Source organism: Meriones unguiculatus, chromosome 20 (genome assembly GCF_030254825.1).
Source record: "Meriones unguiculatus strain TT.TT164.6M chromosome 20, Bangor_MerUng_6.1, whole genome shotgun sequence".
Taxonomy (NCBI): domain Eukaryota; kingdom Metazoa; phylum Chordata; class Mammalia; order Rodentia; family Muridae; genus Meriones; species Meriones unguiculatus.
The window spans coordinates 6,769,800-6,913,978 of record NC_083367.1 but is presented as its reverse complement, the minus strand read 5'-3'; the positions used below and the strand labels follow the sequence as shown (position 1 = coordinate 6,913,978).

General features: G+C 37.8%; 2 pseudogenes; both read right to left on the bottom strand.

Moving 5' to 3' along the window:
* Positions 1-33,700: 33,700 nt before the first annotated feature.
* Positions 33,701-33,850, bottom strand: LOC132649650 (U1 spliceosomal RNA; annotated as a pseudogene).
* A 19,023-nt stretch (positions 33,851-52,873) lies between these two features.
* LOC110564709 (uridine diphosphate glucose pyrophosphatase NUDT22-like) lies at positions 52,874-143,325 on the bottom strand (annotated as a pseudogene).
* Between the last annotated feature and the right edge of the window lie 854 nt (positions 143,326-144,179).

The window sequence follows — 144,179 nt, the reverse complement described above, 5'->3', positions numbered from 1 at the left end:
AAAATGCTATTATTTTTAGAACATGAAATATTCCTTATGTTGAATTTTTCAGAAGTATGTATGATATTCTATTTTATATTCTTTTGAATCTATGTTTTATCTTTTTAAACATTTCCCCTTTTCTGTCTAACATATAGTGTCACATTTAAATATATGGAACCATTTATCTTGTCCAAAGATATTTAAAAACTTTGAATTCAGGAGCTTAAATTAATTAGCATGGTAAACTACCTAGAAAATATTATATAGGTATTGTGCAAAGAGTAAGACATGAAAGGAAATGTGTGTTTTTTCAAGTGTTAATTTTTAGTTTTATTTTTATTTCCAGTGTTTTTTTTTCAAAAATCTTTTTTAATTCTATTTTTTTAATTTTATTTTATTTTATTAATTACAGTTTATTCACTTAGTAACCCCTCATAAGCCCCTCCCTCTTCTGCTCCTAGTCCCACCTTCCCTCCCCGGTCTTCAGGCATACCCCTCCCCAAGTTCAATGATAAGGGAGGTCCTCCTCTCCTTTCTTCTGATCTTAGTCTATCAGATCACATCAGGAGTGGCTGCATTGTCATCTTCTGTGGCCTGGTAAGGCTGCTCCTCCCTCAGGGGGAGGTGATCAAAGAGCAGGCCACTCAGATTATGTCAGAGGCAGTCCCTCTTCCCATTACTATCCAACCCACTTGGACACTAAACTGCCATGAGCTACATCTCTGCAGGGGTTCTAGGATATCTCCATGCCTGGTATTTAGTTGGAGTATGAGTCTCTGGGAAAACCCCTGTGTTCAAATTTTCTGGTTCTGTTGCCCTCCTTGTGGGGTTCCTGTCCTCTCCAGATCTTACTATTTCCCACTTCTTACATAAGATTCTGTGCACTCTGCCCAACAGTTGGCCATAATTCTCAGCATCTGCTTTGATAGTCTGCAGGGCAGAGCCTTTCAGAGGCTCTCTGTGGCAGGTTCCTAACTTGTTTTCTGTTTATTTCTTCTGATGTCCATCCTCTTTGCCTTTCAAGATGAGGATTGAGCATTTTATTCAGGGACTTCTCTCTTAATTAGTTTCTTTAGATGTACAGATTTTAGTAGTTTTATCTTATGTTATATGTCTATATGAGTGAGTATATACTGTGTGTGTCTTTCTGCTTCTGGACAGCTCATTCAGGATGACCTTTTCCAGGTCCCACCATTTACCTGCAAATTTCATCATTCCTTATCATTGCAGAGTAATACTCCATTTTGTAGATGTACCACAATTTCTGCATCCATTCTTCAGTTGAGGGACATCTGGGTTGTTTCCAGCTTCTGGCTATTACAAATAAAGCTGCTATAAACATGGTTGAGCAAACGTCCTTATTGTGCACTTGAGGCTGTTTTGGATATATGCTCTGGAGTCCTATGGCTGGATCTTGAGGAAGCACTATTCCTAGTTGTCTGAGAAAGCGCCAGATTGCTTTCCAGAGTGGTTGTACAAGTTTACATTCCCACCAGCAGTGGAGGAGGGTCCCCTTTCTCCACAACCTTTCCAGCATGTGTTGTCACTTGAGTTTTTCATCTTGGCCATTCTGATGGGTGTAAGGTGAAGAAATCTCAGGGTCGTTTTGATTTGCCTTTCCCTAATGGCTAATGAGGTTGAGCATTTCTTTAAGTGTTTCTCTGCCATTCTGCATTCCTCTACAGAGAGTTCTCTGTTTAGCTCTGTTCTCCATTTTTTAATTGGATTACTTGGTTTGCTGCTTTTTAGCTTCTTTAGTTCTTTATATATTCTGGATATTAGTCCTCTGTCAGATAAAGAGTTGGGGAAGATTCTTTCTCAATCTGTAGGCAGTCATTTTGTTTTCATGATTGTGTCCTTTGCTTTACAGAAGCTTTTCAGTTTCATGAGGTCCCATTTATTGATTGTTGCTCTTAGAGCCTGTGCTGTTGGTGTTCTGTTCAGGAAGCTGTCTCCTGTACCAGTGAGTTCAAGGCTCTTCTCCACTTTAACTCTAACTGACTTAATGTGTCTGGTTTTATGTTGAGGTCTTTGATCCACTTGGACTTTAGTTTTGTGCAGGGTGATAAGTATGGATCTATTTTCATTTTTCTACATGTAGATATCCAGTTAGACCAGCACCATTTGTTGAAGATGCTATCTTTTTTTTCCATTGAATGGTTTTGGCATCTTTATCAAAGATCAGGTGTCCATAAGTGTGTGGGTTTATTTCTGAGTCTTCTGTTTGGTTCCATTGATCCACCATTCTGTTTCTATGCCAGTACCATTCAGTTTTTATAACTTTTGCTGTATAGTACAGCTTAAGATCAGGGATGGCATATCTCCAGAAGATCTTTTATTGTAGAGGATTGTTTTAGCAATTCTGGGTTTCTTGTTATTCCAAATGAAGTTGAGAAGTTGTCTTTTTAATTCTTTATAAATTACATTTTATTCACTTTGTATCCCCTCTGTGGTTTGCTCCCTCCTCCTGTCCAATTCTCCCTTCCTCCACTGTCTGCATGCATGCCCCTTTCCAAGTCCACTGATAGGGGACGTCTTCTTTTCCTTCCTTCTGATCCTAGTCAATTAGTTCTCATCAGGAATGGCTGTATTGTCTTCTTCTGTGTCCTAATAATGCTGCTTCCTCCTCAGGGAGAGGTAATTAAAGAGCAGGCCAATCAGTTCATTTCAGAAACTGTCCCTGTTCCTATTACAATGGTACCCACTTGGATACTGAACTGCCATGGGCTATATCTGTGCAGGGGTATTAGGTTATCTCCATGAATAATCCTTGGTTGGAGTATCAGTCTCAGGAAAGACCCCTGTGCTAAGATTTTTTGGTTCTGTTGCTCTCCTTGTGGAGTTCCTGTCCTCTCCAGATCTTACTCTTTCCCACTTATTTTATAAGATTCCCTGCACTATGCCCAAAGGTTGCCCATAAGTCTCAGCATCTGCATTGATAGCCTGCAGGGCAGAGCCTTTCAGAGGTCTTCTGTGTCAGGCTCTTGACTTGTTCTCTCTTTTCTCCTTCTTCTGATGTCCATCCTTTTTGCCTTTCTTAATAGGAATTGAGCATTTTAGCAAGAGTCCTCCCTCTTGATTAGTTTCTTTAGGTGTAAATGGTGGGATCTGGAAAAGATCATCCTGAGTGAGCTATCACAGAAGCAGAAAGATGCACACGGTATATACTCACTCATATAGACATATAATATAGGACAAATCTCCAAAATTTTTGGTTTTAAACATATATTATTATGTTTATGGCATATGCCTGCCCATACGCTATAGTTTGTGCATGATTCCTGTGGTTGTTATAAGAAGTGGTAATGTACTCAGAAACCAGAATTACAGGCAGCTGTAAGCTACCATGTGGACACTTGAAATCAAACCTAAGTTCTTTGGAAGAGAAGCCAGTGCTCTTAACTGGAACAAACTCTCCATTCCCTTTTTTCCTTAAAATTCAGGAAAACAAATAAAAATATGTTAACTTAAAGTAAAGATATTTAAGAGGTGGAAGTTCACAGAGAAATTTACATTTCAGAACATTCCATTGAAAGTAAAATATATTAGTTACAGCACTGTTATATAAAATCAGGAACAATAAACATTATGACCACAGATATGCTTATTATTTTGCCCACAATTAAATCTAATGTTTACACAGAAAATAGCATGAATTAATTTTTGTTGTTGTTCTATTTACTGAAGTTTATGTTAGAAATGAGCATCTACTAAAATACAATTCAAGCAAATAACTGTTTTCCACAAAACTCAATAATAAGTAGTTATATATTTCATTATGGTTCTTATGTTCTAAGCTTAGCTGATCTAACACCGAGTTTTCACACATATCGGCTACATCTATGATTTCAGCTCTACACTAAATTCCATTTATTTTAATGGAGAAGTTTCAAGTAATGACATAGAGAAAAATGTCCAGAATAAGCATATAATTAACTTTGTTTAACTGGGTTGAGTTATCTCTGAAACACTCAGGAAAGATGTCAGTTTTAGACTTAGAGTTCAGGCATTAAGAAGCAAGTAAAGGAATTACATCTTAGACATGAAGAATGAAATATGATTTTAAAAAATCTATTTTGTTTTGTGTAACCTAATCTCTCTGTAAAAGCTAACATCTTAAGTGTATGTCATCTATGGAGTATTATTTTACCCAAATATTTAGTATGAGAAATGGGAAAATGAGGGAAATGTTTGCAGGTTTTTTGAGTGTGTATATGTGTCTGTGGTGTGTGTGTGTGTGTGTGTGTGTGTGTGTGTGTGTGAGAGAGAGAGAGAGAGAGAGAGAAACATTCACCTCTCTACCATTCTTTAATAATATGTCATTCAAATGCCTACAGATTAAAAAAGAAAAAAATCGCAATGTCAAAGAGATTAGACATACAATGGTAAGAAAAGAAAAGAAAAGAAAAAAAGAAAAGAAAAGAAAAGAAAAAGAAAAGAAAAGAAAAGAAGTATCCTCACAATAGATACTATTCCCTGTAACAGAGAATAAGTAGAAGCAATTTGTGGAACCTTAACTAAGCTGAACCTGTCATGGCTGCTCAGTTCCACTGGCCTGCCAGCTGGAAAGAGATGTAGTTTAAGGCATAGAACTCTCAGAAAAGCCAGGACTTGGCTAGTGATCTTGGGCTTAGCATATTGTGAGGCATATGAATACTTTCAGAACTGGCAAAGAAATAAGGAAGGAAAATTGAAAATCTAAATGTAGTAGCCACAAAAAATTCAAATAATTGAAAAGGTTGGTTTTCCCTGAGCACTTAGTCCTTATGGTTTCTATAGGAAAAAAAAAATCAAAGGATTCCTTATTATATAGAAAGGAATAACTGAGCTTTAGATGTCATGCTATGTTCATCACACTGAATAAAAAAGATTTGTGTTATTTTTCATTGTGTAAAGTTATTGTAATATTTTCCCTAATGTAATATAGCTCTTTTTCTGTTCCTAAAAGAGATTTATATTATTTATTAACAGCCTATATTATTAATTTTAACACAAAATAAGTGTAAACATTTCAATAGATTATTCAATATTATAATGAATATACTTCAAAGACATGATCTTAAAATGAATGTGTACAATTTCCCCAAAGTAACAATTTATAAATTCATTATTCTTCCATTATTAAAAGAAGGATGCAATTGAATTAAATATGGATCACTGTCTGTTTTACGTTGTTTTCTGCTTTATATTTGTTTGTGCTACAATGTCATAAAGAGATAAAAAAAAAAAACCCTCTACTCTCAGGAGTGTAAAACCATGTTGCCAACAACATCCCAGACTGACACAGTTCTGATTTATTGCATCAATAATAAAAACAAAAGCAAAGCCAGTCAAAGTTCAGCACTCTTGGGCACATCACCACAGTCCAAAAGCCTGCCGGGCAGACTCTGCCCACACATCTGCAATCAGCATTTCTGTTGACTGCATTTGGAATTGTTGAGTTAAAGGTGGAGAACTGAATTTCTATTAGTGCCATTACTGACAAGTCTTTGACAGACACATGAACAAAGTAGTCCATAAAGTTGAAACGAACAGTTTGCTTTCATTTCAGTTTCACATTTCTTTGGGAAAGCTCAACTCTGTATCCTAAAGAGTGAGGTCTTTTCCACAAAAATGGACTTAATATTAAGAAAGTTCCTGTGAATCTTAAATTATTTTACCTTATCCTCATTTATTTGTTTCTCTTCATCTTCATTGTAACTTTTTAGATCTTCTCTATTTTTATTTAGGATTAAATGTAATTGAGTTTTTTAAAAAAAAATATGAATTGTTATATAAATCACAGATTAAAATAATCTCTATATTATGGTACTATGTTGTAACATTGCTCTTGGTTAGCCAAAAAGCCATCATTAAAAAAGAAGCAACCCCAAACAAACAAACATACAAAGAAGGAAAGCATGGAACTGTTGCATTCAATACTGCTAACAAAAATTCAGTGAACAAACAGGACAGTTTTCTTGTTTGTTTATTTGTTCTGTCTCTGACCAGTAAGTCACATATTTTAAATGGCTTCTTGTTAGAGATATACAATGTTACTTTCTAGGAAATGCATTTTCTTTCCAATATTCTCTTTCAGAAAATATTTCCAGCTAAGTTGTTTTCACATATGAAATTGAAGTTTTCTAAAACTATATATGGATATCAGAGTTCCTTATCAGATCAGTTAGAGTGTGGATTCTCCAAGCAATAGCCAATAAGAAACAGCATTTCAGTCAGTGTTCAGGGATGATCCACCAAAGCTTAATTTTATGGCTAGAAGAAGGAAGGGGGTTGGGGAGAAGAAAGCTATACAGTAACCTGACAAAATTTGTCAGCAATGTGTGGTAAGGTGTCTGACATGATACAGTGTTTCTCCTTTATTTCTCAACCCATCTTCTGACATGTTTAAACTAACCTGGAGTCAATCTGCTACTCTGTTTTAAATTCTCAAAGAAGAAAGGAAAAGTGAGAAAATGATGAAGAATATTGAAGAAATTTTTTTCTATAGATTTTTAATGAAATTGTAAATAGGATTAATACAAACTGTCCTGTATAAATATATAGCAGTAAAACCTTCCATCTAGTTGTACAGACAAAAAAAAATGTTGGGTCCTCAAAATAAGTTAAAACATGTGAAATCTATTTCTTGTAATAAAGGACAAAGCACCGACAATAGGCACTGAAGAGATTTTTCTGGGAGTCTGAAATGGTTGTCTTACTGGCTATAAATCTCCCTTACACAATGCCTGGGGTCTTGCTTGCAGGGACATAATGAAGTTACACTGCCTGAATGAAAATTTGAAAAACAAATTAGGGCACAAGACCTTGCCAACTCTTTGTGATTTGTAACTCCGCTTATCAGTCATTGTTGTGTGGTGATTCATGGTGAGAGCACCAAATCTCTTTGTCCCAGGCCACCATGTTTCACTTGAGTGTCAATATATCAGGGGAAATGAATGCTAAGCTATAATAGCCATAGTTAATGTCAAACATGCTTGCCACACATACAAAGAGAAATTTACACCTGGGAAGAGCTGGGCTAAATCCCTCCTGGGATGTACTTGGTAGCATTGTGGCCTTTGGACTATGGCAGGACCCCTCAGCCCTCTTTACTCATGTAACCTCAGTGATCTTGAGTTTGTCTTTGATACAACTGCATGTGTAAATGTGTAAATCATGTTCTGATAGAGGGAATTCAAACCATGCCAATACTTATTTAAAATAAAATTTCTCAAAATTTAAATCTTACCTTTGAAAAGCATTATCTTTAAAAAATCACCAATTTAAACTCTTAATTTAGATTAGTTATTATTATTTACAATTTACTCACTTTGTAACCCAGCTGTAGCCCCCTCCCTCATCTCCATGTCCTACCATCTCTCCCTATTCCCTGCTATGTGCCTCCCCTAATCCACCTATAGGGGAAGTTCTTCTCCCCTGCTATATGACCTTAGACTACCAGGACTCAGGAATATCTGGGTCCTCTTTCTCTGTGGCCTAATTAAGGCCTCCGTGCCAGGAAGAGGTGATCAAAGAGCAGGCAACCAAGTTCATGACAGAGACTGGCCCTGCTTCCCTTACTAGGAAACCCAAATGGACACTCAACTGCTTCTGGGCTACATCTCAGCAGAAGGCTTAGGTTCTCTCCATGCATGGTCCTTGGTTGATTCATCAGTTTCTGCAGGCTTCCCTGCCCCCAGATTTTTTGGCTCTCTAGGTCTCCTTGTGAAGTTCCTGTCCCCTTCCGGTCTTTCCCACTCCCCCTATTTTCCATAAGATTCCCTGTAATCTGCACAAAGTTTGGCTGTGAGTCTCAGTATCTGCTTTGATATACTTCTGGATAGTGTCTTTCAGAGGCCCTATGCAGAAGGCTGCTGTCTTGTTCCCTGTCTTCTCCCACTCTGATGCCCTTCTGAATGAGGATTAATCCTCTTCTAAGGTCTTCCTTGTTGTTTAGCTTCTTTAGGACTATAGATTTTAGTGTGTTTATATTATATTATATGTCTAATATCCACTTATAAGTGAGTATATACCATGTGTGGCTTTCTGCTTCTTGGTTACTTCACTTAGGATGATCTTTTCTACTTCCATCAATTTGCCTGCAAATTTCATGATTTCCTTGCTTTTAATTGCTGAGTAGTATTCCATTTTTTAAATGTACCATGATTTCTGCATCCATTACACTGAAGGACATCTAGGTAGTATCAAAATTCTGGCTATTATGAATAGCTGCTATGAACATAGTTGAGAAAATTCATATGGAAATATAAAACAAAACAAAGCAAAATAGCTACAACATCCCTATACAATAAAAGATCTTCTGGAAGTTCTCCATCCCTGATATCAAGCTGTACTATAGAGTAACAGTAATAAAGTCGGCATGGTACAGGCATAGAAACAGACTGGTAGATCAATGGAATCCAATCAAAGGTCCAGAAAAACATCCACTCAACTACGAATACTTGACTTTTGACAAAGTAACCAAAACCACACAATGGAAAAAAGATAGCATCTTCAACAAATAGTGCTGGTCTAGCTGGATGTCTATATGTAGGAAAATGCAAATAGATGCATATTTTATCACCTTGTACAAAACTAAAGGCCAACTAGATCGAAAACATCAAATAAAACCAGACACACTAAATCTGTTAGAAAAAAAGTGGTGAAGAGTCTTTAACTCATTAGCACAGGAGACAAATTCCTTAATTTAGATTTGATGTTAACACAGCAGTATGAACACCTTTTCCTCCTCTGTCTCTAAATAAAATGAATATCTTTAATGCATTTTATATTAACTTTAGGCACACACTGTAGAGAATTTTTAAGCCAATGTCATGAACATTAAACTGTTACTAAAACAACTTAGAAGTGTTAATTTAAACAAATTAAAACAACTTAGGCTTCTAAAACAACTTAGAAGTGTTAATTTAAGACTAATCTTATTAATGTTTTTAAATTCTGTATTTTTAATTAATATTAATCAATACAAAACAAAATAACTAATCTCCTATAAAAGTGTCAGCATTCTTACTATTGTAAATTTCAATTCCTACCCCTTCTGTCTTAACTCACATCTTGAACACATAGAAAATATTTTTCGCTACTTCTCTCCTTCCAGTTTTTTTGGTCTTTTTTTATTTTTTTCATTATTACAATTTATTCACTTTGTATCTCAGCTGTAGCCCCCTCCTGCATCCCTTCCCAGTCCCACTTTACCTCCCTTTTCTCCTCTCATGACCCTCCCTTAGTCCACTGAAATGGGAGGACCTCCTCCTCTTCCATCTTTCCCTATCCTTTCAGGCCTTATCAGGACTGACCGCATTGTCTTCCTCTGTGGCCTGGCAAGGCTGTTCCTCCCTCAGGAGGAGGTAATCAAAAGCCAGCCACTGAGTTCATGTGGCTGGAACCCCTGCTCTCCTTACATGGGGACCCACTAGGAATGTGAGCTGCCATGGGCAACATGATCCTTGAGTGGAGTATTGGTCTTTGCAAAGGCCCCTGGGTGCAGACTTTTGGTTCTGTTGGTCTCCTTGTGGAGATCCTGTCCCCTCCAGGTCTTTCAAACTCCCCCATCTTTTATAAGATTCTCTGCACTCTGCCCAAAGTTTGGCTATGAGTCTCACCATCTGCTTTGATACCCTGCTGGGTAGAATCTTTCAGAGGCCCTCTGTAGTAGGCTTCTGTTCTGCTCCCTGTTTTCTACAGCTTTGATGTCTATCCCATATAAGATAAACACATTAAAATCTCTATTCCAAAAGAAGCTAAACCAGAAGGAGCACCCTAGGAAAGTTACTTAATCTTCACTTAGAAAGCAAATGGGATACACATAGAAAGTTTTAAGTACCCATGGTTAAGAAAAATGAAATTGCAGGATTCATAAGTCTTGACTTAGAGCAGCGTAAATATTGGCTTAAGACCAGAATGGACAGATAACATTTCATAAGAAATGATATAACAGCTGAAACTCCTTTGAATAGAGAGAGAAGATACTGAGAACTGAAAAAAAAAAGAAAAAAAAAAGCAAATTCTATCCATGGGACAATTGCCCTTATTTCCAGAAGTAGCAAAATTGTTTCTTGATCCTGTAGAGAAACAGCATGCACTCAACAGGTATTAAACTGTCCATTTTATATTCTCTCTATGTGAGAATGATGCAACTTTTTATGTGATAGCATCACCTAGAGATAGTCTCATATAGGGAGCCTCATTCAGTAGCCTCAATAGTTATGAAGGCTCATTGACGTTGGGCATATCCCATCTCACTTGTTCTCTGCCCTTTCTATCTGTACGGATTCCAGCAGAACTGCCACTCAACATTTTTCTGCTTTGTATTCCACCTAGCAAATTTTTTATGATGATTTGAAAGACATTTTGATCCAATTCCCACTAAAGTATTTTCATCCTTAATCGTTACATCTAAGTTCAGTTTTGATTAGACATATCTGAGATTGGTGTGCCCTGTGCATTTTACAGTGAGCTAATCTAAATCTGATTGATCAAGGTCTAGTGTAAATCTTTAAGCAGAAGGAATAATTTAAAATATTTGAAAAATTTTTAAATGTCTCAACATTACTGCCCCACATTTATAAAATAATAGTTTTTTTCTAACTTTTTTTTGGAATGACATTGCCACACAGAAGCAAGGTCACTCTTGGCCTCCCCTTCTTCTTCACTTTCCACTTGCCCTTCCACAGTACAGTCATCCATCCCTTACTTTGTATCCTTCCCTTTTTATTCCATGTTTCCAATCTTACTGTGTTCTTCTATACATAAAAGTCTCACTTCTTAATTATTGCAACAATTTTGTTTTTATGCTAACTGATTTCATTTTCTTTATTCTAAAGTTGCTTTTGGGGACTGGAGAGATAGCTCAGTGGTTTAGAGTCATTTACCTTACTTCATTTTATTTTTATTGAGATTAAAATATAAATGCATCATTTCCCATCCCATTTCTTTTCTCCAAACACTCCCATTTACTGCCCCACTCTCTTTCAAATTCATGGCCTCATTTTTTTTAATTATTGTTACCTATGTGTGTATACACTTCTAAGTACATAAAAAGCATCTATGTGTTTTATGATTTTATGTGTATTTACATGTTTTCAAGTCTGGCCACTTGGTATTGTATGTACTCTTCCAAGGGTAGACTATTTCTCCTACACTCAGCATTCATTAGTTGTCTATATTTCTATTTCTGAGGTTGAGGTCTTGTGAGCTTTCTACCTTCCATGTTAGCATGTCAATTGGTGTTTTTGTTTGGTTCATGTTTAGGCAGCATGTATGATGATGTTTAATGGATGTGGTTTTTCTCACTTCTGATAAAAAAAATCACACAGAAAACTCCCTGTTCCTCTGCCTGTATAGTCCTTCCACCCATGCTTTTGCAATCTTCCCTGAGAATTAGGTGTGGGAGTTATACTGTCCAGATAGCAATTGGAACTGAACTCCAAATATCTATATTTTAACTGGTTTTGATCTACTCTACTCTGGTCTCTGTTGAAAAGAGAAGTTTCTTTGATAGATGAAACGTATAGTTTTCTGTTGGTATGATAACACATCCTTAGAATATAGTTGGGAGTTATGTTGTTTTACTGAAATGGTATTTTAGGTTCTTCTCCAAGACCCTTGACTACCCTTCCAAGCCCTAGGAAGTTAGCTAGGTTCCTGGTATGTGGCATGATTTCTCTCATTGAGCAGATCTTAAGTCCAATTAGCTACTGGTCACTGTGGAGGTATACATGCCACTGTTGTATCTTGGGTTATCATTGCATGCTTCTTGTTGTGATTCCTGAGTGCCATACCTACATAGAACAGTTGGTTGGTTTCCTCTTTTAGACACTTTTACAGTTCCTGTGATACCATCAATGTTTGCTCTCATTGATGCAACTGTGTTGGAAGATAGTGTCTTTGGAACATTTCTAAGTCATAAAAGTAGAAATTTATAAATATATTAATATCAATATATCAAAAGGCTTGTTGGAAAGGTTTACTTTTTTCATTCTACTGAACATAAGAACACAGATGTCCTGTCTTGCCCTTATGTCTATGTTATATGTAAAAAGACATGCATGACACACCCACACTGTCACACATACACACACATACAAAAACGAATATATGATCACATAAGGACTTGTGAGATTTGAATTGCCCAAGAAAAAATCAGAATTTTAAAAGTTTTGACAATAAAGCAAACTAATATACCTATAAAGTAATAATTAATAAATATAACAACTTTACAGTGCAAAAAAGAGGTTTTTACATTATTATCAAAATAACAAATAAAAAGAAAATCCAGCATTATATGTCTAGGATTAATTTAAACATGAACAGTGCATTTCACTATTAAATACAAGCCAATATTAATACATGCCTCTTGACTTTAAAATTAAGAAGTATTTTCTGCTTAATATTTTTGTCATGTTCAGAGAGCAGACTTTGCCTCTTATCCTGGTCTAAGATTCTGTGGTGGATCACATTTGTTAATGTAGAGCATCTGGGTGTTCTCTAATAAGCGCACTGTGATGAGGCCTACAATTTCTCTGTTGATTCAGATAGCCAGTCGGAGTGTGATCCAAAGAATGCCTGTGTCTTCTAGGAGATATATAATTCCATAAGCAGTTGGAATTGTATAATATTTAGAACTACAATCAATTTGATCACTTTAAATAGCTTCCAAGTTTCTGTCAACATTTTTTTTTAGGTTTTCATTAAAATACTTGAAATGCTTTAAAATATGAATGTAATTTTTTCAGTGTCTACTTTTCTTTGGATGTGAACATCTAATCATTTTTTTCTCTTAATTTTTAGCTATTTATTGCTGCACTATTTTGGTTGTGCTCTCTAGATTCAGTTGAAGGACAAATAAGGAAATTTATTATGAAAATTTATAAATATAATTTGAAAAATAGGTACAACATTGCATTTCTTCAAATTTTGTTTTCAGGAAGCAAAAAGTACCTTACAACAGAATTTCTTTCAAATATCTCTCAGCAGTACTTCCTTGTTAAGGGCTTGGTCTTTTGAGACTTCCACCTTCCATGTTGGCATGTAATACTATTGTCATTTTCATGGTCATATTTAGCATCCATATTTTTGTGATATCAAAGATGAAACATCATGCTCATTACTAGGAGATACAATTTTACAGTAGACTTCCTGAAGCCTCTGGCTCCTACAAACTTTTGGGCTCTCTTCTTTTTTGTGTAACTTTTATTTTTTATTATTAATTAGAGTTTACTCACTTTGTATCCCAGCTGTAGCTCTCTCCCTCATTTCCTCTCAATCCTACCCTCCTTCCCTCATTTCCTCCCATGCCCCTCTCCAAGTCCACTGATAGGGAAGGTCCTCCTCCACCTCCATCTGACCCTAGCCTATCAGGTCTCATCAGGACTGTCTGCATTGTCTTCCTCTGTAGCATGGTAAAACTGCTCTCAGCTTAGAGGGAGGTGATCAAAAAGCCAGCCACTGAGTTCATGTCAGAGACAGTCCCTGTTCCTATTACTAGGGAGGCCACTTGGAGACTGAGCTGCCATTGGCTACATCTGTGCAGGAGTTCTAGGTAATCTCCATGCATGGACCTGGGTTGTAATATCGGTGGCAGAAAAGACCCCTGGGCCCAATTTCTTGGTTCTGTTGCTCTCCTTGTGGAGCTCCTATCCCCTCCAGGTTTTTCTATCTCTCCCTTCTTTCATAAAATTCATTGCTCTGCCCAAATAAATCAAGAAATTAAAAATCACAAAACAAGTAATCCAATTAAAAAATGGGTCATAGAGATTCTTCTGTATGCAGTCCCACAAAATTGGCCAAGGTTCAGAGAATAAGAGACTCAAGAGTGTTTAGTCCCAAAGTAAACACATGTACCACACTGTCTTCTCTGAAGGCTCATGGATCTTTGAATGACAATAAAAACAATGTGTAAGATCTAGAGTTGTTGTATGACTAAAGTGTGTCTTTATTAAACTTTTTTAAAAGTTTATTTTATTAATTACACTTTATTCACTTTGTATCTCCCCATAAGCCCCTCCCTACTTCCCTCCCAGTCCCACCCTCCCTCCCCCTTCTTCATGCATGCCCCTCCCCAAGTAAACTTATAGGGGAGGTTCTACTCTCCTTTCTTCTGATCTTAGTCTATCAGATCACATCAGGAGTGGCTGCATTGTCATCTTCTGTGGCCTGGTAAGGCTGCTCCTCCCTCAGGGGGAGGTGATCAAAGAGCAGGCCAATCAGATTATGTCAGAGGCAGTCCCTCTTCCCATTACTATCTAACCCACTTGGACACTAAACTGCCATGAGCTACATCTCTGCAGGGTTTCTAGGATATCTCCATGCCTGGTATTTAGTTGGAGTATAGTCTCTGGGAAAACCCCTGTGTTCAAATTTTCTGGTTCTGTTGCCCTCCTTGTGGGGTTCCTGTCCTCTCCAGATCTTACTATTTCCCACTTCTTACATAAGATTCTGTGCACTCTGACCAACAGTTGGCCATAATTCTCAGCATCTGCTTTGATAGTCTGCAGGGCAGAGCCTTTCAGAGGCTCTCTGTGGCAGGTTCCTAACTTGTTTTCTGTTTATTTCTTCTGATGTCCATCCTCTTTGCCTTTCAAGATGAGGATTGAGCATTTTATTCAGGGACTTCTCTCTTAATTAGTTTCTTTAGATGTACAGATTTTAATAGTTTTATCTTATGTTATATGTCTATATGAGTGAGTATATACTGTGTGTGTCTTTCTGCTTCTGGACAGCTCATTCAGGATGACCTTTTCCAGGTCCCACCATTTACCTGCAAATTTCATCATTCCTTATCATTGCAGAGTAATACTCCATTTTGTAGATGTACCACAATTTCTGCATCCATTCTTCAGTTGAGGGACATCTGGGTTGTTTCCAGCTTCTGGCTATTACAAATAAAGCTGCTATAAACATGGTTGAGCAAACGTCCTTATTGTGCACTTGAGGCTGTTTTGGATATATGCTCTGGAGTCCTATGGCTGGATCTTGAGGAAGCGCTATTCCTAGTTGTCTGAGAAAGCGCCAGATTGCTTTCCAGAGTGGTTGTACAAGTTTACATTCCCACCAGCAGTGGAGGAGGGTCCCCTTTCTCCACAACCTTTCCAGCATGTGTTGTCACTTGAGTTTTTCATCTTGGCCATTCTGATGGGTGTAAGGTGAAATCTCAGGGTCGTTTTGATTTGCCTTTCCCTAATGGCTAATGAGGTTGAGCATTTCTTTAAGTGTTTCTCTGCCATTCTGCATTCCTCTACAGAGAGTTCTCTGTTTAGCTCTGTTCTCCATTTTTTAATTGGATTACTTGGTTTGCTGCTTTTTAGCTTCTTTAGTTCTTTATATATTCTGGATATTAGCCCTCTGTCAGATAAAGGGTTGTAGAAGATTCTTTCCCAATATGTAGGCAGTCGTTTTGTTTTCATGATGGTGTCCTTTGCTTTACAGAAGCTTTTCAGTTTCATGCGGATTAACATAGTAAAAATGGCCATCTTACCAAAAGCAATCTACAGATGCAATGCAATTCCCATCAAATTACCAACAAAATTCTTACAGACCTGGAAAGAAAAATTCTCAACTTCATATGGAATAACAAGAAACCCAGAATTGCTAAAACAATCCTCTACAATAAAAGATCTTCTGGAGGTATCTCCATCCCTGATCTTAACCTGTACTATAGAGCAACAGTTATAAAAACTGCATGGTGCTGGCATAGAAACAGAATGCTGGATCAATGGAACCGAACAGAAGACCCAGAAATAAACCCACACACTTATGGACACCTGATCTTTGACAAAGACGCCAAACCATTCAATGGAAAAAAGACAGCATCTTCCACAAATGGTGCTGCTCTCACTAGATGTCTACATGCAAAAAATGCAAAGGGATACATACTTGTCACCCTACCCTGCACAAAAATAAAGTCCAAGTGGATCAAAGACCTCAACATAAAACCAGACACACTAAATAATTTGGAAGAAAAATTGGAGAAGAGCCTTGAACTCAGTGGCACAGGAGACAACTTCCTGAACAGAACACCAACAGCACAGGCTCTAAGAACAACAATCAATAAATGGGACCTCATGAAACTGAAATCTTCCATAAAGCAATGGACACTGTCGTCAGAACAAAATGACTGCCTACAGATTGGGAAAGGATCTTCACCAACCCTATATCTGATAAAGGACTAATATCCAATATATATAAAGTATTCAAGAAGTTAAACAGCAACAAATCAAGTAATACAATTAATAAATGAGGTACAGAGCTATACAGAGAATTCTCAATAAAGGAATATCAAATGGCAGAGAAACACTTAAAGGAATATTCAATGTCCTTAGTCATCAGGGAAATGCAAATCAAAACAACCTTGAGATTTCACCTTACACCCATCAGAATGGTTAAGATCCAAAACTCAAGTGACAACACATGCTGGAGAGGTTGGGGAGCAACAATCAAACTGTGTCTTTTTAAACACAGGAGGCTATTCATGTGCAACATTTTGACAGTATGAATAAGGTGTTAATAAGATTTTCCAGATCCATTCACTCCTAGAACTGATAGCAAACACAAGTACAACCTCCAGCTGTGAATTTACTGCAAATGTTCAGTTTCTAAAAAACAAGGAGTCAGTTTGTGCTAAATATAGTCCATATATATATATATTTATATATATAGTCCATATATATATATATATATATATTGAACCGTACTACAATGAATGGACACATGTCTGATAATATTTAGGTAGCACAAGGGGGCTTGATTTAAAAAATGATGCAAAATTAAGTAGGGAGGTAAAGCAGAGTAGACCTGTGAAGAGTTGGGAGAGAGAAGATGGATATGATCAATGCACATCAATGTACAGACTTCAAAAAGAACTAGTAAAACCAAAACAAACTGACTTAATATAAATCTCTATTCTATTTTCTCAAAGCCTCTAGGAAAATATCCTGTTTTGTCTTTTATATCCTCTCCCTCTCTCTTTTTGTCCCTTACTCTACATACATATAACACAAAAATTAGCACCTTATAAAGTGTCAATAAATATTTGATCAATAAATATTTGGAAACTTATTTAAAGTAGTTTAGAAAGAAAGGGGGGATAGAAAGACATGGAGTGTACACGAGCTCCACAAGGAGAGTAACAAAACCGAAAAATTTGGGCACAGGGGTCGTTTCTGAGACTGATACTCCAAACAAGGGCCATGAATGGAGATAAATTAAAACCCCTGCACAGAAGTACTCCATGGCAGCTCAGTGTCCAAGAGGGTTCCCCAATAATAGAAATAGGGACCATTTCTGACATGAACTCATGGGCTGGCTCTTTGATCACCTCAACCTGAAGGGGGATCAGCCTTACCAGTCCAGAGAGGAAGACAAAGAAGCCAGTTCTGATGACACCTGATAAACTAGGATCAGATGGAAGGGCAGAAGGACCTTCCCTATCATTGGACTGGGGAAGGGGCGTAGGAGAAGAGGAAAGAAGGGTAGGATTGGGAGGTGATGGGGAAGGGGGCTATAGCTGGGATACAAAGTGAATAAACTATAATTAATTTTAAAAAGGTAAAAAAAAGAAAATCAACTACAGTGTGACAAGTGTGATAGTATCAAACAAATGATGAGCAGCCATGAGAAGAGCTAGTGTGAATGAGTATCAACGTAAGTTATCATGAAATCTGCCTTACAAAAAAGTAACTGTAGGTTGAACATTTATGAAAAGAACACAACATTGAAACTCATAAAAAATTGTGAAAAAAAGATAGAAACATCAAAGTAGATAGAAAAGTACCCTGTTAAGGTAATAGCCAAAATACACAGTGCAGGAGTTCAATATAGACTAGATATATCTCAGTAAATCAAGGAAATGATCACTGATGAGTCCACTAGCTCTTAGCTATTAACATTAACCTTGGAAAAAGAGGAATGAGGAAGACTTACTATAAAAGAAAATATTTTAGGTTTTGAACACTTTGAATTTAGTTTGTCTAATGGACCATCTAAGTGGAACTCCATATAGTTCTAATGGAATTATTGTGCAGACATGAAGCAGTATAAGGGAATATGTTCCTCTCCTTGTGGAGGTCTTCTCCTCTCCAGGTCTTTCATCTACCCCTTCTTTCATAAGATTCCCGCACTCTGCTTAAAGTTTGGCTATGATTCTCAGCATCTGCTTTGATACCCTGCTGGGTAGAGTCTTTCAGAGGCCCTCTGTGGTAGGCTTCTGTAGTGAAGTCCTTCCTTTTTGAACAGTGATACTTTCAGTTTGTTTGACAATATAATTGACAAGCAAAGAAAATATACACCTGAGAATGAAAGAAAAAGCTATTATTTGGTCAATGACAATAGATACAATCATTGGGAGCAAAATTAAGGTATAACATAGGGATCTTATATGAATATTAGTCAATTCTATATTTTTGATGTCAATGGCATTTTTATTTTTACATATTTTTAATTGCTAACAATAAAATATTGTATAACTGTAAAGATGAAATATTGAAATCAATGACTAAACTCTCCATGTTTTTTATAGAAATCCAGGGATTGTCTTGACTCTTTGATTACATCATATAATGCTCTTATGAATAAATAAACTTGCATGTATGTTACAGCTAATAAGAAATGAAGATCTACCGTATACTTATTCCTCAACAAAACCTGTGACTTTGATATTCCTCAGACTTAGGAGGTAGTAAATTTAAGGCTTACTTCTTTCAAATTTGAAAATAAATAAGAAGTAAATGGTCTCTGTGCTATTGAATGTCTTGCTTGTCATTTAGCATAATGACCATTTAGCATAATACAGGTTAGTTGATATACCTTGGACATGCTATTTCTTTTATAAATTCAGAATGGGACAAAGGAAAGTCAACTTAAAGGAAAGGCAAGGTCAGACACACACACACAAATACACACTTTTACAAAAACTAATAAATCAAAACACAGGTAAGAGAATATATACTTAACAATCTTTTTTTTTTTTTTTTCAATGCAGTTTATTCAGGAACATTGAACAATCCTCGGACCCCGGGGAAAGCCAGCCCACAGCTTAAATAGCCTCTGGGTAGCCAACCCAGGCGTGCCACGGGGGCAATGCTTAACAATCTTAATCAGTTGATTTAATTTAGATTATCTTGAGTATACTTGATAATCATTTATTACAATTAAAAGATACATATATTGATATAGATATACACACAGACCTTGACCAAATGCAAATTTCCAAATTTACCATTATCCATTGCTGCAAAAAGAAGCTTCTATAACCATCATTGAGAGCAGCACATATCTATGGGTTTAAACATAAATATTTATTATGCACTTAAACAACATGGGCATTTAGCAACAAAACAATGATATGAAGCTCCAGACCCAGTCCTATAATTTCCTTATTCACAGAGTTTTTATTTGGTTACAGTAACAGGAATGAAATCTCTCCTGTTTCAACAGCTCATATCCTATCAGAAAGCTATTAGTGACTCCTGCAACACTTGAGTCTCTGTTGTTTCAGTGCTGTATCTTTGTTTTAGCATGCAGTGTTCAGTGCTTGGTAAGGTAATTATGATCTTTTCTCCCCCAAGCAGCATCCATAACAGTTTTTGGCACTGTATAAACTAACCAGCAAAAAGTTTCCTCATCAGTTTGAGGTAATATTGCCATGTCTCCTGAGAGTAGGATTTTTCATCCATGCATAATACTTTTACTTGGACTCTCTCTAGATCCCTGTTTTTCTGTCTTGACTCTCACACTCCCCTGTATTTCTCTCTCTATATATATCTCTGTACACATGTACAGATGATAGATAGGAAGACAGATAATAGAGAGTAAATAGGTAGATAGATAATAGTAGATAGATAGATAGATAGATAGATAGATAGATAGATAGATAGATTTATTAAAGTTATCTTGCTGGGTAGAGACTTTCAGAGGCCCTTTGTGGTAGGCTCCTGTTTTGTTTCCTGTTCTCCAACGTGCATCTTGTTTGTCTTTCTGAGTGAAGATTGATCATCTTACCCAGGGTTCTCCTTATTTCTTAGCTTCTTTAGGTGTGCAGATTTTAGTATGCTTATCCTGTATTGTATGTCTAGTATCCACTTATAAATGAGTATATACCGTGTGTGTCTTTCTGCTTCTGAGATACCTCACTCCAGATGATCTTTTCTAAATCCCACCATTTCCCTGCAAATTTCATGATTTCCTTGTTTTTAATTGATGAGTAGTATTCCATTGTGTAAATGTACCACAATTCCTGTATCCATTGATGGACATCGGGGTTGTTTCCAGTTTCTAGCTATTACAAATAAAGCTGTTAGGAACATGGTTGAGCAAATGTCCTTGTTGTGTACTTGAACATATTTTGGATATATGCCTAGGGGTGGTGCAGCTGGATCTTGAGGAAGCTATTTCTAATTGTCTGAGAAAGCACCAGATTGATTTCCAAAGTGGATGCACAAGTTTACATTCCCACCAGCAATGGAGGGGGGGTTCCCCTTTCTCTGCATCCTCTACAGCATGTACTGTCATTTGAGTTTTTTATCTTATCCATTCCGATGGGTGAAATCTCAGGCTCGTTTTGATTTGCATCTCCCTGATGACTCGGGACATTTAGCATTTCTTTAAGCATTTCTCTTCAATTCGGTATTCCTCTACAGGGAATTCTCTGTTTAGCTCTGTACCCATTTTTTAATCGGATTACTTGTTTTGTTGCTTTTTTAACTTATTGAGTTCTTTATATATTCTGGATATTAGCCCTCTGTCATATATAGGGTTGGTGAAGATCCTTTCCTAGTCTGTAGACTGTCATTTTGTTCTGACGACAGTGTCCTTTGCTTTTCAGAAGTTTTTCAGTTCCATGGGCTGAGACTGATAACCAAACTTGGGGAAGAGTGCAGGGAATCTTAACAAAGAAGGCGGAGATAGTAAGACCTGGAGAGGACAGGAGTTCCACAAGCAGAACAACAGAACCAAAATATCTGGGTTCAAGGGTCTTTTCTGAGACTTATATTCCAACAAAGGACCATTCATGGATATAACCTAGAACCCCTGCTCAGATGTAGCCCGTGGCAGCTCAGTATCCAAGTGGGTTCCCTAGTAAGGGATTGTTTCTGACATAAACTCAATGGCTGGCTCTTTAACCAGCCCTACCCCCTGAGGGGGTAGCAGCCTTGCCAGCCCACAGAGGAGGACATTGCAGCCAGTCTAGATGAGACCTGATAAGCTAGGGTCAGATGGAAGGGGAAGAGGACCTCCCCTATCATTGGACTTGAAGAGGGGCATGGGAGGAGATGAAGGAGGGAGGGTGGGTTTGGGAGGAAATGAGGGAGGGGGCTACAGCTGGGATATAAAGTAAACAACCTTCAATTAATATTAAAAAATGAAAATTTAATTAACAAATAATTTATCTTGAAAACTAGTTGATTTCCATAAAGCTTCATGTAAACCTTTTATCACCCTGGGTTCAGGGCAGTTTTTAGAATAAAGGATAGAAAGACTGCAAAGCCAGATATAGGGAGGACTGTGAAATAATGGGCTTCTGAATACTGCATGTGCTACATACATCAACTCACAGCAGCAGTGAACACTTCCAGAAGTTCTGCATGAGATCAAGATAAAATTGCAGCCTGCATGACAGATGGCCCGAAGGCACATCCATTGACTAAGGACACTTGATGGCCACTGAGAGGAATATTTCACTATTCTTTACTCGTGCTTCAGTTCATGGCCCCAACCACTTATGTCTACCTATGTACTGCACGAAATAAACTCAGAATTATGAAAATGAAAACAAGAGGACATGTAGCTGTGAGGAAGATGGGTTAGAAGACACTGTGGTGGGGCTTTGAGGGGGTAGAGATGACTATATATAATCAATAAACATTATGTAAATATATGAAATTTTCAGAGAATAGAAATATTGAAAAATAAATAAATGAAAGAAAGAATTGGTAAAACTTCAAGACAAAGAGAATGAATTCACAGGTCTTATTCACTGAAATCAACTGTTTTCTCAGGTGCTTATTACCTCCATCTGCTAACCTAGGCTTAGTCCTTTGAAGCTTCTAGTCTCTCTATAACCTAATATAGGCCTCGAATGTTTTCAGCCTCTGAGACTTTACTGATGAATTATTTCACCATTTCTAGTTCTTTCTGAACTCTAGCTGGTTCAGCTCAGTTCAATCTCCTCTCAAGCTAATGGATTCAATCTGGCTTCTCTCAGTTTTTCTCTGAATTGCTCTGCTTGGCTTATAATAACTTTGGCAATCTTAATTTCTGGCTTCTAATTCTCTTGCTAGTTCTGTCTTCACATGTGTAGCTTATTCTCTCTTCAACTTGTCTGTGTAAAACTGTCCTGGTAAAGTTGCCACTGAAGTCCATGAACCAACTCCACTGCACTGCCTCAACTCACTGACTCAGCTAGTCTGCCTGAACAGAAATGACTAAAATCCTGTCATATGCCAGCCTCTGCCTCCAGTGCTGGCATTAACGGCATGTAGAGCCACACCCATCTTACTTCCTGCATTTTTGAGGTTTCTTCATACTATGTTTTTCTCACCTATTTATTTATTTTATTTTTCCTTTAGAGACAGTGTCCTCCCTAGCTCAGGCTATTCTAAAACTCATCTGTGTTGCTAGGGTGGCCTTAAATTTCTGATCCTCCTCCTTTCATGTCCTGAATGCTGGGATTGCAGGTATGCACTGCTATGTTCCATGTTATTGACTGCTGAGGATGAAATCCTGGGCTTCTTTCATTCTAAGAAAGTGCTTTACCAACTGAGATATAGCTCCAAGCCTGGCCCATCTCTTATCCAGTGCCAGTTTCCTCACATTAATAATTTTGTTTGGAAAACTCAATTTTCCTGTAGTTATAGGAATTTAGAACTTGACACTTTTAAATGGTGATAATATTTTTCATACTACCTACCACATCTTTGTTCTCTGACCATTATGATACAAAATAGTTGTCCATTTTACATTTATTTTTATTCTTTGAGAAGATATAACTTAACAGAAAATTAATACATCAAGGCAAGAAATAGCTTTTTATATTTAAATGAGAGAGATGGGAAAAGTGGAATGTGTCCAATTATTAGGAAACAGATCTATGCCCAATGATGGAATTGTTCTTTTTGTCATATAAATTTTCGTATGATTGTTATATCACCCGACAATTTATTTTCAAATATGATAGCACTATAATCAGGAAAATGTTTATTATATAAATATTTTTAAGATCTTAAGTGTAACCTGTGAATATTTCTATACATGTGTCCCAATATATTTAAAAGGTAACTTCTACTGTGAACAGGATAATAAACAACTTGTCTTATGTTCAAAACTATTATCAAAAAAGCATTGCTTGCATATGTTAAAATATTGAGATATTATAAAAAATTGACTCAAATGCCTTTTTAGATGAGAGAGACAGAGAGAGATTCTGAATTTGGATGCTTATTTTTTTCAGTTCCTGGGTTTCATTATACAATAAAAAGCTAAAAATGTATCAGCAAACTCAGTGTGCTTACTGACAGCTTCTAGAACAACCAAGTAGAGATAATAATAATAATACAGTGTTGATGTTTCCATGAGAAATTTAGGGCAGTTTGAAAGTTCAGGAACTCTCTTGAACGTTTCAGCACACTAGTAAGAAACTGCTTTACATGGCAGTGCTTGAAATAGAAACAAGTACAGATAAAGAGGGTGGCATGGCACCACATTTGTGCCAACATGAGATATTACTACAGTAAGAAAGAGACAAGTTAGTTTAAAAGGTTTAAAATGATGGCACAGTTTTTTAAGACAAGAGGAGAATCATGTTAAAAGAAAGCAGTTCATTGTGAGAGGTGATGAGCAGGGAACAATGAATCCTATCAGTTTTGTATATAACACTCCCTCTCCTTTATACAGCTCTATCCATTATTAATGAACACTATTTTTGAGTGTGAAAGAACTGTTTAAAAAACATTAACATTGTCTATTGGATATGACTGACATTGTCATTCCTTTCATTTTGCTGTTGGCAAGTGACATCGCTGTAGACTTACATACATCTGGACATTACTAATACCCTCCTTGCTATGCACTCTGGGCAGCCTCTGATATGAAAATTTCAGCATTTTATTTTATGGATAATATTTTTTACAATGCATTCTGTCACAAGATGTGAAAATCAAAGCTTTTGCATGCAGTGATCAATCAGAAAAAAATATTTCTTTTCTAATTTGACTTAATTTTTCAAAGTTATTTGTTTGACTTGTCAGTGTGATAGCTATCTGCTATCACACTGGTTATAGCCACACAGGTGGTTATGGAGATCTATGTCTATTTTGTCTTTTTTTCACTCTGTTTTTCTTAGGATGCTTACATTTTTAATTGTCTTGACACCAAAAGAACAGTAGTTGCCATCTACCTGAGGTTCACTTATTCCATAGCACTGTCTAACTCACTCACATAATACCTTTAAGTGAACAAAATTCAAGGGAAATATTCAGGAATTAAATGAGTGATGAATCCAAGAAGAACAATTAAGCCTCACATCCTCTTGACTTTTAAGTATGTATGTAACTAAGCTGCTGCTTCCCTCTCAGCTGGCAGGAGTCTCCCTCCTTATAGCCCATGTGCACACCACACTCAACCTTTGTTCCCAAACACTGTTGACTGATTTCTTATGAGCTTGATGCAAGTAGACCTGTTTCGCCATACATTCATAGGCTGTCAGTGAAGCAGAGACTGGAGGATCTTGTGCAGTCCTTCAGAATGATTCTAGCACTGTGAGATCTACTAGCAGGGCTTCTCAAGCTCGGTGTTATCACTGGATGTCAATTCATGAGGCGTTGTTTCAGGTAGCTGGAAATATTTTTTCAGCTCTCCAGTGATAGAGAGGTGGTCATGAAGTGGGAACCCTATCAAAGGAACAAATATTGTGGCTTTCTTCAAGTGGTATTACTTTAGTAAATTCTCAGTTTGTACATTGCCCATTGTTATTGGTATAGTAAGAAACATTTTATAAAATTTAGATTTCATTGTATTTCCCTATTTAGCAACTATAGTTCTTGGAGGGTTACTCTAGTGATGGAGCTGTCAGTTCATATGTGTTTATAAGACTACACTGTGGGAGGATCCAAGATGGTGGTGCCAGGACAACATTCTTTCTAACCAGCAGAACAGCAAGATCAGCACAGTGACCAGAAGTCAGAGCTCTCCTAAAACACAAGCAATTGTGTTTCCCAGGTGAGAGGATACCCCACAGTAGTGGATTCAATCAGCTTCAACTCACCCAGCTAAACCGCAGAAGAGGTCCCGGTCCCACCAGGCAATTGGTCACCAGCGCAGAGCCACACTCCAGTGTGCTCTATTCACTGTGCCAGACTGAACTGTGGGCCCCACAACATCAGAGACTGAGATTTCCAGTCTAGAGATAACCCCACGGTGCAGGAAAAGATCAGGACTGATCTTAGGTCACCCAGACAATCCCTGGAAAACCCTGGGGTTCTTCAGGCACCCAGCACCCAGCACCCAGCACAGAGCTGGGGATGCAGGCTCCAGCACAGAGTCCTGCCTGCCAGACTCAATGCCCCAGATAGAATTTTGGGACTCAGGGCACCAGAGACTGAGTTTCTCTGTCAAGTGCAGACCCACAGGAAGGGGAACAGCAGGTCTCATCTCAGAGCACTCAGCAGATACCAGAAACCTGAAAAGGTCTTGGGAAAAATAACTCAGTTTCAGCACACAGCCAGGCACCCAATCGCCAGCAAGGTAGAGCTAAGCATGTCTGTGCTTGTGGGTCCTTATCACCATCTCAGCAGACCTGCAGTCCCCAAAGCACAGTCTGGGTGTCCCTGTCAGAAGGGAACCCCACAGTGGGGTGATCATCAGATACAATGCTCAGGACATACAGCTCCAGAAGACTTTCTGGATTCACACAGACTCTAGACTTTACTCTTCTACTGCAGGCATGAGCACCCTGTTCACCTGCCAATATTGAGTACCACTAGGGCACTGGGGTGCACAGCTGCATCCTCAGACCTACAAAAGCCAGAGAGCCATTACAGCAGCCCTCAGACACTGCTCCACGGTTCGACCAGTTATGCCCTAGCTACACTGACAAAACTGTGGGACTCCCTGGTTCTTCAAGAGGGCTGCACCCAACAATTACACCTTAAGAGCAACAGCTTCAGCTCACTAAATTCAGAGCAAGGAAACCCATCAGCAGGGCAGCCATCACCAGGACCTCTCCTGATGAGAGGAAAGCCTTCTGGAACAGGACAATTACCACACAGATCCATGTGCCTGAAGAGAACTGTGACAATTCCTGAGAGGCACCAACATTCAGTTGACCATACCCAAAAAGCTGAGGAGATCACCTTCAGAACCTCCCCAAGTGGATTCTCCAAACTCCACGATCCAGCAGGCAACAGAAATTAACAGACAACACCTGAGACAGCCAGATGGGTAGAGGCCAACAATAAAGTACAACCAACAGAAGGTAAAGCAATATGGCATCCCCAGAACCCAGTTATCCAGGAGCAAGTAGCCCTGGACACACTAACATGAGTGAAATTCAAGAAGATGACCTTACATCTATGCTTATAAAGATTTTAATGGAGGAAGTAAATAAAATGCATACAAAATTAGGAGAAGACATAGCAAAACAGATTATGGCTATCCGTAAAGAAATACAAGAAGATGCAGCCAAACAGTTTGTGGCTTTCAGAGAGGAAATGATTAAATCACTTAAAGAACTAAAAGAAACAGAGGAATGTTCAAACAAACGTGAGGGAATTCAAGGAAAATACAGTCAGAAAGGTGAAGGAAATCAACAAAACAGTTCAAGATCTGAAGACAGAATCAGAAAAATTAAAGAAAACACAAATGGAGGATATCATGGAAAGGGATAAACTAGGAAAGAAAACAGGAATTACAAAGGTAAACATAAACAACAGCCTACAAGAGATGGAAGAAAGACTCTCAGGCGTGGAAGATATAATGGAAGAAATTGATGTATCCATCAAAGAAAATAAAAAAATCTAAAAAATTCCTGATACAAACCATCCAAGAAATCCCAGACAGCATAAAAAACAAACAAACACAGAGGACTACTGAAAGCCAGAAGAAGAAATCAGGAAACAAACTAGGAACCTACCACAGAGGGCCTCTGACAGCCTCTGCCCTATAGACTATCAAAGCAGATGCTGAGCCTGATGGGCAACTGTTGAGCAGAGTGAATGGAATTTTATGTAAGAAGTAGGAAATAGTAAGAGCTGGAGAAGATAGGGTCTCCACAAAGAGAGCAGGAGAACAAGAAAATTTGAACACAGGGAACTTCCCAGAGACTCATACTCCAACCAAGGACTATTCATGGAGATAACGTAGAACCCCTGCACAGATGTAGCCCAGGGCAGTTCAGAGTCCAATTGGGTTACATAGTAATGGGAAGAGGGACTGCCTCTGACATAATCTGACTGGCCTCCTCTTTGATCACCTCCCCCTGGGGGGGAGCAGCCTTACCAGGCCACAGTAGAGGACAATGCAGCCACTTCTGATGTGAACTGATAGACTAAGATCAGAAAGGAGAGGAGAACCTCCCCTATCAGTGGACTTGGGGAGTGGCATGCATGCAGAGGGAGGAGGGAGGGTGGGATTGGGAGGGGAAGAGGGAGGGAACTATGGGAGGATACAAAATGAATAAAGTGTAATTAATAAAAAATTAAAAAATAATAATAAAAAATTAAAACAAACAAACAAATAAAACCCTAAGAATAATAGGAATAGAGGAAAAAGAAGATTCCCTCCTCCAAGGCCCAGAAAATATTTTCAACAAAATCATAGAGAAAATTTTCCCAACTTAAAGGAGAGGCCTATAAGCATACAAGAGGTCTCCAGACACCCAATAAATTAGACCAGAAAAGAAAATCCTCCCACCACATAATAATCAAAACAATAAGTATACAAAAAAAAAAAAAACAAAAACAAAAAACCAAAACCAAAACAAAACAAAACTAAAAGCTGCAAGGAAAAAAAAGCCAAGTAACATAATGGCAAACCCATCAGAATCTGCCAGAGCCAGCCAGGCAGAGTCAAAAGGTTCTTGAGTTGGGAGTGAGGATTAAAATTAATAAAATAAACACACAGCACACAGGAAACTTTTTAAAGGTCCAGACTCGACCACAACAAAAGGCAGGCTGCTGCTTTAGCAGCAAGTCCAAGTTTCTGCCTCCAGCCTTCTGAGCACTTTATTTTTTGAGGAGTTACTTATAGCCAGTAAAACATCTCAGAACAATAGGTTAATTTCCACAAGGAGCCTGAGGAAGAGGTGTAACCCTCACAAGCTATCCCACCTGTTGTCACAAACAAAAGGAGATGCACTTGCAAGTTCTCCTCTGCCATTAGTAAAGGCATCCTAAAAGCCATCTCTCCTTCGAGATTTAAATATCAAAGCAGGCCACTGAGTCATGGCTCCCAACAAGAATCACACCTGACTTCTCAACAGAAACTATGAAAGCCAGAAGGGCCTGAACGGATATCATTTAGGCTCTAAGAGAGCACAGATTTCAGCCCAGGCTACTATACCGCAAAATTCTCAGTCCTCACAGATGGAGAAAACAAGATTTTCAACTACAAAAACAAATTTTAACAATACCTATACACAAATCCAGCATTACAGAAGATACTAGAAGGAAAAATACAACTCAAGACTACTAACTACTTTCAAGAAAACACAGGATATAAATAGCCTCACTACAGCAAAACAAAGAGTAGCCAAAACACAAACACACTACCAAGCCAACATCAATATCAAAGGATCTAACAGCCACTGGTCATTAATCTCTCTTAAAATCAATGGACTCAATTCTCCAATAAAAATACACAGACTAATAGAATGGATGCATAAACAAGACCCAGCAATCTGTTGTATACAAGAAACACATAAGTCACAAAGATAAACTTTACCTGAGGTTAAAGGGCTGGAAGATGGTTTTCCAAGCAAATAGACACAAGAAGCAAGCAGGAGTAGCCATTCTAGTGTCTAATAAAATAGACTTTCAACCAAAATTAATCAAAAGAGATAGAGAAGGATACTTCATACTCATCAAGGAAAAAATCTACCAGCAAGATATCACAATCTTATTAAACATGAATTCAATTAAAAAAAAGATATCACAATCCTGAACATCTATGCCCCAAATGCAAGGGCACCCACACTGGTAAAAGATACATTAATAAAACTTAAACCACACATAGATCTCCACACATTAATAATGGGAGACTTCAACACCCCACTCTCAACAAAGGACAGGTCAACAAAGCAGACATTAAACAAAGAAACAATAACTCTGACAGAGGTCATGAAGCAAATGGTCCACATGGACATCTACAGAACCTTTCACTCAAACACAAAAGAATTTATCTTCTTCTCAGCACCTCATGGAACCTTCTCCAAAATAGACCATATAGTTGGTCACAAAGCAAGATTCAACAGATACAAGAAGATTGGAATAATCTCTTGTATCCTATCCGATCACCTTGAACTAAAGCTGAACCTCAATGACAGAAATAGCAAAAGGCCTACAAGCACATGGAAACTGAACAACTTGCTACCTAATGACAGCTAGCTCAGAGAAGAAAAAGAAGAAAGAAATTAAAGTCTTCCTAGAAGGACTTGGAAAGGGGCAGGGAGAAGCTGAGGGAGGGAGGGTGGGATTGGGAGGGAATAAGGGAGCAGGATACAGCTGGGATATAGAGTTAATAAAATGTTACTACTAATAATAAACAATAAAAAATAAACAAAGGAAAAAAATGAGAAATACATAGTACCTTCCACTTAAAAATGTAGTAAGAATAAGTTGTACATTTCTTTGTCAACCTCCCCAAACATGTACATATGAATCATATCATATTTAATATAACAAGATACTCTGGGAATGTTATACTATGTATATGACTTTATCCAAGATATCATGGATATTGGAAAATGAGTCCTGAATACCGAAATGACTGTAAAACATCATAATTGTTTTTATAATAGGAGGGGCTGATTTTTCAATTTTGAATCCTACCCTAAATATAACAGCATAGTCAGGGTGCATTTTGTTTTTGTTTTTGTTTTTTTTTCCATTTTTTATTTTTAATTTTCATTTTTCTCTATTTCTTTTTCAAATTTTTATTAATTACAGTTTATTTAGTTTTTATCCCTCCTGTAGCTTCTTCTTTCTTCCCTTCCCAGTCCCACCCTTCTTCCTCCTTCTCCACTCATGTCCCTCCCCAATTCCACTGATGGGGGAGGTCCTCCTCTCTTTCCTTCTCATCGTAGTCTATCAGGTCTCATCAGGAGTGGCTGCATTGTCTTCCTCTGTGGTCTGGTAAGGCTGCTCCCCCCTTAGGGGGAGGTGATCAAAGAGCAGGCCACTCAGTTCATGTCAGAGACAGTCCCTGTTCCCCTTACTAGGGAATGCACTTGGGTACTGAGCTGCCATTGGTTACATCTAAGCAGGGGTTCTAGGTTATTTCCAGATTGGTCCTTGTTTGGAGTATCAGTCTTATAATAGACCCCTGTGCCCAGATTTTTGGGTTCTGTTGCTCTGCTTGTGGACGGACCTCCTGTTCTCTACAGGTCTTACTATCTTTCCCTTCTTTCATTAGATTCCCTGCACTCTGCCCAAAGTTTGGGTATAAGTCTCAGCATCTGCTCTGATACCCTGCAGGATAGAGCCTTTCAGAGGCTCTCTGTGGTAGGTTCCTGTTCTGTTCCCTGTTTTTTTACCTCTTCTGATGTCCATCCTCTTTGTCTTTCTTGATGGGGATAGAGCATCTTAGCCAGAGTACTCCTTCTTGATTAGTTTCTTTAGGTGTACAGATTTTAGTAGGTTTATCCTATATTATATGTCTATTATCCACTTATGGGTGAGTATATACCCTGTGTGTCTTTCTGCTTCTGGGATACCTCACTCAGGAAGATCTTTTCCAGTTCCCCCCATTTGCCTGCAAATTTCATGATTTCCTTGCTTTTTATTGTTGAGTAATATTCCATTGTGTAGATATACCACAATTTCTGTATTCATCCCTCAGTTGAGGGGCATCCGGGTTGTTTCCAGCTTCTGGCTATTAAAAATAAAGTGGCTACCAACATGGTTTAGCAAATGTCTTTGTTGTATTCCTGAGCATCTTTTGGATATATGGAAAGCCTAAATTTTGAATTAGCATATTTTAGGTCACTGTTCTTTCTCAAGATTTTTATAAGTCAAGTGTTATTATCATATTAGAAACATTAAGCCTATAAAACACCATGTTCACAATTTGTTTTGAAAGTTCTTCAAATCTCATGATCTATTCATTTCATTTGATCAACCCAATTTTGTTGTATGCCTATTGTTAAGATTTAAATTTCCCTTTCATAAACCAAGTGTTTACATTGTGGTATTATGGATAAAAGTTGGTTGAGATATAATTATGTCATGAGGATGACTACCTTATAAGTAAGATCGAGGGCTAATAAAAGAAAGGCCCATACTTCATTTGGCCCTTTTGTCTTTCTGCCTCTACCATGCAATACCGTGTAAGAAAAAAGAAATCTCTCACTAGATCACATGCTGATGCCATCATCTTAGACATCCTGCCCTTTAGAATGTAATAAATAGGCGATCTTTACAAATTACCAAAGCTTGTTACATAATGAGGCAAGACAGATACTGTTTCTAGCAAAAATTCGAAAATCCCAAAAATAACCACAAGGATCAATCACATAGGCATCAAGTGATTGAAAAGAAAATGTATGGGTAAAATGACAAAGTATGGCAAGGTATGAAAGTCTTCATTATAAAAGTCAGTTGGAGCAACTTCTGTGGAACGACGTGATATGTGAGCTTGATGGAGCCACAGCAAACATGGAAGCAACACTTCTGCAGGGCTGTAGCCCATAGGGGCATGTGGCTGGGTAGAAAGAAAAGCAAGAGTAAAAACACATGTCTGGTTTGGGTTACATTTTGGAAGTAAAAATGACAGGTTTTGTGCAAGTTCTGAATAACAGATGGAAATGAAAAAGTCGCTCTGAGAAGATGCCCAAGTTTTGGCAGGAAAAGCAGATGGATGACAATACAATAAAATTAATTTCCTTGTTGGATAAAATTTGAAGGGTGGTAACATAAATTCAGTATTCTGCTTTGGACACAGTAATTTGAAATGGCTTCTAGGAATTAAAGTTGTGAAATAAACTTGGCAGATAGTTGCACAATGTATGTTAGAACACAGGGAAGAGATCTGAGAAAAAATTAAAACCACAGTGTTGATAGTTAAATTGTAAACATATTGTAGGACAGGCATTGTGTTAGCTGTTGGAAACAAAATGGTAGGGAAAATATATGTAAGGCACAATCATAAACTGAATTACTAAAACTTGCCAACCCTCATGGAGTACTTCACATGATCTTTTTCATTCTAGAATGTGTAGGCCAGGTGGAAAAAGCCAACATAACTAACACAAAGAAAGTAATGAGGCACATTCACACTTAGAAATGGTGGTTATTCTAATTATGCTTGACCCACTTGGAACAGTCATTGAAAGAGACTGGGTTCATCTTGAAGATAAGTCATGTGCATGCTCAAATAAGAGAGATTGGAAGCCCATGATCCTAAGTAAAGGAGGATTCTCTCTTGACCCTGAGTAAGTCCTGTAGAGGCTGAGAGACGTTCCCAGGCATCAAATTCAATGAGCAGGAGCAGAGGCTGTTTCTGAGTACATTCCATGACTTGGGATCCCTTTCCCTTAACTGAGTTGCCTCAATAGAAGAAGATTGGCCTAACCTTACTGTCCAGGCTGTTTTATATCCATGGGAGGCCTTCCCTTTTATGAGGAAAAGAAGAAGAAGGGTAGATATGGGGATGTGAAGTTAGAGGGAGGGAGTGGGAAGAGATAAGCTGTGAAGTAAATGAATAAATATAATGTTTAATACATAATATATAAAGTAAATAAATAACTGAATTAAAAATAGAAGAAACCTAACAGACAGTCAGCATGCTTTTAAGCAGGTCTTTACCTAAAAATACATATATCTGGAAGCTTGATATCAATATGACCTACCCATGCTTTGTTAGATCCAAGGTGCAGAAAACTTTTTGATGTTGCACTTTGTCATTTCTAAACCAGTACATTGTTAGAATGTTTTAATCTGCAATGAAAACCAAGTATGGAGCTTTCTAACTGTTTCATGGACTCTGTTGTTTGCTAGAACACAGGAATGAAAGTCATAACACACACACACACACACACACACACACATCCCATTTTACTTTTATAAATTCTCTCTGGAAACGGGTGTCTTTTATGGCATAACAGATGGGCTACTGAGTCCCAAAAAAGAGTCACAGGATAGGGCAACTTTATGAGAGACTATTTTACAAAAGAGAGCATCTACTCTGGGCCAGTGTTAGTCCACAGTATTGGGGAATCCTATATATTTGGGCCCTCATGAAACATAAGCACTTTGATATTATAGTATGTAGACCAAGTAGAAGACTTTTGTGACCACATATGATACTATTGTCTTATGTTCTTTTCAACTTACATGTCATTTCATTATTTAATATTTTTCCCTATGATTACATAGCATGTTTAGTCAGATATAAGAAACCCAAATCTAGTGCTTTTGTGGTTAACTTAAATTCTACTGTAGTGCTGTAGGAATGTTTATCCAGTAACTATACAATCCATTTAATTTAGAGTACAGTGATAAAAATTTGTTTTGTAGGCTACAAATCTAGTTCCCCACATCCACAAATTATGCCGTTGAGTTTCCTGCATTTGGGGAAATAGCAGGAGTCAGCAGTCTCTGAGTGCAATGGATAAGCCTCACCCTGGGAAATCCACCTGATATCTCCCCTGCCCGGTAAGTATAAATTTTCATATCCTTCTCAATGTACTATTCGAAATTGTCGATTTTGAACCAGTGACTCCAGTCTGTTTTTCTACAAGAGTATGTCTTCTAGCAATAAAAAATATAAGGATTTTCAAATGGAGGAAGGGGACACCAATCCACCCACAAAACCTTCCACCCAAAAATTTACCCTGCCTACTAGAAATGCAGGGATAAGGATGGAGCAGAAATTGAGGGAATGGCCAGCCAATGACTGGCCCAACCTGAGACCCACCCCATGGGAGAGGGCCAACCCCTGCCACTATTAATGACACTCTGCTCTGCTTGCAGAGGGAATCCTAGCCTAACTAGCCCCTGAGAGGCTGCAACCAACAGTGGATTGAAACAAATGCTGAGTCCCATAGCCAAACATTAGCTAGAGCTTGGGGAGTCTTGTAGAAGATTAAGAGGAAGGATGGAGAGACCCGGAAAGGACAAAAACTCCACAAGAAGACCAACAGAGTCACCTAGGCCCATGGAGGCTTACTGAGAGTGAAGTACCAACCAAAGTGCGTATATTGACTGGACCTAGGCCCCATACACATATGTTGATGATGGGCAGCTTGATCTTCAGGTCGGTACCCTAGCAAGTAGAGCAGGGACTGCCTCTGACAAACACTCTGTTGCCTGTTTATGGATCATTTTCCTTTAGGTTGGCTGCCTTTAAAGGCTTCAGTGGAAGAAGATACTCTTAGTCCTGATGCAACTTGATGTCCTGGGATGAGTGTGTATGTGGGTCCCCCTTTTTTAAGAAAGGAAGGGAGAAAAGAAGAAAGAGAAGGGAGGGGGAACTGGCAGAAGAGGAGGTGGCTGTGTTCCAGATGAAAAGTGAATAAACAAACAAATAAAATATGATATAATTTTTAACCATCCTTGAGGCTTTATGTATGGAACTTCCTTTCTTTGGTTATTCAGCTGTAAAATATAAATGTAGTTGTTTAAACTTTCACCTCAGAGAGTTATAAATGTTCCATAATATCTTGTGCCATTTACTGTGGTGCAGAAGCCTGAAGTTAGTATGCTTTAATTTATCACAGATAATCTGTTGTTTTACTTTTGTCTTTACAGGTTTGCTTGGTTACTGCTCTTATTAAATGGGTAAAAATTATCACTTTCTTGTCATTCATATTCATTCTCTTGCTTCTATATTGTTGCTGAATTAGTATCTATGCTAAGTTTTTTCATTGCATTTTTTAAGTTTGTGCATCGACTGTCTAGCTCCACAGAGTTCCTTGAACTCATATTTGATTTTAAGTATTTTTATCTTAATTAAATATCTGTTTGTACACAAATTTTATATTTTTTTAATATTTGACTTTAATGGTAGAATACATACAGCAATTTCTCAAACACATGTTCTAATATCTTTTTATTTTTAATTTTTTCAGATGTAGTTTGTGTGGTTCACGGGAGATGGGGGAATCCCCAATGAACTCCATGGACAAATTACTCCTTCACTTCCCAAGGGCTGAATGAACAAGTTTGAGTGACCAGTTATCTTACTTAAACAAATATATAAGTATTTTATATTGTTATCCTTCCAAGACTTTATGTATTAAATATGATCATTCTTTAAACATCAAAGAAATACTGTTTCTATTTAATCTGTTACACTTCTTAATTACACATTTAGTTATCAGAAAACTGGTGATAACAAAAGAAAGAAAAATATAACATATAAAATGCACAAAAATCTTTGATAAATAAAATCTGAGATATATCAAGAAACTGAAAATAGAAAGAATAAAATATGAGGTGCTGTCTCAAACTTAGAAAAGAATTTCCTAATTTGACAGTGCCTATAAGAGATTCTTGTACTGTGCCTTACATTATATAAGATAAAGAAAAAAAAGAAGATATAGCTCTGTTTTTATAAGTAAATTCATAACTAATTAATAATTTTAAGTTTTAATTATCATCAACTAAGTAAAATTTACTTTAACTTTCTTATTTTCCTTTGCTTTTATAGCAAAAAAATGAAATAATTTTAATATTTAGTTAAAACTTTCTTAAAGTTTACATTTTGTTATTGACTATAAAAATTTTCTTGCATCATATCAACTAGTGTCATCTTTATTGAAGTGTTTTTCCTGTAAGGCAAAGGCTTCTCTGTTCTGTCTATATAATTGCCTTTATTCTATGGCATATACCCATGAGGTATATGAAACACCTTGAGGATAGCAGGATACTTAAAAAGTTTACATTTTGTTATTGACTATAAAAATTTTCTTGCATCATATCAACTAGTGTCATCTTTATTGAAGTGTTTTTCCTGTAAGGCAAAGGCTTCTCTGTTCTGTCTGTATAACTGCCTTTATTCTATGGCATATACCCATGAGGTATATGAAACACTTTGAGGATAGCAGGATACTTAAGGATGAAAAGAGAATAATACTTTAACATATCTTTGGCATTGAATTAGTTGTTTTCTGTTATATGAGTATTTTACAACATATATGTATTATTGTATTCACACTTAAATTCATGTGAAATAAAGTAAAGAGAATATTGCTTCATGGAAGACAAGATCATGATATTTCTCAAAGACTGTAAAACAAGGTCTAGTGAGATGACTCAGAAGTTGAAGGGGCTTACCTCCAAGTCTTATGACCTAAGGCCATATTTATGGTAGACTAAGAGAACCAAATTGTCTTTTGACATTCCTATACTCACTGTGACATGTGTGCATCCAAACATATACATATGCATGCAAACACACATACATACACACAATAATGATTTTTTTTGTAAACAAGCTGAAATACAGCAACAGGGACATCAACAATAATAAGACATAAACTGGAGTCCTGTATTTTATACCCAGCTATTAAAATTTTAAAACAAATATTTATATTCCCACTCTTTAAATTGACTACAATTAGACACATGATACAATTTTTCCACTTTAAAACCATCTTCACAGGAAAACACAGATTATTGGCAATTTCCAGCAGGTTATTCATACTGTTTAGTAAGTATAAGTAAGCCATGGTGTCAGTGAAATGGCCAAAAGTGGATGCAGACACCAATCACTCTGGGGAAACCTTAAAAATTAAATAATACTATTAGAAAACAAGATGTCATTCCTCTGGGCACCATCGGATTTCACAATCACAGAAATGCAGAATTAATAAAAAGGCAGTTTTTAAGCTTATCAGTATTTTCTTTGTACTGGCCCATATATTCCCAGTGGGAGGGCAGGCATATCTCTCTGATTCCTGGTTCTGAAGAGAGCATGACTGTCTTTTCATAATTAATTCATTAACTAATTATTCACTTTACATCCCAATTGTAGGGCCTTCCCTTCTCCTCCCTGGCCTACCCTCCCTTCATCTTCCCCCTATTCCCTGTCCAATGCTCCTCAGAAAAGGGTAGACTCCCATAACAACCCACCTCAGCACATCGAGTCACATCAGGATTGAGCACATCCTCTTCCCTTGTGGCCTTTTGAAGTAGCCTCACCAGGGGGAAACTGTTGAAAAGCAGGCAACAGAGTCCAGGTGAGTCATCCCCTGCTGCCCTTTCTAGGGAGCCCACTTGACCACTGAGCTTCCTATAGGCCACATTTTTGTAGAGGGCCTAGTCCCAGTCCATGCACAATCCTTGGTTAGTGCTTCAGTCTACAAAACCTCCGGGCCCTTGTTAGTTGGCTCTGTTGGTCTTCTGGTGGAGCTCCTATTTTCTCTGTGTCCTTCTGTCCCTGCCTCCCTCCCCAGTCTTCCACAAGACTCAATGTGTTCCACCTAATGTTTGGCTTTGAGTCTCAGCATCTGTTTCCATCCACTGCTGGGTGGAGTCTCTCAGAGAACAGCTATTTTAGACTCCCAACTTCAAGCATAGCAGAGTATCATTAATAGTGCCAAGGGTTGGCTCTCTCCCATGGGGTGGGTCTCAGGTTGGGCCAGGCATTGGTTAGACATTCTCTCAGTTTCTGCTCTATTTTCAATTCTGCACATTTTGTAGGCAGACTGAATTTTCGGTCAAAGTTTTTGTGGGTTTTCCACTAGGAGTCCTGCCTAGTTAAAGGATGACCTCTATGACTTGTATGTACACAAAACTGACTTGCTTGGAAGTGCTTTCACCTGAAAAGTTGTTACCTCCAAGATTTATTTGAAATGTAATAGCAACTGTAACAATTCTAAAAGTTATGGTTAGATCATAAGGCTTCAGTGTGGTTAGATCATCAGTCTTGGTCCTCATCAATGTATTATTTCAATTAGAATAGAAATTGCTCTATTACAGAGGAGCATGTGCATTTTGATCTACCTTGCTTCTCTACAATGAGAGGATACAGAAATAAGGCAAACAATAAAGACAAAAGCATCCTTCTAAGACACTGAATTTGCCATTATCTGGATATTTAATTTACCAATCTCTAGACCTAAAGGAAATAAGTATCTTTTCATTTAACTTACCCAGTCTTATGTAATTTGAAATAGAGGATAAAATAATGCAAATGTATAGATAATATATGAAGAAATTATTCAAGATAATAACTGGTATTTTTTGGGGGGAGGGTGAGGATTGGATTGTTGTTGTTGTTTCTACTTTGCCTAACTGGGATCTTGGGGGAAATCAAAGCAAAATAAAACAAAACAAAAATCAGACTTTTTTAAAAAAATACATTGTAGGTTATAAGTGACACATAGAAAAATGCTTAAAGCAGACTTTGTCCCTATTCTTATTTTCCAAAACACTATGATTCAGTGAATAAAATCAAGCAAACAGTTAAAAAAGAAAACAGTTAAGTGTCAATGGACACTATTAATTGCAAAAGTCCCAGGCATGCCCAACACTGGTTGCATGTATAGGAGTCAATACCAAACCAAGAAGATTGTTGGTTTCATTTAAAATATAAATGTGAAATGAAATTGGGAATGGCTAGGCAGAGTGATGCAGAGCCTCAGCATGGCATGACAATACCAACCTGAGAGAAAGGCATTTTCTTTATCTGCTCCCTCTACTTTCTTCACCAATTTAAATATTTATCAATATAACAGGAAAATATATCATAGTTCATTATACTTTTAAGACTACATTTTTATTTAATTTTATGTTTATGCCTATATAGGGTATATGCATATGAGTACAGATACCTGAAGAAGCAGAAGGTCCTCAGACTTTCCATTTGTGAGTGCTGAAAAGAGAAGTCAGATACCCTACAAGGCAGTATGTGACTTTAACTACTGACTCATCACCCTAGCATTTCACACTTCATTTCTTGAAATGTCTTCATTATGTACTGAGCATAATTGAATATCTATTAGAAAGTTTTACTTAGTATTAAGTATTATTTTTGTGCAGAATTACTATTTTTTTAAATTTAAAAATAATCCAGGAAATGAGTAGCTTTATAATATGAAATACTAAGTGAAGTAAGGTGATCTCTGATCATTCTCATATATGTAAACTAATCAAATATATAAAGAACTAAAGAAGTTAAAAAGCAATAAATCAAGTGATCCAATTAAAAAATGGGGTACGGAGGTAAACAGAAAATTCTCTGTAGAGGAATAGAATGACAGTGAAACGCTTAAAGAGATGCTCAAAATCCTTTGTCATCGAAGAGATACAAATCAAAATGACCCTGAGATTTCAGGTTATACACATCAAAATAGCTAAAATCATAAACTCAAATGACAACACATGCTGGAGAGGTTGTTGAGAAAGGGGAACCCTCCTCCATTGCTGGTGGGAATGTAAACTGGTACAACCATTTTGGAAATCAATCTGGCACTTTCTCAGATAATTATGAATGGTGCTTCTTCAAGACCCAGCTATACCACTCCTAGGCATATACCCCAAATTTGCTCAACTACAAAGGGACATTTTCTCAACCATGTTTGTAGCAGCTTTATTTGTAATAGCCAGAACCTGGAAACAACCCAGATGTCCATCAACGGAGGAATGAATACAGAAATTGTCATATTTTTACACAATGGGATATTACTCAGAAATCAAAAACGAGGAAATCATGAAATTTGCAGGCAAATTGTGGGATCTAGAAAAGATCATTCTGAGTGAGGTATCCCAGAAAGAGAAAGATGCACATGTTATATACTCACTTATATAGACCTATAAGATATGATAAACACAATGAAATCTATACACCTAAAGAAGATAAACAAGAAAAAGGACCTGAGGTAAGATGATCAATCCTCACTTAGAAAGACAAATGGGATGGGCATTAGACATAGGAGAAAACAGGTAACAGGACAGGAGCCTACCACAGAGGGCCTCTGAAAGACTCTACCTAGCAGTGTATCAAAGCAGATACTAAGACTCATAACCAAACCTTTGGCAGAGAATCATATGAAAGAAGGGGGAGTTAGTATGATGTAGAGAGGATAGGAGTTCCACAAGGACCAAATATGTCTGGGCACAGTGGTCTTTTCTGAGACTATTTATCTAACCCAGGACCATGTATGGATATAACCTAGAACCTCTGCTCGATGTAGCCCATGGTAGCTCAGTACCAATTGGTTTTACCATAGTAAGGGGAACAAGGACTGTTTCTGACACGAACTCAATGGCAGGCTCTTTGACCTCCCTACCCCCTCAAGGGAGGAACAGCCTTGCTAGGCCTCACAGGAGGACTTTGCAGCCAGTCCTGAAGATACCTGATAAAACAGGGTCAGATGAAAGGGGAGGAGGTCCTCCTCTATCAGTAGACTTGGAAAGGGGCAGGGAGGAGATGAGGGGGGGTGGGATTGGGAGGGAATGAGGGAGTGGGATACAACTGGGATACAAAGTTAATAAAATGTAGCTAATAATAATAAATAAAAAATAAAATAAAAAACCAATATATGGATATATGTAAAGAAGTGCGCATGTGTGCACAGCATAAAAAGACAAAAGGAAAATAAAGAGATGAGGATGGGAAGGATGTAGGTGATAGACATGATATATGAAAAAAGATATAAATTTAATTGTTTCCTAGTTCTAATTCTCTCATTATTTTTTGGTTTTGGTGGTGGATACTGCATAAAGTATATTTGGTAGTGAAAGTGTGAAATTTCACGTAAAAGTTCACAATTACCATCTATAAATGCCAATCTAAATGGTGTGTAAGTTCATTATGTTGTGGAGTTTTGGGATATGGTTAATTTTGGTATGTGATTCTTTTTTATTTGCAAGATTTTTATAGTAAAAGTTTTAAGGTAAAAATTTTAATACATAAAAATACATACTGCTTTAATTGTTTTTACGTCACAATTGAAAACTATCTGTTGATGTTCTTTATGCTCCCAAGTCAGCACTGGGTTAAAAATGAAGCCCCATGAGCACATATCACTTTCGAATCACAGAGTTTGAAGCGACTAATGAACTTGAATTAAACCTACAAATAATCACTTCAAAATATTAATATTATTAAAAGAATAAGTGTTATGTCTGAAAGAAAAACAGAAATCAGAACAAATTAAATTGCACATTTCTTGAAAACACAACTATCATTCTTATATCTTGTGTCTTTCTTTTTAGCTTTTAGAGAAATTGTGGTTTTTTGTAAAAACACTTCAAAGCTTTCTGTCCCAGGTTGATGTTATTAGGATCCATTTAGATATTTGAAAATCTATTGAGTTTTAAAAATGTGAACACAAACCAAAAGCATAAGAAGGAAAATGTTAAGCTGTGGCAAGCAAAAGAATTTGATACAGACAGATCAATTCTCAGAAAGAATGAGAATTGCTTTTGCTTCATTTTAAATAGAAAGTTAATGTTATATCAAATATTCACTAAATATGAAATGCAAGACAAAGCAGCATTTTAATAAGAAATTAGGCCAAAGCTAAGAAAGTGAATAATTAAAATCTTCTTTAATTATCTCTAGATGTAATTAAGCTTTGCAGAATATAAATCATTGCATATAATTTGACATCCTTCAGACATAAATGCAAATATATGAGATCCAACTCAAAGCAATAAGAAGGATGCATGCAGGATATTAAATTTCCATGGCAAGAGTGTGCAATGAAGACAATAGCAAAATCAGACATGATTGGCCTACTAATAGAAAGATTTTGTTCTTAGAATTTATTTCCTAAGGCAAGGGAAATAGATCCTCTGCCCACTGTTATCTAACTTGCTCAAATTCACTCTTCTGCTTTATCTTTAATGATAGTATGATTTTTCTTGATGTATTTTTGTCACCACAGCAATAGACTCCTTATCAAACAGACATAGTAAGAGGCACAAAATGACTTAAAAAATAAAGTATTAGGAAATCTAACAATTTCTTGTTGACTTGGTTCTTTTAATCCTTTACTTGGGTAATGTCCAAGTACATGCCAAGCATCTCTATCTACGCAATATTTCCATTATTCTCTTGTCATCTATATCCTATTAAGAAATGAACCAACAGTAACAAACAGGATCTTGCAATTGCTGGAACAAGAATTTTGAAACTGTTTAAATTAAATAAATGATGACTGAGTAGCCTGTAAGTTATGAAGAAACATGTAGGTGCACCATAGAGCTTGGCTCTTAGAATGTGCTGTCTTTTACTGAAGTGCTACCTGATTTCCTTACTTGGAAATTGTGTTTTCTTATGTAGTCATTTTTTATTTTTTAAGATGAGAAATCTTTGTTTTAGAATATAATTTATAAGTATGTAATCAATCCTTCAAACTCTAGGTAGCAGTGAATGCATACACACATTAGGTTTGTGAAATTGCTGTATTTGTAAAGTCCAAATTTAAAATAATAGTTTATTGAAACCTTTAATATAAAGTAAGTAAATGGATTTTTAAACTCTACATGACAAATGAACTTTAAAATGTAGATGTTTTAATCTTAATATTAATATTAAATTAATATTAATCTTAATATTAATTTCTAAAAGAAAAACCTAATTATGTATACTATGTGGAAAATCACCCATTTGACAGTGTTTACAGTTAATGTAAACAACATACGTGTTCATGTTAAAATAAATGCGGTAAACTTTGATATCCTTACATTTAATGATATCAAACTGTATTTAAAATGTTAAGAAATTGATGGATGAAAAGAAAAAAAGTCACAGTTCATCTGCATGTATAAAAACACCCGAGTGAATAATCACAACTATAATAGATCTAGAAAATTAACTTTTGAAACCTTGACTAATATATTATGATATTAATTTTACTAGTCAAGTAAGTTTTAATGCAATTAAAGCATTTAAGGTTATTAGGAGTTTTAGGCATGACAGTTAGGAAGACTGTGAGATTACATATTATTGTCATCATTTAAAATATTAATTAAGTAAGGCTATCTCAAGGTATCATCACTTCTGTGTCTTCTACTAAAGAACCTACTTCTTGGTGCTCGCCTTAAGAACCAAGAAAAAGACTCCAAATATATCCATTAGGGAGCTTAAAAATACAGCTGGGTGGTAACTTGAGTACTTAGCATGTATGAAGTCCTCGGTTCAATCCAATGACAAGTCACAAAGTTTTCTCCATGTTCATGTGTCTACATTTGCTCTATTGCTATATCCTTTCCTGACAAAGTTATAACCTTAAAATGACAGCCAGAAAGTATTTCTCTAGAGTATGCCAACTTCAAAGTAAAGAAATTTTCAGCATATTTAACTCTCCCACTATGGCAGGCCATGCAATGTCAAATATGTGCAATAATAATAACAATAATAATAATAATAGTGAAGTAGTTTTCAAACAATTTTGTAGGCTGTTACCATGTAGACTAGTTAAAATTGATTGTCCTTTTGAAAAGGACTTAATTGTAGAGCGTTGATTATAACAGAGTACATGCTAATCTCAAGATTAAATTTATAAGAGTATTCACAAAAGGAGCTATGGTGGCATATGGTTTCTATCCTAGGGTTTAAAGGATGGGGGAGAGAGGTTTCATAGCAAGGCCATGTTAAAAAAAAAAAGAGGTAATCACATTTTTTTATTACTTGTGTTGCACTTTTCAAAAGGCTTCCATGTTACCTTTTATTTATTTTTCATTGTCATTCAATGTTAAATAGTTCCAAAGACTAGTAAGTATTCTGTGACTGCAGAGTCAGTAGAAGACAATATATTTTAATTGATCCAATTTTGACTGATTAGAAACAAAGATAGGCCAGGGCAGGCACATGATATCAAGAAAAACAATATATAAGCAAGCAAATAGATTAACAGCTGAAAAAAAAAAAAAAGACACAAAAGAGATTCTTGTTGTGACCTTTGGGTGATTATTTATGCTTAAGAAGATCTGGATAAAATTAAATACAAGAATAATTAGTCATGATAACCAAAGATATTCTGCCACATTATAAGATATCAAAGTTGAAATTAAAAAATAAAACTGTGTGTAAAAAAGTCATTTTGTGCTTCATGGATAAATCTATAAAAGAACTGTAAAAGGATTAGGGTAGATATCTATATGGAGAGATAGGTGGCTAATTAAAGAATCTCATGTGATAGTATGAAGAAAAGTAGGAAGAATGCAAAGTATGTTGGAGGTGAAGAACTGTCTTGATGAAGTATCACAGATAATGATGGAAAAGAGGAGGTCAGTCATGCCTGGATATGGCCTAGAAAAAACTGTGTGGTCAAATGATTCAGTGAGATATATAAAAACTTATCAGGTGCTTTGATTTTTGCAGCTTTTATAAAAGATGAGATTGAGATGTAGCTCAGTAGTAGCATGTCTGCTGTACCAAGTTTGAGCCATGGCAGTGGCAAATATTATAGTAATGATGATTAAATTATAAGAAGTAACACAATAGAGTTTTTCATTTCCTGCCTCAATATAGTTAATTTGACACAAATTAAGAGCAGCTCTTCGTAGTCCAGAACAAGCAGCAGCTGCAGGACTTTGCCTAGGGCCAGATGTCTACCCAAATGACTAGTTTAATTTCTGTATTGGGATTTTAATGACTAAAAATTTCTAGAAAAAAATTTCCCTTTCATATAAACTTCAGTATCTCATGAAACACCAATATACAAGTGTTAACAGAATGTAATAGGAGAATGGCCTAGGGATATTTTGACAAATTCAGTATCAAGGGCACAGCAATTCATTTCTTTCACATCTTAGTGGGACACAGCACTTCTTTGAAAGGCTGCAACTGGTCATGTATCAAGCTGACTCAATCAGAAAAATAGTGAGAAAATATACAATGAGTATTCTAACATGTAAAATATCTGTGAGTCTAAATATTGCTTTTATATATAAAGTAAAGGATTTAAAAGAAATGCAAGTTAAACAGTTTGCAAAGCAGGCTGAAAACAAACAAACAAAAAAAAACATGTTCTGACCTTCCTTCCTTCCTTCCTTCCTTCCTTCCTTCCTTCCTTCCTTCCTTTCTCTCTCTCTCTCTTTCTCTCTCTCTTTCTTTCTTTCTTTCTTTCTTTCTTTCTTTCTTTCTTTCTTTCTTTCTTTTTCTCCTTGTATTGTTTTGATAGTTTTGATTGTTTTTCTGGACAGGATTTCTCAGTGTAGTCTTGGCTATCCTGGACTTGCCTTGTAAATCAGCTGGCCTCAAACTCAGAAATATCCACTTGCCTCTGCCTCCCTGACTGCTGGAATTATAGGCATGTACCACCCAGCTCTGAATTTTCTAAATAAAATTGTCTTGATACTATCAGTAAGTTACTTGGCACAAATATGTATTTTCCACATATTTCTCAATATGTGAGCTATAACACATTTTATCTACCATGAGGTTCATATGTAATTGTTAAAAATCCTTTAGAAGATAAAAATGCAACTTTGGGCCTGATGTTGAATGATCAGTACAGTATTTATTGTGTGTTGGTATAATATTCTTATGGAATATGTACAATTTACCCTTGTTCATTCAAATGCTGATTTCTCTACCGCATTATCTGTTTTCAATCCAGACATTGCATTGTGATGCTTATTCTAAACATCACCTGTCTCAAGCTTGTGTAAACATGCCACCATTGTTCACTGTATTGTCAATAATATAACCAGCCAGTGCTGTGCAATAGAGAGAATAGGGTGGGATGGGACATCCTGGTCTTTAGGGGAGGAAAAGGAAGCAGCTGGGAGGAAGAAGAGAGCAGTGATCAGCAAGAGAGAACGTCAAACCATGAGGAGAGATTAATTGTACTGAAAATATGACTAAAAAGCATATATAATGGGTGAAATCTGAATAGTAAGAAAGTATGCAGGCTTGGAGGTTTAGGTTGGAATAACTATTGCCCATCATTGGGCTCTAAGTTAATTAAATGAATCCTATTCTCTGTGTGGTGATTTGGGTATACAACTGGTTTAGGAATAACTGCTGCTTAACTGAAAGATAAGTCAATATTTAAAATTATTATTCAATAACAACTATGGCATTTTTCACTAGTTCAGTAATATTATATATATGTGTGTATATATGATTGCTATAAGTCTGCTTTTTATGTTCGCTTCCAACAAAATTGTAAGATTACTAATATTATCTCAAATATCTGTAAGATGATATTTAATTTTAATAGTTAACACCACTAGTTTAATCTTTAGGTACTAAAGAATAGGAACTCTCTCAAAACAGACAACACAAAAATAAGACACAGAGGTACTATGATATAATCATGTCTCATAGGCCAACTCAGAGATAAAGGATTTATTATTGATTTTGATGAAAATTAACAAGAAGTTGAATTTATGTTTTGTTTAAATGTACTCTTTATTTTAAATTTTCCAAATGTCACTTACATACAAATGTTTATATCATTCCACATACAACTTTCAGCCACATTAATTGCTCTATATTAAATATTTGCTTAGTATTTATATAAAATAAAAACAGACATATATAACATTACAAAACTGAAATATGAAGATAGATTGAATTTAAAAATTAGTGAATTTTTATACAACTGATAGTTACAATTATGTTTTACAAATGAATTTAGCAGCTATTATTTCTAGCATAAGGCTTTTAGGGCCAGTTATTGCTCACATAGCTATGTAGTTTGTAAATCTGTGATATCAATATTGGCATCTAATAGAACATAGCACCCACTAGAGTTGAGGTTTCTGAAATTAAACCATCAATTGGTTATTCATATTTCCTTTGATTTTCTTTTTAAATTTTTATTCTTTTCTTCACAACTTATTCATTATATATTCCGATTGAAGACCCCTCCTTCAACTCCCTCCAGTCCCACCCTCCTCTCTCTTTTCTTTTCTCCTTCCCCTAGTCCACTGAAAGGAGGAGTTCTCTACTATTGCCATCTGCCCATAGCTTGTTAAGTCTCATCAGGACTGCCTGGATCCTCTTTCTCCATGGTCAGGCAAGGTTGCATCATCAGGGACAAGTGATCAGAGAGCTCTCAAATGAATCTGTGATATTGGCAGCCCCTTCTTCCCTCACTCAGAGATCCACATGCATTTTGAGCTGCCAACTGGCCACATCTGAGTAGGGGGTCTAGGTCCTGCATTGGTGCATCAGTTTCTGCAGGACCAGCTGGGCTTAGATTTCTTAGTTTTGCTGGTCTCTTTATGGAGTTCACACCGTGTCACTCTATTCCTACCCCTCTCTTCCTCCATAAGACTCCCTGAGCTCTTCTCAAAGTTTGACCGTGAGTCTCAGCATCTGCTTTGATCCCCTGTTGGATAAATTCTTTCAGAAGACCCTCTATAGTAGACTCACATCCTGTTTCCTCTATTTCACCACTTCTAGCATCTATCCTATGTGCCATTCTGAATGATATTTAAGCATCCTCCCTAGGGAGCTCCTTAGTGTTTAGCTTCTTTAGGCCTGTAGATGGCTATCCTCTATTACAGAGCTAATCTTTTATAAGTGAATGTATATGAAGTTTGTCTTTCTGTGTCTGGGTTACTTCACTTAGGATTATCTCTTCTAACTCAACCATTTGCCTGCAAATTTCATGATTTCTTTGTTTTTAATTGCTGAGTAGTATTCTATTGTGTAAATGTACCACAATTTCTGTATCTTTTCCTCCATTAAGGGATATCTAGGTTGTTTCCAGGTTCTGGCTATTACAAATAAAGCTGCAATGAACATAGTTGAACAAATGTCGTTATTGAATTGTGGGGTATCTTTATGCCCAGGAGTGGTATGGCTGGTTCTTGAGGCAATGTTATTCCCAATTTTCTGAGAAAGCGCCAAGTTGATTTCTAAAGTGGTTGTAGAAGTTTGCACTCAAACCAAAAATGGAAGAGGGTTTCCCTTTCTCCACATTCTCTTCAGCATGTGTTGTTACTTGAGTTTTTTATCTTAACCATTCCAATAGGTGTAAGATAGAATCTCAGAGTTGTTTTGATTTGCATTTCCCTGATGACTAAGGATGTTGAACATTTCTTTGTTTCTCTGCCATTCTATGCTCCTCTGTTGAGAATTTTCTATTGAGAATTAGCTCTGTACCCCAATTTTTAACTGGATTATTTGGTTTGTTGTTATCTAATTTATTGAGTTCTGTATGGATTCTGGATATTAGCCCTCTATCATATGTAGGGTTGGTGATGATCTTTTCCCAGTCTGTGGCTGAGTAGGACTAATGTAGTAAAAATGGCCATTTTACCAGATGCAATCTACAGAGTCAATGCAATTCCCATCAAATTACCAACACAATTCATTACAGACCTTGAAAGAACAATTCCCAACTTCATATGGAATAACAATTAACCCAGAATAGCTAAAACAATCCTCTAAAATAAAAGATATTCTTGATTTCCATCCCTGATCTCAAGCTGTACTATAGAGCAACAGTATTAAAAACTGCATGGTACTGGCATAGAAACAGACTGGTGGATCAATGAAATTGAATAAAATAACCAGAAATAAAACCACACTCCAATAGATACCTGATTTTTAACAAAAATGCCAAAACCAAATAATGGGGAAAAGATAGCATCTTCAACAAATGATGCTGGTCTAACTGGATGTCCACATGCAGAAAAATGCAAATAGTCCCATATCTATCACCCTGAACAAAATTTAATGTCCAAGTGGATCAAAGATCTCCACATAAAACCAGACACACTTTATCTGTTGGAGGAAAGGGTGAGAAAGGGTCTTGAACTCATAGGAACAGTAGATACCAACATCTCTCATCTCTGACTCCAATATCTACAATTAATAAATGGAAACTTGTGAAACTGAAAAGCTTCTGTAAAGCAGAGGACATTTGCTTTGACTTTCAAGCATGATAGATACTTAATTTGAAGAAGTATGAAATCTGAGAGTCTCCAAAGCAGCAAAATTTTATATTCAAGCAAAATGAATTTCATTTACCAAAGAAAATTATGTAAACATACAGCCTTTTTTTCTAAATACATTAATCATTTAAATATCAAATTATGGGAAAAGTAAAATAAATCATAACATTCATCAAGAGAAAAACATAGAGGTCCTAAAGGCAGGTAGGACAAGTATCTTGAATTTAGAAACAAGAAACAAAATTAAGCTATATTATTGACTAAATGAATGCAATGATATGTCCAGAACATTTCATCTACCAATTATAGAATATATACAATTTTCCTCAGCATATGAAACATGTTATAGAGCTGAACATATGTTACACCATAGAATATAAATGATTAGAAATTTTAAAAAAAGGAAAAGAAAAATCATATCATGCCTCATCTCTGAACATGCTGGAATCAAACTAACAATTAGTTACAAAAGAAACCAAGAAGCATGGAAGTTCACAGATACACAGCAACATGCTTCCAAACAACCAAGATACTACAAAAAAAAAGAAATCACAGCATTTATTAAGCTTGCTTGAAACATACTGTGAAAACAACCTTTCATATCATGCATGAAAGATCATGTAATAATGATAATAAGTGAGAGTTTCACATAAATAGCCTAATAGACTTAGAAATAGATGATCAAAACAAACTCAAACTTGATAAAAATAAAATAAATAACAAATAACACAACATACCCAAACTTATGGGACAATATGAAAGCAGTGCTAAGAGTAAAGTTCATAGCACTAAGTGCTTTCAAAAAGAAATTTGAAATATTGCATACAAGCAACTTACTAGCTCACTGAAAGCCCTGGGGGGGGGAACAGATACACGCAAGAGGAGTAGAAAGCTGGAAATATTGACATTCAGGGCAGAAATCATTAATTAGAAACAAATAAAACTACTCAAAGAATCAATGAAACAAAGAGCTGGTTCTTTGAGAATATCAACAAGACAGACAAGCCCATAGCCAAATCAACTGAAAGGCAGAGGAAAAACTGTCCAAATCAGCAAAATCAGAAATGAAAAGGGGGACATTAACAACAGACACTGAGGAAATCCAAACAATCATTAGATTTTACTACAAAAGCCTATATGCCACAATACTTGAAAATATAAATGAAATGGAGAATTTTGTTGATAGATTCCATTTACCAAAATTAAATCAAGATGAGGTAGAAATATTGACTAGTCCTATATCCCCCAAGGAAATAGAAGTAGTCATCAAAAGTCTCTCTGCCAAAAATCCAAGGATCAGATGGTTTCAGCACAGAATTCTTCCAGACCTTCAGAGAAGAGCTAACTCCAATTCTCTTCAAACTATTCCACAAAATAGAAACAGAAGGAATATTACCAAACTCATTCTGTGAAGCCCCAGTCACCTTGATACCTAAGCCACACAAAGACCCAAGAATAAAAGAGACCTTAGATCTATTTCTCTTATGAACACTGATGCAAAATTACTCAATAAAATACTTGCAAACCAAATCCAAGAATATATAAAAGATATAATCCACCATGACCAAGGAGGCTTCATCTCAGGCATGCAGGGGTGGTTCAATATACTAAAATTCATCAATGTGATCCACCATATTAACAAACTGAAGGAGAAAAACCACATCATCATCTTCTTAGATGCTGAAAAAGCATTTGAAAAAGTCCAACACCCATTCATGTTTAAAGTACTGGAGAGATCAGGGATACAAGGCACATACCTAAACATAGTAAAGGCAATATATAGCAAGCCTATAGCCAACATCAAACTCAATGGAGAGAAACTTAAGTCAATCCCACTGAAATCAGGGACAAGGCAAGACTGCCCACTATCTCCATATCTTTTCAACATAGTACTTGAAATCCTAGCTAGAGCAATAAGACAACTAAAAGAGATCAAAGGGATGCAAATCAGAAAGTCAGAAGTCAAAGTATCACTATTCACAGATGAGATGATAGTATTCATGAGTAACCCCCAAAATTTAACTGGAGAACTCCTTCAGCTGATAAACACCTTCAGCAAAATGGTTGGACACAAAATTAACTCAAAAAAAAAATCAGAGGCCCTTCTGTATACTAAAGACAAAAGGGCCAAGAAAGAAATTAAAGAAACAGTACCCTTCACCATAGCCACTAATAACATAAAGTACCTTGGTGTGACTCTAATCAAGCAAGTGAAAGACCCGTTTTAAAGCCTTCTTTTTAAACATTTTTTTAATTCTTATAATTTATTCAGTTAGTGTCACATCTGTGTCACCCTTCCTCATCTCCTCCTAATCTAACCCTCCCTCCCTCTTCTCCCCATATATCCACCCCTCCCCTCCTGTAGTCCACTGATATAGGAGATCTTCCTCTCCTTCTATTTGACCCTAGCTTCTCAGATCTTATCAGGACCAGTCTTCTTCCATTGACTGGCAAGGCTGCACCCACCAGGGGAAGGTGATCAGAGAGTCTGTCATTAAGTTTGTGCCAAATAAAACCCTGCTCCTCTTACTATGGAACCCTCTTGGAGACTGAATCTATGGGTTATATCTGAGGCAGGGTTTTAGCCCCCCCCCCCATGCATTGTCCTTGATGGGGGTATCAGTACCTACAGGGCCCCTAGGGCTCAGTTTTTATTTTGTTTTGTTTTGGCTCTGTTAGTCTCCTTTTGGAGCTCCTGTCCCTTCCAGGTCTTTCTATCTCCCCCTTCTTTCATAAGTTCCCTGCATTCTGCCCAAAGTTTGGATATGAGTTGCAGCCTCTTCTACTGTGATCAGTAGAATCTTTAAGAGGCCCTGTGTGGTAGGCTCCTGTCCCATTACCTGTCTTCTGCTTCCAATGGCTACTGCATTTGTCCTTCTGAGTAAGGATTCTTAATTCAAGTAAATTTTACATAAATCATTAATGAAAAATATCACAATATTCAACAATTTCTAAATCTGTGATAATAAGTGATTAGTGACCCTTCCATTAATATAGATCTATTTCACCTAACATTCAAATTTCAAATCAATATTGTTTCATTTGTTTCTGAAAGAAATAGACATTGCTTATTGACCAAATTAATAAAATCATTTTAGAAATGCTTACGTTTATAATTAAGCCTTTCCCTTTTCAGTTTAAATAATGCAATCTGGAGTGTAAGTTAAGACTCTGAGATACATGAAAATCTTTAAGAAAGGACACCCCCTTTTTAACATGAAATAATTAGAGACTGAGAGGAATGGGTTTCAAAAGGTCATGAGGACAAATAGTGAATAGAATTTTTTTTCTTATTATTGTAAGAATGATCTTTGAACCAAAGAAAGTACTACTCATTTGTATATTGCAAATTATAAATTATTACTAAAATTACATAAAACTTTTATCCTAATAGCTCTACTCTCCTTCAGATGCAGACTTTTTCTCTGGCAGGGTGTGTCAGAAATAACTTTTCCATACAGCAGCTTTGCATAAAGTAGGGTCTTACTTGCCAATATTTGTCAGGTTGTATTATAAACACAAACATAAACTTCTTGGACTTTCTCTCAGTTTGAAAAACCCAGAAGAACACCAAAATTATCAGTAGGAAAGACTCTGTGATGCCTTCTAAAAATGAAGAGTGTCCCTTGGGTTTTCAGTTCTATTCAAATTGTTCTTCCTCATATATCTGTCCTTCTTCATTTGCTTCAAGATGCCCCTTTGTCCTTCATAACCTGTCAGACTCTTGCCACTTTCTCATGCCTTCATGCTGTGTGAAGTGACTCATAACCTGATGTCTAAAAGATTGATGGGACAGATAAACAAGGCAACAGAAATTTGTTTATTTGGTTTGTTGTTTTTCCCCTTTCCAAGAATAAAATACTTTATTGTCTTCAGAGCTCTAGTGATAAGGCTGGGATACTTGGATGACTCTGGTGGGACTTCCCTGCACCTGACTGTAGAGAAGGATGGCACTTTTGGCCAATGGGCAGTTGTGCCCACTTCTGTGTCTGTTGAAGTCTCTGTACCCTCCGTGTCTCCACAAAGATGATTGCTGTAGAGTCATGGGCCTCAGATCCCTCACTCATGTAATAACTCCTGACCTCCTCTGAAGTCAGGCTGCACTGGACATAGTACACTGCACTGGTTCTTCCCGAGCTGGTCTCATTGCAAGCAATGCTTAACAACAGTGGCTTGCTCAGGGTGTGCAGTTGCATGTTTATCTCATTAAAGATCTTCTGTAGAACACTAGAAAAGAGTTCAAGTACCACTAACTCAACAGGGGCTGACACCGAATCACTAGGCCTGAGGTTTAGGGTATCCATAGGGCATGTCCATCAGCCCAGGTGCCTCGGCCTCCTGCTCAGAGCAGCAGAGGAAGTCAAAGAAATCATCAGTAGTAACCAAAGCAGCACCCACCCGCAGTGGGTCTGCCAGATAGGCTTGCTTCTCCGTCCAGTCTGCAGCACCTTGCTACCATAGCCAGGAAGTTGAGCTAGACCAATTGGTGCCGAGAAAGGCCAGGTAGGAAGTTAAACCCAGGCCCGGAGCAGCTGTGGTCCAGGTGAGCTGGATGTCAGTGTGGCTGAATGAAGGCAGAACTTGGAGGCATCAAAGATCTGCTGAGTCTCCCAGAATGCAGTGATCGTCTTGTCTCCTCCAAGCAGTGGACAACTGTCATGAGCTCTGCTCAGCAACATTGCTACCTGCTCCCAAGAGGGCACAGCAGCAGCATGGACACCACAGGGCTGCTCTGTCAGAGATCTGACAGAGCTGCTCTACAACCTGTAGGGACTTGATCTCTGCAATAGAAGTTTTAAGGACCCTTATTCTTTTCAAGTAAGGTATATCAAGTCTAAGCCATTATTTCTTTTTTGTATTTAATAATCATTTACTAAATAATATTTTGTCATTCCTTTAAAAACTTTTATGTGAAATAATTGGAGGGAAGTCTAACAATGCTTAACATTTCTTCAAAGTGATTTATGTAGTGTCCAGACAAATTTAATTTGCCAATGATATATTGTATTGTTGGATTTCTCACACTAAATTCCAAACACCAAAAGAGTGTGGAAATGGAAGCTGTATGCTTTTCAAGGCTTTTTTAAATTTGTTTGTATTAATTACACTTTATTTAGTTTGTATTCCCCCTGTAGTTCCCTCCCTCCTCCCATCCCAATCCCTCCCTCTCTCCTCCTTCTCCACGTATGCCACTTCCCAAGTTTACTGATAGGAGAGGTTTTCTTTTCCTTCCTTCTGATCCTAGTCTGTTAGGTCTCATCAGGAGTGGATGCATTGTCTTCCTCTGTGGCCTGGTAAGGCTGCTCCCTCCTCAGTGAGAGGTGATCAAAGAGCAGGCCAATCAGTTCATGTCAGAGACAGTTCCTGTTCCCGTTACTATGGAACCTACTAGAAAACTGATCTGTCATGGGCTACATCTGTGCAGGGTTTCTGGGTTATCTCCATGCATGTTACTTGGTTGAAGTATCAATCTCAGGAAAGACCCCTGGGCCCAGAATTTTGGTTCTGTTGCTCTCCTTGTAGGGCTTCTACCCTCTCCAGATCTTACTATTTCCCACTTCTTTCATAGTTTTTCAAGTTTTTAAATCTTATTTTAGATTTCACTCTGAATATTTTATCCATACTGTGAGAAACACCGTTGTTTATTTACTATGAATGGAAAGTGACAGCTAAATAACTAGCAGTGTTTTCAAAACAAAGACTCATGACCAAACCTTTGGCAGAGTACATAAGAAAGAAGGGAAGTTAGTCTGATGGAGAAAGGATAGGAGCTTCACAAGGACCAAATATATCTGGGCACAGGGTCTTTTCTGAGACTGACATTCAACCAAGGACCATGTATGGATATAACCTAGAACCTCCACTCAGATGCAGCCTGTGGTAGCTCAGTAACCAATTGGTTTCCCAAAGTGAGGAGAACAAGGACTATTTCTAACAGGAACTCAATGACTGGCTCTTTGTCCTCCCTACCCCCGAAGGGAGGAGCAGTCCTGTTAGGCCACAGAGGAGGGCTTTGCAGCCAGTCCTGAAGATACCTGATAAAACAGGATCAGATGAATGGGGAGGAGGTCAGTGGGGCACAGTGGAGATGAGGGAGGGAGGGAGGGACTGGGAGGGAATGAGGGATCGGGACACGGCTGGGATACAGAGTTAATAAAATGTAACTTATAAGAAAAAAATAAAATTAAAAAAAAGAAATCTCCCACTTAAAAAAAAAAATCAGCCAGTCAGATGTCTATCTCTCCATTCCTATCTTTACTCATTTTATTCTATTAATATTTGTGATTCTTTTGGAAAATTTTAAACATCACTAATCACATTTTACTGAATAGCTTATAACCTATTTTTATTTACTATTTTGCCTTTGAAATTCCACTGTCACTAATGACAACTGTCACTTTAAAATGTTGTGTATGAGTACTTGTTTAATGCTTCCCAAATCACTTCAGTGATAAATTTTACATATTTATCCTTTTAACTATTTATAGAATGTAATACAGTAAGATCATATGAAAAGTCATCCACCTACCCATGAGAACTTGACCTTTTTTGACGCATGGTGTACATAATCACTTCTGAGTACTTTCTAAGTCTCAGATTCCTATTAGCTCTTTGAGTTTTTTCCTATAGCAAGTTTGGATAATATTTACTAGCTCTCTTCCAGCTCCTCTCCAATCCATCCCCCTTTTACTCCCATTCAATTTATTGTCTTTTGTGGCCTTGCTCTTTTTCATCAAGGTCAATTTGTGCTGGCCAAATGTTCCTAGATGTGTGGCCTTACACTGGAGCATAGTCAATTTATCAGGAGCTGTATATTCAGAGAACACTGACCATTCCTGTCCCAGAAGCTAAGAATTTTCTAATAGATTTTTTGTCCATGGGTGCATCTTTAAGCTCTGCTCTCCTTTCCATACTGATATTTCTTGTTTTAGACTAACACAGTACTACACATGCTGTCACAACATATGTGAGTTCATAGGTGCTGCTGCATTGCTATGCCCAGAACACGTTACATCCATGTAGTCAATGAAAATATGAACACATTCTGTTTCTGTCACTAATACTTCTTTATAAATAGAAAGTAATACTAAATGAAGAAAAGGAGTATGATAGAAAAAGTATCATGAAGGTAGAGAAACTTATGTTGTTATAAGACACAGAAATATTTGGCTTCTTCCAGGAGGAAAGCAGGCAGAAAAGTCTGATGAGTGTTTGCCAATAGGCTTCTTGCAAAGGACTACTTATATTTCAGTATAAATATTTTATTTGGTTTCATTACTCTCTATAGGTCAGCACCTTGTTATTATAAAATTAAAATGTACTGGACTATATAATGTTTATTATTTGCCGTATAATTGTTATGGTGATATTGTTAGGCCCAGCAAGAGCCTAAATATAAGAAGGTATGAAGAGAACTCAGGAAACTAATCATCCATCGATACAAAAACGCAAGAGACTCACTCTTCTTAACCATTGCAATGGGGTCACCCCTGCTGGTCAGCTAGGAGTGGCGCCAGGAGACAAAGAGCTTAGGTTTTTAAAAGACACAAGGCGGGAATCTCCTGGGGTTTACTTCTTGGCAAGTTAGGATTGGATGAAGTGTCTAACTTTTAAAATAATTGGTTGGTTCTGGGCACCCTTAGGTCTGGTCAGCCCTGTCGTAAATATCTGATCTTCAAGTCAGTTTGGAATTTCTTGCCAGTTAAATGTGGGGGGTGATTAACTCATCCCATGTCTGTTTTGAGGAATGGGGGTTTTAGGCTTTGGATCAAAGGTCAGGAGAAGGATTGGGGCCATTTGGACCAGTTTCCAGACAAAGTCCATCTCACCGGCGCCAGCCGGTGATTTTTTCTCCATTTAGTAGAGATCTCTGCCTGTTCTCTTCCTTATCTCTGCCCTCACAGACGGCTAATGTCAAGAACTTTTACATTCCTCGGTTCTCTGGAGAAGCACTAAGAGGCTTTAATTAACATGGGCCTAAAACTTGCAAATATAAGTTATAAGGCAATTAAAAGAAACATAGGTTACAAAGTTAGTCTGATTCTTTCAATATTATTTAACCTGTAACCACAAATAATAAGACATATAAACATTAAATTTTATAATTGTCTCATTTACCTTGGGCTGGTCATATATTTCACCTATGCTGTCTCAAAAACCTCACCATTTATCTCCCAGTCCCCATCCAATCCCATCTGCCTTAACCATCCTTATCTGGGTTATGTTCCATCCATAATCTTATGAATACTTGCTTATATTTGGTGTTCTTTCCATCCACTCTATCCTCCAGGACCATGTGTTTTCTTTTCCATGCTAACACATCATGGCATCTTCCTTCCTCTTCTCTTCTGGTCTGTCTGTCTGTTTTCCATGATTCTCTGTTTCCCAAAATTTTGGAATGTTAGCCACACCTACCCCAAACTGCCCAGCCCAGCTTTCAGGCCTTTAATCAGACAATCAGGTATAATGTCTTAGGCAGGCTTACACAACAAGGATCAGTTTATCCAAGCAGTAACCAGAACTTTGAAGGCCAGTAATTAACATCAAAATCTAAGTATCAGACCAACCACCAACAGCACCTTTTATTTTTTCAACATGGATTTTGAATGTAAAAATGCTGGATTGTTAAACTCTCAAAAATGATGACATACAAAATAGAACTCATTTATTGTTATCAGTGTGCTTCTGAAAATTCTGTAATGTGATCTTCAGTACTTGAAGGTTATAATGTGCAAGCCAGTTTGTTGACATTGAGACTGAAATTGAGTAGTTAACATTTTGCATACACAAAGACACTGGACTTGTTTATTCAAAGTTGCACACATAAATTTGTACATGTAAAAATTTCACAGTGTCTAATTTTCTTAACTAGATTTGAAAATGTAACTAAATTTTTATTTATAACACAGTAACATATTCATCCCTAATAAATAAGGGACATAAGATACTCTTACAAGAAAACATGATTTTTATATCTTAATTATACACTTATATTTTTATGTGTTTGAATGTTTTGATTATTAATAAATGGCCTTTAAATATCAATTACCTATCTCTACTTAGATTCTGCTGTTTTTACAAATGTAAACCAGCACTATGTATGCTGGAAAACATCATTAGGCATCTTTTTGACATCTCTTTCTTTGTTGGATCTTCTTTAAAGCATACCTTCTTCCACATTTCAGTAATTACCGATGGACACAGTGTTTATTTTGTAATTGAAAGAAAGGAACAGCTAGATTCAAAAGCTGCATTTAATCATTATTCTGCACTCCAATGTCTCTCAATTTTATATTGATTGAAGTTTCCCTCTTTTCCTATATGTTTATGCTATAATTCTTAAGCAACTAAGGATGTGCAAGCATTTGCGTTTCACAGACAGGAAAGCTGGCAATGAAGATGATGCAATGAGCCACACTTCCATGAAGTAGAATATTTAAATCTGAAAGCAAAGTCAATCTGCCTAGTGCCAGTATCAACAAGAAGGTGTCACAAGGAGAGAGAAAAAAAATGCAGTGCAATTGAATTGAGGGCCTTTCCTTTCTCTTTATTAAATTTCCTTTTGGAAAGAGACAGCTGTAGGTAGCGATTTAAATGTTGGCTTCACCAATATGTTTTCTTGTGGAATGTCTCCAGGGAATCGGAAGCCAAGGTCCAAATCTACATCCATTGTAATTCCTTCACTTTCGACAGATGGAGCAGCAGATTTGAGCAGGATGCTGTGGTGCAGATGTAGATTGGTGAGGACATTGCACTGTGAAACTGAAGATAGCAGCTGGCAGTGTTCAAGAATACCAGTTTCACTTGGGTTGGGGCAGGGGGGAAAAGTTGAAAGGAATTCAATTTGAGAAAATGCTTGTGCCAGGGGAAAATATAGTTTAATATTGAAACCCAGGAGAAATGTTATCAGAAACTGTGGTAGAAAAAGTCCGGAGCCGTGACTCCAGCGGCCTGCTTTGATATTTAAATCTCGGTGGAGAGATGGCTTTTAGCAGGCCTTTACTAATGGCAGAGAATTTGCAAATCCATCTCCTTTTGTTTGGGACAGCAGGTGGGATAGCTTGTGAGGGTCACACAAGTTATTGGGAGCTTGCTTTCAATATTAGCAGATTAGTCCAATATTATCTTGACGGCATGCAGAGAGGCAATGCACTGGACCAGTAGATGAGAGTTTTAAACCTTGATCGATAGGCAGAAGGCAAAGAGACATTGTACCTTGTCTGGGCTTTTCAAACCCAGTGACACTCCTTCTCCAACAAAGCCACACCTCCTAATTCTTCTCAAATAGTTTCACTAATAGGAGTCTCAGCATTTAAACTTATGGGCCTATAAAGCTATTTCAAAGCACCACATGAGCACACAGTTGGTCCTATTTTTTCTTTTTGTGTGTGTGTTTGGTTTTTTTATTTTTTATTATTAATTACACTTTATTCACTTTGTATCCCTCATAACCCCCTTCCTCCTCCCCTCCTGATCCCACCCTCCCTCCCCCTTCTTCACGCATGCCCCTCTTCAAGTCCACTGATAGGGGAGGTCCTTTTCTCCTTCCTTCTGATCTTAGTTTATCAGATCACATCAGGAGTGGCTACATTGTCATCTTCTGTGGCCTGTTAAGGCTGCTCCCCCCTCAGGGGGAGGTGATCAAAGAGCAGGCCAATCAGATTACATCAGAGGAATAATGAGAAAGTTGTTTATTTTCCTCCCTTCCTTTTTCCTTTTTTTAGTTTGATATCAGAAGTGTTGCAATTTACATAAAACTGTTTATATCTATGTTAGAGATTCAGAAATTTTCCATTAGCTTAACATCATTAGAGAGAAATTTTATTTGATAATTTTAATCAATTCAAAGAAGAACGTGTGGAATTTGCTAGTTGAGAGAAATAACTTCCTAGCTCCTTATGTTCTTAATAAAAAATCAAAAGAGGAAAGCCTGGTAACCAGCCAAACAAATAGCACAGAATTACAGGGACTTTAAAACATTTATTCATTAATTCTGCAGATACTTCATAAAACTTTAAATCAGTTATCCACATAAAGATAATCACCATTTTAAAACCGTAAATGTCAAGGCTAAACATAAAGCCTATACTTTTGATTTTGCTTTTACATTAAACATTTAATATAGTCTTTTCTTCCCCCTTGAGAATATCAAAATACAAGCTTTCAATTTATGGTAATTTTAAATTGTTAAGGCCAAAGACATGCTTTTTGTTTTTCATTGTTTTCGTCTTGGTATGAGTGATTTCCACAATGCTTTCATGCTGTGATTCCTGCACAGAATCTGCTGCAAATTTCATTGTTGTTATCATTTAATTAAATGGATTAAGTGCTTATTTATTGACTCAGAAATATATGAAGTCTAATATGCCAAGTCATGATATATAACAAAAGGCAAATGGGAATAAAAATATTTCTATGAAACAAAATTATTAAAAATAAAAATAACGTTCACAATTTTCAGAAAAGATATATTCCAGTAAGGCTTATGCCTACAAAATTTTCAAAATAAACAAAAAAAATTGTATGTACTTGGATACCACTAGGCTTAACTAAATCCATCTGGTGCTAAAATTTAGGTGAAAAGTTATTATAAAATTAAAATTATGAAAATTAATGTTGGGTCTGTTAATAAGTTTTTATATGTATATCACCGTTACCTCAGATGTGATAGAAGTCAATGACCATTTATAAATTTATGTATTTGTTAATTACCTGAGATTTTAACATTCATTTTCTATAATAATCTGATGAAAATGCTTTTCTTCTGAGCATAGTATTGACAAGAAATGCCAAATTTTAAAATTATCATTCTGTACCTTCTTGAAAATTGTTCAGCAAAAATTATTAAGAATTTCAATCTAGTTAGAAGTTGCTCAGGTTTATAATAGTTGCTGATAGAATATAAAATTGATAGGTACATGGAAACAATACAATTATGATGATTCTGTCTTTTATAGACTTCACAATTTTCTCAACTTTGGCAACAGTCATTACTAAGACAAACATCACAAGATCAGGAGATAAAACAAAACTAAAGAATGTGTTGGCAATCAAGACATATTACATGAGATTTTTACAGTTATAGGTGGGAATATGTTTTAGGGGCATTGAAAGACACATCATTTCTTGTAAAATATAAGAACTACAATTATGTGGACAATAGCCAACAACCTCAGTTTTACCTGAGTTTCATTCAACTTTATTCAGTGGCCTCTCCAGTGTCACAGGAGAGCATACATTCCATTATGGAAATGCCTGAAGAAGAGGCAGCAAATAAGTCCACCATTCCAGATAAGAAACTTTAATCACTCTTTTCTAATTTATTTTCTTTCTAAGAGTAAAGAGATCTCTATAACACATAAAATATGCTGCCATAAATATATGTCAAATATCAGCATTGGTTACTTCTATTAAAGGAAGCACTGATCTAAGTGATCTTTGAACACTTTTTAAAACTAGGCATGAAAGTTTAGTTTCACATGTGAAATGATGCAGTGGTTTCTAACTTAAGAGGTTGTTCTGAGAATTAAGAAAAAAAAATTGTGGAATATCTGGTGAGCATGTGAATAGTAGAGGTAGTGGTTGCAAAGCTGTCTTTAAAATTATTAATTTTTCATTTCTAATTACTAGTTGTGTAAAACTTAATATTTAACTAATTATAACTGATTTTTGGGGGGAAGAGGGAAGAACTCTGTAGCTCCTGCTCCTTTAGTTGTCCTAGCATTAATTCTCACTATTTCACTGTGCTTAGAAAAAGTTTAAAATGCTGAAAAATATGTGCATATGTGTATGTTGAATATGAATATATATATATATATATATATATATGAGCATAAGTATATGTCCATATGTTATCCATTGTACTAGGAACAGAACTTGTGGCTTCATATATACTAGACAAGTTTTTAGTATCAGTATAGATTTATACCCCCTCTCCCTGAATGTATCTTTAAGGAAGAGTAATATACATATCAGGTGATAGAAGGCAGTGAGAATGACCTAAATGGAGCAGAGAAAAATCTATCAATATAATGTACACAGACTAAGAAAGTATAAACTGTAGTTAAAAATCCCATTAAAACCAGAAGAATTAAATACTGATCTTTTGACAAAATTTGAAGTGCTCCCGAGACATTTAGATTAATGATGAATTAACTGGTTTATAAAAATCTATGAGATGCTATAGCAGTATGATAACCAGAAATAATCTTGAAATTTTATTTTTTATTTTTTAAATTTATTAATTACAGTTTGTTCACTTTGTATCCCAACTATAGCCCCCTCCCTCGGCCCTTCCCAATACCACCTTTCCTTTCTCTTCTCCTTCCATGCCTCTCTCCAAGTCCACTGATAGGGGAGATCCTCCTCCCCCTCCATCTGACCCTAGTCTATCAGGTCTCATCAGCACTGGCTGCATGGTCTTTCTCTGTGGCCTGGCAAAGCCGCACCCCTCAGGAGGAGGTGATCAAAGAGCCAGCTACTGAGCTCATGTCAGAGACAGTCCCTGTTTCCCTTACTAGGGAAACCACCTGGAGTCTGAACTGCCATGGGCTACATCTGTGCAGGATTTCTAGTTTATCTCCTTTCATGGTCTTTGGTTGGAGTACCAGTCACTTTAATATATATTTGTATTAGTTCTTTGAGAATTCAATTCAAAGGTTTTATTTTTTTGATCACTTTCTCTTTTTCTAGTTACTCCTAAGTATCCTCTTTTACCACCCACCCACCTTTGTATTTTGTAATTTCCCAAACTCTTTGCCAAATTCACTATCTTCTATTATTTATTTATTTAACATTTTAATGTTCCTAGCATTTACAATAGGTTTGAATGTTGATAGGACAATTTCCTATCTCTTCCCTAATAATCAGCAGACTCTTACATGCCGTTGTCCTCAAACATGTACATAGGTTAAACCTGCTTAACACACAAGCGATGATAGATAGAAACCTCTTACAGAAGACTGTGATCTTGAATATGCATCTATCTAGTGATCAAGCTTAAGTCATAATATTAACATACTTCATTTATGCCAAAATAAATGAGCACATGAATAACAAAAAAAATCAATAAATTTCAGGACAGATAAATAAATCTAAATTTTAAATATAATTTCATTAAAGAGTATTTCTTTCTGGTACTGATTATAGATTTAAACCGTTCTCTCAAAAAAAGGCCAGGAAAATAAAACAAACAGCAAACAACAACAACAAAAAATTGTGCATGCTAGAATGGTTGGGATGAGTATTTTGCACAAAGACAGATTGTTATTGGGCTTTAAATGTATAGCTGTTTGTTTGTTGGAAAATTCATGATCTTTGTCTACTACTGTCACATAAAACTTCTAAGTAATAAAAAATTGTAACATCAAAACAACCAGGGTCTTCATAAAGTTTACTTTCTTAGTAATCTAGTGATTTGCCATCTCCCTGGGCCTTCAAAACGTGTGGATGACTCATAAAATGTGGGGAGCATTAGGTGTTATTTGTAGAAACTCTTAGGATTTCATATACAAGCACTCCCAGCTCTGGAATCCTTGATACTTAAAGTTGATAATAAGAAAAATTATGATGTCATATTCAAAGTCAGCATATAGGTTACTAAACATTAACATAAAATCGTCAAATCTAGTGGAAATTACTTTGCACTCCATATGTTTAAAACAATTATTAGGTAAAAATAAAACCATCAGTGAAGATAAAATATAATAATTTCAATGAATGAATTTTTTAGCAGTAAATAATAAACAGGTTTTTAAAAATAATAAATGAGTAGCAATTTGACTAGAATTGACTTGGAGACAGCTTTAGAATTTTATAACAACTCATGATCTTCTTGCCTCTGACGCTTTCAAAAAAACCTAACTGCATGCTCCACCACAACCAGCTAAGAAGATATCAAAAGATGGAAAGATCTCCCATGATTATTGATTGGTAGGATTAAAATAGTAAAAATGGCCATCCTGCCAAAAGCAATCAACAGATTCAATGCAGTTCCCATTAAAATTCCAACACAATTCTTTACAGACCTTGAAGAACAATTCTCAATTTCATATGAAAAAACAAAAACCTATAATTCCTAAAACAATCCAGTACAATAACAGATCTTATTCTCTAACCATGAACTCAAACTGTGCTATAGAACAACAGTAATAAAAACTGCATGGTACTGGAAGAGCAACAATCCGGGGGATCAATGGAATCAAGTAGAAGACCCAGAAATAAACCCACACACCTACAGATAATTGATTTTTTACAAACAAGCCAAAAATAAATGGAAACAATGTAAAACAGACAGCATCTTCAACAAATGGTGCTGGTCTGACTGGCAGTGTGCATGCAGAAAAATGCAAATAGATCCATATTTATCACCCTGCAAAAAAAACTTAAGTCCAAGTGAATAAAGACCTCAGCATTAAACCAGTCACACTAAACCTGTAAAAACAAAAAGTGGGGAAGAGCCTGGCCCTCACTGGCACAGGAGACAACTTCCTGATCAGAACACCAACAGCACAGGTTCTAAGATCCACAACAAATAAATGGGACCTCATGAAACCAAAAAGCTTATGTAAAGCAAAGGACATAAGGACAAAGGACAAAGGACTGTCATCAGAACAAAACAGCAACCTACAGACTGGGAAAAAAATTGTCACCAATCCTTTATCTGACAGAGGGCTAATATCCAGAATATATAAAGAACTTAAGAAGTTCAACCACACCAAATCAAGTATTCCAATTAAAAATGAGGTACAGAGTTAAACAGAGCAGTCTCAATAAAGGAATATTGAATGGCAGAGAAACACTTAAAGAAATCCTCAACGTCCTGAGTTTTCAGGGAAACGCAAATTAAAATGACCCTGAAATTTCATTTTACACCCATCAGAATGGCTAAGATAAAAAACGCAAGTGACAATACATGCTGGAGAGGATATGGAGAAAGAGGATCCTTCCTCCATTGCTGGTGGGAATGTAAATGTGTACATCCATTTTGAAAATCAGTCTGGTGCTTTTTCAGACAATTAGGAATAGTGCTACCTCAATATCCAGCTATACCACTCCTAGGTATGTATCCAAAATATACTCAAGTATAAAACATTTGTTTAACCATGTTGGTAGGAGCTTTATTTGTAATAGTCAGAATCTGGAAATAACACAGATGTCCCTTATTTGAGAAATGGATACAGAAATTGTGGGACATTTATACAATGGAATACTACTCAGCAATTAAAAACAAGGAAATCATGAAATTTGAGGGAAATGGTAGGATCTAGAAAAGATCATCCTGAGTGAGGTATCCCAGAGGCAGAAAGACCCACATGGTATATCATCACATATAAGTGGCTATTAGATATATAATATAGAATAAACATACCAAAATCTGTACAGCTAAAGAAGCTAACACAGGAAGGAGGACCCTGGGTAAGATGATAAGCCCTCACTCACAAAGGCAAACTAAGCGGACATCAATAGTGGGAGAAAATTGGGAACAGGACAGGAGCCTATCCCAGAGGACTTCTCATTGTCTCTACCCATCTGGGTATTGAAGCTGAGTCTCATAGTCAAATTTTGGGCAGAGCACAGGAAATCATACCTAGGAATGGGGAGATAGGTTTACATTTCCACAGCAGTGGAGGAGGGTTCCCCTTTCTCCACAACCTCTCCAGCATGTGTTGTCACTTGAGTTTTTCATCTTGGCCATTCTGATGGGTGTAAGGTGAAATCTCAGGTCGTTTTGATTTGCTTTTCTGTAATGGCTAATTGAGGTTGAGCATTTCTTTAAATGTTTCTCTGTCATTCGATATTTTTCTGCAGAGAATTCTCTGTTTAGCTCTGTACCCCACTTTATTAATTGGATTACTTGAATTTTTTGCTGTTTAACTTCTTTAGTTCTTTATATATACTGGATATTAGCCCTCTGTCCGAACCACAAGGAGAGCAACAGAACCAAAAATCTGAGCACAGGGGTGTTTCCTGAAACTGCTATTCCAACCAAGGACTATGCATGGAGATAACCTAAGACCCCTGCACAGATGTAGCCCATGGCAGTATCCAAGTGGGTTCCATTGTAATAGGAACAGGAACTCTCTCTGACATGAACTGATTGGCCTGCTCTTTAATTACCTCCCCCTGAGGGGGAAGCAGCATTACCAGGCCACAGAAGAAGACAAGGCAGCCACTCCTGATGAGACCTAATTGACTAGTATCAGAAGGAAGGAAAAGAAGTCCTTCCCTATCAGTGGGCTTGGGGAGGGGTATGCATGCAGAGGGTGGAGGAAGGGAGGGATTCAGATGGGAGGAGGGAGAGAACCATGGGGTGGGGGGATACAAAGTGAATAAAGTGTAATTAATAAAGAAAAAAAAAAAAGAATGGGGAGATAGAAAGTCCTGGAGTGGACAGGAGCTCCACAAGAAGACAAAGAGAAGCAAAAAATCTGGGTCCAGGTTTCTTTGCAGAGATAGATACTCCAGCCAAAGACTTTGCCTAGAGATAGCTAGAATAGCTGCTCAATATAGCCCATGACTACCCAGTTTCTAAGTGGGTTCACTATTAAGAGGAGCAGGGGCTGTCTCTGACATGACTCAGTAGCTGGCTTGTTGATCACCTCCCCCATGGTTGGGGCAGTCTTACCAAGCCACAGAGGAAGACAATGCAACCAGTCCTGATTAGACATGATAAACTGTCAGGATATAAGGCAAGAAGGACTTCCCCTATCAGTAGACTAAAGGAGGGGCATTGGAGGAGAAGAGATAGGAAGGATTTTACTGGAAGAAGATGAGGGAGGGGGCAACAGCTGCAACACAAAGTGAATAAATTATAATAAATAGAAAAAATATTTAAAAAAATTATAACAAAATATTTGTTTATATAACTCATAAAGGGACATTTTGTAGGAAATATTCCATTCTCAATGTAACTGATGACATTTATTCTCAGTTTACATATAGTAAGATAAACAACATCCTGTTTTCTTGATGGCTATATTTAAAAGTGATAATAAGAGTAGTCAGGAACTGTGTAGGTAGTTTATGGTAAGTTTTCAAATAATGGCCTGTTTAATTTTATTTATTGACAAAAATTCAGACACATTCTGGGGCTAGGTGCTAGCTTCTTCTTGCCAGAGGCCAGAGACTCCAAAAGATATTAAGCAGAGAATCCATGGACAGAGGACAGGGGTACCAGGCAATGGGCTGCTTTGTCCTCATCTATTTTGCCTTAAGGGAATGCACCTTGACAAGAAAGTCCCCAGGATGAGTGAACCTGCTCCTCACCTGGACACTTGGAATCAAAACTTTTTTGACTAGCTTATGCCCACCCAATTCTTTTCCATCTAGTAAAGACTACCTCCAAAGCAATGATTCTCAAGGGTATCCCTCTCCCAGTGACACCTCTGACTACACAAAAGACCTGCCTTCTTCCTTATTGTTAAGGTCTCTATAATAAAATACTTCTTTCAAAAATTCCTCCTTTACATTCCTGAATTTCATTTTTCTATTGTGAGAGACAAGAAACTGAAACCCACTGTGTTTGATGTAACTCTGGTGGCTTAAAGTTCCTGTTGGTTTTCTTTTGGATACCAGCTCCCCAGACTAATTTTCAACAAGAGCTGAGAAATGTTTTTTCATCTTCAAAGAACTTCCAATACTTATAAAAAGAACAATTGATACAAGGTGAATAAACTGGAATTAATATAGAAAAAGCACAATTGAAATTTCATGTCACCAAGCTTCTTCCTTCTATTGAAGGAATTGTATATTTTAAATATAAATATGGTTTACATAAAAATTAATGTATTCCAATAACACCACATATGATGAAGTAACCCATCTACCAATTGCTGTACTGAAACAAGATAGAAAAACATGGAACATTATGGGGACATGATAAGGTAAAGGAGATATTCACCTCTCACCTGCTAAGAAGCAAGAATTCCCCAAATTGAAAGGATTGGCTGAGAAACAGATGCTGGCATATAAGAATATCTCTTTACATATATGCTGAAAGCCTCAGTCTATATGGCATCGTATAGAACTGCATTCCTTACCTGAGACCTTGCCCGAGAATCTTAAACAAAAATATTAATTTTGTTTACAGTAAAGACACCCCATCTTCTTCCATCTCTTTTATTATATAAACAGTAATCCTGTCAGGTGTTCCTCAATAACCATCTTGCTAGATCCTTCAGGGTTCTTAGCAACCCCTCCCACATACACACTTAAATAATGTATGACAATTGTAAAAATAATGTTGAGATTGTTTCTTAGAGAAGCCATTCTTGATGAGTCATACCTATTTTTTTTCTGATTGCCTCTTTTGCTCTTTTTTATTGATCTATTACTTATTACAATTTATTCACTTTGTATCTTGGCTGTAGTGCCCCTCCTCATCTTCTCCCAGTCCCTCCCTCTTCTCTCCCATACCCCTTCCATAGACCATTTTATAGGGGAGGACCTCCTTCCCTCCTATCTGACCCTAGCTTATGAGGTCTCATCAGAACAGCCTGCATCTTTTTTTTTTTTTTTTTTTTTTTTTTGTGGCCTGCCAAAGCTGTTCCTCCCCCAGGGGGAGGTGATCAAAGAGCAGGTCACTAAGTTCATGTCAGAGAAAGCCCCTGCTACCCTTACTAGGGAAACAACTTGGAACCTGAGCATCCTATGGGCTTCTTCTGAACAGGGGGTCTAGGTCCTGTCCATGCATTGTCCTTGGTTGATGTATGAGTCTCTGTGGGTCCCTAGACCCAGGTGTTTTGTCTCTGTTGTTCTCCTTGTGGAGTTCTTGTCCTCTCCAGGTCTTTCTATCTCTATCTTCTTCCATAAGGTTTCCCGCACTCTGCCCAAAGTGTGGCTATGAGTCTTGGTATCTCCTTTGATACCCTGGTGGGTAGAGTATTTCAGAGGTCCTCTGTGGAAGGCTCCTGTCATGTTTCTTGTCTTCTTCTACTTCCGATGTCTATCCTTTTTTGCCCTTCTGGATGAGGATTAAGCATCTTCCCTAGGGTGCTCCTTGTCATTTAACTTCTTTAGGAGTATAGATTTTAGTATGTTTATTCTATATTGTATGGCTAATCCTTAGTGAGATAACCCAGCAGCAGAAATATACACATGGTATACACTCATTTATAAGTGTATATTAGCCACTTTTTCTTAACCATTATGTTCAAAGTGTATCTTTAAATAATTTATTAAGTCCCAACTCATGTTTATTCTTGTGTATTAGTCTGAAATCTATTGTTATAATAAAACACTAACCAAAACCAGCTTGTAGAAAAAATGGTTTATTTCATTAATTAAGTTTGAGTTCATCCCTGAGGGAAACTAAAGCAGAAATTCAACACAATAACTTGGAGGAAACTGGAGGAACCATAGGGATACGTGGGTTACTAGAATGTTTCTATGCTTTGTGCAGCACAGGGCCACCTACACAGAAGTGGCATGACCCACAGTTGGCTGGAGCTCTCCATTGATCATTAATCAAGTAAATGCCTCCCCTACATGGCCACAAGCTAATATGTTGAAAGTAATTTCTCAACTGAGATTGCTCCTCCCCAAGTTACTTCATTTTCTGTCAAATTGACAAAACAACAACAACAACAACAACAACAACAAAAAACCTAATTAACACAATTGGATAGTTATCAAAGCCATGTATCCTGCTTTGGGGGGAGGGGCATCAGGATACCTATGGTTTATCTGTTGAGACCTGATAGGCTAGGGTTAAATGGAAGGAGAAGAGGTCCACCTCAATCAGTGGACTTGGAGAGGGGCATGGAGGAGATGAGGGAGAGAGGATGGGATTGGGAGGGAATGTGGGAGGGGCTACAGCCAGGAAACAAACTGTAATTTATATAAAAAAATAAATTTTAATTAAAAATATTCTTTACAAAAAAACCCTCTCTAGCTGCTAAATATAGCAGTAGAAAGAGCTATGCCTCCAGTCTCTGCCCTGCCAAATACTAATGCTAGCATTAAAAAAGACATATTTATGTAGTTATGGGATAGCATCTTGTGATGGGTCCAAACTTCCTCCCTCGTGAACAGACTGAAGCCATTTAAAGCAGAGTCTCAACCTGAGGGCCAAGCCCCCTTTGTAATTGAAATCCCTCTTTAGAGAGAATATCTAAGACCATTAGAAAACACAAATACTTATATTACAGTTTATAGCAGTAGAAAAATTACAGTCATGAAGTAACAAAAAAAGTCATGTTATAGTTGGGGAGGTTATCCCAATATGAGGAATTGTATTAAAACATCACAGCATTAGGAAGATGGAAACATCCCTGATATATAAGGTCTGACTCAGAGCTGAACCTTTACCCCATTTATACATGCTTCCATGGGTAAGTCCTTTAGAAAATTAGCCAACCTTTCCCCAGGAGCTCCAGGTCACAAGGCCCCAGCTAACTGTGGTTTTTGTTGTTGTTTGTTTGCTTTTGGCTTCTGTTATACTGCTTGCTTGCTGTTTCTGCTGCAACTGCTCAAAGATGGCTGCATAGAGAATTCAGGCCTTCTTTGTGAGTATGGTTTCTGGTCAGCAGTTACCAGTCAGCTTAATAAAGGTTCTCAGACTCAGACTCTGATCATTTCTGGTGATCCTTAGGGTCTTTACACCACAACCATCTATTGTTACAAAGATAAAATTTACTTTCATACTGGCAATGGTAAACATGTCTAAAATTAAAATTAATTATGTCAACAAATTAAAATATTAACTGATAAATTGACCATCAAAACAAATTTATTCTTATACTTTTGAGAAATGATAATAATAATATGAACATACTATTATAGCTCAACTTTATAGTTTAATTAATAATGTAAATTGATAATTTTAAATTGCCAGTGGAAAAATACTCAATGTTTTCTTCTTCGTGAGACTAATGTGTCCGAACAAAATAAAAAATTAAAACCATTCAATTAAACTGCATAGATATGACCATTATAATTGAGTAAAATGTCAGAAATACTGTATATTAAATGGGAAAGATTATTAGCAAAAATGAGACTAGAATATTTAATTTTAATATTATGATTAAATTTGAATGGAACTAATGTAAATATCACACATATGCACACAAACACAAACACACACATGCAAAAACAAACACAGAGATTTGCTTTGGAAGCATGATTTTCTCTATGCTCCTATGTTTTGTCCTAAAAACATAACATTGGCACCAGAGAGGTTCTAAACATTGCGGCCAAGCCAGACAATTTGAGTTCTTCAGTTCTTTATATATTTTGGATTATTTGTCCTCTGTCAGATAAAGGGTTAGTGAAGACCCTTTCCCAGTCTGTAGGCTGTCATTTTGTTCTGATGACAGTGTCCTTTGCTTTACAGAAACTTTTCAGTTTCATGAGGTCCCAATTATTGGTTGTTGATCTTAGAACCTTGTTTTCTGTTCAGGGAGTTGTCTCCTGTGCCAATGAGGGTCAGGTTTTCCTCATTTTTTCTTCTAACAGGTTCACTGTGTCTGGTTTAATATTGAGGTCCTTGATCCACTTGAACTTTTGTTTTTTTGCAAGTTGATAAATATGTATCTATTTTCATTTTTCTACATGTAGACATCCAGTTACACCAGCACCATTTGTTGAAGATGCTATCTTTTTTACATTGTTTCCATTGTCTTTGGCTTCTTTGTCAAAAATCAATTATTTGTAGGTGTGTGGGTTCATTTCTGGGTCTTTACTTGGATCCATTGATCTTCCAGACTGTTTCTCTTCCAGTACCATGCAGTTTTTATTACTGTTGTTCTACAGCACAGCTTGAGTTCAGGGATGGAGTAGAAGATCTGTTATTGCACAGGATTATTTTAGGAATTATGGGTTTTGGGTTTTTCTATATGAAATTGAGAATTGTTCTTTCAAGGTCTGTACAGAATTGTGTTGGAATTTTGATGGGAATTGCATTGAATCTATAAATGCTTTTGGCAGGTTGGCCACTTTCACTATGTTAATGCTCAACAATCCATGAGCATGGGAGATCTTTCACAATGGAATGCCACTAAGCTACTAAAAAAAGGAAATCATGAAATTTTCAGGTAAATAATGGTAACTAGAAAACATCATCCTGAGTGAGATAACCCAGAAATAGAAAGGCATACATGGTATATTCTCACTCATAAATGGTTATTAGACATATAATACAGGACAAACATACTAAAATCTATACTCCTAAAGAAGCTAAACAAGGAGGGGAGGGGCAAGATGGTGGCGCCGGGAGGACTCTCATTCTGAGCAGCAGCAGCAGGATCAGCACAGTGACCAGTAATCAGAACTCGCGGCCATAAAACACAGTCATTGTGTTTCCCAGGTGAGAGGATACCCCACGGTGGGGGATTCAATCAGCTTTTAACTCACAGAAGAAATCCCGGTTTCACCAGACGCTTGGCTGCAGGCCGCCAGCCCCAACCCCAGCCCAGAGCCACAAGCCAGTGTCTCTGGTCATGGTCCCAGACTGAACCATGCGCACACTATCAGAGACTGGAATTTTCAGTCGAGAGATAACCCCAGGGTACAGGAAACGATTGGGACCGGCCTTAGGTCACCCAGACATCCCCTGGAAAAGACTCGGGTTCCACGGGCACCCCAGGAGCCAGCCTGGAGCCAGAGCCGGGGACCCAGGCTCCGGCACCACAGAGCTCTGCCTGCCTGTGCGCCTGATTCGCCACCTGCAATAGAACTATGGGCACCAGGGCACCAGTGAATGAGTTTCACTGTCCAGTGAAAACACACAGGGAGGGAAACGGCTGGTCTGATCTCAGAGCACTCAGCCGACACCCCCAGCCTGAGAAGGTCCCCGGAAAATTACCCAGCTTAGGGAAGCACCCAGGCTCCCAAAGGCTGCAAAGGCAGACACAGGCAGTTTCTGCGCACCAGACAGCTGGCAGAGACTGAGCCGCCATCACTCAGCTGTGTTCCAGGCACAGGCAGTTTCTGCGGCCAGGCAGCTGGCAGACACTGAGCAGTGTACACCAGGGCAAAAAAAGACACTGGGAGTCCATGTCTCCAGAGAATCCACAGGGAAGGAAGGAAAATGTACTGACTTAAATCACCCAACCCTTCCCTAGAAAAAGTCTAGCAGACCAGTGGGGCCGAGGCTCGATCACTCAGCTGTACTCCAGAAACAGGCACAAACAGTTGCTTGGCGCCTGATGTCCAACTGGGTCACAGCAGCTGATCATTAAAATTACAACAAGAAACCCAGAAACAGGGCAGCTGCTCTCAGGACTTCCCTGGGTGAGAGGAGAACCCTCTCGACTAACAAAGACCACAGTTACCACTCAGGTCTATATCCCTGAGGTGAGCAACTCCTGAAAAAACACCAGCCATCCAGGGACTATACCCAAAAAGCTGAGAAGACATTCTTCAGGAAAAACCAGCTTTCTGCAAAGGGGATTCTCTCCACCACAGGATCCCCAGGAACCACCAGAAAATAACCCCAAACACCTAAGATAGCACAATGGGTAGAGGCCAGCGAAAAAGCTCAAGCAACAAAAGACAGAGCAATATGGCATCTCCAGAACCCAGTTACCCAGGGGCAAGTAGCCCTGGATACCCCAGCATATACTGAATTCCAAGAAGATGACCTAACAACTATGCTCATGAAGATGATAACAGAGGAAACAAATAAGATACGTAAAGACATAGAGGAAGATAAACTCAAACAGAATATTGCCATCCATAAAGAAATAGAGGAAGCTGCAACCAAACAGTTTATGGCCTTTAGAAAGGAAATGCTTAAAGCACTGAATGAAATAAAAGAAACAGAGTTGAAGGAACTAAAAGAAAAACAGGAAAGTACAATCAGACAGGTGAAGGAAGTAAACAAAACAACTCAAGACCTGATGATAGAATTGGAAAAATTAAAGAAAACACAAATCGAAGAAATAATGGAAAGGAAGAATCTAGGGAAGAAAAGAGGAACTACAGAGGTAAGCATAACCAACAGAATACAAGAGATGGAAGAAAAAATCTCAGGTGTAGAAGATACAATGGAAGAAATCGATGTATCTGTCAAAGAAAATGTTAAATCCGAAAAATTCCTGACACAGACCATCCAAGAAATCCAAGACAATATGAAAAGACAAAACCTAAGAATAATAGGTATAGAGGAAAAAGAAGACTCCCTTCTCCAAGGCCCAGAAAATATTTTCAAGAAAATCATTGAAGAAAATTTCCCCAAGCTAAAGGAGAGGCCAATTAGAATACATGAGACCTACAGAACACCCAACAAATTTGACCAGAAAAGAAAATCCTCCCGCCACATAATAATCAAAACCGTAAGTATACAGAACAAAGAAAAAATACTAAAAGCTTCAAGAGAAAAAGGCCAAGTAACATATAATGACAAACCCATTAGAATCACACCTGACTTTTCAACAGAGACTATGAAAGCCAGAAGGGCCTGAACGGATATCATGAAGACCCTAAGAGAACACAGATGTCAGCCCAGGGTACTATACCCCACAAAACTCTCAGTCCTCATAGATGGAGAAAACAAGATATTCAATGACAAAAACAAATTTCAACAATACCTACAAACAAATCCAACATTACAGAAGACACTAGAAGGGAAAATACAACCCAAGAAAACTAGCTACATTCAAGAAAACACAGGAAATAAATAACCTCATTTCAGTAAAACAAAAAGCAACCAAGCACACAACCTGATGACCACAGCCAATATCAAAATCATGGGATCTAACAGCCACTGGTCATTAATCTCTCTCAACATCAATGGACTCAACTCTCCAATAAAAAGACACAGATTAACAGAATGGATATGTAAACTAAACCCAGCAATCTGTTGCATACAAGAAACACACGTAAGACACAAAGATAGACATTACCTGAGGGTAAAGGCTAGGAAGACGACTTTCCAAGCAAATGGACCCAAGAAGCAAGCAGGAATAGCCATTCTAATATCTGATAAAATAGACTTTCAACCAAAATTAATCAAAAGAAATGGGGAAGGACACTTCATACACATAAAGGGAAAATTCCACCAGGAAGACATCACAATCCTGAACATCTATGTCCCAAATACAAGGGCACACACATTTGTGAAAGAAACATGGATAAAATTTAAAGCACATATAGATCCCCACACATTAATAGTGGGAGACTTCAACACCCCACTCTCAACAAAGGACAGGTCAACAAAGCAGAAATTAAACAAGAAACATTGTCTCTGACAGAGGTCATGAATCAAATGGACCTAACAGACATTTACAGAACTTTACACCCAAACACAAAAGAATTTACCTTCTTCTCAGCACCTCATGGAACCTTCTCCAAAATAGACCATATAGTGGGTCACAAAGCAAGCATCAACAGATACAAGAAGACTGAAATAATCCCATGTATCTTGTCTGATCACCATGGAATAAAGCTGGACCTCAACAATAACAGAAATAGCAAAAAGCCTACACACACATGGAAACTGAACAACTTGTTACTAAATGACAGCTGGGTCAGGGAAGAAATAAAGAAAGAAATTAAAGTCTTTCTAGAAATCAATGAAAATGAAGACACAACATACCCGAACTTGTGGGACACAATGAAAGCAGTGCTAAGAGGAAAGTTCATAGCACTAAGTGCCTTCAAGAAGAAATTCAAGACAGCTCATTCAAGCACCTTAATGGGTCACTTAAAAACCCTAGAAAAACAGGAAGCAGACACACCAAGAAGGAGTAGACAGCTGGAAATAATCAAACTCAAGGCTGAAATCAATCAATTGGAAACAAATAAATCAATTCAAACAATCAATGAAACCTAGAGCTGGTTCTTTGAGAAAATCAACAAGATCGACAAACCCTTAGCCAAGCTAACTAAAAGGCAGAGAGACACCACCCAAATCAACAAAATCAGAAATGAAAAGGGGGATATAACCGTCGACACTGAGGAAATCCAAACAATCATTAGGACTTACTTCAAAAGTCTATATGCTACAAAATTTGAAAATCTAAATGAAATGGACAATTTTCTTGGTCAATTTTCCTTTCCAAAGCTGAATCAGGACCAGGTAAATCAACTAAATAGACCTATATCCCCCAAAGAAATAGAAGCGGTCATCAAAAGACTCCCATCCAAAAAAAGCCCAGGACCAGATGGCTTCAGCGCAGAATTCTAACAGACCTTCAAAGAAGAGCTAACACCAATTCTCTTCAAACTATTCCACAAAATAGAAACAGAAGGAACATTACCAAACTCATTCTATGAAGCCACAGTCACCTTGGTACCTAAACCTCACAAAGACTCAACAAAGAAAGAGAATTTCCGGCCAATCTCCCTTATGAACACTGATGCAAAAATACTTAATAAAATACTTGCAAACCGAATCCAAGAACACATCAAAGATATTATCCACTATGACCAAGTAGGCTTCATCCCAGGTATGCAGGGGTGGTTCAATATACAGAAATCTATCAATGTGATCCGCCATATTAACAAACTGAAAGAAAAAAAACCACATGATAATCTCCCTAGATGCTCAAAAAGCATTTGACAAAATCCAACATCCATTCATGTTTAAAGTACTGGAGAGATCAGGGATACAAGGCACATATCTAAACATAGTAAAGGCGATATACAGCAAGCCTATAGCCAACATCAAACTGAATGGAGAGAAACTTAAAGCAATCCCACTAAAATCAGGGACAAGACAAGGCTGCCCACTCTCTCCATATCTCTTCAACATAGTGCTGGAAGTCCTTGCTCGAGCAATAAGACAATTGAAGGAGATCAAGGGGATACAAATCAGAAAGGAAGAAGTCAAATTATGACTTTTGGCAGATGATATGATAGTATATGTGAGTGAACCCAAAAACTCTACCAGGGAACTCCTACAGCTGATAAACACCTTCAGCAAAGTGGCCAGATACAAAATTAACTCAAAAAAAAAAAAAAAAAAAAAAAAAAACCAGTAGCCCTCCTGTATACAAAAGACAAAAGGGCTGAGAAAGAAATTAGGGAAACAACACCCTTCATAATAGCCACAAATGACATGAGGTACCTTGGAGTAACCCTAACCAAGGAAGTCAAAGACTTGTATGAAAAAAATTTCAAATCTCTGAAGAAAGAATTAGAAGAAGATATGAAAAGATGGAAAGATCTCCCATGCTCATGGCTTGGCAGGATTAACATAGTAAAAATGGCCATCTTACCAAAAGCAATCTACAGATTCAATGCAATGCCCATCAAATTACCAACACAATTCTTTACAAACCTGGAAAGAAAAATTCTCAACTTCATATGGAATAACAAGAAACCCAGAATTGCTAAAACAATTCTCTACAATAAAAGATCTTCTGGAAGTATCTCCATCCCTGATCTTAAGCTGTATTATAGAGCAACAGTTTTAAAAACTGCATGGTACTGGCATAGAAACAGAATGGTGGATCAATGGAACCGAACAGAAGACCCAGAAATAAACCCACACACTTATGGACACCTGATCTTTGACAAAGACGCCAAAACCATTCAATGGAAAAAAGATAGCATCTTCAACAAATGGTGTTCGTCCAACTGGATGTCTACATGTTGAAAAATGAAAATAGATCCATACTTATCACCCTGCACAAAACTGAAATCCAAGTGGATCAAAGACCTCAACATAAAACCAGACACATTAAATCGGCTTGAAAAAAAAGTGGGAAATACCCTAGAACTCATTGGTATAGGAGAAAACTTCCTGAACAGAACACCAACAGCACAGGCTCTAAGAGCAACAATCAAGAAATGGGACCTCATGAAACTGAAGAGCTTCTGCAAAGCAAAGGACACCGTCATCAAAACAAAGCGACCTCCTACAGATTGGGAAAGAATCTTCACCAACCCTTTATGACAGAGGACTCATATCCAGTATATATAAAGAACTAAAGAAGCTGAAAAGCAGCAAACCAAGTAATCCACTTAAAAAATGGGGAACAGAGCTAAACAGAGAATTCTCTGTAGAGGAATACCGAATGGCAGAGAAGCACTTAAAGAAATGCTCAACCTCACTAGCCATTAGGGAAATGTAAATCAAAACAACCCTGAGATTTCAACTTACACCCATGAGAATGGCCAAGATCAAAAACTCAAGTGACAACACATGCTGGAGAGGTTGTGGAGAAAGGGGAACCCTTCTTCACTGCTGGTGGGAATGTAAACTCGTACAACTACTCTGGAAATCAATCTGGCGCTTTCTCAGACAACTATGAATAGAGCTTCCTCAAGATCCAGCCATACCACTCCTGGGCATATATCCAAAAGAGGCTCAATTACACAAAAAGGACATTTGCTCAACCATGTTTGTAGCAGCTTTATTTGTAATAGCCAGAAGCTGGAAACAACCCAGATGCCCCTCAACTGAAGAATGGATGCAGAAATTGTGGTATATCTACACAATGGAATATTACTCAGCAATGAAAAATAAGTAAATCATGAAATTTGCAGGTAAATGGTGGGATCTGGAAAGGATCATCCTGAGTGAGTTGTCCCAGAAGAAAAAAGACACACATGGTATATACTCACTCATATAGACACACAACATAGGACAAACCCACTAAAACTTGTGCAACTAAAGAAACTAAGCAAGAGAGAGGATCCTAACTAAAATGTCCAATCCCCATCTGGAAAGGCAAAGAGGATGGACATCAGAAGAAGAATAAAACAGGAAACAACCTAGGAACCTACCACATAGGGCCTCTGAAAGCCTCTGCCCTACAGACTATCAATGCAGATGCTGAGCCCGATGGGCAACTGTTGGGCAGAGTGAAGGGAATTTTATGTAAGAACTGGGAAATAGTAAGAGCTGGAGAGGACAGGGTCTCCACAAGGAGAGCAACAGAACCAGAAAATTTGAACACATGGAACTTCCCAGAGACTCATACTCCAACCAAGGACTATTCATAGAGATAACCCAGAACCCCTGCACAGATGTAGCCCAGGGCAGTTCAGAGTCCAATTGGGTTACATAGTAATGTGAAGAGGGACTGCCTCTGACATAATCTGATTGGCCTGCTCTTTGATCACCTCCCCCTGGGGGGGAGCAGCCTTACCAGGCCATAGTAGAGGACAATGCACTCACTTTTGATGTGAACTGATAGACTAAGATCAGAAAGGAGAGGAGAACCTCCCCTATCAGTGGACTTGGGGAGTGGCATGCATCTAGAGGGAGGAGGGATTGGGAGGGGAGGAGGGAGGGGTTTATGGGGGATGCAGAATGAATAAAGTGTAATTGATGAAAATTTAAAAAAAAAAAAAACAAAAAAAAATTCCTCAGAGATTTGTAAATATAGTAACATCTATAAAAAAAAAGAAGCTAAACAAGGAGGACGCTAGGGAAGATGCTCAATCCTCAGTCAGAAAAGCAAACTCAATAGACATCAGAAGCAATAGAAGACAGGGAACAGTACAGGAGCCTCTGAAAGACTCTACCCAGCAGCGTATTGAAGCAGATGCTGAGACTCATAGCCAAACTTTGGGCAGAATGCATGAAACTTTATGAAAGAGGGGGAATATAGAATTACCTGGAGGGGACAGGATCTCCACAAGGAGACCATGAGAACCAAAAAATTTGGCTCAGTGGTCTTTGTAGAGAAGGATACTCCAACCAAGGACAATGCAAGGAAATAAGATAGAATCCTTGCTCAGATGTAGCTTAAGACCTCTCAGTTTCCAAGTGGTTTTCCTAGTAAGAGGAGCAGAGGCAGTCTCTGACATGAACTCTGTGGCTGGCTCTCTGATCACCTCCTCTTTGAGGGAACAGCCTTGCTGCAGAGAACAGGCTGCAGGGAACAGGCTGCAGAGAATGAAAATGCAACCAGTCCTGTTGAGAGCTGATAGGCTAAGGTCAGATAGAAACGGAGAGCCCCTATAAGTGGACTAGGGGAGTGATTTAGGGGGGAAGAGAAAAGGAGGGTGAGATTGGAAAGAGATGCGAGAGGGACATCAGCTGAGATACAAATTGAAGAAATTGTTATAATTGTTAATAATAAAATACAAAATAAATTTCTAACAGCTATTTATTGTTAGCTTTATTCCTATCAAATAATATTCTTTAAATTGCTCTTGATCTTACCTTGGTTGAATTATATGCTATTTAGAAACTATCCTGAAAATTAATGCATTATTTTTTCCTCATTTATTTTTTAATTAAATTCTTATTTTTTATAATAATTACAGTTTATTTACTTTGTATCCTAGCTGTAGCCCCCTCCATAATTACCTCCGAATCCCACCCTCTCTCTTTCATCTCCTCCCTGCCCCACAAGTACACTGATAGGGGAGGTCTTCCTCCCATTCCATCTGTCCCTAACTTACCAGATTTCACCAGGACTGGCAGCAATGCCCTCCTCTGTGGCCTAGCAGGACTGCTCATTCCACAGTGGGTGGGGAGGTCAAAAAGCTAGCCACTGAGTGCATGTCAGAGACATCCCCTGTTCCCATTACTAGTGCACCCACTTGGACACTGAGCTGCCATGGGCTACACCTGTACAGGTGTTCTAAGTTATCTCCATGCATGGTCCTTTGTTGGAGAATCAGTCTCAGAAAAGACCCCTGTGCCCAGATATATTTGGACCTAGTGGAGGTCCTGTCCTCTCCAAGTCTTACTAACTTGCTCTTCTTTCATATGATTCCCTGCACTCTGCCCAAAGTTTGGCCATGAGTCTCAGCATGTGCTTTAATACACTGGTAGGTAGATTCTTTTAGAGGCCCTCTAAGTAGGATCCTGTCCTGCTTCTTGTTTTCTCCTACTTCCAAACTCCATTCCATTTGTCTTTCTAAGTAAGGATTGATCGTCTTGCCCTGGGTCTTCCTTCTTGTTTAGCTTCTTCAGGTGTACAGATTTTAGTATGTTTATCTTATAAATCCACTTATAAAAGAGTATGTACCATGTGTCTTTCTGCTTCTGGAACACCTCACTCAGGATGATCTTTTCTAGGTCCTACCATTTGCCTGCAAATTTCATGATTTCTTTGTTTTTAATTGTTAAATAGTGTTCCATTGTGTACAAGTACCACAATTTCTGTATCTATTCCTCAGCTGAGGGACATCTGGGTTGTTTCCAGGTTCTGGCTATTACGAATAAAGCTGCTACACACATGGTTGAGAAAATGTCCCTTTGTAGTTGAGCAAATTTGGGGTATATGCCTAGGAGTGGTATAGCTGGATCTTGAGGAAGCACTATTCCTAATTGTCTTGAGAAAGCACCAGATTGATTTCCAAAGTGGTTGTAAAAGTTTTCATTCCCACCAGCAATGGAGGAGGATTCCCCTTTCTCCACAACTTCTCCAGCATGTGTTGTCACTTGAGCTTTTGATGTTCTTCATTCTGATGGTTGTAAGGTGAAATCTCAGGGTTATTTTAAATTGCATTTCCCTGAAGACACAGGACATTGAGAATTTCTTTAAGTATTTCTCTGCCATTCTACATTCCACTACAGAGAATTCTCTGTTTAGCTCTGGAACCCATTTTTTAATTAATTACTTGATTTGTTTCTTATTAACTTCTTTAGTTCTTTATTTATTCTGGATATTAGTCCTGTCAGAAATAGGGTTGGTGAAGATCCTTTCCTAGTCTGTAGGCTGTCATTTTGTTTTGAGATCACGTCTTTTGCTTTACAGATACTTTTCATATTCATGAGATCTCATTTATTGATTGTTGATCTTAGAGACTGTGCTTTTGGTGTTTTGTTCAGGATGTTGTCTCCTGTGCCAATGAGTTCTAGGCTCTTTCACAATTTTTCTTCTAACCCAGTTAGTGTATGTGGTTTTATGTTGCAGTCCACTTGGACTTTAGTTTTGTGCAGGGTGATAAATATGGATCTATTTTCATTTTTCTGCATATAGACATCCAGTTTGACCAGCACCATTTGTTGAAGATGCTGTCTTTTTTCCATTGAATAATTTTGGCTTCTTTGTCAAAAATCAAGTTTCCGTACATGTGTGGATTTATTTCTGCGTTTCTATTCAGTTCCAGTGATGCACTATTCTGTTTCTATGCCAGAACCATGCAGTTTTTATTACTATTGCTCTGTAGTACAGCTTGATATAAAGAATGGAGATACCTTCAGATGATCTTCTGTTATACAAGATCATTTTGGAAATACTGAGTTTTTTGTTTTTCCATGTACAGTTGAGAATTTTCCTTTCAAGGTCTGTAAAGAATTGTGTTGGCATTTTGATGGGAATTGCATTGAATCTGTAGATTGCCTTTGGCAGAATGGCCATTTTCACTATGTTAATACTAGTGATCTCTGAGCATGGGAGATCTTTCCATCTTCTGATATATTCTTCAAATTCTTTCTTCAGAGAATTGAATTTTTTTGTTCAAACAGATCTTTCACTTGCTTGGTTAAGGTCATGCCGAGGTACTTTATGTTATTAGAAGCTATTGTGAAAAGTGTTGTTTCCCTAATTTCTTTCTAGGCCGTTTTGTCTTTGGTATACAGGAGGGCTTCTGATTTTTTGAGTTAATTTTGTATCCAGCCACTTTGCTGAAGGTGTTTATCAACTGAAGGAGTCCTCTGGTTGAATTCTGGGGGTTGCTCATGTATACTATCATATCATCTGTGAATAGTGGTACTTTGACTTCTGAGTTTCTGATTTGTATCCCCTTGATCCTATTTAGTTTACTTATTGCTCTAGCTAGGACTACCAGTACTATGTTGAAGAAATATGGAGAGAGTGGGCAGCCTTGCCTTGTCCCCGATTTTAATGGGGTTGATTTAAGTTACTCTCCATTGAGTTTGATGTTGGCTATAGGCTTGCTCTATATTGCCTTTACTGTGTTTTGGTATGTGCCTCATATCCCTGATCTCTCCAAGACTTTAAACATAAATGGGTTTTGGATTTTGTCAAATGGTTTTTTGGCATCTAAGGAGATGATGATGTGGTTTTTCTCCTTCAGTTTGTTTATATGGTGGATTACATTGATGGATTTCTGTATATTGAACCACACCTGCATGCCTGGGATGAAGCATACTTGGTCATGGTGGATTATATCTTTCGTGTATTCTTGGATTTGGTTGCAAGTATTTTATTGAGTAATTTTGCACCAGTGTTCATAAGAGAGATAGGTCTGAAGCTCTCTTTTATTCTTGGGTCTTTGTGTGGTTTAGATATCAAGGTGACTGTGGCTTCGTAGAATGAGTTTCGTAATGTTCATTCTGTTTCTATTTTGTGGAATAGTTTGAAGAGAATTGGAGTTAGCTCTTCTCTGAAGGTCTGGAAGAATTCTGCGCTGAAACCATCTGACCCTAGGCTTTTTGGAAGGGAGACTTTTGATGACTCCTTCTTTTTCCTTGGGAGATTTAGGGCTATTTAATATTTCTACTTGATCTTTGTTTAATTTTGGTAAGTGGATTCTATCAAGAATGTGGCCTATAGGCTTTTGTAGTAAGACCTAATGATTGTTTAGATTTCCTACGTGTCTGTTGTTATGTCCCCTTTTTTGTTTCTGATTTTGTTGATTTGGAGTGTTTCTATCTACCTTTTATTTAGTTTGGCTAAGGGTTTTTCTATCTTGTTGATTTTCTCAAATAATCAGCTCTTGGTTTCATTGTTTCTTTGAATTGTTTTGTTGCTTCTAATTTATTGATTTCTGCCTTGAGCTTCAATATTTCCAACTGTCTACTCCTCTTGGGTGTGTCTGCTTCTTTTTTTTTTCCCTAGGGCTTCTAGGGGAGCTATTAATTTGCTTGTATGCAATGTTTCAAATTTCTTCTTGAAAGCACTTAGTGCTATGAACTTTCCTCTTAGCATTGCTTTCTTTATGTCCCATAACTTTGGGTATGTGGTACCTTCATTTTCATTGAATTCTAGGAAGTCTTTAATTTCTTTCTTCATTTCTTCCCTAACCCAGCTGTCATTGAGTAGCGAGTTGCTCAGTTTCCATGTATGTGTAGGCTTTTTGGTATTTCTGTTGTTGAGGTCCAGCTTCAGACCATGTTGGTCAGATAGGATACAAGGTATTATTTCAATCTTCTTGTACCTGCTTAGGCTTGCTTTGTTCCCAACTATATGGTCTATTTTGGAGAAGGTACCAAAGAAGTATATTATTTTGAATTTGGATGAAAAGTTCTGTAGACATCTATTAGGTCCATTTGATTTAGGGCTTCTGTAAGTGCCCTTATTTCCCTGTTTTGCTTCTGAGTGGATGATCTGTCCCTTGGGGAGAGTGGAGTATTGAAATCTCCAACTATTAAGGTGTTGGGATTAATGTGTTATTTCAGCTTTAATAATGTTTCATTTACAAATGTATGTGGTCTTGTTTTTGGGGCATAGATATTTAAAATTTTGATGTCCTCCTGTTGGAATTTTCCTTTGATGAGAAGGCAGTGTCCCTCCTCATCTTTTTTGATTAATTTTGATTGAAAGTCTATATTATTAGATATTAGGATAGATACTCCAACTTGTTTTCTGTGCCCATTTGCTTGAAAAACATTTTTCCAGTTCTTTACTCTGAGGTAGTGTTTATCTTTGTTGCAGAGGTATGTTTCTTGTATACAGCAGAAAGTTGGCTCCTGTTTTGGCAACTATTCTGTTAGTCTATCATTTTATCATTAATCTATTTTCAGTCTGTCATTTTATTGGAGAGCTGAGTCCACTGATATTGATACATAATAATGACCAATGAATGATAGTTCCTTTTATTGTGGAGTTGGTGGTCTTACTGTGACTCATTGCTTGTTTTCTTTTAATATTCTTTTTTTCAGAAATTTTCTGTTTCATGTGTTTTCTTGGGTGTAGTTTTTTTCATTTGATTCGAGTTTTCCTTCTAGTATCTTTTAGGGTTGGTTTGCTCTGTAGAGATTGTTTAAATTTAGTTTTGTCATGGAATATTTTGTTTTCTCCATCTATGTTGATTGAAAGCTTTTCTGGGTATAGTTGTCTGGGTTGGCATCTGTGGTCCTTTAAAGTCTGCATGACATCTTCCCAGTCCCTCCTTGCTTTCACAGTTTCTGATGAGAAGTCCGGTGTGATTCTAATAGGTCTATGTTCATATGTTACTTGGGCTTTTTTCTTTGCAGGCTGTAATATTTTTTCTTTGTTCTGTTGGTTTAGTGTTTTGACTATGATGTGAGATGAAGAGTTTCTTTTCTTGTCTAGTCTACTTGGTGTTCTCTAGACCTCTGGTATGTTTATGAACATCTCTTTCTTTAAGTTGGGAAATTTTTCTTTTTTTGATTTATTTTATTTTATTTTTTTAACACTTGAGACTTTAATAGGAATTACATGAATATATTTCCATTTACTTAAGGTGTCTAGAACTTAAAATCATTTACAACTTCCTAACTTTGAATATTGTCTGCCTGTAAAATAGAAGGCATCAATAAGTAGTTTCTGAGAAGAATAAACTCAGAGAAATAATAATAATAAAAAACAACACTGACACAGTCTACAGTCACACTTAATATGTAAAATAAACAAAAAATGTGTTAGGATCTTTACATTGTCCAAACAAGGTCACACACACACACACACACACACACACACATCATGGCTTAGCTAATTTATGTTATTTTTCTTTATTAATTACACTTTACTCACTTTGTATCCCCACATCCCTATCCCTCCTCCGGTCCCAATCCCTCCCTTCCTCCACCCTCTGCATGCATGCCCCTCCTCAAGTCCACTGATAGGGGAGGACTTCTTTTCCTTCCTTCTGATCCTAGTCAATTAGGTCTTATCAGTAGTGGCTGCCTTGTCCTCTTCGGTGGCCTGGTAATGCTGCTTCCCCTGGTAATTAAAGAAGAGCAGGCCAATCAGTTCATGTCAGAGACAGTCCCTGTTCCTATCACAATGGAACACACTTGGATACTGAACTTCCATGGGCTACATCTGTGCAGGGATCTTACGTTATCTCCAAGCATTGTCCTTGGTTGGAATAGCAGTCTCAGGAAAGACCCCTGTGCTCAGATTTTTTGGTTCTGCTGCTCTCCTTGAGAAGTTCCTGTCCTCTCCAGATCTTACTGTTTCCCACTTCTTTCCTAAGATTCCCTGCACTCTGCACAAAGGTTGCCCATAAGTCTCAGTATCTACATTGATAGTCTGCAGGGCAGAACTTTTCAGAGGCCCTCTGTGTCAGGCTCCTGACTTGTTCCTTCTTTTCTCCTTCTTCTGATGTCCAGCCTCTTTGCCTTTCTGGATAGGAATTGAGCATTTTAGCAAGAGTCCTCTCTTTTGATTAGTTTCTTTAGGTGTACAGATTTTAGTAGGTTTATCCTATATCACATGTCTATATGAGTGAGTATATACCGTGTGAATCTTTCTGCTTCTGGGATAGCTCACTCAGGAAGATCTTTTCCAGATCCCACCATTTACCTGCAAATTTCATGATTTCCTTGTTTTTTATTGCTGAGTAATATTCCATTGTGTAGATATATCACAATTTGTGCATCCATTCCTCCACTGAGGGGCATCTGGGCTGTTTCCAGCTTCTGGCTATTACAAATAAGGCTGCTACAAACATGGTTGAGCAAATGTCCTTACTGTGTACTTGAGAATCTTTTAGATATATGCCTAGGAGTGGTATAGCTGGATCTTGAGGAAGCGTTATTCCTAGTTGTCTGAGAAAGCACCAGATTGCTTTCCAAAGTGGTTGTACAATTTTACATTCCCAGCAGCAGTGGAGGAGGGTTCACCGCTCTCCACACCCTCTCCAGCATGTGTTGTCTCTTGAGTTTTTGATCTTAGCCATTCTGATGGGTATAAGGTGAAATCTTAGGGTTGTTTTGATTTGCATTTCCCTAATGGCTAATGAGGTTGAACATTTCTTTAAATGTTTCTCTGCCATTCAATATTCCTCTGCAGAGAATTCTCTGTTTAGCTCTGTACCCCATTTTTTAATTGATTTTTTTTTATTTTTTTAATTGATTTTTAATTGAATTATTTGATTTTTTTTTTTTTTTTGCTGTTTAACTTCTTTAGTTCTTTATATATACTGGATATTAGCCCTCTGTCAGATATAGGGTTGGTGAAGATCTTTTCCCAATCTGTAGACTGTCGTTTTGTTCTGAGGACAGTATCCTTTGCTTTACAGAAGCTTTTCAGTTTCATGATGTCCCATTTATTGATTGTTGCTCTTAGAGCCTGTGCTGTTGGTGTTCTGTTCAGGAAGTTGTCTCCTGTACCAATGAGTTCTAGGGTATTTCCCACTTTTTCTTCTAAGCATTTTAGTGTGTCTAGTTTTATGTTGAGGTCTTTGATCCACTTGGACTTTAGTTTTGTGCAGGGTGATATGGATTTATTTGCATTTTTCTACATGCAGACTTCTAGTTAGACCAGCACAATTTGTTGAAGATGCTGTCTTTTTTCCATTGAATGGATTTGGCATCTTTGTCAAAAATCAGGTGTCCATAGGTGTGTGGGTTTATGTCAGGGTCTTCTTCTTCTATTTGATTCCATTGATCCACCAGTCTGTTTCTACGCGAATACCATGCAGTTTTTAGTATTGTTTCTCTATAGTACAGCTTGAGATCAGGGATGGATGGAAATTTTCTTCCATGATTTTCTTGAAAATATTTCCTGGATCTTGGAGTCTGGAATCTTTTTTTTTTTTTTTTTTTTTTTTGTCAATTCCTCTTATTCTTAAATTTGTCTTTTCATGACGTCCTTAATTTCTTGTATGTTTTGTTTTTGGGACTTTTCCAATTTTACTTTTTCTTTGAGAGAGAAATCAATTTCAGCAAGTGTATCTTCAGCACCTGAGATTTTCTCTTCCATCTCTTGTATTCTATTGGTGAAACTTTGTGATTCCTGACCCTTTCTCTAAGTTCTCCAGCTCTAAGGTTTTCTCTGTGTTTTCTTTATAGATTCTAATTTTGTTTTCATGCTTTGCACCATTTCCTTTGTTTGAATGTAGATTCTTGTCTTTCTATAATGGCTCCTAGTTTTTATTTGTTTCCTCTCCATCTGCTACTAATTGTGCCTGTACTTATGCGGCTATATTTTTTTCTGTATTTCTTTGAGAGCTTTTTTCCTCTTTATTTGCTTCCACTTGTGTGGCTATTACTCTGTGAGATTTTTTTCATTTCTTCTTTTATTTTCCTCTAATAACTGCATAAGCAGAGCTTTAAAGTCATTTTCCTGTGTTTCCGCTGAATTAAAATATCCATTGATTTTGGGGGTTGCTGGTGGAACCTTGATGTCTTGATTATTGTTGGGTGCGTTCTTATGCTGTCCTCTGGCCATTTGCTCATCTGTAATCTTCACTGTTTGTTCCTGGAGTCTGTACTTCAGACTGGAACCGTCTTTCTCTGGTGTTTGGAGTATTCTTCAGGAAGATGAGAGAGGTTCACTGTTTTGAGTGTGTGAGTTGGTTCTTCAGCTGTAACTGAGGGAAGAAAAGCTGTTGATGCAGAATACCTATTGCAGGGGAACAAGAGTGTATATGTGTGCATGGAAGTGTGTCTTGAAGGAGAGAGTGTAAGAGAGTAGGTGCTTGGGATATGGGGAATGGGAGCAAGCACAGGAGCAGATGTGGATGCTAGCGCTGTTCTCAAGTGCAGATTGGGGGCGCAATGCACCTCAGTAGATTTCCTGAATACTCAGTAGTCTACAGTTTGTGGCAGGCTCTGTGGGCCAGACTCTGAGCTCTGTGGCTGGCGCTGCATGTAGGACCTGTGCAGGGTTTCGGGCTGTGGGCCTGGCACTGTGCTCTGTGTTAGAAGCTGTGGGCAAGCAGGCTGGGCTCTGCTCTCTGAGTTGGAAAGCACTGTGGTCTTCCTCTGCTGCCATCTCCTCTGCCAAAGAGGGAGAATGGAGGCCTGTCTTGGGGAAATGCCAGGGGGTTGAGTGTTTTCCATCTGAAATCTCAAGCACTGAGATGTGTGCTTTGAGCCGCCAGCACTGTGCTCTTTGCAAAGAGCTAAGTGCACTTCGGGCTGCCTCTGCTGCCTTTGCTGCAGACTGGGGCACTTCCTCCATTGCTCCCACCTGTTACAGAATGTGCCTGGGAATTGAGTCTCCAGGAGGAGTACACAGAGATGTCCGCGGTTGACCTATATCTATTGATCTCAGTTGAGGGTTTGTCCCATTTCTCCCTGGAAGCCTCAGTGTCTCAGTGTTCTTGTTTTGGGATCTGCTGCCCCTCTACTCAATAATTTCGGAGTTTCAGATCCTTTGGCCCTCAGATACGGTACATGCTCTTCACTGCCGTCTTGGATCTCCATCTTCCTCATTTTTTTAAGTGAATAATTGAAATGATTTTCACTTTTTATAATATTTTTAATTTTTTTATATTAATCACAGGTTATTTACTTTCTATCCCAGCTGTAGCCCCACCCTCATTCCTTTCCAATTCCACCCTCCCCCCCTCATCTCCTTCCTGACCTTTTCCGAGTCTACTGATAGGGGAAATTCTTCTCCCCTTCCATCTGACCCTAGCTTATCAGGTATCTTCAGGACAGGCTGCAATGTCCTCCTCTGTGGCCTAGCAAGGCTGCTCCTCCTTCGAGAGGGGTGGGGGAAGGTCAAAGAGCCAGCCATTAAGTTCATGTCAGAAGTAGTCCCTGTTCCCCTTACTAGAGAACCCACTTGGATACTGAGCTACCATGGGCTACATCCAAGCAGGGGTTCTAAGTTATATCCATACATGGTTCTTGGTTTGAGAAACAGTCTCATAGAAGACCCCTGTGCCCTGTGATTATAAGTTTGAAATAAATTATGTAATAATATGTCTTCTAATGTATAAAGGTGCGTTTGAGATATATATATATATATATATATTTTAAGTTTGACAAGTTAAACACTACAGGAATAAATGACATGGTTAAGTGTCTTATTCTGCATCCTTTTGTACCTTGCATGTGTTATGACTTTCTGAATGATAGATTTAAATAAATTTTCTAGCTACTAACATTTACTGGTCTTTTTATGTAAGTTAACCTTTGTTTTCTGTGATTATCACAAACACAGAGGAAATAACTTTCTAGGTCTTTTGTGAGTCCCTTAAAGTGCTTGGACTTTAGGGAAATCATATTTTCTTGAAGGAAATGAGGCATGACCAATCACAAAAACGTGAGAAAAATCCCTTGATGAATGACCTTTGCCATATATAAAAGAAACTGTTCAGTGACTGTGGTTTCATGGATTTCATGCATGGAAATCAGATTTTCTGGCCACCAGTGCTGTTCAGTAAATAAATAATCCATCATTGTGTCAAGCAGTTGAAACATGGAGATACTACCTTGCTATCTGAACAGATATTTGGAATTAGTAACTTATGGAAAGTGCTTGCATGTCAGCTGTTGTATAAGCAACACTCTAGCTTTCACTAAATGAAGTAAAATGATTTAGCCTGACAGTGCTAACTTATTGGTGAGAGCATTCATTTGAATGAGCCTGCACCTCTGAACTCATTTATATGGGGTAACTTCAGGATAGCAATTCCCTCATAGACTCTGTAGCAAGCTGGGGCATGGTATTAATGTCAGTAGGTTGTTCTAATACATTATCACATATATCTACTAATATATATATATATATATATATATATATCAGTTTACTAAAACTCAAATCAACACTTTTCTTAATATATGTTAGCAAGATTAAAAATCTCATTTTAAATGTTTTCCATATAAGAATATTGTTAATGTATTAGGACAAAGATGCCTAAAAGATGAAACCTTTGGATGTTTTTTGTTGTTGTTGTTTTGTTTGGCTTTGTGTTTTTGTTTTGTTTGTCTTCATCTTGCCCATGAAATATGCTTGAACCTACATATGACATATTTTACTGCCTGCACTATGTTTAGTTATTAGACTAATTCTATGTTCAGTATTGCCTTAGATGTTCTCAGCTTTTGCAAGAAAAATCTGAATTTGCTTCAAACATGAAAACGTTCTCCCCCAACACACATATGTGCATGGGTTATGAATTGGGAAATTTACCCAAGCTCTGTTTGCACAAGTGGACCACTTCCATTTTCTACTAGGCTTCTCTTCCTCCTAAATAGGAATATTCAAGTGTTACAAGTGTGCCTCTGGAGTTGAATGCATGTATGCTGCCTTTAAGTGAACATCTACACACATTTTTGAAACTTAAATTCATTCTCATTAAATGTCAAGTAGGCCAGATCACAACAAAGAGCTTCTCATTTCTGCACAATCCTAATTGTGCAAAATCAGCTTACCCACAATATCCTTTGTGCCCTTCCAGAAGACAGGAGACACTGTTTACTCCTTTGCTTTAGCATATGAGAAGTGCTCATTTCTTTCTGTTTTTAAGTTAGACAGCATTTTACGAATATTTCTATGACATTAATCTGTAAAAAGAGTATGAAAAAAGGTAAGTGGAAAAATAGTTGTTTGTATTAAATACAAACATCAACTTTGTTTCCAGTTAATGTGACCAAAAGTATATATGTATGTATATACATATACACCATACCTATTAATATATTATATACATATGTATGTGTGTATATCATATATATGTGTATATATGTTAAATATAATAACTAGAATTTGGCTATTATTTAAAATGTTTCTTTAAGAAATTCTCTTTCAGGAATATTTTCAAATATCTGATTATCATATTAGATTTTAGTCAAAATGAATTTTCATTTAATTTTAACTAGAATATTATTTAGTTTTTATTTGTTTTATTTAATTTGATAATGACCTAAACTCTATTGTCTATAAATATTTATATTTCTATATGAATTGCTAGAAAAATTCAAATAGTATAGAACATTATTTAATTTAATAAGTAATTTAATAATTAAAATAAAGTTGAATCTAAATGATAAGCATGAAAAAAACAAGTAAAAATAATTAAGATGTTTTTTAGCTTTAAGTTAAAAAGTTAAAAATTTTAAGAACATATGTTGTAAAACAAACCAATAGTAAGTTTGCTAAGTAAGATAACATGCAAATAATATTATCTAACAATAGAATTTGTTCTGCTTCAATATTTTTAAGAACTCTTATGTTAAGAGTTCTTAACATAAGAGTTTAATCATCCAACTGGGACCAATTTTTATGATGCTTTACATCTCAGTGTAAAATGTAAATATAAAATATGACAATTTATTTCAATAGATATGCCAGTATCAGATTGATTCAAATAAATATTCTGGATTTAAACTTCAGTCATTTTTCTATTTTTTTTCTTTTTCTTTTTGGTTTGGGTACTTTATCATCATCATCATCATCACCATCACCATCATCATTTACAATTTATTTACTGGGTATCCCAGTTGTAGCTCCCTCCTTCGTTTCCTCCTGGTTTCAACCTCATTCCTCTCTCCTAGTCCACTGGTAAGGGTAATCCTCCTCCTCTACTCTCTGACCCTAGCCTATCAGTTCATACCAGGACTTCCTGAATCCTTTTCCTCTGTGGGCTGGCTAAGTTGTTCCACCAAGGAGAAGTGATCCAGTAGCAGGCAACTGACTTCATGTTAGAGACTTTCTCTTCTCCCCTTACTAGGGAACCCATAAAGAGACCAACAAAGCCAAAAATGTAAGCAGGGCCCAGGAGGGACAGCAGAGTCTAATGCATCAACCACAGACTGTGTGTACAGAGCACCTAGACCCCCTGCTCAGATGTAGCCCATAGACAGCTCAGTCTCCATGTGGGTACCCTCTGTACCCTCTGTGTCCTTCTATATCTACCTTCTTCCATGAGACTACCTGTGCTCTGTTCAAAGTTTGGTTATGAGTCTCTTCATCTGCTTTGATCCCCTGCTTGTTGGAGACCTTTAGAGTACATCTGTGGTAGGTTCCATCCTGTTTCCTCTCTTCTACAGCTTTTGGTGCCTATCATGTTTTCCCTTCTGAATAATAATTAAGCATCTTCCCTAGAGTCCTCCTTGTTGTTTAGCTTCTTTAGGTCTGTTTATTTAATATGTTTATCCTATGTTATATGACTAATATCTACTTTTAAGTTAGTATATACTGTGTGTATCTTTCTGCTTCTCAGTTACCTAACTCTAGATGATCTTTTCTAGTTTCATCTGTTTGCCTCCAAATTTCATGATTTCCTTCCTTTTAATAACTGAGTAGTACTTTGTTGAATAAATGTAGCATAATTTCTTCATCCATTCTTTGGTTGAGAGACATCTAGGTTGTTTAAAGATTCTGGCTAATATTAATTAAGCTGCTATCAATATAGTTGAGCAAATCTCCTCATTATATTGTTGAGCATCTTTCGGATATATGCCCAGGAGTGCTATTTCTGGCCTTGAGGTAGCATGAAGGCACAACTTACACAAACTTATGGGACACAATGAAAGTAATGCTAAGAGGAAAATTCATAGCACTAAGTGCCTTCTTAAAGAAATTCCAGATATCTCATATAAGCAACTTACCAACACACCTGAAGTCACCAGAGAATAAAAGAAACAGACACATCCAAGAGGAGTAGACAGCTGGAAATTATCAAACTCAGCTAAAATCAGTAAGTTAGAAACAAAGAGAACACTTCAAAGAATCAATGAAACCAAGAGAGGCTTCTTTGAGAAAATAAACAAGACAGACAAACCCTTAGCCAAACTAACTAGAAAGCAGAGAGACACTGTCCTAATCAACAAAACCAGAAAAATCAAAGGGCAACACAATGACACTGAGGAAATCCAAAGCCTATGTGCAACAAAATTTGAAAATCTAAATGAAATGAACAATTTTCTCGATATATTACATTTACCAAATTTGAATCAAAATCAGCTAAGTAAATTAAAAAGCCCTATATCCCCTAAGGAAATAGAAGCTGTCATCAAAAGTCTCCCATCCAAAAAAAGCACAGAGCCGGATGATTTCAGGTTACAATTCTACTAGACCTTCAAAGAAGAGCTAATTTCAATACTCTTAAAACTATTTCACAAAATAGAAAAAGAAGGAGCATTACCAAACTCAGTCTATGAGGCCACAGTCACCTTTATACCTAAACTACACAAAGACCCAACAAAGAAAGAGAATCACAGATCAATCTTCCTTATGAACATTGACACAAAACACTACTCTTCTCAATTAAAATGGCTATATGTATCTATACTATGTAAGTTCATCAATTTAAATGTTTCCTTTATAATTTTTTAGAACTAATCTATGTTACAGCTATGTTACATCTTCAATATTGGCATATACTCTGTATGTTTTATTTTTTTATTTTAATTTTTATTAATTACAATTTATTCAGTTTGTATCCCTCCATAAACCCCTCCCTCCTACACTCCCAATCCCACCTTCCCTCCCCCTTCTCCATGCATGCCCTTCCCCAAATCCACTGATAGGAGAGGTCTTCCTCTCCTTCCTTCTGATCCTAGTCTATCATATCTCATCAGGAGTGGCTGCATTGTCATCTTCTATGGCCTGCTAAGGCTTCCCCCCCTCAGGGGGAAGTGATTAAAGAGAAGGACAATCAGTTCATGTCAGAGGCAGTCCCTGTTTCCATTACTATGGAACCCACTTGGACACTGAACTGCCATGGGCTACATCTGTGCAAGGGTTCTAGGTTATCTCCATACATGGTACTTGGTTGGAGTATGAATCTCTGGAAAGACCCCTGTATTCAAATTGTTTTGTTCTGTTGCTCTCCTTGTGGAGCTCTAGTCCTCTCCAGATCTTACTATTTCCCACTTCTTTCATAAGATTCCATTCACTGTGCCCAACAGTTGGCCATAAGTCTCAGCATCTGCTTTGATAGTCTGCAGGGCAGAGCCTTTCAGAGGCCCTCTGTGGCAGGTTCCTAACTTGTTTTCTGTTTACTTCTTCTGATGTCCATCCTCTTTGCCTTTCTGGATGGGGATTGAACATTTTAGCCAGAGTCCTCCCTCTTGATTAGTTTATTTAGGTGTACAGATTTTAGTATGTTTATCCTATATTATATGTTTATATGAATGAGTATATGCCATATGTGTCTTTCTGCTTCTGGGATAGCTCACTCAGGATGAGCATTTCCAGTTCCACCATTTACCTGCAAATTTCATGATTTCCTTGTTTCTTTTTGCTGAGTAATATTCCATTGTGTAGATGTACCACAATTTCTGTATCCATTCTTCAGTTGAAGTTCATCTGGGTTATTTCCAGCTTCTGGCTATTACAAATAAAGCTGCTACAAACATGGTTGAGCAAATGTCCTTATTGTGTACTTGAGCCTCTTTAGGATATATGCCTAGAAGTGGTATAGCTAGATCTTGAGGAATCACTGTATGTTTTCAATACTTGCAATTAAAAATACAAAAAGAAAACCACTTAATACATATTATCATGTATTAAATCTCGTTTTTAAATAAGAAAACACTGCCCTGTCCAGGCTTTATCTACATACGTGTCTCATAAGATTCACTGGCTACTGAACACTATATATACCATGTTAGACACATGAGGTTTTAATGGTATTAAAAATCAATATTAGATATTAGGATTTTTAGTTGTAATGTCATAGCACAATGTATTATCATTTTATGGTGATTGTGGTGGAGAAAATATAACATACTGACATTTTGTAAAAAAGTTGTACATGAATTAGAGATCAGGATACATAAAAATGACCGCACATGATAACTTTGCTAGCTCATGAATTTAGTATAATGTATAAGTATACATTGTACTACAATATTAAAATGTATTCTTTTAGTTAGCAAAATACAAATTATGTAAAATAGCACATAGTTTCAATAACTTTATATTTCTCAAATGGTCTGTTATTAGAGTTGTATAAATGTACCTTTTATGGACTTCTGCAACCATTGCCCCTCCCCCACAGTCATTACTGCTATTCTATTTCTGTTCACTTGGAATCACAAAACAACAACATCAAAACAAACAAACAAACAAACAAACAAAACAGACCCTTTACAGACCAAGGATCCCACTACCACCACATGTAGCATGGACTTATGTAGGCTAAGTGCACTCTCTTTTCCTTCTCCATTCTGGTCTATTTTAGGGTCCTCTTGGACCTGCCGTGGTTGCCAGTCTAAACTACTTCCAGCTCATCTTCTTTCCTTAGTTATTGGCTCAGTCTCCTGACCAGTTTCTAACCGGGGACCCAATAGCCACAACATAAGCTGTGGAGTCAGGGTTCTCCTAGTTTTGTTCACTGCCCTCCTGAGCTAAACCTCCCAGGCCATTTCCAGTACTTTGGAACTGGTGCCAACCCCTATAACAAACCACTAGGCCAGCATTTGAGGTATTGATTGAAAAAGAATACCTACATTCTTTCTGGCATATCTACATTTCTTCAGCCATCTCTACCATATACAGCCTTCAGGCTTTCCTTAGATCTCACAGCCTGTGCCCAGATGCAGTCTAATGTATCTCCTAAACTTGAGTTTTGCCTATACCAATTACCGGTTTACAGAACTAGTCTACATTGAACATATTTTTCCAGGCTTAGTCTTCTAAGTCTTGCCTATACTAACCCATCCATCAGGTTTATCCCATACACCATGTTCCAGCTTAGCAAATTCATTCTTCCTCACCGTAGACACACCCCCAAAATAATATCAAAACTCCATGCCTATCAGTGACAGAAAAAACTGCCCAGGAGATCCCCAGTGAACTCCTTGAATTGCCTAAACCTTCTTCTGTTTTGGAAGATGGGCATAATTTAGATCTGGAGAGTATTTTAAACCTAGATACAATTGTGTGGTCCATGTACAGGTCCAGTCTCTTGGGCCCACCCACATTCCCAAAACTAGCTCACTTGCACCATATCCAACCTTCAGACCTAACCTGGCTTGCACATCTAGGATAATCCACACTGATGAGTTCATGGAACCTCTCCTAATGATCTCAAACCCTAAGCCTTTGATGCTTCAGCCAAGACAGTCTTTGTCACCCCAATCCCAAAGCAATGGACCAAGCCAACTATAAATGGAAACTTCTAAAAGGAAGAATCAAATAAACATATCTTCTTTTGAAATGACATTTGATGGGTATTTTGACATGGTGATAAAAGCCAGGATAAGTTAAAGTGCAATCTACTAAATGAAGAAATGATATATCATTGCAGATCTGCTACATCTTAAGTGGTCCGGGATTTCACAGGAAGAGGTTGTGATGTATCTAATTAAACAGGATCTACTCTAGGAGAACCCAATAGAAGAGTCTGTGAAACTGTTGCCTGAAGGTCTGTTCAATGCACTGAGAAGGTAAACACTAGGCTACTTTCAGGCAGTCCAGAAATGGAGAAATTAGCAAAGAAATAGCCACGTTTGGCACCATGTTGTGGTTTCCAAGAAAGAGACACTTTGGAAAGCAATATTTAAAGACATTTAAATATCATAAAATTTCCAAGGATTTTACAGGATGCTTGGATTTCACCTCAGAAAAAAAAATGACTCTCCTTTCCTGCTTTCAGAGTCAAAGGTGGGATGTCATTAAAAACAGTACTACAAAACATTAATATCTTGTCTCCCGTGAGAGGGTAGAAACATAGATGAAGCTGCTATGACAAAGAACATTCACAATATGCAACATTTTTAATGGCTTTCCACTATGTTATACTGAAAATAATTTAAACTTGCTTTCTTCTTCTTCTTCTTTTTTTTTTTTTTTTTTTTTTGAGACAAGGTTTCTCTGTGTAGCTTGGCAATTCTGGAATCAATTTGTAGACCAGGCTTGCCACAAACCCACAGAAATCCACCTGCCTCTCCCAGCATAATGGGAATACAGAAATAAAGCCATTGCACCTGGCTTTATTTCTCTCTTAAAATGATGAAGATACCTCCAGACGACCTTTTATTGTAGAGGATTGTTTTAGTGATTCCTGGTTTTTTGTTAGTCTATATGAAGTTGAGAATTTTTCTTTCAAGGTCTGTAAAGATGTAAAGAATTGTGTTGGTAATTTGATGGGAATTGCACTGAATCTGTAAATTGCTTTCAGTAAGATGACCATTTTTACTCTGTTAATCATAATCATGGGACATACAACAAGGACATTTGCTTAACCATGTTCATAGCAGCTAGCAGCTTTATTTGTAATAGTCAGAAGCTGGAAATAATACAGATGTCCCTCAGTTAAGGAATGGATATAGAAATTGTGGTACATTTTCACAATGGAATACTACTCAGCAATTAAAAACAAAGAAATCATGAGATTTGCAGGCAAATGGTGGGAACAAGTAAATATCATCGTAAATGAGGTATCCAGAAGCAGACACACATGGTATATACTCACTTACAAGTGAATATTAGACATGTAACAGGATAATCATACTAAAATTTGCACAAGAAGCAAATCAAGAAGGAGTACCCTGCATAAGATGCTCAATCCTCATTCAGAAAGGCAAATGGGATGGACATAGGAAAAGGGAGACAATAGGGAACAGGACAGGAGCCTACCACAGAAAGACTCTGAAAGACACTACCCTGCAGGGTATCAAAGGATGAGACTCATAGCCAAACTTTGGGCAGAATGCAAGGAATCTTATGAAAGAAGGGGGAGATAGAAAGACCTGGAGGGGACGTGAGCTCCACAAGGAGAGAAAAAAATATATAAAATAAAAATAAAATAAAATCTGGGCACAGGGGTCTTTTCTAAGACTGATACTCCAACTAAGGACTAATCATGGAGATAACCTAGAACCCCTGCACAGATGTAGCCCATGGCAGCTCAGTGTCCAAATGGGTACCCTAGTAAGGGGAACAGAGACTGTGTCTGACATGAATTCAGTGGCCTGCTCTTTGATCACCTCCCCATGAGGGGAAGAGGTGCAGCTTCACCAGGCCACAGAGGAAGACAAATGCAGCCAGTCCTGATGAGACCTGATAGACTAGGATCAGATGAAAAGGGAGGAGTATCTCCCCTATCAGTGGACTGGGGCAAAGGGCATGGGAGGAGAAGAGAAAGGGAGGGTATGATTGGGAGGGAAAGAGAAAGGGTGCTACAGCTGGGATACAAAGTAGATAAACTATAATTAAAATAAAGAAATTAATTTAAAAAGAATAAAAGAAGAAGATCCAGATATTCCTGATGAGGTCATTAGTAGGGGAGGAGATCCTCCTCTATCAGTGGACTAGGTAAAGGACATAGTGGAGGGAAGAAGGAGGGTGGGAGGGTCTGGGAGGAGATGAGGGAAGGGGCCACAGCAGGAATACAAAGTAAATAAATTGTTATCAATAATAATAATAAATAAAATTGAAATAATTATCTTTATATCATCACAAAAATGTTTTGAAAATCTTGTATGTCCAGGCCATCAGTCCCTCCAGTACAATAGGCTAGCCTCTTCCTCTTTGCCTGGTCATGACCTCGAAATATTAAGGACAATAACAAAAACCCTGGAGAGTTTTCTAATAGTATTTTAAATCTGTAAATAGATTTAAAAATATAAAAAAGAAAATGCTATTACACAGATACTATTACACTGCTAATAAGACATCATTTTTAATCATCACCTAATGAAGTATCATTATAGTCATACATTAGTACATTTCTGAGCTCTCACCACTACCTTCTTTGTGTAGTGGATGGTGATTGCCACAGATCCACAACTGATTCAGAGATTATGTAACTGTAGCCTACTTAGCTTTTAGCCAGCATCAATATCAAGGATCCCTCCTCCAAAATCGTAGGGACCATTGCAGAAGAGGGAGCAGATATATAAGAGCCAAAATTTGTGGATGACTACAAGGAAACAGCGTTTTCTTGACACAGTAGAACAGTTGTACACAGAACATCACAGTAGTCGTGATAACATCCTTAGGACCCATGTAAGCTCAAGCCAGAAAAAAAAAATCCCACAATGAGGGAGGAGGAGATGGAAACAAAGTTCACCCAAAGATAGGGAGCTACTGGTAATTGGTAGCTACCAGGAGAAGGAGAGTCATTGACAGGTTCAACATACTCCAGTGGATGGTCACACACCTGAAAGCATATAGCCCACACTGTTCACTAGACTTCATGAATAGAGAAGACACAAAGTTGGGTGGGTCTGACATACAGTGGTGGATGTGTATTTGGAAGGAGGTGAGAGAGGGGATAAAAATGTATATACCATAATGTATACAGGTTAAAATATTAATTATTATTACATAATAAATAAACTGTATTTCCTAGTATTGTAGGGAACTAGATCCTGGGTATAAATGAATGAGAGAATATGCACTTATGTTTTAAATGCCAAATGTCCTATAAACTTAACCTTCAGCAGCCACATATGTTAGTTGTATGCTCATGTTTTTTTCACTTATGCTTTTCAGCTTCCTGCCTCAAGAGTATAACATTCATGGACTATACTCACACAGATATACAAGCATAATTTTTTAAGTAAATTTCAAATGGCATGGATCACCCTCTGACTACATACATTTCAGCATAAGACCCACTGACTTCATTGAAAACAAACAAAGATCCTCTTGTCTGTACTGTAGAGAAATTCCCACTTGGTTGAAACCCAAGATAAAAAAAATATACTATTGTGTCGATGAACATAACTTCACAGATAAACTTTTTTCTCTGATAGCTTACAAAGCTTCAAGAACCCCAAAATCTGCTGAATCACACCATTTTCTAAAACCCAAATAAGCTTGCACAGTTTTAAGCTTTCTGACTTTGAACATTAGCTTTGAAGTTTTGCCAGAACCTGACTGCAGAAGACTTGCTGTGAAACATAATTCCTGACACCAAGATTAGTATTGGGGCTCAATATTCCCAATAATGATATTGACCATTCTAACCATAAACAGCCACCATATGGTAACTCTGAGTTAACAATGATCAGAAGATAAGATGTATAACATCCTGGCTCCAATATTTATTTATTTTTCATCTTGACACACTGACGCTTTGGAGAGTGTCCAGTTCACATATCCGAGTTCCTTCATAGCATATGGCATTTGTCCATGGGTAAAACAGCATAGCAAGGGGAAAAGTCTATGCTTGACTAATGCATATCCCAGTGTCATATTCACTTTCTCCCTTTTCTTTTCTTTTTTACATTACATAAAAGCCCTATAGCAAAAGCCTGTGAACAACTCTTTTGCTTTCTGCTTGCCAAATCTCTAACAAGACCAATCATGCTTCTTCTGGACTTGTATACTAAGAAATTTCTCTTTATATAATGGGTTACTTGGAAAAGCTTTTTAATCACAAGGTAAGTACTTTCTGTTAATGGAATTATGTGTACTTTACCATTTAGAAAATATTCTTATCATTTGTGTATCTCAATTTTATAAGTTGTAGCTAAAGTTGGCATTAAAAGAAAAACCTATTTGTCAATTTTCATCTAAGAAAAAACTAATTCTCAACATTGTCGTAGTAGATGACAGAATCACATATGAAGAGATTTATTATTGTATTCAGTTTCTTAGGTTTTACAAGAAGACCTCAATTTTATTATGAGTATATAGGTCTGGACTCCACAGAATATAGAGTGACAATGTTTCCGATGAAGTTAATTACACTTCCAACTAAGCAATTTGATTAGAAAATTTAATCAGGAGAGACAGATTTATTCAACAAGTACATACAAATAAGTTTTGTGAAATGAATGTGTGGCATATAACAAAAAGACTCAAGCCACATGACTCCAGGCAGCTCCTATAAATATAGATTTAGAGGAAATAAATAAATCAGGATATCTTACTGATGTGGTTATTTTTGTAATTATTGTTTCAAATGATATTCTTTAAGAAATCATGTATCTTGATTTCTTAAATATGGCTCGGTAATTAAATAGTTCCAACATTTTAGGTAATATACTTAATGATGACTACATATAAGAAATTTCAGTTTTGTATGCATCTTCTGGAAATAAACCTGGTAATAAAGTAATAAAATAATTATGGATATATAATATTTAAGTAGTGTCATTTTGTAATTTGTCAGCAATACTACTTTTTTAGCATATAAAATAAATCAATGATAGAAATCTTTAGGGTTTCATTCTAATTTCATTATTGTCATTGTTTAAACAGTTATGAGAAAAGCTGTAAGATATTTTATGTGGATATACTAATTTTGCTTTAATTATTTTCCGAAAATTGATCTAAATTCTTAGATAATATATTAAAAGAATGATGTTAATGTATGTCATAAATCTGAGTATCTTGGTTCTATTAAATCACATGGGATTTTACTTGATATATAAGTTGAACAAAAATATGTCAAAAATACAAAACTTAATGGAATGAAAAATCTAAACTATTACTAATTAATTTTGATCACTATCCAGCAAGGATAAATATATTTTGACCTAAGCTGGCCAGGCCTGGGCAGGTTGGGCCATAAACAAAAGTGTCCTGTCCAAGCTCATGTAAACAGGAAGCAGTCAGCCTGCCCCAGTCAGTGCCACTAAGAGGAAAGAACAGGTCATGGAGAGATGGGAGCAATGGAAGAGCAGAGAGGTGGTGCACTTTGGAATGGGTGACATGACAGCAGTGACGGGCAAGAGTGAGAGCTGAGGTCAACAGTGGGTCAATTCTTTGCCCAGTACCATCCACAAGATGATGTTCAGCCACCTGAAGCCTACACAGATGCAAACTCAGCCCCCAAACATGCTGCCCAGGGATCACCCTGTTTCTGAGCAATGACAGAGGCCCAACATGAGAAATTGTCCACTTTCTAGATTAGAACCCCTTGAAGGACTAACATAACCCATAATGCTGCTGAGTGCCATGTGTAGGTCAGTGATTCATTAGGCCAGATACCAGGTTGATGTCTGAGGACTGAATTTTTACCTGACGACAGGCGGATACCCATGGCCTGTGCCATGGTCTGAGCCTGTGTTGTTGTCCCCTGGGCTGTGCTTTTCCCAGAGGATCACACTTTGTGAGTGGCCTATGCTGCCCCTTGAGACTGTAATGATCCAGGCTGTTGCTGAAGACCATTTTTTGGGCCCATGAGCCCTGTGTTGGTGGTTGGTCTCATGTTAATTACTGACCTTCAGGATCTGGTTACTGCCTCCTGGATACACGTATCCATGTTTATGTAAACCTGCCTGAAACATTATACCTGATTGGTTGATTAAACAGCCTATACCTGGGCAGGACATAATGGTGTAGGCATGGCTAAGGTTCTTGAGCTATGGAATCATAAGAGACTGGCAGATAGGAAAAGAGGAAGATGGAGGATACCGGGATGGGTTAGCCTGGAAAAGAAACCAGGGTAAGACTTGGAGGAAGGAATGTAATAATGGTGTGAAGAACAAAAGCAAGTATTTATATGATTATGGATGGAAAATAGGATGGTTAAGGAGAATAGCATTGGATGGAGCATGGGACATAGATGGTGAGGTGATTCAGACAGTGTAAGTGAGAATATCAGCCTGGCCCAAGGTTAAATAGGGAAATTATAAAATCGAACAGGTGTCTGTGTCTTATTACTTGTGATAGTGAGTCAGATAATAGTGCTATGATAATAATAAACATCACATACCCCAACACACTTTTATTAATTTTATAATTTTATTTACTATAATATTTACAAGTCCCTCGCCTATACTAATTCCTGAAATCATGCTGTTGGTGGAGGCCGTGTGGCTGATGAGGTCCATAGAGATCTGAGTGGCCTGTGCTGCAACTTGGGACCATGGTGATGTCCAGGTCCATATTGCTGCAGGGGACCATGTCTTTGTGGTTTTACTGTGGCTTGGTCTGTACTGATGTCTGTGGCCTGTGCTACCACCAAAGGCCATCCATACTCTGTGATGCAGCCTAAAATGATGTTGACAGCAATCAGCAATGCTGCTAACAGGCACAATGCTTATGTGGGTGGCTTGGGTCTGTGGTGATGTCTAGACATATGATGCTGCAGAGGGCCATGTCTCAGATCATGGTGTATGCTGCTCTGCCTTAGGAATCCATGCTGATATCCATGATCCCAGCTTCCTTGTAGGACCCTACATGGGTCTTTGGTCGGACTGCAACCTCCCTGTTTGTAGTGTGTACTGATGCCAGAAACCATGTGGAAGCCCAAGATCCCTTCTCCCATGGCCTAAAAAAGCAAAAAACTATTTTTTTTTTTTTTTTGCCGCAATGGTGATGAACGCAAATGCACAGTTGAGAAATAGGAACAAAGAACACTTGACTAACAATCCCTATCTCACCCCCTCCTCAATAGTAACAGCCTAGATAGGAATTCATCAGAGAGAACTTGTAAAGAACTATGATAGGAGAAGTCAAAGACAGTGGCGACCAGCTTGCATCTTATCTGAAGGGCACAGGATCCAAAACTCTAAATTGGTGAGTGGAGAGGCAGCTGAAGCTATAACATCAACATTGAGGCTTCCTGGGCTTGCAGAAACAACCTGTGAGCTGCAACAGTTTGGATCCAGGTCACTCATTGATATCTCCAGGGATTGAGAATGGGAAATATTCAACCTTCTTGAATTTCCCCTTGCTCCAAGCACCAGCCTCCATGTTTGCTAGAGTCAGGAGTGGTTGCCCCAGCATGAGCCTTGGTGCTTGGTGACTGAGAAGGCCACAGCAATATGGGCTTCCCAGGTCTGCAGCTGGGAAGGTGAGGAGGACCTCCCCTATAAGTGGACTTGGGGAGGGGCATGTGTGAAGAAGGGAAAGGGAGGAAAGGCGAGGAGGGAGGGGCTTATGGGGAGATACAAAGTGAATAAAGTGTAATTAATAAAAAAATAAAAATAAATTTAAAAAAGAAAAAAATAAGAGTCACACCTCTGCAAAAAAAAAAAAAAAAAAAAAAAAATCCTGTACAACAACAGATCATTTGGGAGAGTCTCCATTCTTGATCTCAAGCTGAACTACAGAGCAATAGTAATAAAAACTTTATGAAACTGGCATAGAAACATAGAGGTGAACCAATGGAATTTAATAGGAGACCGAGAAACCCACAAACGAACAGATACTTGATTTTTGATAAAGAAGCCAAAAATCAAACAATGGAAAAAAAGACAGCATCTTCAACAAATGGTGCTGGTCTAACTGGAGGTATACATGTAGAAAAATGCAAATAGATCCATATTTATCACCCTGCACAAAACTAAAGTTTAATTGGTTAAATTTTCTTCAAAAGAAAACTAGATGGTTTAGATATTTACAAATTTGAATCATATAGTTATGAAATGTTACAATAGAAGATTTTAGTAAATATTATTTAATAAAAACATTAAGTAGATGTAAAATCAATTCCAAATTAAAAACAACTGTATTTCTTTATTAGTTATTTTATAATTTTGTGGGAATAATGTTGACTATTTCACTCTTCACCAGTTCTTCACAGATCCAGCTTCACTTTTCTCTCTACTTAACATGGTGTATTTTTTTTAATTTCAGATTTCAAATCCAGTTTGTCCATAACTATGTTTCCTTTCACTGGAGCATTGCCAACTTAGGATGTGTGTTAGAACACTGACTTGACCCTCTTACAACATCTGTTAATTACCCATAGTTCTTTTTGCTAGAGATAGTGTTTTGTGTCCATTTTTTTTTCCATGGTAAGCTTTGATCTGGCATGGTATAATTGCAGTCACTTCTTTCTTGTTTGTTTGCCTCTTTGTTTTTGTGTTTTGTTCTGTTCTGTTTTGTTTTGTTTTTAGAGACAGGGTATCAAGATTTCTCTGTGTAGCCATGGCTGCCCTGGAACTTGCACTATAGACCAGGCTGTCTTTGAATTTAGAGGTCCACCCATCTTTGTTTCCTGTGTGCCAAGATCAACATTATGTGCAGCCATCCCCAGCTCTACATTGAGTTCTTACCTGCCACTCTCTTGTTGTGTACAGAGAGCATTGTTTATTTGTATTTGTTTACTACTTTTTCTTTTATATTCTTTCACTTCCTGTTCCTCAATAATTCCTGGGTCTTTGGAAGAGGAGTACATTATATATGTTCCACTTATGTTGAGGATTCCAGTATCTTAATCTCTAATCATTGGTCAGTTGTTTTTCTGTGTTTAAATTGCCATCCACTGAATGTAGAAGGCACTCTGATAAGTTTTGAAAGATACATTAATCTCTGGGTATACAAATAAGTTATTATGAGTTAGTTTAAACCCATATAAGATTTTTTCAGAATAGTAATAATTGGTTCTCCCCTATTGCCTATGTCCCTTCTAGCCAAAGGTTCTTGATCAACCCAGGTATGGGTTTCAATCTGTGGAGAGGGACTTAAGTCCATTCTGACAGTGGCTGGTTACTCTTGGTTACTCTTATGTTGTTTAAGTCAGGATTACAGCAGTGAACAGCATATATACAATATTTTTTTTTTAAATTTCATTCTGTTGAATTAGGAATTGTCTTAATCTATTGGGTCAGGATGATTTCAATTACATGGCTAAGTAAGTGAAATGAAATGTAAATACTTAGGTTATTTTTTTTCAACTAAAATTGCCTAATGTGTTATTCAAGGAAAAATACACAATGATAACTTGGAAGTAGGATGTTGCCGACAAGTCACTGAAAAATGGCATTATTCCTCTTCTTCTCAATTCAAACATTTCAAATTCTATAGTATTTCAAAACCTGTTAGTATAGCAAAAGTTATACTAGAACTTTATTTATGCAATTAAATTTTTCAATGTTAAAATATAGTTATGATATATGAGTAGAATAATTAAATCTAAATTAATAACAAGGATTACTAGGACAATGTAAGTAAATTTATAGTCCCCTTCATCAGGGGGCTATATGAATATGAATAGCATGCGAAAGTAACCGTCTCAAAATGATATTTGAATTGAATAACAAGTATGATTGAATAAATCTGTCTTAACTTGTTTAGTTCTTTATTTATAGTTCAAATATTTCCATTTGTAACTCAGAATTCAGCTACACTGTAAAATCCAGGGAATCAAATTTCAAATGTGTAAAACTCTGGCTTTTCTTATATCTAACTCCATATTGAGGATTAAAAAAGAGATTTTATAAAACTGTAACATTGCCTTTATTAGTTTAAAATGTTTAATGCAAATGATGATCCTCAATGAATATATTAATACATCCATGGATTTAAATACTTTATGACTGCTTACATATTGTAACTCATTGCTGACAGGTGTATAATAACGAAAAAGGCATATTATACATTTCTTGTTTAAAAATAAGTCATTTAAAACTTTTTCTTAGAGAAATGGTGAACTAATTTCTTCAGATCACCATTCAAGCAAAAATAAACCAAAAATCTTGGCAGAAAAAAAAAAGTTATTTGAAGTCATCTTAAGCTACAAAAGTAGCAAAAACTTTATCCCACAAGACAGAATGGAATTTGGTGTAACTTTTCTTTCAAAGCACATAATGCAAAAAACAGAGATAAAAAGCTGTGCAAAGTTTAAAAAGACATACCTGGTTGATGTAAGGGAAAAAGAATTCAGCATATTTCTTAGAAGAAGATTTCTGTTTCATAAATAAACAAACAATTAACAAAACCACTAGATATTTTTAGTAGTAACCCAAAATATTACCAGTTCACTTTTTAAGTTGGTTAAAGAGGTCTGTTGGCATATTGTACTTAGATATCAAAATAAATGCATTTTGACACATCACAGAGATAAAAATCTCCAATTGTTTCATCTACAGATTTATTAGAAATATCAAGCCTTAAAATATGAAGAGGTCAAATTTAAAGCATAAGAAAAAAAAACTCAGAGCTGAACCCTGGCATTATTACATAAAACTTATAAGATATTATGATTAACAAGTAGATTCAAAACAGATCAAACGAGAATGTTAGAAGATTGAAAATGTAAAGAAGTATAAAGTAAAAAAACATGACAAAAATGTAACATAATATAAATGAGATTTAAAGTATAGTAAGTATATCTGATCAATTTGGACTAGGAACCAACATATCTTGCCTTTTACTTTAAACTTCTTCAAACTAATAAATGCAAATGAAACAACTGATTTCAAAAACTATGAATTAGTAATTTATTGAGTTATTCCCAATAAAACTCAGACATGTGTACTAAATAAGAAAAATAATACCATGAGTAGATCACAGATAAGAGTGTTCAGCTTGCACAGTGTTTACAAGAGTGGACACTGCAAAATGTCATGAAGGGAAAAGTCCATTGCTTAGGTGGTGTCAGTCTGAATACCTAGATTAAGCTTATTTGGGAAGAAAAATAAAGAAGCCAAAGATAAATGTTGGATATCTCAACCGAATTTAAGAGCAGAAAATGAAAGATTACATCATTTCCAGTCACTTTACCACCATTCAAGAGCAAAGTACTATGTTTATAAAATATAAAATGCCACATACAAAAATTAAAATGTTGCAATGTAGCATCCAGTTAAAATCTGCTAAGAATGAAAAAAGGAGAAAAATACAACTCACAGTAAAAGTAAAAGTAAAGTAACTGAACCTGAACTGGCAATGTCAAAGACTTTACATTTAGCAGTTAATTTTTTTTTTTTCAATGCAGTTTATTCAGGAACATTGAACAATCCTCGGACCCCGGGGAAAGCCAGCCCACAGCTTAAATAGCCTCTGGGTAGCCAACCCAGGCGTGCCACGGGGGCAATGCAGATAGGTCCACATACATGGAAGCAAGCCAGATCCTCGGCCTTAGCCAAATGTGGAGTTGTTCATGACAGAGAGCACTCACCATCGGGAAGGTGGAAGGCGGAAACCAGCTCCATCTTTAAGGCATAGCATTCCGCAGCTCTCTACAGTTCCCCCTTTTTGTTTTAGACGCATCAGGCAAGAGTAGAGGTCTGATCTCTGATATTAGAAATAAATTGGGACTTTGTACCGATGTTCATTTAGGTGTCATCCACCCAAAGAGCATCAGACCCGTCAGATACCTTTTTCTCAGAGGCGGGACCTGGGGCATCAACCCGCATGCAATCAGACATGCTCTTCTCTGGGTCCAAAGCGGCTGACCCTGAGTGCAGTGCTTAGCCTCGCATCCTGAGCATAACATTTTAGCTTTTTATGGTAGCCAACCATGCTTGGGGAGAATGTCCTGCTTCAATGGCTGTAAAGGCCTGAATGATCATGGCTGCATCACACTGTTGTGAGACTCTAATCTTGCATATATACCACAGGCAAACCAAGGAGACCAACACCAGAAGGCCTGCTAACACTCCCATGCCCGCCCATTCCTTCAGATGATTCATGGCTGCAGCAATCCATGTTGATAATCCTGTGGCTAGTCCTGCGTCCACTCCGGTAGAATTTACTGTGACAAGCAGTTAATTTTTGAAAGTTACAGCAGTTTAGAACATATTTTTAAAAATGATAGCACATGCAGGAGATACAAACACAATTATCAAAATTATAACATAAAATATATATTGGCTGTGGTAAGAAGAGAGTGGATATAAGTAATGGAATGGTTGAAAAACACTCTTGAACTTTGATTAATTTATGATAAACAGATAAAATGAAAAAGAGACAGGACTTAGAACCTTGAGGAAAGTATTATTGACCTAATAAACAAATTGAAGTATCCCCGATAACACAGAATAAACAAAGTTTAAATACTTCATATTCTTCATAATTTTGTAAAAATAATAAACTCAAGGTCTAAGGATATCAAGAAAACTTGAGCATACCAAAACAACAACAACAACAAAAAACCTAAGGTAATACAAGAAAACATCAAACTACCCAAGTAAGAATGCAGAAAAACTAATCTTATAGTGTTCACACATTTTTAAGGTTGTTTATGGGGAACAAACAAAACAATTGTCAGTTGATGTTCTAATGGAAACACTGTTAAAAATAAATGAAGAGATACATGAACAACATAAGAACATGATTCTATACATAGTTATATGTATCTTCAAATACTGAAGAAAAACAAAGACTTTTAATATACACAAGATAATGGTTTATGGTCATTCTATAAAGCCAATATTATATGGTACCACAAGCAGACAAAAACCAGTCACTACCATGACTGACAGAGCTCAGTTCTTCAAACCTGACTGGGGTGATGAGAAAATGAAGAAATAATTGAAGAAATGACCTACAAACATACAGAAAGGTCAAGCTTGCTGTGTTTGTATTTGAGCCAAGCTTATTGTGATGGAGGATACCTTCTACAGAATAGCCCAGAACCACATCATGTTTATTATATGCAGCAAAGAATGAGGGGTTAGGAAGTCTTTAAGGAGTTCTTTGTAGGGGAATGGTTCCAGTTTGCAGTAATCCAATAAGAGGAAGGTGCAGATGCTAGTTTCTGCACATACTATCAATATGTCATTCCTTGAGCTTCACCCAGGGAAGGCTTCTTCACGTGAGTATGAGGCAGAGGACTTTTAACAGTAATACATATTCACTCATTGCTTCTTTCCCTCATGTCTGCTCACAGCATCCTATACTCTCTGCAAACATCAAAAGCGAAAGCAAAAAAGCAATGTCTCTGATCAACATAGGCACAGAAACTCTCATGAAAATACTCACAAGGCTACTTAAAGAACACACTAATATCATGCACTGTAATGTATTTGGCTTCCAATCAGCAGATGCAAGTGCAAGTAGCTTCAAAGTAGGCAAGTCAGATCCTGTCACTCCCAGCTGTCTCCACATTCCCACACCTATCCTAGGTGAACATCCCATGCACTGACCTTGCCTGGGTTATGATCACTGGACCAAGCCTGCACACACCATGTTCACACTCTCAACCAATCATTGGATTAGTAGTTGCTTAGAGAAAATATCAACTTTCTCCTCCACTCCTGAAATTCGTTCTTCTGCATCTCTTTTATGTTGATTATGCATTCTGGTGTGGTATCCATTTTATTAATTTTTTCTAGTGTTTGTTTTTTATAATGTTTTCAGTTTTCTTGTTGAATTTTTCTTTCATATTTCAGACTATTTTTTTTCCAAATCATGAGCTTCTTCATTCACTTTGGAGACTACCTAATCAATGTCTTGTATTGAAATTTTTTTTTGGACGGCTGGTGGTGGAGGGAAAACATCTGTTTATTTCAGTCTTGCATATCATTAATTCTTTCTGAAGGTAAGACTTGGAACTTGTTCCTCAAATGTTTTTGAGCTCTCTGTGTGACTTTCTATTCAAGTGTATATGAAATTTAGAAAGTTAAGAATGGACTATAGTGAGCAAATGGATATTGGTGTATTGCTTTTTCATAATTCGCATATCTGTTTGAATGGTCATTTTTTTAGTTTTGTTTTCCCTTTCTCCAACTCTATTTGGTTATTTTGCTTCTTGTGAGTACTCCCAGGGGGAAGTTCTTAACTGCAAAGAATGTTTCCTACATATGTTTTGGAAAATGAAGAGTGAATCTCCCGACCACAATATTATTGGAAATACTGGGAATTGGAGACCTTTCTGCATTATACTTTTCTTCTGCTTTAGATAAGTGTTGTTAGAGTACTGGCTAGGAAAGTTTTGGTGCAAAGAGTTCCAACAACTAGGCGTGTCAGTATTTAAGTAGTGAAATGAAGGAATAGGAAAAGGAGGAGAAAAAGATACAATATGTCGAAGAAGGAAGTTTGATCTGTTGGAAGTATAAGGGGTAGCGGTTACAGATGCACAATGTAGAGGAGAAAAATTTTTGTCTGTTATGGAAGATAGAGAGCAAAACTGCATGGATGAACAGTTAATGTATAAACTTGCAAATAATTGTATATAAACAGTTAGATTAATTAAAGTACTAAAATGCTATAGAAACTGATAAAAAAGAGAAATGAAACCAAAGAAAGGGAAAATAGAATGAAAAAAGATATATGAACCAACCAAAGGGCTAATAAGCTAACAAAGCAAAACAAAAAAGTATAAAGAAAATAAACACAAGAATGGAATAACAGAAATAAAAAAGTATTCTGATAGCGCTGTTCCAATTAGCACTCCCAGTTAGTTTTTTTTTTCCCCAAAAATCTATTGTTCTGATGTTAGTATGTTTATCTTATATTATATAGTCAATACTCACTGAGAGTGACTTTCGGCTCCAGGGATACCTCATCAGCATGATTTTTTCTGGTTCTCGCCATTTGCCTACAAATTTGATGATCTCCTTGTTTTTAATTGCTGAGTAGTATTCCATTGTGTAAATGTACCACAATTTCTGTATCCATTCCTCACTTGGGGACTATCTGGGATGTTTCAAGATTCTGTCTATTACAAATAAAACTGCTTTGAACATGGTTGAGCAAATGTCCTTGTTGTATACTTGAGAATATTTTAAATATATGTTTAGGAGTGCTATAGCTGGATCTTGAGGTAACACTATTTCTAATTGTCTGAGAAAGTGCCAGATTCATTTCCAAAATGGTTGTACAAGTTTACAATCTCACCAGCAATTGAGAAGGGTTACCCTTTCTCCACATCCTCTCCAGCATGTGTTGTCCCTTGAAATTTTGATCTTAGTCATTCTGATGTGTGTAAGATGAAATATCAGTGTCATTTTGATTTGCATTTCCCTGATGACTAAAGATGTTGAACATTTCTTTAAGTGTTTCCCTGTCATTCAATATTCCTCTACTGAGAATTCTGTGTGGCTTTGTACACTATTTTTTTAAATTGGATTACTTGATTGGTTGCTGTTTAACTTCTTGAGTAATTTACATATTCTGGATATCAGCTCTCTCTCAAATATAGGGTTGGTAAAGGTCCTTTCCCAATCTGTAGGCTGTCATTTTGTTCTGATGACAGTGTCCTTTGCTTTACAAAAGTTTTTCAGTTTCATGAGGTCCCATTTATTAATTGTTACTCTCAGAGCCTGTGCTGTTGGTGTTCTATTCAGAAAGTTGTCTTCTGTGCCAATGAGAATCTGTACACCTAAAGAAACTAATTGAGAAGGAGGAGTATGGGTAAGATGATCAATCCTCACTCAGAAAGGCAAATGGGATGGACATCAGAAGAGGGAGAAAACAAGCAGCTGGACAGTTGCCTACCACAGAGGGCTTTTGAATGACTCTACCCAGCAGTGTGTCAAAGTATATGCCGAGACTAACACCTAAATTTTGGGCAGAGTGAAGGAATTTTATGAACGGAGGGAGAGATAGAAAGACCTGGAGGGTACAGGAGCTCCACAAGGAGAGCAACAGAACCAAAAAATCTGAGCACAGGGGTCTTTTCTGAGACTGACACTCCAACAAAGGGTTATGCATGGAGATAACCTAGAACCCCTTCACAGATGTAGCCCATGGCAATTCAGTCTCTAAGTGGTTTTCCTAGCAATAGGAACAGGGACTGTCTCTGACATGAACTCAGTGGATGGCTCTTTGATCACCACCCCGTGAGTGGTGAGCAACCTTACCAGGCCACAGAGGAAGACAATGCAGCCAGTCCTGATGATATATGATAGACTAAGGTCAGAAGGAAGGAGAGGAGGACCTCCCCTAGCAGTAGACTTGGGGAGGGGCATGGGAAGAGATGATGGATGGAGGGTGGGATTGGTATGGCAAAATGGAGGCGGTTAAAGCTGGGATACAAAATGAACATACTGTAATTCATAACAAATCAATCAATTAAAAGAAAAACTATTGTTCTGGGTCCTGAGATTCTCAGTGCTCCTTACATATAAAATTCAGCCTGTAGACCAAATGAAGCTTTATATTGATCACTGAGTGAGATGGCAGAGGCGATCTGGCACTGGGTGATGCAGTTATGAGAAGCATGGCCAAAGCTCAGGTGTAAGTATGAGTGCTTATGATCACATCAACTAGCTGGAATGAAGAGCTCAGTCCTGAGATGAACTCTAAGATCAATGTAGGTTTAATTACATTCCCTTGATGATTAAGAATGTTAAACATTTATATTCTTACTGGCTTTTTCTTCTTCATCTTTTCTAATCAGTTCCTCAGCCACTGCTTTTTACTAGTTTTTTCTTTTCTTTTCATTTATTTTTGATTCTTTAAATTATTTATGTTCTTTAGATTATTTCATTACTTTAGCTGTAACTTCATTTGAATCACTGTTTATATTTCTGTGTAAACGGTAGTTTGTTGTTGTTATGTTTTACTTATTTATTTTTGTATTTTCAAGCAATGCCATTTGTCAACTCTTTTTTTGTTTGTTTGTTTTGTTTTGTTCCATAGCTACTGGAGTCCTTTACAGAAAGTCCTTACTTATAACATCTATAAATGAGAATCATTAACTCAAGCAAACACACACACACACACCACTCATACACACAAAATACAGCCAATAAAAATGAACTCATAGTAAACATACATTTTGGCAAAAAAATGGGAGTACGTAGAGGCAATCTTAGTAAAATGAATCAGTTTCAGAATATCAAAATCACATGTTTTCTTTCACTTCTAAACTCTAGATTTTATAACAGTATATAAAAACATTTGTTTATATGTAGCACTAAATTAGAAGTGGGAAAGTCCACAGGGAATAAAGGCAACCCTGTGGGAATGGGGTAAGAGTTGGATAGGTGAAGGGTGAATACAGCTATTGTATCAATGTGAGAAAAACTGATTATGAAATACATTACTGTGCACAATGAACACATGGCAAAATGTAAAAGAAAGAAAGGTTTTGAAGCCATAAAAAATCATGGTGAACACTTAAAGGTGTATTACTAAAGTTACAAGTTCATTCTAATTAAAACAGCATGATAATCTAGACAAAGAAAAACCATGGGGGCCAAAATAATGATCACCATGATTGTAAGTAAATTGTGGCCCCTGCAGTCACACACACAGTTTCTATTTTTGTGGAATAGCTTGAGGAGAATTGGAGTTACCTCTTCTCTGAAGGTCTAGTGGAATTCTGCGCTAAAAACTTCTGGCCCTGGGCTTAGTTTTTGGAAGGGAGACTTTTGATGACTACTTCTGTTTCCTTGGGAGATATAGGACTATTAAATCTTTCTTCCTGATCTTGATTTAATTTTGGTAAATAGAATCTATCAAGAAAATTATCCATTTAATTTAGATTTTCAAATTTTGTGGTATATAGGCCTTTGTAGTAAGACCTAATTATTGTTTGGATTTCCTCAATGATTGTTGTCTTTGTTTTCTGATTTTACTGATTTGGACAGTTTTTCTATGCCTTTTAGTTAGTTTGGCTAAGGGCTTGTCTATCTTGTTGATTTTCTCAAAAAACCTGTTCTTGGTTTCATTGATTATTTGAATTGTTTTATTTGTTTCTAATTTATTGATTTCTGCACTGAGTTTGAATATTTACAGCAGTCTAATCCTCTTGCTTATGTCTGCTTCTTCTTTTTTTTTGTTTTCTTCCTAGCACTATTAAGTTGCTATCACATGATGTTTCAAATATCTTCTTGAAGGCACGTAGTGCTATGAACTTTCCTCTTATCACTGCTTTCATTGTGTCCCATAAGTTTGGGCATGTTGTCCCTTCACTTTCATTGAATTCCAGGAAGTCTTTAATTTCTTTCTTTATTTCATCCTTCATCATCATTTCCTTCATCTTTTTTTAATGTGGATTCCTGTCTCTCTATGATGATTTCTATTTTTTTTTTTTAGATTTGTTTCTTCTCAATATGCCACTAATTGTGTCTCTACTTGTGCCTTTGTTTGTTTGGCTATATTTGTCTATGTTTCTTTGAGAGCTTTGTTCATTTCCTCTTTATTTGCCTCTGCTTCTGTGGCTAATTCTTTCAAAGATTTGTTTGTTTTCTCTTTTTATTATTATGTTAATTATTATTATTTTTATATTAATCACAGGTTATTTACTTTGCATCCCAGCCATAGTCCCTTCCCTCATTCCCTCCCAATCCCTCTCTCCCTCCCCCATCTCCTCCCTGCCCCTCTCCAAGTCCACTGATAGGGGCAGTTCTCCTCTCCTTCCATCTGACCCCAGCTCATCAGGTATCCTCAGGACTAGCTGCAATGTCCTCCTCTGTGGCTTAGCAAGGCTGCTCCTCCCTCTGAGTGAGGAGGTGGTAAAAGAGCCAGCCCTTGATTTCATGTCAAAAATAGTTTCTGTTCCCCTTAATAGAGAAACCCACTTGGATACTGAGCTACCATGGGCTACATCTGATCAGGGGTTCTAGGTTATATACATGCATGGTCCTTGTTTAGAGAAACAGTCTCATAGAAGACCTCTGTGCCCTGATATATTTTGACCTTGTAGAGCTCCTGTCCTCTCCAGGTTCCACTAACTCCCCCTTTTTTCATATGATTCCCTGCACTCTGCAGAAGGCTTGGTCATGAGTCTCAGCTTCTGCTGTGACACACTGCTAGGTAGAGCCTTTCAGAGGCCCTCTGTGGTATGCTCCTGTCCTGTTACCTCTCTTCTCCTACTTCCCATGTCCTTCCCATTTGACTCTCTAAGTAAGGACTGATCATCTTTCTCCGGCTCCTCCTTTTTGTTTAGCTTCTTTAGGTGCACAGATTTTGCTATTTTTATCTTATCTCATAGGTCTATATAAGGGAGTATATACCATGTGTGTCTTTCTGATCCTGGGATACCTCACTCAGGATGATCTTTTCTAGATCCCATCATTTGCCTGCAAATTTCATGATTTCCTTGTTTTTAATTGCTGAGTAATATTCCACTGTGTAAAAGTACCACAAATTCTGTATCTATCCCTCCATTGATGGACATCTGGGTTGTTTCCAGGTTGTGGCTATAATGAATAAAGCTGCTACAAACATCGTTGAGGAAATATCCTTCTTGTGTACTTGAGCATCTTTTGGATATATTCCTAGGAGTGCTATAGCTGGATCTCGAGGAAACACTATTCCTAATTGTCTGAGAAATTGCCAGATTTATTTCCAAAGGGGTTGTTTCCTCTTTAACTGCTTCCATTTGTGTCACTATTTCTTTGAGAGATTTGTTTATCTTCCTCTTTATGTGCATCCAATAACTGGATAAGCATAGCTTTAAAATCATTTTCCTGCGTTCGTGATGAATTGGAGTATCCATTGATTTTGGCAGTTGCTCTTGAAGCCATAATGTCCTGATTTTTGTTGGATATGTTCTTACACCAACCTCTGGTGATTTGCTTCTCTGTATTCTTCACTGTTTGTTCCTGGATTCTGCAGTTCAGACTGGTATTGTCTTTCTCTGGTGTCTGGAGAATTCTTCAGGAAGTTGAGAGAGGTCCAATGGTTTCAGCCTGTCCATTGGTGTTTCAGCTGTACCTGAGGGAAGAAGGTCTGCATATGTAGAAGGACAAATGCCAGCAAGTATGTGCATGTGAGTGTGCATGGAAATGTGGCTTGAAGTACAGGGTTCTAGAAATGCCTGGAGTGTGAGGCAGGTACACTGCACAGCTACCAAAGAGGTTGCTGGTGCTGACTGTGTTTGCAGGTGCTGGTGGTGACTGAGGGCACAATATCCTTTTGCAGATTCCCTCAATACCTCGATGGCCTACAGGCTACTGGTATCCTGCTCTGACTGAGCTCCAGAAGTCATTTGCCTGAACTCCACTGGTAGAACCACAGAACAGGGGCTTCAATATTGAGAACACTGTCCTAAGAATTCCTCTGTTTCCCATGGTGGATATATGCATGGGAGGGATCTGATGTCTGGCTGCTATCTTACATGGACCTTGGATTTGGGGCTCTGCAGTTTTTTGAAGGTACACTCATTCTCTAACAGGTCAAATCAGAAAGCACAGTGGTTCCACTTTTTCTCTACTCTCAGGTTTGGGCCTACTGGTGCAAATGCCAGTGTATGATCTCCATCAGCTCAGTTGTGGTGTAGCTGCCAAAATTGGGAGTCCAGCTGTAGCAGCATAACTGGGAGGCAGGTAGAGGTGCCTGCTGGGAAGTCCTGGGAAGCCACAAAAGTGGTCCACAGACCTAGGTGGCCAGGTGGGCCTGGTGTACCTGGGTAGTTTGGCAGGTCTGGTGGACTTTGGTAGCTGTACATTTTGCTGTCTGCCACTAAGGGATTGGGCAACCCATACAGTCACTGGCTGGGAGGCCCTGTAGAGTCCATACAGCTGCTCTCAGACCCAGGACCTAGAAGGCTGATACAGTGGACCCTGGAGCAAGAAAGCTGATACAGCTGGCAGCCATGGCTGAGGAGCTAGGAGCCCCACCTCTGCTGTCTCAGTACCCTGGCAGTGATTTCTGTGCTAAGAGTTTCTGGCACTGTGGGCTGGCTACAACAAGGAGGAGTGAGGCCCAAAAAGGGGATTTGCAAAGGGTGTAAATGTTTGCCACTTTCCATCCCCAGAGAAATCTGCGGGCGACCTGAATCTAAATATTCTCTACTCATGTGATGTCCCCTCTTATTCAGGAAGCCTCCATGTCATTTTTATGGCTTCAGCTGTATCAATTTTGGAGTTTCAGATCATCTACCTCTCAGATATGGTGCATGCTGGTGGCCTCCATCTTGGATCCCCCCCTCCCTGAGTAACTTTTTTGTGAGATGTTGTATGTTGGTTTATAAAATTAGAAAATGAGTTAACAAGGTGTAAACTTGTATATTCTCAGAAACCAAAGTATAAAGGAAAAGTTTAACCAAAACTGAGAAAACATATATATATATCTATATATATATATATATATATATAATTATAAGGGATAAGTGGGTTATATTTAGGAATCTATATGTGCATGCATATACAGATAGTCATATAAAAGTGATTATTGAAAAAGGATGCCATATATTTGAAAGAGTGCAAAAAGAATATATAGGAGGGCTTGGAGAGAACAAAGGGAAGGAAGAAATATACTATTTCAAAAATTTAGAATGTAAAAAGGCTATTAGAGTATTAGCTAATGGCAGTAAATATGCCAATGCAATGTTTATTTTTCACAGGTTTATTTTCAGTACATTGTGTTTATTTCACAAATGCAGTCACCCTGTCTTTTGTGTATTTTCATGCATATAACATCTCTATTATCTACTGTGTACAGTTTGAAGCACAATATCCTACCAGGATTAAGAAGGCTGCTCCACTAACTTTTCATGCATCTAAATCTTGCTCTCAAATTCTTCTTTTTCCCCAGAATTTTTCTGTTACCCAACATTCAGTTATATTCCACTCCACTAATTCCATTAAAAATTATTTCTGAAGTTTGGATTACATCCTTAAAAAACTAAAAGGATGCCCTTATCTACCACGGACATGTTTTTTTCTATGAGACTATTATGAAAACAATGTTTTATCACAACAAGTAAAAAAATTGCTCCTATCTCCAACCTGGAGGAAGAGCCAAAACCAGGAAAATAAGAAGATATCATTTGGAAGGCAGAACACTAGAAAGAGGATAGCAGGATACCAATATTTTAAGAATTTACCTTCTTCTCAGCACCTCATGGAACCTTCTCAAAAATAGACTATATAGTTGGTCACAAAGCAAGCCTCAACAGATACAAGAAGATTGAAATAATCCCTTGTATCCTATCTGATCACCATGGAAGAAAGCTGGACCTCAGAAACAACAGAAATAGCAAAAAGCCTACACATATATGAAAACTGAACAACTTGCTACTAAAAGACAGCTGGGTCAGGAAAGAAATACAGAAAGAAATTAAAATCTTCCTAGAACTCAATGAAAATGAAGACACAACATACCCAAACTTGTGGGACACAATGAAAGCAGTGTTAAGAGGAAAATTCATAGCACTAAGTGCCTTCAAGAAGAAATTTGAGACAGCGCATTCAAGCAACTTAATGGCTCACTTAAAAACCTTAGAAAAAGAAGAAGTAGACACACCCAGAAGGAGCAGACAGCTGGAAATAATCAAACTCAGGGCTGAAATCAATCAATTGGAAACAAATAAAACAATTCAAAGAATCAATGAAACCAAGAGCTGGTTCTTTGACAAAATCAACAAGATCGACAAACCCTTAGCCAAGCTAACTAAAAGGCAGCGAGACACCATCCACATCAACAAAATCAGAAATGAAAAGGGGGACATAACTACAGACACTGAGGAAATCCAAGCCATCATTAGGACTTACTTTAAAAGTCTATATGCAACAAAATTTGAAAATTTAAATGAAATGGACAATTTTCTTGATCGATTCCACTTACCAAAGCTAAATCAGGACCATGTAAATCAATTGAATAGTCCTATATCCCCAAAGGAAACAGAAGCAGTCATCGAAAGTCTCCCATCCAAAAAAAGCCCAGGACCTGATGGTTTCAGGACAGAATTCTACCAGACATTCAAAAAAGAGCTAACTCCAGTTATCTTCAAACTATTCCACAAAATCAAAACAGAAACAACATTACCAAACTCATTCTATGAAGCCACAGTCACCTTGGTACCTAAACCTCACAGAGACCCAACCAAAAAAGAGAACTTCAGGCCAATCTCCCTTATGAACATTGATGCAAAAATACTCAACAAAATACTCGCAAACCGAATACAAGAACACATTAAAGATATCATCCACCATAACCAAGTAGGCTTCATCTGAGGTATGCAGGGGTGGTTCAATATATGGAAATCCATCAATGTGATCCACCATATTAACAAACTGAAAGAAAAAAACCACATGATAATCTCCCTAGATGCTGAAAAAGCATTTGACAAAATCCAACATCCATTCATGTTTAAAGTATTGGAGAAATCAATGATACAAGGCACATATCTAAACATGATAAAGGCAATATACAGCAAGCCTATAGCCTACATCAAAATGAACGAAGAGAAACATAAAGCAATCCCACTGAAATCAGGGACAAGACAAGGCTGCCCACTCTCTCCATATCTCTTCAACATAGTTCTGGAAGTCCTTGCTAGAGCAATAAGACAATTGAAGGAGATCAAGGGGATACAAATCGGAAAGGAAGAAGTCAAATTATCACTATTTGCAGATGATATGATAGTATATGTGAGTGACCCCAAAAACTCTACCAGGGAACTCCTACAGCTGACAAACACCTTCAGCAAAGTGGCCAGATACAAAATTAACTCAAAAAAATCAGTAGCCCTCATGTATACATAAGACAAAAGGGCTGAGAAAGAAATTAGGAAAACAACACCCTGCATAATAGCCACAAATGACATAAGGTACTTCGGAGTAACCCTAACCAAGGAAGTCAAAGACTTGTATGAAAAAAATTTTAAATCTCTGAAGAAAGAATTAGAAGAAGATATGAGAAGATGGAAATATCTCCCATGATCATGGCTTGGCAGGATTAACATAGTAAAAATGGCCATCTTACCAAAAGCGATCTACAGATTCAATGCAATGCCCATCAAATTACCAACACAATTCTTTACAGACCTGGAAAGAAAAATTCTCAACTTCATATGGAATAACAAGAAACCCAGAATTGCTAAAACAATCCTCTACAATAAAAGATCTTCCAGAGGTATCTCCATCCCTGATCTTAAGCTGTACTATAGAGCAACAGTTTTAAAAACTGCATGGTACTGGCATAGAAACAGAATGGTGGATCAATGGAACTGAACAGAGGACCCAGAAATAAACCCACACACTTACAGACAGCTGATCTTTGACAAAGACGCCAAAACCATTCAATGGAAAAAAGATAGCATCTTCAACAAATGGTGCTGGTCCAAATGGATGTCTACATGTAGAAAAATGAAAATAGATCCATACGTATCACCCTGCACAAAACTGAAGTCCAAGTGGATCAAAGACCTCAACATAAAACCAGACACATTAAATTGGCTTGAAAAAAAAGTGGGGAATACCCTAGACTCATTGGTATAGGAGAAAACTTCCTGAACAGAACACCAACAGCACAGGCTCTAAGAGCAACAATCAATAAATGGCACATCATGAAACTGAAAAGCTTCTGCAAAACAAAGGACACAGTGATCAAAACAAAGCATCTACCTACAAATTGGGAAAGAATCTTCACCAAACCTTTATCTGACAGAGGACTCATACCCAGTATATATAAAGAACTAAAGAAGTTGAAAAGCACCAAACCAAGTAATCCACTTAAAAAATGGGGAACAGAACTAAACAGAGAATTCTCTGTAGAGGAATACCGAATGGCAGAGAAGCACTTAAAGAAATGCTCAACCTCAGTAGCCATTAGGGAAATGCAAATCAAAACAACCCTGAGATTTCAACTTACACCCATGAGAATGGCCAAGATCAAAAACTCAAGTGACAACACACACTGGAGAGGTTGTGGAGAAAGGGGAACCCTTCTCCACTGCTGGTGGCAATGTAAACTTGTAAAACCACTTTGGAAATCAATCTGGCATTTGCTCAGACAACTAGGAATAGTGCTTCCCCAAGATCCAGCCATACCACTCCTAGGCATATATCCAAAAGAGGCTAAAGTACACAAAAAGGACATTTGTTCAACCATATTTGTAGCAGCTTTATTTGTAATAGCCAGAAGCTGGAAACAACCCAGATGCCCCTCAACTGAAGAATGGATGCAGAAATTGTGGTACATCTACACAATGGAATATTACTCAGCAAAAAGAAACAAGGAAATCATGAAATTTGCAGGTAAATGGTGGGATCTGGAAAGGATCATCCTGAGTGAGTCGTCCCAGAAGCAGAAAGACACACATGGTATATACTCACTCATATAGACATACAACATAGGACAAACCCACTAAAACCTGTGCTTCTAAAGAAACTAAGCAAGAGAGAGGACCCTAACCAAAATGTCCAATCCCCATCTGGAAAGGCAAAGAGGATGGACATCAGAAGAAGAAAACAGGAAACAACCTAGGAACCTACCACAGAGGGCCTCTGAAAGTCTCTGCCCTACAGACTATCAAAGCAGATGCTGATCGTGATGGGCAACTGTTGGGCAGAGTGAATGGAAGTTTATGTAAGAACTGGGAAATAGTAAGAGCTGGAGAAGACAGGGTCTCCACAAGGAGAGCAACAGAACAAGACAATTTGAACACAAGGAACTTCCCAGAGTCTCATACTCCAACCAAGGACTACTCATAGAGATAACCCAGAACCCCTGCACAGATGTAGCCCAGGGCAGTTCAGAGTCCAATTGAGTTACATAGTAATGTGAAGAGGGACAGCCTCTGACATAATCTGATTGGCCTGCTCTTTGATCACCTCCCCCTGTGGGGGAGCAGCCTTACCAGGCCATAGTAGAGGACAATGCAGCCACTTTTGATGTGAACTGATGGACTAAGATCAGAAAGGAGAGGAGAACCTCCCCTATCAGTGGACCTGGGGAGTGGCATGCATGTAGAGGGAGGAGGGAGGGTGGGATTGGGAGGGGAGGTAGGAGGGGCTTATGGGGGGATGCAGAATGAATAAAGTGTAATTGATGAAAAATTAAAAAAAGAGAGAAAAAATAATTTAAGAATCTTAAATGACTTTCAAAAGTGGAGGAAAACATGGAGTTAGTCAATTTACATGGAGCACGTCTTGCCCCTGGAGGCAATGGTCTCCTGAACCTACTCAGACCTCGGACACCACCACTGCTAGTTCTAGAACTGACGCAGGATGTTCCAATGAGGGGGTTAAGGATTCTTATAATATTTCCTATAAGTTCACACCTGTTTGTTTATATTCCCCATTTTTATACATTATTAGCTAGATAGAGCCTAGTAATTGTGGTAATGATCCTTGCTTTTTTGCCCAATGCTGGAATGCTAGTGAATTTAGGTATGCCCTGGTTACTAGCATGCCTCACTAGGTGCCTGTGCCCGTTGATGCCCCTCACCCTATGACTCTCTTCAGACAGAAAAGGGATCTTGGAACTACAGCCACCATTGTTACTGCCATCTCATTGGCGGCTGTTGGAGCTACCACCGCGGCATTAGACATGAGTCATACTGGGCAGACTGCTCAGACCCTGAATAATCTTTTAGCCAATGTAGCTCATGCCTTAGATGTACAAAAAGGAATTAATGCTCAACTAAAAGGAGGCTTGATGGTGTTCAATCAGAGGATTGACCTCGTGCAGGAGCAAATTGATACCCTAAGGCAAATCACTCAACTTGGCTGTCAATGAAAGTATGCTGGACTTTGAGTCACTAGCATACAACATGAGAATTTTTCCTGTGCTGCAAATCTGTCTAAACAATTTTCTAGCTATATTTTTGGTAATTGGACTGGAGAATTCGATACTACGATGGAGCAGCTGAGAGTGGCCATTGTCACGGTAAATTCTACCAGAGTGGACTCAGGACTAGCCACAGGATTATCATCATGGATTGCTGCAGCCATGAATCATCTGAAGGAATGGGCGGGCATGGGAGCGTTAGCAGGCCTTCTGGTGTTGGTCTCCTTGGTTTGCCTGTGTTGTATATGCAAGATTAGAGTCTCACAACAGAGTAATGCACCCATGACCATTCAGGCCTTTACAGCCATTGAAGCAGGACATTCTCCCCAAGCATGGTTGGATACCATAAAAAGCTAAAATGTTATGCTCAGGATGCGAGGCTAAGCACTGCACTCAGGGTCAGCCGCTTTGGACCCAGAGAAGAGCATGTCTGATTGCATGCAGGTTGATGCCCCAGGTCCCGCCTCTGAGAAAAAGGTATTGGACGGGTCTGATGCTCTTTGGGTGGATGACACCTAAATGAACATCGGTACAAAGTCCCAATTTATTTCTAATATCAGAGATTAGACCTCTACTCTTGCCTGATGTGTCTAAAACAAAAAGGGGGAACTGTAGAGAGCTGCGTAATGCTGTGCCTTAAAGATGGAGCTAGTTTTTACCTTCCACCTTCCTGATGGTGAGTGCTCTCTGTCATGAACAACTCCACATTTGGCTAAGGCCGAGGATCTGGCTTGCTTCCATGTATGTGGACCTATCTGAATTGCCCACGTGGCACGCTGGGGTTGGCTACCCAGAGGCTATTTAAGCTGTGGGCTGGCTTTCCCCAGGGTCAGATGATTGTTCAAGGTTCCTGAATAAACTGCATTGAAAAAAAAAAGAAAAAAATAATAATAGAAACCAAATCCTATTCAAAATAAATAAATAAATAAATAAAATATGTAAGTAGTTATAATATTTTTCTCACATCAATGTATCATGATCAGCTTATCTAGTCAAAAATAAATATTGTTTCAGAGAAATTAATACTTAAAACAATTCAGTTTAAAGTGACCAACAAAGTTGATAATTAGTATTCTATTTTTCCTTCAAAATAATTAATTACTGAAATAAAAGTGAGAGAAATATTAATTAAATATATATGAAAATAAACAAATATTTGTAGTAGAAAGAATATAATAAATCCCTCTTTACTCCAGTACCATTACCCAGCACCTGTTTGTTTCATTTCATATTTTTCTTAACAAATTAAATTTATCAAAATGTTAAATCTCTTCAGTCTGGCATGAAAAACTTTGTTTTAGAATTCCTAATTGTTACTAGGTGTCTGTATATAGGCAAAATATTTTAATCTTTAATTTCTCAAAAAACTTCCAAATCTATTTTTTAAGTATTCATTTAGAAACAATTTTAACATATATTTATTTTATTATTAAGGTAATGAGTGAACATTTTTGGCTGGTGAAGTGTCTCATCTGTTATAAATGCTTGGTTTTTTTTCAGAGGAACAGAGTTTGGTTCTTAGTATCTACATTGATGGCTCACAAAAACCTCTATCAGTAACTCAGGAATCTGAAAACCTTTTCTGGTCTACACTGGCATCAACGTATATGTGCACATCCATATCTGTGCTCATTAATAAACGTGAAAATATGTCTATACTCAATCATATAGACATATAATATAGGATAAACCTACTCAAATCTAAAGAATTAATCAAGAGGGAGGACTCTTGCTAAAATGCTCAATCCCTATCCGGAAAGACAAAGATGATGGACATCAGAAGAAGGAGTAAAGAGGGAATAAGTCAGGAGCCTGACACAGAGGACCTCTGAAAGGCTCTGTCCTACAGACTATCAATGCAGATGCAGAGACTTACGGGCAACTGTTGGGCAGAGTGCATGAAATCTTATGAAAGAAGTGGGAAATAGTAAGATCTGGAGAGGACAGGAGCTCCACATGGAGAGCAACAGAACCAGAAAATTTGAACACAGGGGTCTTTCCTGAGACTGATACTTCAACCAAGTACCATGCATGGAGATAACCTAGAACCCCTGCACAGATACAGCCCATGGCAGTTCAGTGTCCAAGTGGGTTCCACAGTAATGGGAAGAGGGACTGCCTCTGACATAAACTGATTAGCCTGCTCTTTGATCACCTCCCCCTGAGGGGGGAGCAGCCTTACCAGGCCACAGAAGATGACAATGCAGCCACTCCTGATGAGATCTGATAGACTAAGATCAGAGGAAAGGAGAGGGGGGACTTCCCCTATTAGTTGACTTGGGGAGGGGCATGCATGAAGAAGGGGGAGGGTGGAATTAGGAATGAAGGAGGGAGGGGTTTATGGGGGATACAAAGTGAATAAAGTGTAATTAATTAAAAAAATGCATTTGAAAAAAATAAATGTGAAAATAAATGTTTTTGGAAAAAAGCCAAACAACACGATTTCAAATATAGATATTATATATTTAGAAATTAAATAAGAAAATTCTACTGATAAAATATATTAAAATACTCTGTAAAGGACAGGGCTTTTCATAGGGGACATCTGAAAGGCTTTACCCACCTGGGTATCGAAGGAGACACCAGAGACACAACCAATCTTTGGGCAGAGTGCAAAATTGTTATGGAAGAAGAGGGAGATAGAAAGACATAGAGGGGACAGGAAATCTACAAGGAGATGAACAGAGCCAAAATCCCAGGCCCAAGGGATCTTGCGGAGACCTATACTCCAAACAAGGACTATGTATGGAAAGGATCTAGATGCCCTACTCAGAGGAAGCCCACAGGTGGCTCAGTTTCCAAGTGGGCTCCATAGGCTCCATAGTAAGGGGAGCAGGGCTGTCTCTGACATGAACTCAATGGCAGGCTCTTTGATCACTTCCCCCTGGGGAGTGCAGCCTTGCCAGGCCATGGGGGAAAATGACACAGCCAGTCCTGATGAGACCTGATAAACTAGTTTTCAGATAGAAGGAGAGGAGTACCTCCCTTATCAGGGAACTAAAGAAAGTGCCTAAGGGGAGAAGAGGGAGGTTTGGTGGAACTAGAAGAAGATGAGGGAGGGGGCTACAGCAGGGATACACAATTAATAAATTGTAATAAACAAATAAAGAAATAAATGGCCTTATATATTTCAAAACCTTTTAATACAACAATACATTATAATATGTTTTCTTCATACTTTGGGCCTTATTTTATGCCCTACTAGACACAAAATTCAGAGCGCTCTCTAAGTTTTAAGGAAATATAAATTATTAAATAGATTTATTAATATATTTGTGATCCTTGGAGAAATTCTATGTCAAATATACAAGAAAGTAAATTAACACACAACCTCCAAAATATATTTTATTAGACAGTTTTAAAATCTGGTATTGAAAGGTATTTTTCAATTAAATGCTTTTATTTTATTCTCAAAGATATATATAATTCCTCATTCTTCTTTATTCAAAATAATTTGGTCTTCCATAAAAATTTGGCACTGTACATTAAGCTAATATCACATCTATATTTAACACAAAATTATATTTCCTTAACCATATTACTTTATTCCAGAAATCCAGTCACTTTACATTTTCAGTATCATGGCTATGGAATCTGATAATAGATGTATTTTTTAAAATAAATGCCAAAATTTCTATGAATTTGCTTCTCCAGTGTTATGGAAAATTTCTGAAAAGCATTATAGGGAATTATATCATTGTCATTGTCCCAGTGTAGTTCATGGTTCAGCACAACAGCTGAGGACTCACCTGCCAAATTAGAACTGCCATGTTTGAAAAATGCCTTTCTTGACATCCAAATGGCCACAGCTATTATAGTGACAAATGCTATCTAACCTCAATACCAGTGTCTAAATCTGTAAAGAGTAACATCTGAATGAAAGATACAAGGAAAAAAAAATTACACAGAAACCCGTTATATTATTGACGTAAACTAAAGAGTTTAAAATAAAGTGGGAAAATAAAACAATTTCTTTCATAAACTTCATTTTCCTTCAGGAGGGTTTTAGTGTTTAATTTTGGTCATTTTCATCATTGAGTGAGCAGAGATTCTAAACAAAAAATTGAATCCTGTCTTTGGGAGGACCACTAATCTGTGCTAAGCAAAATCAACCTTAAAACAATATTAAATTCCCTTTGTTTGTATAATGTCATCTCAGAGTTGATTTTAATATCACCCCATATTTTTTTCAAGCTGACCCTTTACTCAGTAACATTTCCTTTGTGTTTTCTGGTATCTCAGAAGGGGGTGACCTAGATTAATGAGTTTGAACTCTACAGATTGATACTCTGTAACAGCAATCATTTTTTCAATTGGTATCATTTCAGTATTTCAATTTTCTGAACTCACTTGGGACTCATACTAACCAAGGCAGATGACAAACAATAAGATTAAGCTAGAATAGCAATGATCTAAATTCTCTCAAAATCTTCAGAAATATACAAGTATCAGTTTCTCTGGGATTAGACCAAAGACAAGTGGAATGATGCCAAAGCAGAAAGACAATTTGTGCTTTAAAGTCTCTTTCAAAGGCTTTTCTGTAAGAAATATCCTCTAACTGAAATCATGCCTGATATATGAAGCCAGCAAGATGCTTTCTACAAACGCTCAGAATGTTTACTGAAGTTGATCAAGCAGACTTCTTTTCAACACAGTATTGCAACAGCATTGCAAATGCAAATTCATCTAGGACAATGTTGTTATAATGACTATAATAATATCCAGTAGTATGATGGCTTGGCAATTTTGGAAATGAACTTCAGAAATGTGGGTCAGATTATATAAAATAAAATTTAAAAAAATCAGCAGTAAAATATATGTATCCAAACTATTTTCTATTATATTACATGCCACTATAAAATGAGAATATATTAAATTCTTCATAATAATAGATTTCATGTAAATTTTTTTTTAAATTTTTCATCAATTACACTTTATTCATTCTGCATCCCCCTATAAGCCCCTCCCTCCTCCCCTCCCAATCCCACCCTCCCTCCTCCCTCTGCTTGCATGCCACTCCCCAAGTCCACTGATAGGGGAGCTTCTCCTCTCCTTTCTGATCTTAGTCTATCAGTTCACATCAAAAGTGGCTGCATTGTCCTCTTCTGTGGCCTGGTAAGGCTGCTCCCCCCCAGGGGGAGGTGATCAAAGAGCAGGCCAATCAGATTATGTCAGAGGCAGTCCCTCTTCACATTACTATGTAACCCAATTGGACTCTGAACTGCCCTGGGCTACATCTGTGCAGGGGTTCTGGGTTATCTCCATGAATAGTCTTTGGTTGGAGTATGAGTCTCTGGGAAGTTCCCTGTGTTCAAATTTTCTTGTTCTGTTGCTCTCCTTGTGGAGACCCTGTCCTCTCCACCTTTTACTATTTCCCAGTTCTTACATAAAATTCCATTCACTCTGCCCAACAGTTGCCCATCAGGCTCAGCATCTGCTTTGATAGTCTGAAGGGCAGAGGCTTTCAGAGGCCCTCTGTGGTAGGTTCCTAGGTTATTTCCTGTTTTCTTCTTCTTCTGATGCCCATCCTCTTTGCCTTTCCGGATGGGGATTGGACATTTTGGTTAGGGTCCTCTCTCTTGCTTAGTTTCTTTAGAAGCACAGGTTTTAGTGGGTTTGTCCTATGTTGTATGTCTATATGAGTGAGTATATACCATGTGTGTCTTTTTGCTTCTGGGACGACTCACTCAGGATGATCCTTTCCAGATCCCACCATTTACCTGCAAATTTCATGATTTCCTTATTTTTCATTGCTGAATAATATTTCATTGTGTAGATGTACCACAATTTCTGCATCCATTCTTCAGTTGAGGGGCATCTGGGTTGTTTCCAGCTTCTGGCTATTACAAATAAAGCTGCTACAAACATGGTTGAGCAAATGTCCTTTTTGTGTACTTGAGCCTCTTTTGGATATATGCCCAGGAGTGGTATGGCTGGATCTTGAGGAAGCGCTATTCCTAGTTGTCTGAGAAAACGACAGATTGATTTCCAGAGTGGTTGTACAAGTTTACATTGCCACCAGCAGTGGAGAAGGGTTCCCCTTTCTCCACAACCTCTCCAGCATGTGTTGTCACTTGAGTTTTTGATCTTGGCCATTCTCATGGGTGTAAGGTGTAATCTCAGGGTTGTTTTGATTTGCATTTCCCTAATGGCTAGTGAGGTTGAGCATTTCTTTAAGTGCTTCTCTGCCATTCGTTATTCCTCTACAGAGAATTCTCTGTTTAGCTCTGTTCCCCATTTTTTAAGTGGATTACTTGGTTTGGTGCTTTTCAGCTTCTTTAGTTCTTTATATATACTGGATATGAGTCCTCTGTCAGATAAAGGGTTGGTGAAGATTCTTTCCCAATCTGTAGGAGGTCGCTTTGTTTTGATGACGGTATCCTTTGCTTTACAGAAGCTTTTCAGTTTCATAAGGTCCCATTTATTGATTGTTGCTCTTAGAGCCTGTGCTGTTGGTGTTCTGTTCAGGAAGTTTTCCCCTGTACCAATGAGTTCTAGGGTATTTCCCACTTTTTTTTTTCAAGCTGATTTAATGTGTCTGGTTTTATGTTGAGGTCTTTGATCCACTTGGACTTCAGTTTTGTGCAGGGTGACAAGTATGGATCTTATTTTCATTTTTCTACATGTAGACATCCAGTTAGACCAGCACCATTTGTTGAAGATGCTATCTTTTTTCCATTGAATGGTTTTGGCGTCTTTGTCAAAGATCAGGTGTCCATAAGTGAGTGGGTTTATTTCTGGGTCCTCTGTTCAGTTCCATTGAGCCACCATTCTGTTTCTATGCCAGTACCATGCAGTTTTTAAAACTGTTGCTCTATCATACAACTTAAGATCAGGGATGGAGATACCTCTGGAAGATCTTTTATTGTAGAGGATTGTTTTAGCAATTCTGGGTTTCTTGTTATTCCATATGAAGTTGAGAATTTTTCTTTCCAGGTCTGTAAAGAATTGTGTTGGTAATTTGATGGGCATTGCATTGAATCTGTAGATCGCTTTTGGTAAGATGGCCATTTTTACTATGTTAATCTTGACACGCCACGAGCATGGGAGATATTTCCATCTTCTCATATCTTCTTCTAATTCTTTCTTCAGAGACTTGAAATTTTTTTCATACAAGTCTTTGGCTTCCTTGGTTAGGGTTACTCCGAGGTACCTTATGTCATTTGTGTTATTATGTTATTTGTGAAGGGTGTTGTTTCCCTAATTTCTTTCTCAGCCCTTTTGTCTCTTGTATACAGGAGGGCTACTGATGTTTTTGAGTTAATTTTGTATCCAGCCACTTTGCTGAAGGTGTTTATCAGCTGTAGGAGTTCCCTGGTAGAGTTTTTGGGGTCACTCACGTATACTATCATATCATCTGCAAATAGTGATAATTTGACTTCTTCCTTTCGAATTTGTATCCCCTTGATCTCCTTCAACTGTCTTATTGCTCTAGCAAGGGCTTCCAGCACTATGTTAAAGAGATATGGAGAGAGTGGGCAGCCTTGTCTTGTCCCTGATTTCAGTGGGATTGCTTTAAGTTTCTCTCCATTCAGTTTGATGTAGGCTATAGGCTTGCTGTATATTGCCTTTACTATGTTTAGATATGTGCCTTGTATCCCTGATCTCTCCAATAATTTGAACATGAATGGATGTTGGATTTTGTCAAATGTTTTTTCAGCATCTAGGGAGATTATCATGTGTTTTTTTTTCTTTCAGTTTGTTAATATGGTGGATCACATTGATGGATTTCCGTATATTGAACCACCCCTGCATACCTGGGATGAAGTCTACTTGGTCATAGTGGATAATATCTTTGATGTGTTCTTGGATTCGGTTTGCAAGTATTTTATTAAGTATTTTTGCATCAGTGTTCATAAGGGAGTTTGGCCTGAAATTATCTTTCTTTGTTGAGTCTTTGTGAGGTTTAGGTACCAAGGTGACTGTGGCTTCATAAAATGAATTTGGTAATATTCCTTCTGTTTCTATTTTGTGGAATAGTTTGAAGAGAATTGGTGTTAGCTCTTCTTTGAAGGTCTGGTAGAATTCTGCGCTGAAGCCATCTGGTCCTGGGCTTTTTTTGGATGGAAGACTTTTGATGACCGCTTCTATTTCTTTGGGGGATATAGGTCTATTTAGTTGATTTACCTGGTCCTGATTCAGCTTTGGTATGTCAAATGGATCAAGAAAATTGTCCATTTCATTTAGATTTTCAAATTTTGTGGCATATAGACTTTTGAAGTAAGTCCTAATGATTGTTTGGATTTCCTCAGTGTCTGTAGTTATAACCCCCTTTTCATTTCTGATTGTGTTGATTTGGGTGGTGTCTCTCTTCCTTTTAGTTAGCTTGGCTAAGGGTTTGTCGATCTTGTTGATGTTCTCAAAGAACCAGCTCTTGGTTTCATTGATTCTTTGAATTGTTTTATTTGTTTCCAATTGATTGATTTCAGCCCTGAGTTTGATTATTTCCAGCCGTCTACTCCTTCTTGGTGTGTCTGCTTCTTCTTTTTCTAAGGTTTAAAGTGAGCCATTAGGGTGCTTGAATGAGCTGTCTCGAATTTCTTCTTGAAGTCACTTAGTGCTATGAACTTTCCTCTTAGCACTGCTTTCATTGTGTCCCACAAGTTCGGGTATGTTGTGTCTTCATTTTCATTGATTTCTAGAAAGACTTTAATTTCTTTCTTTATTTCTTCCCTGACCCAGCTGTCATTTAGTAACAAGTTGTTCAGTTTCCATGTGTGTGTAGGCTTTTTGCTATTTCTGTTATTGTTGAGGTCCAGCTTTATTCCATGGTGATCAGACAAGATACAAGGGATTATTTCAATCTTCTTGTATCTGTTGAGGCTTGCTTTGTGACCCACTATATGGCTCCACTATTTTGGAGAAGGTTCCATGAGGTGCTGAGAAGAAGGTAAATTCTTTTGTGTTTGGGTTTAAAGTTCTGTAAATGTCTGTTAGGTCCATTTGATTCATGACCTCTGTCAGAGACAATGTTTCTTTGTTTAATTTCTGCTTTGTTGACCTGTCCTTTGTTGAGAGTGGGGTGTTGAAGTCTCCCACTATTAATGTGTGGGAATCTATATGTGCTTTAAATTTTATCCATGTTTCTTTCACAAATGTGGGTGCCCTTGTATTTGGGGCATAGATGTTCAGGATTGTGATTTCTTCCTGGTGGAATTTTCCTTGATGAGTATGAAGTGTCCTTCCCCATCTCTTTTTATTAATTTTGGTTGAAAGTCTATTTTCAACCTGCTTGTTTCTTGGGTCCATTTGCTTCGAAAGTCGTCTTCCAATCCTTTACCCTCAGGTAATGTCTATCTTTGTGTCTTAGGTGTGTTTCTTGTATGCAACAGATTGCTGGGTTTAGTTTACATATCCATTCTGTTAATCTGTGTCTTTTTATTGGAGAGTTGAGTCCATTGATGTTGAGAGAGATTAATGACCAGTGGCTGTTAGATCTCTTGATTTTGATGTTGGCTGTGGTCATCAGGTTGTGTGCTTGGTTGCTTTTTGTTTTACTGAAGTGAGGTTATTTATTTCCTGTGTTTTCTTGAATGTAGCTAGCTTTCTTGGGTTGTATTTTCCCTTCCAGTGTCTTCTGTAATGCTGGATTTGTGTGTAGGTATTGTTTAAATTTGTTTTTGTCATTGAATATCTTGTTTTCTCCATCTATGAGGACTGAGAGTTTTGCAGTGTATAGTAGCCTGGGCTGACATCTGTGTTCTCTTAGGGTCTGCATGATATCCGTCCAGGCCCTTCTGGCTTTCATAGTCTCTGTTGAAAAGTCAGGTGTGATTCTAATGGATTTGCCATTATATGTTACTTGGCCTTTTTCCCTTGTGGCTTTTAGTATTTTTTCTTTGTTCTGTATACTTACTGTTTTGATTATTATGTGGCGGGAGGGTTTTCTTTTCTGGTCAAATTTGTTGGGTGTTCTGTAGGCCTCAGTATTATAATTGGCCTCTCCTTTAGCTTGGGGAAATTTTCTTCAATGATTTTCTTGAAAATATTTTCTGGGCCTTGGAGAAGGGAGTCTTCTTTTTCCTCTATACCTATTATTCTTAGGTTTTGTCTTTTCATATTGTCATGCATTTCTTGGACGGTCTGTGTCAGGAATTTTTCAGATTTAACATTTTCTTTGACAGATACATCGATTTCTTCCATTGTATCTTCTACACCTGAGATTCTTTCTTCCATCTCTTGTAGTCTGTTGGTTATGTTTACCTCTGTAGTTCCTGTTTTCTTCCCTAGATTCTTCCTTTCCATTATTTCTTCCATTTGTGTTTTCTTTAATTTTTCCAGTTCTGTCTTCAGGTCTTGAGTTGTTTTGTTTACTTCCTTCACCTGTCTGATTGTACTTTTCTGTTTTTCTTTTAGTTCCTTCAACTCTGTTTCTTTCATTTCATTCAGTGTTTTAAGCATTTTTTTTTTTTCTAAAGGCCATAAACTGTTTGGCTGCACCTTCCTCTATTTCTTTATGGATGGCAATATTCTGTTTGAGTTTATCTTCCTCTATGTCTTTACGAATCTTATTTGTTTCCTCTGTTATCATCGTCATGAGCATATTCAGTTATGGTGGGGTGTCCAGGGCTACTTGCCCCTGGGTAACTGGGTTCTGGAGATGCCATATTGCTCTGTCTTTTGTTGCTTGAGCTTTTACGCTGGCCTCTACCCATTGTGCTATCTTAGGTGTTTGGGGTTATTTTCTGGTGGTTCCTGGGGATCCTGTGGTGGAGAGAATCCCCTTTGCAGAAAGCTGGTTTTTCCTGAAGGATGTCTTCTCAGCTTTTTGGGTATAGTCCTTGGATGGCTGGTGTTTTTTCAGGAGTTGCTCACCTCAGGGATATAGACCTGAGAGGAAACTGTGGTCTTTGTTAGTTGAGAGGGTTCTCCTCTCACCCAGGGAAGTCCTGAGAGCAGCTGCCCTGTTTCTGCGTTTCTTGTAAATTTAATGATCAGCTGCTGTGACCCAGTTGGACATCAGGCGCGCATCAACTGTTTGTGCCTGTGTCTGGAGCACAGCTGAGTGTTGGCGCCTCGGCTCCACTAGTCTGCTAGACTTTTTCTAGGGAAGGATTGGGTGATTTAGGTCAGTACAGTTTTCTTCCTTCCCTGTGGATTCTCTGGAGACATGGACTCCCAATGTCTTTTTTTTTTTTGCCCTGGTGCACACTGCTCAGTGTCTGCCAGCTGGCTGGCTGCAGAAAATGCCTGTGCCTGGAGCACAGCTGTGTGATGGCGGCTCAGTCTCTGCCAGCTGTCTGGTGCGCAGAAACTGCCTGTGTCTGCCTTTGTGGCCTTTGGGAACCTGGGTGCCTCCCTAAGCTGGATAATTTTCCAGGGACCTTTTCATGTTGGGGGTGTCGGCTGAGTGCTCTGAGATCAGACCAGCAGTTTCCCTCCCTGTGTGTTTGCACTGGACAGTGAAACTCATTCGCTGGTGCCCTGGTGCCCTGATGCCCTCTGTTCTATCTCAGGCGGCAAGTCAGGCGTGCAGGCAGGCAGGGCTCAGTGCTGGAACCTGGGTCCCCGGCTCTGGCTCCAGGCTGGCTCCTGGGGTGCCCGTGGAACCCGAGTCTTTTCCAGGGGATGTCTGGGTGACCTAAGGCCGGTCCCAGTTGTTTCCTGTACCCTGGGGTTATCTCTCGACTGAAAATTCCAGTCTCTGATAGTGTGCGCATGGTTCAGTCTGGGACCATGACCAGAGACACTGGCTTGTGGCTCTGGGCTGGGGTTGGGGCTGGTGGCAGGCAGCCAAACATCTGGTGGAACCGGGATCTCTTCCGTGGTTTAGCCAGGTGAGTTAAAAGCTGATTGAATCCCCCACCGTGGGGTATCCTCTCACCTGGGAAACACAATGACTGTGTTTTATGGCCGTGAGTTCTGATTACTGGTCACTGTGCTGATCCTGTTGCTGCTGCTCAGAATGAGAGTCCTCCCAGCGCCGCCATCTTGCCCCTCCTCAGATTTCATGTAATTTTAGGAGAGAAAAAAAAACAAAACTACGAGTTCTATAACTATTTTCAAATGTTTCAGGTCTTGTAGATATTTTGTATTAAAGGAGCTGTTGTTTTAACATCTGAAAAAACATATTTTTGTCTCCTTAATAATTTTTACCCTTTAAAAACAGTATCATGCAAGTAGGAAAAAAATCACTTTTAAATACAGAATATTGATAGAACTAACATTTATTCTGCGTATGTACTTATATATGGATATGCTGTCTGACACATACTGCCTTTATCATTTTCATGGGAAGATCTATGTATCAAAAACATTATATGTGTGTGTGTGTGTGTGCACTGTAATATACATATATTCTAAAAAGTAAAATTCAGTAAAAAAATGACTGTCTTTTTAAGCCTTAATATTTTGTGGTTAATGATATGTATTTAAGAAAGTATAAACAATCTAATTACAATCACAGATCAATAAAAATGACATAGCAAATGTTTCTATAGAAGACATCAAAGACCACATAGTTCACCTATCAAAAAACCTGTGCATATAAATGCTCATTATGATAAAAATGCTATGAAAAGTCATTTGCCAAATTCTCTAGAACATAAGAGATAAAATGTTACCTCTGATGGATTTTAAAATATACTTCTGGGTTTCCAGTCAAAATTTTCTACTCTCTCAGGTTATAAATCACTCAAATTAATACAGAACCATGTATTTATACTTTACTGTATATTGTAGATTTATAAGAATCTGCAGCAGAGATGAAGAGAAACCAAGGAAAAAATAAGTTATAGAATATGATTTAGTTTTTAAGTAAAAGGCAAATGACAGTAGAAGCATGATCAACATAAATCATACACCAAAGTCCATACCAAATAGTAAAGCAAATGTAATATCATCTAAAACACAAAGGACATTTCAATGTCTTTTGTCCATAATTTTTTTCATATTAATCTTAGATTGTAAACAAAAGTTCAGAAATAAAAAAATTACTGCCACGCATAGTCATTGAAAATTTCTAACAAATATTTTATACAAATTATGATAATAAAAATAAGTGTTGACTTATTTTAGAGTTAACTTAGAAATGATATATATTTTCTAAGTTTCCAGAAATAATGTGGAATAATAAATAATATAGAGAAAGGATATATATATATAGCAACTAAGTGTTAAAATAATAGCCTCATCTTGATAAATTAATAATATATTTAATGAGTTCCTTGTTTTTAATTGTGGAGTAGTATTCCATTTTGTAAATGTACTATAATTTCTGTATCCATTCTTCAGTTGAGGGACACTTGGGTTTTTTCTAGGTTCTGGCTATTACAAATAAAGCTGCTATGAACATGGTTGAGCAAATGTCCTTGTTGTATACTTCATCATATTTTGGATATACACCTAGGAGTGCTACAGCTGAATCTTGAGGTAGCACTAAAGTGCCAGATTGATTTCCAAAGTGGTTGTACAAGTTTACATTCCCACCAGTAACAGAGTATAGAATTCCTCCTTTTCCACATCCTCTTCAGCATGTGTTGTTACTTGAGATTTTGATCTTAGCCATTCTGATAGGTATAAGATGGAATCTCAGGGTCATTTTGATTTGCATTTCCCTGACAACTAAGGATGCTGAGCATTTCTTTAAGTGTTTCTCTGCCATTCAATATTCCTCTATTGAGTTTTCTTTATTGATTTTAATTCTATTTTCATGCCTTGCACCATTTCCTTCATCTGTTTGAATGTGGATTCTGGTCTCTCTATGATAGTCTCTATTTTTTTGCTGTTGTTCATTTCCTCTCTATATGCCACTGATTGTGCCTCTACTTGTGGCTCTATTTGTCTGGCTATATTTGCCTGTGTTTCTTTGAGAGCTTTGTTCATTTCTTCTGTATTTGCTTCCATTTGTGTGGCTATTTCTCTGAGAGAGTTGTTTGTTTCCTCTTTATGTGCCTCTAATAACTAGATAAGCATAGCTTTAAAATCATCTTCCTGTATTTCTGATGAATTGGGGTATCCATTGGTATTTTTGGTGTTTCTGGTTGGGTCATGTTGTCCTGACTTTTGTTGGATATTTTCTTTTTTAATTGAATTTAATTTAACTTAAATTTTTATTATTAGTTACATTTTATTAACTCTGTATCCCTGGTGTATCCTGCTCCCTTATTCCCTCCTAATCCCACCCTCCCTCCCTCATATCCTTCCTGCCCCTTTTCAAGTCCACTGATTGGGGAGGGCCTCCTCCCCTTTCATCTGACCCTGTTTTATCAGGTCTCTCCTGAGTCCTACTCTGTGGCCTAGCAGGACTGCTCCTCCTTTGGGGGGTGGGGAGGTCAAAGAGCCTGCCATTGAGTTCCTGTCAGAAATAGTCCCTGTTCCTCTTAATATGGGAAACCAATTGGTTACTGAGCTACCACGGGCTTCATCCAAGCAAAGGTTCTAGGTTATATCCATACACGGTCCTTGGTGCAGTGTCAGTCTCAGAAAAGACGCCTGTGCCCACATATATTTGGTCCTTGTGGAGTTCCTGTCCTTTCCACATCATACTAACTCCCCTTCTGCCGAAGGTTTGGTTATGAGTCTTAGTATCTGTTTTGAAACACTGTTAGGTAGAGTCTTTCAGATGCCTTCTGACACAATGGAATACTACTCAGCAATCAAAAAGGAGGAAATAATGAAATGTGCAGGCAAATGGTGGGCTCTAGAAAAGATCATTCTGAATGAAGTATCCCAGAAGGAGAAAGACAAACATGGTATATACTAGCTTATATACAAGATATGATAAACATAATGGAATCTATACACCTAAAGAAGATAAACAAGAAAATGGACAGGGGGTAAGATGATCAATCCTCACTTAGAAAGACAAATGGGATGTGCATTGGACATGTTCTTATGCCGACCTCTAGCCATTTGCTTATCTGTAACCTTCACTGTTTGTTCCTGGATTCTGCAGTTCATACTGGTGGTCTTTCTCTGGTATCTGGAGAATTCTTCAGGAAGATGAGAGTAGTCTAGTGGTTTGAGAGTATGCGTTGGTGCTTCAGCTGTACCTAAGGGAAAAAGATTCCCAGGTGCAGAGTGACAAATGCGGGCGAACATGTGCGTGTGCGTGTGCGTGTGCGTGTGCGTGTGCGTGTGTGTGTGCCTTGACTGACAGGCTGTTAGAGAATGCAGATGCCTGAAGTATGCGGCAGGGCACTGTCTGTGCACCAAAAGGATTGCAGGCACTTGAGGTCAGGAGTTATTTGCCTGAACTCCACTGGTAGACCTACAGAACAGGGCTCAATGTTGAGAACACTGTCCCTCTGTTTCCCACAGTAGGTGCATGGGTGGGAGGGATCTAGTGTCTGGCTGCTATCTTAGAAGGACCCCGAATCTGGGACTCTGCAGGCACTTGAAGGTGCACCCACTCTCTAGCAGGTCAAATTGTAAGGCACAGGCATTCCCCCTTTTCTCTGCTCTCAGGTTTGGGTCTGCTGGTGTGAATGCAAGCATGTCCATGAAGGATATCCATCAGCTCAGTTGAGGCACAGCTGCTGAACTAGGAAATCCACCTGTAGCAGTGGAACTGGGAGGCCGCTACGGGTGCCTGCTGGGAAGTTCTGGGGAGCCACAACAGTGGTCCACAGACCTACGTGGCCTGGCATCTGGTTTACCTGGGTGGTTTGGCTGAGCTGGTTGTCCCCCACTGAGGGATTGGCAGCCTCTACACTCACTGTCTGGGAGGCCCTGTAAAGTCAGTACTGCCACTCTCAGACCCAGAACCCAGAAGGATGGTACTGCAGATCTGAGACTTGTAAGGCTGGTAGACCTGGCAACCAATGACAAGGAACTAGGAGCCCAGCCTCTGCTGTCTGAGTCCCCAGGCAGTGAGTTCTATGATAAGAGTCTCTGTGGGCTGGCTCTATTCTGGAAATGGGGAAAAACCAAGCGGTTAGAGTGTTCGCCACTCTCTGTCCCCAGAGAAGTCTACCATGGGCGACTTGAATCTAAATGGTCTCAGCTCATGGGATGTCTCCTATCCTTCAGGAAGCCTCAATGTTGATTTTCTCACTTCAGTTGTCCCTCCACTCACTAATTTCAGAGTTTCAGATCCTCTGCCTCTCAGGCATGGTGCCCGCTGGTCGGCGCCATCCTAAAGCTAATGATGTTAATATTAAAGTTTTATTTTATGTTGTCCTTCCCATGCAAAATGGCATAATAGGCCCAGAAATGATAATGGACATTGAAGGATTCTATACGTTTTTTTTTTAGTTTCTTTCTTTCTTGTTTTTTTTCTTAGTTTTATTTTATTTTATTTTTTTCTTATCAGTTACATTTTATTGATTCTATACATTTAAGAAGCTTATAATTATAAAAAGAATGTAGACACATGTCCTCTTCCAATATCAGTGTTTTTCTAATACTTATATCACAATAATGCTTTGATTGTTTTTTAAGATGACTTACAAATTTCACTTCAAAGTTTCAGAAGGTATCAAAATACAAAATGAGGGCATGGAGATACGTAGAATGCAATTGACTTTGCAGTCGATGCAGATAAAATCATGTTCATGAAAACTGTTCAGAGATACTGCTGAAATGCCACTTGGTGGTAGCAGAAAGCAAACATATACTGATCATATGTAGTACTTATGTTTTATAGGTATTTGAGTGAAATTATTATCTAATTAATTTCGACAAAAGATAAGTCCAGTAGAGACATACAGGAAGGACTGCATTAGATAAAGTTTCAAGCTACAAATAGCAGTGAAAAGTCATCTGCTTTTATATAGCATATGCATACATATGGTTTGAACTGTCAGAAAAAAGGAAAATAAGAAATTGGATAAGTGATAATTTATTTAAAAAGTTAAAGTAGTATCATGTAACTTTTAACAAAGGTAGAAAATAGTAGAATCTTTGGTGGTAACTTTTACATTTTCATGTTGATGAAGTAAATGCAACCAATTTCTTTCCCTAAGTACACCTATGAGTCTTGGGTATCTATACAATAAGAAATAGGTATGAATAAGCAGTTATAACCATTAGGATGAAAATTATTCCATAAACATTTTAATTGAAATCAATCTTCTTTTGCAAATACCTAAGTTATCTGGTAAAAATAGTAAAAGTTCCTACCAGTGTAATAAAGAAAAAAAATAGATTAAAATCATGTATATTTAAAGGAAAAAATTTTCTATTTGCAAATGACATATTTCTCTTTGTATATAATACTAAGAAATTTACTAAAACAAATTTACATATCTGCCACTAATAAATCGATCTACAAAGCTGAAGAAAGTTTGCTACACATAAAAATTAATTTATTTGTATGAATAAAGAACATGTGAGTGCAAAATTATAAATTACTAGTTATTCTCTATAATTCCAATGAAATGAAATATATGTATTATTGATTTGTATGAGTCTTCATGCATTTACTCCATGGGGAAAATCAACTACAAGGGATTCCATGTCCATTTGTGCTATTATAAAATTATAGATATGTGAAAGAGATAAATAATTATTAGCAGTTAAGAAGAATTGATGACGGAAATGGAACAAAGGTTGCTCTATGATACTTGAGGCAAGGGACATTAAGAAATCCAGTTGGCACTGACTAGAAGTTTCTTCGCTATTGGCTAGCTTTTGAAGCAGTGGAAAGTTCTGTTTATTCTACCATTGAAGAGAAATAATCAACAATCTTACTCATCTTTGAATCTGTGAGCTACTATGATGACAGACTGGTGCAATAGCAGTAAGAATATATGGGAGTAAGCAATCATATTCTGATGGGATTTCAGTCTCTCTCTATAAAACAGAACCCATTGTTGGAATGTTTTGTCTGGGCCCAAAACCATGATGGGCTGAAACATAAGCCCCAGAACAGAACTGAATACACTTATTCTGCTTAATTAAGCCCTTCACGAAATTATCATTTTCATCCTCATACATTAGTACATATTGCAACCCTTACCAGATAAGTTTCTTTTTTAATAGATACAAATTAATACACAGACCTACAGCTGGGCTATGTGCAAAGAATAAGAGACTGTGGAATGTCCAGCTTCTGTGGAATGTGGCATACCTTCTTGCTACAGGGTTCAATGTTCATTGTGGAACAGGTGACAAGTCAGAAGTAGTGGAAATCTACAGTGAAACATTTCTTTCTAGATGAGGTGATTTGAATGAAAAATGGCCTCCATAAGCACTGTAATTTGAATAATTGATCCTCAGTTGGTGCCATTTAAGGATGTCAAAAAGTGTAGGCTTGGCTAAAGTAGTATACCACTGGGGGTGGATGTTGAGATTATATAGCCTCAATCTACTCTCAGTTCTCTCTTGTATGTGTTTGTGGATGAGAATGTGATTTTGTAGCTTTTTGGTCCTGCCTCTATGCCTGGCCACCAATGTAGACTCTCATTCCTTTCAAATCATAAGCCCAAAATTAACTCTTTCTGCCATAATTCATGTTTTACAATGGTGTTTTATCACAGCAACAGAGAAGTAACTAATGTACTGGATATGGCAGGGCTATTTCACATATGAACTCACATTGACTTTGACTGCAGAGCCAAGATCTGATTAGGATCAAAGCTCATTAAAATCCTGACAAAAAGGGGAAGAACTTATGAAATCACATACCTAATTGAAATGTATTACAAATCTATTACAATTACTGAGTAAGTTTTCTGTATGGATGTAATATATATATAATTAAGTCCAGTTTCTTGAGAATGGTGGCAAAGAGTACAGAGAGGCATCAGCAGGAGGTTTGCTATGGAGCCAGGGATGAGACTTGGGATTTGCACATGAATAAATAGATGGAGAGGTGAAGATCTGCAGCTAGCCTACCTGTTCCCTGACTGATGTAGCCTGTGAGTTCATGAATGTAGAGTTGGGGGCTAAGATAAAGGAATAAACGGATAGAAGCAAGTTTGGAAGGTTAGATTTGTGTGATCCACTTGAGCTTTTTTGGGGGGGGGGGTGCTGGGAAGAGGCACAACAGGTGGTCTGCTATGGAGTTGGGTATAAGCTCATGTGCTCTTCTTTAAGTAGACTCATATCCAAGAGCATTTATAGAATCCAGTATGGCAGAGAGCAGACAGTATTTCTTCAGAGATGATGAAAGTGAGAAAACTGTTCTTACTGATGTGACTAAAAAGCTCTGCTTCCTCACATCGTAACTACATATGCAGTGAAAACTCAGAGTCTGATATTTGTACCATGCGGCATTTGATAGCCACAGGGACATCTAAACAGTATGTTTAAACTCCATTTTTCAGGAGAAGGTTCCAAGACTGTGGCAAACAGAGCACACTGTTTTGGAGAGGCAGAGGGCATGAATCAATGAAATTGGTGAGTGGAGAGAGAATCGAAACTAGAATTTGGACTTTTGGGCTTTCTAAAGGAGAGGGGACACCACAGAAGTGTGACGTGCTTGTAGATTTAGATTGGGCTTGGACTTCTCTGGGAATGAAGGAAGTAGGGCGCTTCCCTTGTCCATCCTGGCCTCCTGCCCAGGCATATGGTACCAGGTAGCTGAGCGCAAAGCTCACAGCATGGGTACTAAGACAGCAGAGACAGTGCTCCAAGCCCCTTACCTCAGCAGACGGCTGTAACCTCCAGCTGAACAACACACCGTGGACACATCTCCGAGGAGCCCACACTTCGGGCCTGCCCAGGGCCCTCTTGCCAAGCTCTGGACCCGCCGAGTGTCCCATTACTCCCATCCCATGGTCGCGATCCCACCACAAGAAGCACAGTGGGGCTCACATCCCTCTGGAAATCCCGCCTGACCAGAGCACACACCCTCCAGAAAACCCATCCCCGCGGTAGCGCACCCACCATAGGAAATCCCGCCTCGCAGTAGCACATACACCTCCAGAAACCCTACCACACCAGAGGAGTGCACCCACTGCCACTGCCAGAGCACAGGCCCAAACAAAGAGTGTCAACCACAGAGACTCAGTTCCACAGTACAATCCTTCCTGGATCCCAAATCCCCAAAGCTCAGTGCCTGGGACTCAAGACAGCAGAGGCAGGGCTTCTGGCTCCTCAGCCTCAGGGGAGAGCTGTAATTGCCTGCTGAACGCTACCCCTCAGAGCAAAAGTCTGAGGAGACTACACCCCACCTAGTGCCCTCTTGCCAAACTCTGGACCCTAGGAGCACACCCACCACCACCAGCACCAGGACCCACCTGAGTGCACGCACCACTGTAAACTCCACCCTGCCAGAGTGCACACCCAAAGACTACCAGCCACAAAGACTCAGATCCACAGTACAATCCTTCCCAGATCCTAAGTCTGCAAGTGGCAGTACTGACTATACAGGGCTGCCCAGCCAGTGATATCCAAATGCTCAGTGGCAGATAACCAGCTGAATAGCCACCAAAGCCTAGCAGACCTGCAAAAATAATACGTGCCGGCAATCTTCAACAGTGTTTGCAATCCCTTAAGCGCCTGCAACACCTTAGTGTCTGCAAGGCACCCATATAACGCACTGAAGGCCTCTTCATTCTCCAGCACCCTTTCGCTTAGGATACACCTACAAGCACACTCTCAAACACATGCTATC